This window comes from Salvia hispanica, chromosome 4 (genome assembly GCF_023119035.1).
Source record: "Salvia hispanica cultivar TCC Black 2014 chromosome 4, UniMelb_Shisp_WGS_1.0, whole genome shotgun sequence".
Classification (NCBI taxonomy): Eukaryota; Viridiplantae; Streptophyta; class Magnoliopsida; order Lamiales; family Lamiaceae; genus Salvia; species Salvia hispanica.
The window spans coordinates 33663377-33802340 of record NC_062968.1 but is presented as its reverse complement, the minus strand read 5'-3'; the positions used below and the strand labels follow the sequence as shown (position 1 = coordinate 33802340).

At 37.7% G+C, this 138964-nt stretch overlaps 15 protein-coding genes and 2 long non-coding RNA genes across 26 annotated transcripts; 7 read left to right on the top strand and 10 right to left on the bottom strand.

Annotated features, from left to right (window-relative positions):
• Positions 1–27125: 27125 nt before the first annotated feature.
• Positions 27126–29425, top strand: LOC125222889 (3-methyl-2-oxobutanoate hydroxymethyltransferase 1, mitochondrial). Its single transcript, XM_048125756.1, has 5 exons — positions 27126–27659; positions 27852–28058; positions 28125–28271; positions 28827–28880; positions 28968–29425. Exons 1-5 carry the CDS (start codon positions 27237–27239, stop codon positions 29202–29204), a joined length of 1068 nt encoding a protein of 355 aa, XP_047981713.1. The 5' UTR covers positions 27126–27236; the 3' UTR covers positions 29205–29425.
• A 425-nt stretch (positions 29426–29850) lies between these two features.
• On the bottom strand, positions 29851–31228 carry LOC125222890 (WRKY transcription factor 22-like). Its single transcript, XM_048125757.1, has 3 exons — positions 30806–31228; positions 30616–30726; positions 29851–30524 (listed from the first exon to the last, which is right to left on the bottom strand). The coding sequence occupies exons 1-3, from the start codon at positions 31138–31140 to the stop codon at positions 30107–30109; spliced, it is 864 nt and encodes a 287-aa protein (XP_047981714.1). The 5' UTR covers positions 31141–31228; the 3' UTR covers positions 29851–30106.
• Positions 31229–46646: 15418 nt separating this feature from the next.
• On the bottom strand, positions 46647–48623 carry LOC125224295 (heavy metal-associated isoprenylated plant protein 39-like). 2 transcript variants are annotated; one of them, XM_048127677.1, is made up of 3 exons: positions 48440–48623; positions 48014–48092; positions 46647–47392 (listed from the first exon to the last, which is right to left on the bottom strand). In XM_048127677.1, exons 1-3 carry the CDS (start codon positions 48443–48445, stop codon positions 46917–46919), a joined length of 561 nt encoding a protein of 186 aa, XP_047983634.1. In that variant the 5' UTR covers positions 48446–48623; the 3' UTR covers positions 46647–46916. The 2 variants fall into 2 exon arrangements, with proteins under 2 accessions (XP_047983634.1, XP_047983635.1); XM_048127678.1 differs by lacking the exon at positions 48440–48623 and adding an exon at positions 48396–48420.
• Positions 48624–50597: 1974 nt separating this feature from the next.
• LOC125224296 lies at positions 50598–52871 on the top strand. Its single transcript, XM_048127679.1, has 7 exons — positions 50598–50742; positions 51667–51790; positions 51878–51940; positions 52014–52061; positions 52126–52179; positions 52316–52373; positions 52532–52871. The coding sequence occupies exons 2-7, from the start codon at positions 51707–51709 to the stop codon at positions 52573–52575; spliced, it is 351 nt and encodes a 116-aa protein (XP_047983636.1). The 5' UTR covers positions 50598–50742; positions 51667–51706; the 3' UTR covers positions 52576–52871.
• A 2119-nt stretch (positions 52872–54990) lies between these two features.
• On the top strand, positions 54991–58358 carry LOC125224294 (protein REVEILLE 3-like). Of its 4 annotated transcripts, XM_048127676.1 has the most exons (9): positions 54991–55406; positions 55518–55575; positions 55911–56034; positions 56134–56298; positions 56375–56497; positions 56865–56977; positions 57200–57259; positions 57348–57411; positions 58016–58358. In XM_048127676.1, exons 1-8 carry the CDS (start codon positions 55174–55176, stop codon positions 57363–57365), a joined length of 894 nt encoding a protein of 297 aa, XP_047983633.1. In that variant the 5' UTR covers positions 54991–55173; the 3' UTR covers positions 57366–57411; positions 58016–58358. The 4 variants fall into 4 exon arrangements, with proteins under 4 accessions (XP_047983633.1, XP_047983631.1, XP_047983632.1 ...); XM_048127674.1 differs by lacking the exon at positions 57348–57411 and having other exon boundaries at positions 54992–55406; positions 56868–56977; XM_048127675.1 differs by lacking the exon at positions 57348–57411 and having other exon boundaries at positions 54992–55406; positions 58000–58358.
• Positions 58359–68150: 9792 nt separating this feature from the next.
• Positions 68151–68899, bottom strand: LOC125219024. The gene is made up of 2 exons (XR_007176057.1): positions 68833–68899; positions 68151–68374 (listed from the first exon to the last, which is right to left on the bottom strand). It is a non-coding gene; the product is annotated as an uncharacterized LOC125219024 (long non-coding RNA).
• Positions 68900–69958: 1059 nt separating this feature from the next.
• On the top strand, positions 69959–70964 carry LOC125219335. The gene is made up of 2 exons (XR_007176115.1): positions 69959–70593; positions 70723–70964. It is a non-coding gene; the product is annotated as an uncharacterized LOC125219335 (long non-coding RNA).
• A 474-nt stretch (positions 70965–71438) lies between these two features.
• Positions 71439–75559, top strand: LOC125218118 (sphingoid long-chain bases kinase 2, mitochondrial). Of its 2 annotated transcripts, XR_007175882.1 has the most exons (13): positions 71439–71762; positions 71954–72030; positions 72433–72486; positions 72576–72635; positions 73128–73202; positions 73300–73346; positions 73452–73492; positions 73609–73693; positions 73813–73927; positions 74024–74146; positions 74298–74384; positions 74545–74645; positions 74995–75013. XR_007175882.1 is itself a non-coding variant. In XM_048119719.1 (12 exons), exons 1-12 carry the CDS (start codon positions 71609–71611, stop codon positions 75122–75124), a joined length of 1062 nt encoding a protein of 353 aa, XP_047975676.1. In that variant the 5' UTR covers positions 71448–71608; the 3' UTR covers positions 75125–75559. The 2 variants fall into 2 exon arrangements, 1 of the variants encoding a protein (XP_047975676.1); XM_048119719.1 differs by lacking the exon at positions 74298–74384 and having other exon boundaries at positions 71448–71762; positions 74995–75559.
• A 4044-nt stretch (positions 75560–79603) lies between these two features.
• On the top strand, positions 79604–81977 carry LOC125223105 (probable polygalacturonase). Its single transcript, XM_048126087.1, has 6 exons — positions 79604–79737; positions 79809–80159; positions 80410–80530; positions 80615–80789; positions 80873–80943; positions 81190–81977. The coding sequence occupies exons 2-6, from the start codon at positions 79809–79811 to the stop codon at positions 81879–81881; spliced, it is 1410 nt and encodes a 469-aa protein (XP_047982044.1). The 5' UTR covers positions 79604–79737; the 3' UTR covers positions 81882–81977.
• Positions 81978–82006: 29 nt separating this feature from the next.
• Positions 82007–84999, bottom strand: LOC125223106 (mitogen-activated protein kinase 4-like). The gene is made up of 6 exons (XM_048126088.1): positions 84070–84999; positions 83357–83486; positions 83150–83287; positions 82659–82991; positions 82350–82533; positions 82007–82264 (listed from the first exon to the last, which is right to left on the bottom strand). The coding sequence occupies exons 1-6, from the start codon at positions 84240–84242 to the stop codon at positions 82092–82094; spliced, it is 1131 nt and encodes a 376-aa protein (XP_047982045.1). The 5' UTR covers positions 84243–84999; the 3' UTR covers positions 82007–82091.
• A 281-nt stretch (positions 85000–85280) lies between these two features.
• On the bottom strand, positions 85281–88450 carry LOC125223107 (protein BPS1, chloroplastic-like). Its single transcript, XM_048126089.1, has 2 exons — positions 88325–88450; positions 85281–86429 (listed from the first exon to the last, which is right to left on the bottom strand). Exon 2 carries the CDS (start codon positions 86414–86416, stop codon positions 85352–85354), a length of 1065 nt encoding a protein of 354 aa, XP_047982046.1. The 5' UTR covers positions 86417–86429; positions 88325–88450; the 3' UTR covers positions 85281–85351.
• Positions 88451–90700: 2250 nt separating this feature from the next.
• Positions 90701–93890, bottom strand: LOC125221797 (mitogen-activated protein kinase homolog MMK2-like). The gene is made up of 7 exons (XM_048124054.1): positions 93229–93890; positions 92851–93011; positions 92098–92227; positions 91888–92025; positions 91398–91730; positions 91083–91266; positions 90701–90997 (listed from the first exon to the last, which is right to left on the bottom strand). The coding sequence occupies exons 1-7, from the start codon at positions 93334–93336 to the stop codon at positions 90825–90827; spliced, it is 1227 nt and encodes a 408-aa protein (XP_047980011.1). The 5' UTR covers positions 93337–93890; the 3' UTR covers positions 90701–90824.
• Positions 93891–94078: 188 nt separating this feature from the next.
• On the bottom strand, positions 94079–97898 carry LOC125221798 (protein BPS1, chloroplastic-like). 3 transcript variants are annotated; one of them, XM_048124057.1, is made up of 4 exons: positions 96944–97068; positions 96799–96870; positions 95714–95990; positions 94079–95373 (listed from the first exon to the last, which is right to left on the bottom strand). In XM_048124057.1, the coding sequence occupies exon 4, from the start codon at positions 95358–95360 to the stop codon at positions 94296–94298; it is 1065 nt and encodes a 354-aa protein (XP_047980014.1). In that variant the 5' UTR covers positions 95361–95373; positions 95714–95990; positions 96799–96870; positions 96944–97068; the 3' UTR covers positions 94079–94295. The 3 variants fall into 3 exon arrangements, with proteins under 3 accessions (XP_047980014.1, XP_047980012.1, XP_047980013.1); XM_048124055.1 differs by lacking the exons at positions 95714–95990; positions 96799–96870; positions 96944–97068 and adding an exon at positions 97777–97898; XM_048124056.1 differs by lacking the exons at positions 95714–95990; positions 96799–96870; positions 96944–97068 and adding an exon at positions 97608–97752.
• A 1921-nt stretch (positions 97899–99819) lies between these two features.
• LOC125221796 (probable serine/threonine-protein kinase At1g01540) lies at positions 99820–102586 on the bottom strand. The gene is made up of 8 exons (XM_048124053.1): positions 102129–102586; positions 101390–101697; positions 101175–101279; positions 100960–101082; positions 100715–100885; positions 100522–100651; positions 100244–100453; positions 99820–100127 (listed from the first exon to the last, which is right to left on the bottom strand). Exons 1-8 carry the CDS (start codon positions 102429–102431, stop codon positions 99987–99989), a joined length of 1491 nt encoding a protein of 496 aa, XP_047980010.1. The 5' UTR covers positions 102432–102586; the 3' UTR covers positions 99820–99986.
• Positions 102587–103294: 708 nt separating this feature from the next.
• Positions 103295–113820, bottom strand: LOC125221795 (guanine nucleotide exchange factor subunit RIC1-like). Of its 2 annotated transcripts, none has more exons than XM_048124051.1 (23): positions 113487–113820; positions 113255–113357; positions 112361–112509; positions 111684–111765; positions 111048–111472; positions 110064–110496; positions 109729–109952; positions 109097–109292; positions 108795–108925; positions 108539–108713; positions 108392–108445; positions 107933–108112; positions 107386–107498; positions 106173–106349; positions 105869–105926; positions 105374–105433; positions 105066–105107; positions 104844–104974; positions 104579–104714; positions 104419–104496; positions 103911–104027; positions 103758–103820; positions 103295–103669 (listed from the first exon to the last, which is right to left on the bottom strand). In XM_048124051.1, exons 1-23 carry the CDS (start codon positions 113618–113620, stop codon positions 103583–103585), a joined length of 3348 nt encoding a protein of 1115 aa, XP_047980008.1. In that variant the 5' UTR covers positions 113621–113820; the 3' UTR covers positions 103295–103582. The 2 variants fall into 2 exon arrangements, with proteins under 2 accessions (XP_047980008.1, XP_047980007.1); XM_048124050.1 differs by having other exon boundaries at positions 113255–113362; positions 113487–113819.
• Positions 113821–116833: 3013 nt separating this feature from the next.
• LOC125222641 lies at positions 116834–121913 on the top strand. Of its 2 annotated transcripts, XM_048125365.1 has the most exons (14): positions 116839–117153; positions 117980–118038; positions 118191–118293; positions 118404–118513; positions 118600–118668; positions 118775–119374; positions 119715–120238; positions 120325–120389; positions 120559–120638; positions 120715–120819; positions 120898–121037; positions 121107–121235; positions 121371–121523; positions 121594–121913. In XM_048125365.1, exons 1-14 carry the CDS (start codon positions 116994–116996, stop codon positions 121745–121747), a joined length of 2451 nt encoding a protein of 816 aa, XP_047981322.1. In that variant the 5' UTR covers positions 116839–116993; the 3' UTR covers positions 121748–121913. The 2 variants fall into 2 exon arrangements, with proteins under 2 accessions (XP_047981323.1, XP_047981322.1); XM_048125366.1 differs by lacking the exon at positions 121594–121913 and having other exon boundaries at positions 116834–117153; positions 121107–121239; positions 121371–121505.
• A 110-nt stretch (positions 121914–122023) lies between these two features.
• LOC125222643 (calmodulin-binding receptor-like cytoplasmic kinase 2) lies at positions 122024–124736 on the bottom strand. Its single transcript, XM_048125367.1, has 6 exons — positions 124377–124736; positions 123470–123702; positions 123198–123366; positions 123022–123111; positions 122642–122943; positions 122024–122550 (listed from the first exon to the last, which is right to left on the bottom strand). The coding sequence occupies exons 1-6, from the start codon at positions 124636–124638 to the stop codon at positions 122329–122331; spliced, it is 1278 nt and encodes a 425-aa protein (XP_047981324.1). The 5' UTR covers positions 124639–124736; the 3' UTR covers positions 122024–122328.
• Positions 124737–138964: the final 14228 nt, after the last annotated feature.

The window sequence follows — 138964 nt, the reverse complement described above, 5'->3', positions numbered from 1 at the left end:
TTGACAGTTTATGAACGCAGGCTTCCATTCTGGAAGTTGGGCGAGCTCATCTGGGTCAGGGAGTGGCCAATACAAGTGGCGAGTCAGGGAATCTACGTCTACCATCACCACCAGGTCAGGTTTACGGACGAGAGACCCATTTCCGTTCGAATCAGAAAGTGAGAAGGAGTGGAATTCATCGGGAGAAGAGGACCCGAAGTCGTCAACAGAAACAGAGCATTCCGAGACCGAGGAGGAGGAAGACCCGAATATGGCTCATCTAGTAGACCCTGATCCGGAGATAGGGTCACTCACCGCACATCTCGACGGTGAACCCGCCCATGCTATAGTCTCAAACCCGCCCGCGCCGGAGGTCGATCGATATCAAAACGAGTGTACTCGGAGTTCTACCACCCACGTTCTCTGGACGAAGGAACGAATGCTCTTATGAATTTTTGAACGAGTTCAGTAAACTATGCAGCATTCAAAAGCGACCCAACGAGGCGACGGAGGAGGACTACCGTCTTCGAGCAATCCCGTTTTCTCTCAAGGGAGAGGCGAATACTTGGCTGCTAAGGCTCTCACCGGACTCGATCAACACATGGAAGGACTTTAAACTAGAGTTTTTGGATTACTTTTATCCGTCCAACAAGACGAATGCCTTGAGGAAGGAGATTCAGGAGTGCAAGCAGGAATACGATGAGTCTCTGAGTTCTTATTGGTCCCGGTTCAAGGGGCTGCTGGATGCTTGTCCGAACCACAGGATGATAGAAGCGGAGACCTACTATCTGTTCTACGAAGGTGCAAATCCTGAATCGAAGGACTTGATGAATTCCTCGAGCGGGGGAAATTTTACTAAGAATAAAGCAAGTGAAGCTAGGGAAACTTTGGGAAGGCTGATCGAGGCGAAGAAGGCCTATGATAACCCGCGAAGCATATTGAGGAGAGGGTCAGCCAATGCAGTAATGGAACAAGATGACAAGAAAGTGGAAGATAGGATCGATAAACTGGAGAAAGCTTTGCTGAATGCAATTGAGAAATACAATCCGCATGCTCCAGTGGAAATTGAGAAACCCCCTGGTCCAGAGGAAAGGCAACTTCAGTCGTATTACAGTCAGCCCTGTGAAGGGGAGTGCCAAGCTCAGGAAAATTCGATGGGAAGTTGGAATCCCGACGGAAGTTGGAACCAAGGAAGACAGAGGGATGCTCCATGGAGGACTCACCCAAACTTTAGGTGGACTGATCATGATCAAGGCCAGCCACCCCCACTTCAGCTCACGAATTATGCACATCCTCCGGAGAGGCAATCCAACTGGTCAGGGAAAGGTCAAGAGGGGCAATTGCAATTGGGGTACAAGAATCAAGACCATACTAATTGGGGAAATAGGAATCAAAACAATCCAGGGAGCTCCTATGTGCCACCTCATCAGAGAAACAACCAAGGGAACTACCAGAATTCACAACCAAATCATCAAGGGAATCAAGGGTCTAGTAACCAATACAACAATCATCAAGGGAATTATCGTCAGAACCAAGGTCAAGGGCCAAATTCTAATCAGTTCAACTCCAGGCCACAGAGGAGTTTGGATGACATGGTCCACGACCTAGTGAATTCACAGCAGTTCATGCAGAATAACCTGCACTCCAACAATGACGTGGTGCACAAATTACAAGACGCTCAGTCTGAACATAAAGCCGCCATGGATATGATGGCAAAGGAACTGTCCCAGATCGCAGTGTCCTTGAATGAGATGCGGGGAAATGAAGGAAAACTTCCTGCCACCGTCAGACCGCCAGACCGAGCAAACATTAGTCAAATCACCTTGAGATTTGGGCGGGGTTATGAAGGACCGACTGTGGAAATTGACGAGGAGGTGTCTATGCAGGTTAGTGAAGGACAAAAAAGTCAGATGCATCAAGGGGATAGCCCTAGACCCAGGGAAATCCTTGTTCAGGATTACCTCCAGAAGGGAAATTTAGGGGTTCCCTACCTCGACCAAGAGACCCATTCTTCCTAGACCCAGAACCTGAAGAAGTGAGCAAGGAAGGGAACAAGGGAGTTGATGAAACCCAGGCTGGGACTTCCACCAATGCAGTAAAGCGACCAAAGCCATTTCCATACCGAGGGGAAGCAAAGAAAAAAAGGATGATGCAGAGGATCTCATGGAGATTTTTAGCAAGTTGGAAATCAACCTTCCATTCTTGCAAGCCCTAAAAATGCCTGCTTTCAGCAAGTTCATCAAAGAATTCATTGCAGGGAAGACCAAACCAGACGGGAAGATTGTGATCGGGGAGAATGTGTCTGCTGTGATACAAAAGAAGAGGATGCCCTCAAAATGCACTGACCCAGGTATGTTCACATTGCCCATCTCTCTAGGGGACATCATGGTCGAGCATGCTATGTGTGATCTAGGGGCGTCCATTAATGTTTTATCGCTTTCGATCTATAAGAAATTGACTGGAGTGAGGATGGTTGCTACAAAGGTAGTGATCCAGTTAGCAGATAGAACTTGCATTTGTCCTGAAGGTGTGTTGGAAAATGTTATAGTCAAGGTGCATGATTTTCTATATCCTGCTGATTTTTATGTGATCAAGATGAATGATAATGAGTCTGCTGAGTCTAGTGGTGTACTTTTAGGGAGACCATTCTTGCGTACCGCTAAGACCATTATCGATGTCTTCGATGGAACGATTTGCTTGGATTATAATGGGGAAAAATATACTTTTAGCATAGACGAGGGGATGAAAAGGCCTTTAGATGTTGAGAACATCTATGCTATTGATATAATTAACCCCCTGGTCCAAGAATATCTTGAGACGGAATTGATGCAGGGACAAATTAACAACTCGGAGTTGAGTCATTCAATTGACAGAGAAGTTGTAGGATAGTGTGCAGCAATGAACACAACAGGATTGACAGATGAGGAACTCACAGAGGCCATCATGGAGTTCTGCAGAAGCCCCGAGTCAGGTCTGGGAAGGAGGCATTGCCAGAATTTGCAGAAAAAAAATCCCTTGCCCCGGGAGACGAATGGAACAAAGAAGGAACTGAAGATGCTTCCACCAGGCCTCAAGTACGCTTACTTGGAAGAGAATGAGACATTCCCGGTAATAGTCAACAATAACCTGACCAAGGAGCAAGAGAAAGGGTTATTGGAGGTCATCAAAAGAAACAAGAAAGCAATAGGGTGGACTCTCTCGGATTTGGTAGGAATAAGTCCGGATCTTTGTATGCACCACATTCGGCTAGAAGAAGGTGCGAAGGCTCATCGAGATGCACAACGGAAACTGAATCCGAACATGCGAGAGGAGGTCCTAAAGGAAGTGTTAAAATTGCTTGCCCTAGGGATCATCTACTCCATTCCGGACAGCGAGTGGGTCAGTCCTGTCCATATGGTACCAAAAAAATCTGGAATACAGGTTGTTAAGAATGAAAAGAATGAGCTGGTGCCCACAAGACTAGTGACGGGGTGGAGGATGTGCATCGACTATAGGAAGCTGAACGAAGCCACAAAGAAGGATCATTTTCCCCTACCTTTCATTGATCAGATGCTAGAAAGACTGGCTGGCAAGCAGTACTTTTGTTTCCTTGATGGATACAGTGGCTATTTCCAAATCTACGTTAATCCAGAGGACCAAGGGAAAACCACATTCAAGTGCCCCTTTGGTACCTATGCATACCGAAGAATGTCGTTTGGATTGTGCAATGCACCAGGAACTTTCCAGCGGTGTATGATGAGCATTTTTTCGGATCTGTTGGAAGTATGTATTGAGATATTCATGGACGATTTCACCGTATACGGGAATTCATTTGATACTTGTTTAGCCAGCCTTGATCTAGTGTTATAGAGATGCCAAGAGAAGCATTTAGTATTGAATTTCGAGAAATGTCATTTCATGGTGACTAAAGGCATTGTCCTGGGTCACGTGGTTTCTGAGAGAGGGATACAAGTAGACAAAGCAAAGGTAGATGTGATATCAAAGTTACCATACCCTACGAACCAAAAAGAGGTGAGAGGCTTCCTAGGTCATGCAGGGTTTTATAGGAGGTTTATCAAGGATTTCGCAAAAATCGCACAACCACTCACTCATCTGTTACACAATGATGTGGAATTCGTCTTTGACGAAGGATGCAAAAAGGCATTCCAGTTGCTTAAGGACGGGTTAGTGTCAGCACCAATTATCAGGGCGCCAGACTGGAACCATCCTTTCGAGATAATGTGTGACGCGAGTGATTTTGCTGTGGGAGCTGTCTTAGGACAGAAAATTGATGGAAAAAGCTATGTGATCTTCTATGCTTCCAAGATGCTGAATCAGGCTCAAAAGAATTATGACACCACGGAGAAGGAAATGTTGGCTGTCGTATACTCGTTTGAAAAATTCTGACCCTACCTCCTTGGGTCGAGGGTTATAGTCTTCACGGATCATGCGGCAATAAAGTACTTACTGGCTAAGAAAGAGTCTAAGCCGAGATTAATCCGTTGGGTGTTACTCTTGCAGGAGTTTGATTGGGAAATAAGAGACAAAAGAGGAACGGAGAATAGAGTAGCCGATCACTTGAGCAGAATATATCAAGGGGAAACAGAAGAGGTCATACCCGATGCCTTCCCCGAGGAGCATTTGTACCTTCTGGAGAAATTTCCTAGACCACTTAACTGGGAAGCAGTTTTGGCTTTAACCGTCTAGGGGAATCGGATAAAGGGAAGCGCACACTGAACGCAGAACCGTGGTTTGCTGATTTAGCCAACTACTTGGTCACGGGAGAAGTGCCAAGTTCAGACGAAGTTTCCCAGGCCCAGAGGATGAAAATTAAAAGCGAAGCCAAATATTACTTTTGGGATGACCCTTACCTGTGGAAAATGTGCTCAGATCAAGTGATTAGACGCTGCATTCCCGAATGGGAACAAAAAGATGTGTTAATTCATTGCCACACTTTGGCATGTGGAGGTCACTTTGGACCGAGGAAGACAACAAGGAAAGTTCTGGACAGCGGTTTTTATTGGCCGACGCTAAATAGGGATTCCTTTGAGTTCTGCCAATGTTGCGAGAGGTGCCAACAGACGGGGGGAATTTCAAGGAGGGACGAGATGCCTCATGTCCCGGTGATCGTGTGTAAAATTTTTGATGTGTGGGGGATGGACTTTATGGGACCGTTCCCATCATCTTGTGGGAACACGTATATATTGGTTGCGGTAGACTATGTGTCTAAGTGGATAGAAGCTAAGGCCACCACAACATGCGAATCGAAGGAGGTGGCAAAATTTTTGAAGGCCAATATTTTCAACAGATATGGAGTTCCCCGAGCCATCGTCTCAGAATCAAGGAACTCATTTCTGTAATCGCACCATCGAGGCTCTGATGAAGAAATATGGTGTTCACCATAGAGTGTTGACTCCGTACCACCCCCAGTCTAATGGCCAAGCAGAGATTTCTAATCGCGAGATCAAGGCAATATTGGAGAAAACAGTTAATCCGTCAAGGAAGGACTGGAGCAAGAGGCTTGGTGACGCATTGTGGGCCTACAGAACTGCTTTTAAAACGCCTATTGGAATGTCGCCTTACAGGCTTGTGTTTGGCAAGATGTGCCACTTACCTGTTGGTATTGAGCACAAGGCGTACTGGGCAGTGAAAGAGTTGAACATGAAACCTATAGCTTGCGAAGAAGAGAGGAAGTTACAATTACAAGAATTGGAGGAACTTCGGCTGGAGTCATTTGAGTCTGCCATGTGGTACAAAGAAAGAACGAAGTTATGGCATGATAAGAATCTCCGGGTCAAGGAACTTCATGTGGGACAAAAGGTGCTCCTCTTCCAGTCCCGGCTCAAGCTAATGCCAGGGAAATTGAAATCTAAATTGGTCGGCCCATATACCATCGTCGGCATCCGCGCAAATGGAGCAGTGGAAATCCAGGGAAGTGCTTCTAACTTTGTCCCTTTTCTTGTCAATGGTCATAGAGTAAAATACTATAGGGATAATTCCGAGTTGTGTGTGGTGGACGAAGTTCCACTACACGCACTCCCTACTATCTCCTAGACGGACGAGGAGGTATTCTCGATGAATTCCTGGGTCAGGTAGTAGGTTAACAATTTTGAAAATACGAACTGAACCAGGGAATCTCGGGAATACTCTAAAGAAATGTGTAAATAGTTTAATTGTTTTTCAAACTAAAGAAAATTCAAAATAATAATAATAATAATAATATTTTCGAAGCACCAAACTCCGAAGGTAACCGATACTCTATACTCTAACCTTGACCTGGGAGTCTGGAACCTTCAATTTTTCTTTTTAAGTATAGGGTCATGGTCAAGGAAATCAGCTAGAGAAGAACCTGAAGGAAGAAGTCAAGGAAAGCTTGGAGGAAAAGGTCAAGGAGGGACGAAGATAATTTGAATTTCAAAATCTGCCGATATTTATGGGAGTTGTACGGTTGCTTACATCATGCCTGCAACCGCACCATCCTTTCATCAGAAAAGCAACCGTCGTTTCTCTCTCTCCAATAATCCCAAAATCGACGAAAGAAAGAAACTGATTTCCTCTCCCTTCTCTCTACTTTCGTTCTCTCTCTAAAATACAAACCCTAACCAAAATTCGACCCAGTTTTTGTCTAATTTCAGATTTGCAGTGATGGATTCAACCAAACTCACTGGAAGTTCGCAGCAGACCTTGTACGACCCAACCCTGTTGGCGGGAATTGATGCAGAAATTGGGGAGCGTCGAGAAAGCAAAAGAAGTATATGCCCTGTTCTCCCCTGGCCTAATGACGTCCGCGCCGGTCATACCACCACTTACGATTCCGGCAGATTCGGCTGCACAACCGGCGGATCTTCGTGAAGAAAGGCCGCAAGATTCTGGATCTCAACATGCAGAAACCGCTTCACGGGAGGCGGAGAAAGAGGAGGCGGTGCACGAACGGCCGGGGGATGATGGACCGACGAACAGCGGGACAGTGGTGGAGACAGAGAAGCAAGGCGACAAGAACCCTAGTTCTGAGGGTAAGGAAGTTGGTGAGGGGGAAAACCCTATTTTAGATGAAGTTGTGGAGGGGGAAACCCCTATTGTGGACAGTACGATTGAGGGGGAAACCCCTGTTGTGAAGGATATTGCTGAGGGGGAAACCCCTATGGAAACCGGGGATGAGACCCCAACCGATTTCAGGGGTGCGACCCCTGAACCCATGGAAGAGGGGGCGACCCCAAGTGGTGTCTAGGGGGAGAACCCCATTTATATTGAGGGGGCGACCCCGATAGTGGAACATGAGGGGGGAACCCCGGAAAAGCTGATGGAAGAAACAGATCTACTTACGACTGGAGTACCAGAGCCCGTCGAGGGAGGGCTGAATTTGATTGTGGACCTGGTGAATGACCAGGAGGAAGATGAACACAAGATAGACGAAAGGGCAGAAAGAAGACGCACCAGGAGGAGTCTGCTCGATGAAGTTGATGATTTAGTTCCTGAGGATGCAGAGACAGAGGAACACCGCTTGGCCAAGGAAAGGGCGAGAAAAGGAAAGGCGGCGGTGACCTCATCTACTCGGTCAAGGAGACCCTTTCCCCAGTGACCGAGGATCCCTCTGTCGAGGAACAAGACGAGCCTATCCCTGAGCCCGACTATGAATCTGAAGAAGCTGAAGAAGAGCCTATTCCAGGACGTCCGGAGGTCTGGCTGACGAAAGAGCTGCTAGAGGAGATGAGGCAGTTCGACGATCGAAGAGGACCGCAGTGTACAAGGAAAAATGTAGCGCCGGGAAGATGGCCAAGTCTGGGAAGCAAGTACAGCTCAAGGGAGCTTAAAATGATTGCATGTGACAAGGAATTCCACTCTTGTATCTATTCGATAGGATTTGAGTGGTTACTACAGCACAACCAGGAGAGGGTGCCGGTGGATCTAGCAAGGGAGTTTTTCTCCACCTTTCGATTAAAGAACACCACTGATCTTGACGCGGATTCAATAACGTTCAGGCTTTTTAATGACGAGTATGAGATGAGCATCCGGGAATGGTCTCTGCGAATGGGATTGTTTACCCAAGTCGAGGATGAGGAGGGGGCATGGAATGAAAGGATGATCGGTGTGCCGAAGAATACGCAGGGTTTCAAAGTGCAAACGGCATGGGAACTGATCACTCACCCTAAGGCGGGAACGTTTAAGTCCAGCTACTCCAAAGCCTCTCACATCGAAGATCGAATCCTCCGCTTTGCTCAAACGTTTATCAGCTACAACTTGATGGGAAGCGCTAATTCAGCTCTTACAACTACCGACCTTTACTTCACATGGTGCATGGCGAAAGGCGTGAAGGTGCACCTAGATTATTGGCTGGCTCATGCATGCCACCAAATGACGAGCAACCCTGTGCGTCATATGTATACCTGCCACCTCCTCGGCGCCTACCTCCAACGAAACATAGAAATGAAGATTGCCAAGGCCGCTCCTTTGGTAGTCATGTGCGACCCCCCGGAGGTGTTCAGTGTTGATTATTTTTTCAACAAGGGGTTGCTGCAGACTCAAGGCACCAAGACCCTCTTCTACTCGTTAGGAGACAAGGTAAAAGCAGATCCTGAAGAAGCCGAGGAAGCAATGCCAAGTGAAGAAGTTGAAGAGCTACGTAAGGAAGTCCAAGATGTGAGGAAGGAGATGCAATTGATGAGGAAGGAAGTGATGAAGGAACTTGGTGGGATCAGAAAGGAGTTGAACGGGAATCGGGAGGAAGTGAAGACCCTGAGGGGCAACATTGAAGATTTGGCGGTGAAGTGCGCCAAACAAAATGAGCGAATGACGGAAGCGGTGGAGCTTTCAATGAAGATGTTGAAGTGGTTGCAGCAGACACTCCCCTTGACCCAGTCGAAGGTAACTCCTGGGTCCAGCAATGAGGTCAAGCAGCCCATCCAGAGCAGTCCCTCCGTCAAGCGACCGCAGCAATCGCTCAAGCAGTTGATCTCCCCACCCGTTCCCAAGCAAGTTCCAGCCCCACCTAAATCAAAGTCTCTAGTGAAGAAGCCAGTACCCGACCAGCCAGAACAGGAAGAGGAAGAGCTGGAGCGGCCAGGACAAAGAAGAAAGTGAAAGTGACCCGACCCGGAATCCCACCCCGGTCTGGCTCTCGAGGGAGCCAGCCCCAGAAGTGAATCACCCCCCATGACCAAGTGTGTGACAGAATCGCTAGATCAAGGAGATCTTGAAGGAAACAGATCTAGCGAAGGAATGAAGTAAAATGAGCAGAATCTAAGGAAAAAGAAGGCTTGAAGAAGGGAGTCAGTAGCTGAGGGCAACAAAGTCCATCTATACCTCGCTGGGCCCCACTTCAACGCCTATAAATAGAAGAGCATGCAACACACAAATCATCACTCTTTTTCGCTCACTCTTAGCTCACACACAACACACACTTGGGAATGGGAGATCTGGGGTAGTTTCGGTTCCGAAGGGGTTTATTCTTCAGAAATTTCAGTCGCAACACCGTCCGCGTGAGGGCGAAGATACAATCTCTTTATTTTCAATTTGTTTTGCACTTTTACAGTCGAACTTCACTTTTAGGAGTCGATTTGGTTGTTGATGTTACTGATTATCGATTCACTTTCTGTTAGTTTGCGTTTATCTGTGATGTTTCAAGTTGATTTACGTAGATCATGCTGTTGAGAGTTTATTTTAACAAGTTATATGTTGATCTCTGTTTTTGCTGTTGTGGTGCTCGATTTGGGAATTTGGTGATAGATCTGTGGTTTGTTGATTGATTGGAGGTTGTTAGTTAAATCTGAAGTTATGGAATGTTTCTTTTGGCTGGAGTTTGTGTCGGACGCTTGGATCCGGAGTGGATTTAGCGTCTGAGGTTGGATCGGAAGGGAGGAGGTCGAGTTGTGCATGGATTTGGAGTTTTCCGCTTGCTATCTTTTTTACTTCATCTAGCAACTGTAGATCTGTTTAGTTCTTAATTGTTACTTATCAAAAATGGTTTAGATTCAGTCTGCTCTGTTCCGATTTCGCTCATGCTGGTTTTCTTCTGAGTTTTTACGCAATTTGGTTGAAGAAGACGATGTCGCTGTTAGTTAGTACCAGAGTTAGTTGTTTTTTTTTCAGCTTTTCGACCGTACTCTGCTTTTTCAGTTATGGTCCCCACAGTCAGTTTGTTACCCAGATCTAGGTAATTTGAGTAGTTTCTTAGATCTAGTGATTGTTCGGTTTAATTTTCGTGCATGCTTTGCTGTTTCGCCTAGGTCTAGCTGTTAGCGTAGTAGTTTAAATTTCCAAGTTAAGTTTATTTTCCTCAACCCGAAAAATGCGTGGCAGCAGCCAACCCCAAAAACAAGTCTAAATCCCTGAACATGATTGTTACGCATCCATCTCTGTGGGATCGATCCCTACTTCCCTATGCTAGGTTTAGTAAAGTGGTTGAGGGTTTTTGAAAGAGTGCTCTGTGTGTCCGACGACCAGGATTTTCCGACGACCAACGAGTTCCTAGACCGCGTGATCTAGTGGATTTGTTGGACCAAGGAAACCTGTTATATTCTTCCTGTGCACACAGCGTGTTAACCAACCTACCGGTTCTTTCAAATGTTCTAAACTGAGTTGTCCTAAAGTCCGACCCCTAGATCATTTAGGGTCTGACTCTAACACGAGCTTTTTAGGGGCCGACCCTAATAGAGACCTTTTAGGGCCCCAAGCCATCTAGACTTTCATACCATTTGTTAAGTCCAATTCAGATACATTCAAATGAAATATTGGCCAAATGAATAAAAACTAATACATGCAAAAATGGAAATGTATCAAGAGTAGTTCATATTTCTAGAATCTAGATAGTTCTAAATTATTCTCACTATGTTAAACGGTAATTAAATTATCTAAAATTCAAGTGTGATAACTGGTTCTAAAGGATTCTAAGTTTTTCACTATATAATTTCTATATAGTAACTATAAATAAGAGTCTTTGTAGACCATTTCAAAACCATCAAAATTAGTGTGTTCTCTATAATTCGCAATTTCGCACATTGATAAGGCTCGTGTCATGCATTGGTTTTGGGTTAAAATTTTGTGGATTTGGGGCGCTAATCTGTGTTTATGAGTTCAGGTGCGTAGTAAATCTGCCGGACCTAGGAGTTGTTGTTACCTGACCTGGCAGATGCAAAAGAGATGAAATTGAAATGAAAATCAGATGTTGTCATTCGGACCTGAGAGAATTAAAAGTTGGCGACAGGAGCAGAATGAAGCATGAGCAGATTATTTTAAAGAATCTTATTCAAGGGCAAAAGCGTCTAATTACCAGAGGGATACTCTAGGGATCAGAGCCTCACATATATAAAGAGCTCAACCTTGAAGAACAAGACAGCCACTTCTACACACACTCTTAGCTCAAGCTCTTGTTCCACACTTCAAATTCCTCATTTCACTTGCTGCGCACTTGGAGATGGAGTGATTCTGGCCGCCGTGGTGGTTCATCGTTGTTTTGCTGCTGTGTAACACCGCCTTGTGAAGGCGAAGAAACAATATTTATCTTGTTTTGCTTAGTTTGCTTTCGTTTCAAGTACTTGTTGGTTTTTAAGTTTCGTAACTCTAGTTTCTGACTTTGATTAGCTGGATTCGAACTTAGTTCTCGTTATTTTGGAAGTTTATGTTGGTTTTTGTTGGATATCGCTGAGTTGACATTTATTTTTTGCTTTTCGCTTTCGTTCTCGTTTATTGTTGGATGTTTGGAGCTGAAATCTGTTGGTTTGTTGATGGAGGTTGTGGATTTACGTATGGAGATGTTTGGATTTGTTGAATCGTGGTGAATTTGAGCTGGAGTTTCGTAGATATGATGTTTGCTGTTTACGTTTGCATGATTATGGCTATTTACTTTATGTTTCTGCATCCTTTAGGTCCAGTAGCGTAGATCTGTTAGTTTAGGCTTTAATTTCTCATTTTAAGTTTAGATCTGAAGTTTGCTCTGTTTTCATGGTGTTTAATACTCTGTTTTATCTGCTATTCTCGTTTGATTCCCGAAGAAGATGAAGTTTGTTGGTAGTTAGAACCAGATCTGCTTTTGTCAGATACTTTCTGCATGTACCTTGCTTTTTCTGCATGTTCTCCAAACCCTGTCAGTACTGTCTGCATTGTCTTTTTACTTTTCTGCATGCTTTTCCAGACCCTGGTAGTTTAAGGAAACTTGTCCCCACTATTCGCTTTATCCTTGTTTGTCCAAATTAGGAAAGTCCATCTAGTTAAGTTAACTCCAGTTGTTTTAGAACTTTAAAATATCTCATTTCTCTAAGTCATGCATGTTCCGTACGTTCTCATTTCTTAAACCTAGTAGGTAGAGTAAAATAGTTTAAGCCTATCAGACCCAGTAGGTTTAAGTTCTCGACCCACAAAATTGCGTGGCAGCAGCCAACCACCCTTTTCCCAAAACATCCTCAAATGCAGTTTCGTAACACATCCGTCCTCATGGGATCGATCCTTTACTTCCCTGTGCTAGTTGTAGTATAGTGGGTTGAGGTTTTAAATAAATAGAGTGGATACAACAACCCTTGTCTGATTGTTTCATGATCTTCTAGCCTCTAAAATCTAGTCGAATCCTCTAGACCTGTTAGATTGAGTGATATCAAAACCGCACGCATCACTCTAAAGTCTCTTCACACATCCTTATACATATACAATAAAATATAGTATAGTAGATGGACACTTAGTATTAAAAATAAAATGGGAAATATAGGTTTGATATGCAGCTCTTCGTTTCCAATTGTTTTTAGTTTTAATTTTAGTATTTAGTACTAGCCGTTGGCAGTAACATAAAATAAAATTCGATAAATAGTTAAATAGCCATTGCATAGTGTTTAAAAAGTTGTTACAGTTGAGAAAATGAAATCACCGGCTGTCTCTGTTAAAAACGGCAAATCGATTTGGATAGAGAAACCTCCATTGAATGAGGAAGAAGAAACTGCTGCAAATTGGGAGAAACCGTCGACGACGGGAATAGAGAAAGAAAAGAAAATTTTCATTAATGACTACATTTTGGCAAAAGTTCACTACAACTTACAATAATATGCCTTATATATAGGCTGGATTAGTGCTAAACTAACTAATTAAAAGCTACTAATTACATTTTTGTTTTTCTATTTCAACAGTCTCCCTCAAGATGGATGCATAACAATTGCAACCATCTTGACAAAAAACATCAAAAAGCAAAACAACTACAAACATCAAATATCATTCTAACTCCTAACTTCAACTAAGAATATCCATCTTCAACATTTGTAAATCATCCGCTTGATGAAATTGGAGCTTTGCTGCATATTATGGTAAAACCTTGCTGTCTCAAAACATTCACTAGCATCGAGTACCGCCAAGATCACCAAACATCCCATATAACATCCTCCAATATAGCTCAACAAGAGATTTCTACAGTTTGAGCAGTAGCAGAAGCTCTGGCAGCAGATTTCCACTCCAATTTCTAACTTTGAATCATTGAGTGAAAAACATCTTCATCATCTAATCAACAATAGTGTTTCTCTTTCCAACACAGGAGGCTCATACTACCAACATATAACCAACACAGGAGGCTCACCAATTGTTGCAATTACCAATAGCAACTTCTAACCCCCCACCCAACGCAAGACCATCAACATCCACAAAAGGTCTTGCAGTTGCAACCATGTTTGTGAACAAAGCATCACTATCTTTCCACCAAAATCACTCCTCAGGGATCTCAAAGAGGTTTCTGAACAGAGAGCATCACTATTCATCCACCAAAATCACTCCTCAGGGATCTCAAAGAAACTCAAACTCGGAAACTGTCCGATACAATCAGAAAAAAAGATAGATCTGAAAACATATTCAGAGATTCTATCAACAACAAATTTGAGAAAACATATTCACAAACCGAAACACTCAACCGATTTTAATCGGAGAGATACAAACTTGGATCATACAAATCCAATGAACAAACTTGAGATTCACATATCTCAAAGAGAATAGAAACCGATTCACAGATCGGAAACTGAATACAGAGATTCACAAACAATAGAGACGAATTCAACCGATAATCGGTGAATAGAACCAAAAAAAGAGATTGATATGAGAGAGAACCGATTAAAATCGAATTGAACAAAAACAAAGAGATTTGAACTGAGAAAACACCTGAAGCGGAAGAACTATGGCAGAAAACATCTTATCTAGCCTAAAGAACTCTCCCGAAACAATCAACAGAAATTTCTCACGATTCAAAAACACAAACCCTAGCTCTATGAAAAAAAAGGCAAACGAAAAATAAAGAAGGGTAGAGGAGATAGAGGTAATCAGAGGCGCGCAGCGGATTTGCGCTCTGATACCATGTTGAAAACGACAAATCGATTTGGATAGAGAAACCTCCATTGAAGGAGGAAGAAGAAACTGCTGCAAATTGGGAGAAACTGTCGACGACGGGAAAAGAGAAAGAAAAGAAAATTTTCATTAATGACTACATTTTGGCAAAAGTTCACTACAACTTACAATAATATGCCTTATATATAGGCTGGATTAGTGCTAAACTAACTAATTAAAAGCTACTAATTACATTTTTGTTTTTCTATTTCAACAGTCTCCGTCTTGCGGCCTCAAGGGTGTAGAGGCATAGAGGATTATGCTAGCGAACGGCGGAGTAGCGCTGGCATCGCTCTCCCAAAAAAACTGAATCTTGTTTTTAAATTGTCTCACTCTCCCAAAAAAAAAAAAGAATCTTGTTTGAGATGGTCATCGCTCTCCATTACACCAACAAATGCAGTGGTGACACTCGTCATTTTACTTTTCATTTTAATTTTATAGATATTAAAAACTAATATTTCACAAATTAACAGATTACTATTTTATCCATGTCAAAAATAATTAATTTTTTATATTTTGTTCATAAAAATACATTATTTTTTTGCATTTTTTCTGTCTATATGTATATTTTGTGTTGATACGCTTAGTACTAAATTACAGAAATTGGAAGAGGAGTAGCCAACTAAAATTGAAGAGGACCAGCTCACAACGACCTCTGATCCAGTTACTTACCAACCGGCCATCTCTAGACCAGTTTCTCCCGAACGTGAAGAGGGACAACCCACCCCTAGTTTTGAGCAGCAACAATTGGAGGAGGAGAGGTACAAGCAAGAGAAGAAGAGCATGCTGTCCACTTAAGGATAAAGAGGCTGAACTTCCCAACAATGGCGGATCCAAACCCCAAAAATGGCTGGGGCGGAATATTAAATATTTAATTTAATATTGTTTTTAATAATAAAATAAATAATATTATATTAATATTTAAATAGCACTAGCTACAGTGGGATAACCCAAAAAGTAATGCAACTCATCTACAGAGGGGTATATCTATATTTTACCTACTTTTTCTACTCTCTCATACTTTCACAACTTTTTTTCTCAATCTCTCTTACTTTTATAAATTTTTCATTAAAACTCGTATCGTCCATACATGACACTATTTGGATGGAGGTAGTATTTTCTTTCTCCAATTTCTAGAAGGTAATATAATTAAATTTGAATAATTGTATTCTTCTACATAATTTTTATTTTGTATTTATATTTTATTAAATTGAATTACAACATATTTTGTTGTTTTAATAGTTTTATAAAAACGTTATTTTAATTTCTAAATTAATCATTTACATGCTTTTTCGCATTATAAAACTGTGTTAATAGGACTATAACTTTCGCATATTGTTTTGCAAAACTTTTGTATAATTTTGATATATCGGTGATGCACGGAGTAATTTACACAGTTTTTGCATTATAAAATATGTTAATATGTTTTGAATATTATTTTGTAGAGTTTTAAAATGTTGGCCAAGCTTCATGTATATTGGAGAAATCATCTAAGAGCATCTACAATTACGCGGATGTCCCGTTAAACATCCCAAAAACATCTTCTGCCACGTCATAAGGACCTCTCACTGCACTGCCACGTCATAAAGACTCCCACTGCACAATGACGGACATCCCCAATAATAAAAATTCACAAATTCACCAAATTAAAAATTCACGGCATAAAACAATTTACGGAATTAAAATTTCAACACGAATACGGGGAAAATGCAACAATTTTTTTTTTTTTTAAAAAGCAAACATATTTAAATTAAAAAAAGTACATAGTTCACAAAACAAATGTGACATCCCTAACCCAAAACATTCATCATTTATTGCATATTTTATTGTCAATGCATACTGTACATATTTTTTTATGGGTATCATAAGAATAATTTTTAGTTTTCATGAGAAATAAATGTAATTGTTTATATGTATAAGTTAAAAAGAATTATAAAGTTAGATGACTGACTTAGTTGAATTATATGCGTATAATATATGGAGTATATTTTTCTTTAATTATCATATGCTAGTTGTTAATATGAGTGTGTCCATATGTGTGTCTTTGTGCACAGAAGTATATATGTGCATGAGATATATATATTACGTAAACATAATTATATAATATATATATATATATAGTTTTGATCTACGAAGACCAGATTTAAATACAGAAACGCAGAATAAAGTCATACGTAGGGCATTTTTAGGTCATAGTTAGTTTATTTTTAGGTCATGCTAACAAAGCATGACCTAAAATGATCTTAATATGACATAAACCTAAATCTTATAATATGACCTAAAATTACTTAATTATGACCTTCCGTGTTTTGAGTTAATTATTGACCATTAGATCATCTAATCCTAGGACCAAGATTTGGGCTGCATTTCTGGATTTAAATGCATTCTTATTTTGATCATCTCCCTATATATATATATATAGAAATATGAGAATTGAGATTTAGGTATAAGGACTCAAATATATGCACTCGCACGTGTAGTTATATAAATGTAACATAATAGAGTAGTAAAGTTGTGGAGTGGATATTTGATGTCCTCGTTTCAATATAGAAAAATTAAAATGATTTAGTTTATAATCTTCTTGAGTATTAGACAAAAAAGTATATATACATTAGAATACGAGTTTAGCGATGAGTGAGAATCAGATTGTTAACAACGAGAGGAACTCTTAGGAGAAAAAAAAAAGAAAGAAAAGGGAAGAGAGGGTTGAACTTTAGGTATGCATTTTCACAGATATTGTTACCTTCAGAATTGAGAGTTGTAGAACAGAAGACATAATCGGAAGTCCAAGTAGGTTATCTATAATATTATAGGTAGGTATGTATAAATCACATTTTTTATTTTACATATTTTATGTGCTTTATTTCTAGATGTTAAATAAAGTGAATAATTTGATTATATGATGTGACTCTGATATAATTATGTATTATTTGATATAGATGGTGGAATATGGTATGAATATGTGATTGGTGCAATGGATATATGTTATATATTGTAAATAAATTATATGATATAAATATGTAATTGATGCAATTCATATGTTTGCATATGGTTTTAGAATTATTTGAATCATTGGATTAAAGATGATCTGCAACAGTCATGCCCTGGGTCTGATATCAATGGCAATGGACCTACGGGTCATATACAATGATAATGGACCTACTGATCATATATACAATGGCAATGACCTACGGGTCATATAAATGTATACAATGGCAATGAGACCTACGGGTCATACATATAATGGAAATGGACCTTCGGGTCATATATATATATATATATATATATATATATGTACAATGGCAATGAGACCTTCGGATCAGATACAATGGAATCCCCGGGCAGATGTCAGGCTTGACCAGTCACAGAATAATAAATTGAACAGAGTGGCATATGCATATGTATATGAAATTGTTTCTAATATTTGTTGGTTATTGTTATATATATTGATTAAAGAATATGTTTGATTTTGAGATGTGGAATTAAAGGTAAGGTTTATATACACTGAGTTGTGGCTCATATAAACCACTAATATTTTTCAGGAATAAGGTATCAATGATACGTGGGATGACATGAATTACAGTTAGGGATGTCAATGTAGTCCGCAACCCGTGGGCTGACCCGAATAGCCCGCCAAATTTATAGGGTTAGGGTTGAACTTTTATAACCCGAAAGAAATCACAACCCGACTAGCCCGCACCCGATTAACCCGCACCCGTTAGGGCCAGACCCGAAAATCCGATAAAATTTTTATAATTCCAATTTGTACTCCTAATTCGACACTTCATTGATTGATTTTATAATTATAGATAACTAAAAAAGTAACTTTCAATTTTATATTAATATATAAATTATATATTGAAATTTTATTAATATAATAATTGATATATAAACTAAAAACTTTAAATTCACTAAAAAAATTATTTAAATTTCTAAAATATACATTAAAATTTATGAAATATCTCAAATATTAGTATTTGATTATGTTTATGATTGAGTTTAAGCATATATCTCAAATTTATCATTATTAAATATTTTACATTTGATGAATATAACTAATTTTCATCATTATTTATTGGATTGATCGCATGTTAATCCTATCGGTAGCAACCCGATTAACCCGTTGGGCTAGCCCGAAACTCGAGCTTTTAGCGTTAGGGCTGAACTTTTATAACCCGAAAGAAATCACAACCCGACTAGCCCGCACCCGATTAACCCGCAACCCGATGGACCGACCCGATTGACATCCCTAGTTACAGTTATTATAAGGGTCGGCGGCTGACGCATTTTTGGCAACCTTCTCATCCTCATCTTTTCTGCATGTAGATAAATGTATAGTGTATAGAGTGGTGAGATGGTCTCACTACTTTTTAGAATGTTTTGAAATATGTACTTGATAAATGTTGGTTTTTGAAATTATATAATATATGTATTTTATTTACTTGACGTGTGGATTATTTATTTTAAATTTTGAATTTATTTACTATACGTAGTTACGTCAAATAGGGTAGGGTGTGACAAAAAAAACATCACAAACCAAAAAATGATTCAAACAAAGTACTCCATCCGTCCCATTGAAGATGACTCACTTTCCTTTTTGGTTTGTCCCAATCAAGATGACCCATTACTTAAAATGGAAACATCTTTATCTCTACTTTATTTCCTCTCTCTTACTTTACTCTCTCCTCTTACCACACAAAATATAACTGCATAAAATCCCGTGCCGCCCAAGAAAGGGGTCATCTTCCTTAGGACGGAGGGAGTACATGTTATGCCTTGAATCTCTATAGTTTGCCCGGTCAGCGAGTCAGGGGGTCAAGGGGGATGACGCCCCTTTGCCGGGGGTCCGGAGGCACGGAGGGCCCCCGACCCGACGGTATGATATGTTTTTATTTTAGCCCTTCATTTTTTACGATAATACATGTGTTAGAATTTTTTAAGAAATCGTATATAACTATATATAGAGATTGCAACGAGTCGTATATATAGAGTTTGTAACGAGCCGTATGTATAGAGTTTACAAAAAAAAATTAAATTAAATTTAAAAATTGGGACGTCCGTCAGTCCGACACAATGGTGGACGTCGCGCGGATATCCCAACGGACGTCCCGGGAACGCCGAGGATATCCGATGTCCTCACCTCATGTCCGTGTCCGCCCCTCCGTCGCCTAATGGCGAACGTCCCGTGCGAACATCCGGCACGCCGGTTGGACGTCCACCAGGATCTCCGCCATAGCAGACGCTCTAAAGCAAAAAATCAAAATATTCATGTTGTTGTATGAGTAAGAATATTAAAATTCCTAAGATGTACTATGTTTTTTTATGAGGTCTTTCAAGAAGAAAAGGTATATCACCATATACCTCCTCAAAAAGTGAAATATACCCTTCCAAAAAGAAACATACTCCAAATGAAAAGGGTATATAAAAAGGTAAATGATTTGTTAAACATAAAATAATAGTACAAAATGCATTAAAAAAACATAAGGTGTGATACCTTCTCAAATACCTTCTCCCTTGGATACTTATTCAAAAATGGGAAAAGATATAATACATTCTCAAATACCTCGCCCCTTGGAGCATAATTTTTCATGAAAAAAAGGTAAATATGGTAGTTATATTAGTTTATCTATCCATTTACCTCTCCCCTTTAGACGTTCTAAAGACTTTAAAGCAATTAAATTCATTATTTAAAAAATATTCATTTATGTAATTCTATATTTGGATTCACTTTTATGAAGAAGAGGTAGGTTTGATCATATTTTGAACACCGGTTGTTGACCGATTGTTTATCACTTGCACGGTCAATAAAGTCTTTAAGTTAGTTAGTGAATAATGATATTATTTACTTAATCTTTATGTTGTGCCACTATTTAATTTGTAATCTATAAACATTATAATAATTTTATTTATAATTTATAAACTAGGTATACTTTTATTTTTTAATTTTATTCATCAAATTGAAATTTTTTATTTTATATGAAAAAAAATCAATGGATCGTGTTTAGTCATAATTTGCTAATTATGTGGCGTAGTATTAATCAAAAGTATTATGTTAGCAGAATAAATGTTATGTTTATTGGAAAATAACTGACCTCATAATTCTTTCTCAGTTCACAATAAATAGTCATATTTGTGTATGACATAAATTTTAATGTGAAACTGATAAAATAAGATATTAGGGTGAAAAGTAAGAAATGAGTCCCTCGGTCCCATGGTAATCAAGTCCTATTTCCTTTTTTGTTTGTTCCAATATAATTAAGTCATTACCTTTTTAGGTAAAAATTTGGTTCTCTCTCATACTTTACCATTTTTTTTACTTTATTCCTTCTACTCTAACCTTTAATAAATCAATTTCTTGATCTTTGGTCCAAAAAAAATGTCTCAATTAAATTAGAGGGAAGAAGTAGTATTTAAATGTTTAAAACTTTCAAAATTTAGAAAGTAGTCTAATTTTAATGGAGGACCAAAAATGATAAAATTTATCTAAGTACTTTTTTATGGACGGAGAAGTACATACAATTAACTTCTAAAATTGGGTGAGTTCCTCGTATTTCTATACAAATAAACACAAATTTCTTTATTATATATAGAATCCTAAAATATACTCCATCCGTCCCACAAAAGATGTCACACTTGTGGGACGGTACGAGATTTTAGGAGGTTTTGTTTTATGTGTTAAATGGAGAGAGAAAATATAATTTTTATATTCATGTGAGAGAGAATTTTTTCCAAAAAAGGAAATGTGACATCTTTTGTGAGATAAACTAAAAAGAAAATTGTGACATCTTTTGTGGGCGGAGGGAGTAGTCTATTTTTTATAAGAATAAAGAAGTAGTACTTCCTCCGTCGTACTTTAGCAGTTCTGCTTTATAATTTTTTATTGTTTCATTTTAAGACAGTGTTCAGTTTTCAAGATAAAATAATATCAAGATACAATCTAGATAGCTCTTCGTGGTCCCTCTTATCTTGCTTTGATTGGCTTGATACTACTATCTTTAGGCCCGAAAATTTTTAAAAGCCCGCTTAGGCCCGGTGGACTATCCCAAGAATTGAGAATACCCTATAACATTCAAATGCTCCGATAGTGGACTGTTTCCCCATGATATCCATTATTGTGCCTTATGACTCTCTCTCTCTCCAACTTTTATTTTTACTTTCTCTCTTCTGCAACTATTCTCTCACCCCACTAGATTTCTCAACCACATCTCTCCTCTCCCTCTCCATGGTAGCAACTGCCACCGGCGGTAGCGGTGGTCCACGTTGGCTGACCATATTCGTTTGAATCTAGAATTAACATCGCGGTTGCCATCGCACCACAGAAACTTAGCAAAATCTTGTTAATATCGTGGATATAATTGCCCATTCGCCATCTCCGCGGTTGCCGCGGCCACGAATCCGTGTGCAGCACCGTCGAGAACTCGCTCATCCTCACACAGTCAGCTGCGCTGCTCGAGATCCTCCACAGCCTCGTCGGAATCGTTGGATCTCCGGTCACCTCCATTCTACCGCAGGTCACCTCACCGATAATTAGGTAGTCGTGTTAAACTCTCCAAATCCCTGGATAACCCTTCCCTTATGAGGCCTTTTAAGGAATGAGTGTGGCCCAATTCTAATATGGTATCAGAGCGGGTCCAAGTCGATGATGATTTATCTCTTTATCTCTTGCATTGCCTACCCACGTGATGGAAGACCGATGTCCATTCTGACCCACACGTGAGGGGGCGTGTTAAACTCTCCAAATCCTTGTCCCACATCGGCTTGGTGATGATCCTAGCTTCTCTATATAAGTGTGGAAGACCGATGTCCTTTCTGGCCCACACGTGAGGGGCGTGTTAAACTCTCCAAATCCTTGTCTCACATCGGCTTGGTGATCAAGCCGATCCTAACTTCTCTATATAAATATGGATAACCTACCCCTATTAAGGGGTGAGTGACCCATTTCTAATAAATCGTTTATGGATTGAAGGAGGATTTCGGATCTGCGCCATCGTAGCTAATCTACTACGCGCTGTCGCATTTGAAGGAATCATGAGACAAATTCAGCATCAGGATGTCGAATAGGTGGACAAATTGCAGTAATTTTTGTTAGTGCTGTTTTCATTGTGTTTTTGGAGTTGGGTTTCTCATCTATTGAAGGTAGAATGTTATTTTCTTCAAAATTTGTCTGCTTTTTTTAAAAAAAAAAATCAATGGAAATTTTAATTTGTTCACCCTTTTTTGAGACATTTTGAATATGATTTGTGTTAACTATGTATTGTTTTGGATGCTTTAAATTTTTTGCTGTAGAAATTGCTCTTTACTTTAGTACAATTTTGATTATCTTTAATACACCCTTCGTTCCACTTTAGGAATCCCGATTTACCATTTTTGGGTGTCCCATTTTAGGAGTCCCGGTTGGAATATTACATAAATGTTACTCCCTTCGTCCCACTTTAGGAGTCCCGGTTGAGTTCGGCACGAGTATTAAGAGCACTCCCAATGGTTCGGCTAAAAACTCCCTTATTTCTCCTTAACTCCCGCCACATCGCCGCCACATCGCACCAAAATTTATCCCCGTTTTTAGCTTTTTCCAACTTTTAGCCAATCTGCTCCAATGGTTTCTCCCTTATTTCTCCCTAACTCAACATTTCATTTTTACATCATTACTAATTTAATTGTTTTATTTTTGTATATAATAAAGCTAGCTAATTTATAAGACAAGACAAATAATAGTAATAAAGTTCGTTGTATTAAACACGAGTAAAAAATTACAACGACGAAAATTAAAAAAAAAATAGTACAGGAACGGAAAAAAAAAATTCAAAGTAAAAAAATTCAAGGGACGAGAATGAGAAGATGATTCAGAATTCATTAAATATAGATGGAGAGAGAAAAATAAATGAAGAGAGAAAAGGGATGAGGATGAGGAGAGAATGAAGAGAGAAAAGGGATGAGGATGGGGAGAGAATGAAGAGAAAAGGGATGAGGATGGGGGGAAATTAAAAAAAAAAAAAAAAAAAAAAAAAAATCTATTTTTATCGTCGGATTATCGCCCACAGTGGTTGGCGATAATCCGGCGATAATCCGGCGTATTTTCGGGAGTTGGCGTTAATTCGGGAGAATTAACGCCGAATTCTCCCCAACGCCCGGCGATAATCCGGCGATAGTCGGCGATTTTTCGCCGGATTTAACGCCGACCCATTGGGAGTGCTTTAAGAAATATAAAGGAAAGTTGGTGAAATAAGATAGTAATACGTGGGTCCCTACTTTATATACTCACTCCTTCCACAAAAAATAGATCACTTTTGCCATTTTGGGATGTCCACAAAAAATAGATCACTTTCTAAAAATGGAAAGTTTATCTCTCATACTTTTCCCATTTTTTCTTCACTCTCTCATACTTTACTCACTTTTTCTTCCTATCTCTCTTACTTTACCTACTTTTTCTCCTCATCTCTTACTTTACCAATTCTACATTAAAACCCGTGCCGAACAACAATAGATCTATTGTTTGTGGACGGAGGGAGTATTAGTTTTAGGGCACGTTTGATGCCATTCAATAGCCCTGAAAAGAGCTCCATTTCTTAATTATTCCAATGTTTGAATGTGGGGCCTATTACCAATTATGGAATATTCCAACCGGGACTCCTAAAGTGGGACACCCAAAAGTAGTAAATCGGGACTCCTAAAGTGGGACGGAGGGAGTATTAGGCCCCACATTCCACTAACCATTTTCCACTCATATTTTATTATAAAACTAATATAAAAAAATAGAACTCACATTCCACTATTTTTTTCACCAACTTTCCTTTATATTTCTTAAAACTCGTGCCGAACTCATCTGAGACTCCTAAAGTGGGACGGATTGGAATAGTAATTTTTTTGCTAGCATGATCATTAACATATATTTACTTAACTTAGTCATAAAATATAAATACATATATACATACAAACATTATTTAATAATAAGGACATTTTTGTCATTTTACATCTTATCTATAAAGCACTATCGTACCAATCAAACAACATCATAAAAATACTATCCCATACTATCTTACTTCCGGCCCGAAAACACTATCTCTATCTAGTTTTCTTGCACTGTACTCTCATACCAATCAAACGCACCCTTAAGGGTTAAGAATGACTAATTATCTCATGATTATCCATCTAGGATTGAGTAGTAGGGTTGAATCTCATGAACCAAAAAACACTAAAAATTTAATTTCGGATACAATCTTGCAAATCGAACACCCCCTAAGAGTCTTGATTGAGATATTTTATAAATGGTAATTGTTCCCACATTCCACTAACTCTTTTTCACTCACAAATTTAGGACTCACATTTCAATATCTTTTTTCACCAACTTTTCTTTATATTTCTAAAACCGTAAGCATCCACACTAACCATAAACATCTCCTGCCACATCACTAGAACAAACCACAACCTGACACAACACTAGTAATAACCACAACACAATAACAACCTAGCACTCTGACTAGCCGACAGCCCGACACCCTATCAATAAAACAAACTGACAAATACGATTAATTCATTTAAATTGTTGGTGTTTATCAAACATAAAAAAAATAAAGTGCAATGAATTATAAATATAGCGTACAAATAAAAAAAATAAAAAAATAAATTAAAAAAATCAGCTAGTCAATCTATGTCCATGCAATAGCGGACTAATGATCGGCTAGCGATCAACTAACGGTGCTAGATCACGGGTGAGCGCTCGTCCTACTTCGGGACCTCCGTCGCGTTAGCCTAACGCAATAGTGGACGTCCACCCGTCCTAACCGCTAGTTCGTGCGCTAGTCCTACCTTTAGTGCGCTATTATGGATGCTCATCCTAATAAAAAAATTCAACAATATGTCGAGCTCGTATCACCAGAACCAGAATAGAATACTAGTAAGAGCATCTCCAATGACGGCTAGCGGGCCGACTAGCCGCTCCGCGCGCGCTCGCCGGTCCGCTAGCCGACCATTGTAACCGGCTAGCCCGAAATCAGTGAAAAAATCGGCGAGATCACGCTGATTCCCGACCGCTAGCCGGTCGCCTCGCTGCCATTATGCGACCCGATCGGCTAGCGACCGGCTAGCCCCTTTTTTTTAAAAAAAATCGAAACTCTATATATACGCAATTTTAACGTCATTTTCATTCACACCACTTGTTTTTACGAGTTTCTCTCTTTCTTAATTTCTGTACAAGATCAATATCGCGAAATGAGTAGTGGTGGTGGTAGTGATGGTGGTAGTGGTGGGGATGCTGAGGAGTTCGAACGACGATTGAACGAAGAGTTGGATGCCTACATGTCCCACGAGGTAAATCGGCTAATACAAAGGGCCTTGCAGCCGCAGCAGCCGGCGGTACCTCGAACCATTGTCCACCGCCGAGCTGTGGTTGATCGGGATCACGTCGCTGCACATCAGCGGCTATATGAAGACTACTTCGCTCCGGAGCCGCGGTTTGGGGCCAACCTTTTCAGGCGACGTTTTAGAATGCGCAGGGAGTTGTTTATGCGTATCGTTGACTCTTTAGAGCGTCGATACCTGTGTTTCCGGTTCAGGTACGACGCGGCGGGCGGACCCGGCCACACAGCTATACAAAAGTGCACTTTGCGACAATCAGGCAGTTGGCCTAGGGAGGCGCGGCAGACATGTGGGACGAGTACCTCCACATCGGCAAGACGACTGCTCTGGATTGTCTCAAGCATTTCTGTCAGGACGTAATTGAAATATTCCGTGAGCAGTATCTTTGAAGCTCTACACCCGAAGATTGTCAGGATCTGATGCGGATGCACGGGGAGAAGCATGGGTTCCCGGGGATGTTGGGCAGCATAGATTGTATGCATTGAGAGTGGAAGAACTGTCCCGCCTGGAAAGTGTTCTACACGACCGGCTACAAGGGAAAGAATCCCACGATGATCCTCGAGGCCGTAGCTGGTTACCGGTTGCGGATTTGGCATATGTATTTTGGGTAGCCGGGTCGAACAACGACCGCAACGTCCTCAATTCATCGCCCCTTTTCAATGAGCAGTGCCAGGGTGTCGGTCCGGCCATCAGTTTTTTCGCCAACGGCAACCAACATGATATGGGCTACTACTTGGCGGATTGGATATACCTTAGGTGGCCCGTCTTTGTGAAGATGATCAGATGCACAGCTGATAAAAGGAAGGCCCACTTTGCGGAACGGCAAGAGTCGGGCGCAAGGACGTGGAGCGGGCATTTGGTGTGCTCCAGTCCCGATGACGGCAATTAGGGTCTAACGCGTTTGTGGCATGTCGACTGCATTGCTGATCTAATGTACGCCTGTATCATCATGCACAACATGATAGTCGAAGATAAAGGCATACAACTGGTTAATTGGGCCAATGACGATGAACCAGGTCCAAGCCACGACGTGGCCCCCCAACGTACGAAGGAGGGTAGCTCACGATGAAGCCGGCGGCCTCAAGGTACATACCGAGATGCGCCAAGTAGATGCTCATATTCGACTCCAAAAGGATTTAATTGAAGAGTTGTGGTCGCGGAAACCTGCACGACGATAGTTTTTTTTATGTAATTTTTTAAATTATGTAACTTTTTTTTGTATTTTTTTTAAAATTTAAATAAAATTATCGCATTTTTCCGTATTTGTGTCATAAATTTAATTCCGTAATTTGCGTGATTGTAATTTATTTGTTTTTTATAATTTTGTCGGTCTATAGCTATGCTATTGTTTGTCCAGTTTCTTGTCCTGATGATACAAGGAGGGGTTTTTTGTCTTGATGATATGGCAGAAGGAGTTTTTAGCCGGGCTATTATTGGCCTAAAGCCAAATTGAATAATAAGTCAACAGAATTTACGAAAATTGAAAGTCGTGCCGCAGTTCATTGCTTCTCCTCCAACTACCCAATCACTTCCTCTTTCCCGGCTCCGCTGCTCCCTCCCACCGCTTCCATCCGCCTCCAGCAAGGATGTTTTCTTCCCTCTGTAAAACCCTCCGCAGTTCCTCCGTCACCAAACGCCGCGATTCTCCGCACTCCATTCTCCGCTGGCTCAGCAACATCCCGGAAAACACCGTCTACGGCGGCCCGATGCCACAGAACCCTAGCCAGCGCGTCACGCTCACTAACATCCGGCAGAAGCACAGGAGGGGCGAGCCTATAACCATGGTCACGGCCTACGACTACCCCTCGGCGGTGCATTTGGACACCGCTGGCATCGACGTTTGCTTGGTCGGCGACTCCGCTTCCATGGTCGTTCACGGCCACGACACCACCCTCCCCATCACGCTCGATGAGATGCTCGTCCACTGCCGCGCCGTGGCTCGTGGCGCCAAGCGCCCCCTGCTCGTCGGGGACTTGCCGTTCGGAACCTACGAGTCCAGCACTCAACAGGTCATGCTTCATTATGAACACTAGGTGTTTGTGAAAATGTCACTGAAAAATTAAGTATGGGATCATTGAAACTAGTTTCATCATCGCTTGTGTGTTCAATTCCATGAACATATGCCTAGATTTATGTGCATAGTTATGAATCAGATTTGTTAGAATGTATGGTTGGTGATTTGCAGTTTGAATTATGCGCAGGCAGTTGATACGGCTGTGAGGGTACTGAAGGAGGGAGGAATGGATGCAATCAAATTGGAAGGGGGCGCGCCTTCAAGGATCACAGCAGCTAAAGGTATTGTTGAAGCTGGTATTGCGGTGATCGGCCACGTGGGGCTCACACCGCAGGCGATCAGTGTTCTTGGAGGGTTCAGACCTCAAGGCAGAAACATCGATAGTGCAGTCAAGGTAGTGCTAATGAAATTTACCAAGGGTAGCATGTGACATTCTCGACTGATTCTCTTGATTTTGTAGGTTGTGGAGACTTCAATGGCATTGCAAGAAGCAGGATGCTTTGCTGTAGTGTTGGAATGTGTTCCTCCACCGGTGGCGGCTGCAGCAACATCGGCGCTTCAGATTCCCACCATCGGCATTGGGGCTGGACCCTTTTGTAGTGGCCAAGTTAGTATAAGCTTTCTTCATTTTTTTCTTGAAATCATAGTTAACCATGTTAATGTTAGATCAAATTGATCCCAGTACGTGTATAGATAAATTGAGACTTGTAATTTCCTATAAATTCCAGATTGTTTATACAATCAAATACTCATAAAAGTAACAATTGTCATCTAATGTCAAACTCAATTTGGTGGGAAGCAGGGGATGGATGGGAAGCTGTTGAATAACTGGTTTGTTCTTGGCAGCTGACCAGCATTCGAGTTATCTACTCTCACACATTTCCTTTTCACGCTTATGCTTCCAAATACATTTAGGCGTGGATAGACATTCTGTTGTGCTAGTTAGACCAGACAAGCTTCTTCTCCTAGCCATGCCTCGGGTTCTTGTTCAGTGACTAGCTTGCTGTTTCGCGTCTTATTATTCAATAATAGATAGCTTGTGGAACCATAATGCGTTCCTGTTATACATGTGATGAACTAATCCTCTATTTCGGATACAAGACTGTTATGCCATTTATATTAGTTGCTTGTGACAGATATACAATTTTAACTTTTTGTGCAGGTTCTAGTGTACCATGATCTGCTTGGAATGCTACAACACCCTCACCATGCCAAGGTTAATTCCTCAAAATTTGTTTTAAGTCTTCTCATTACAACTACTTATTTTTGCTGAGGTCTAACGGGCTTCATTTCTTCTGCACAGGTCACTCCCAAGTTCTGTAAACATTATGCCCATGTAGGAGAAGCCATCAACAAGGCTCTTTCAGAATACCGGGATGAAGTAACGAGTGGGGCTTTCCCTGGCACAGCTCACAGCCCTTACAAGATTGGAGCTGCTGACACTGAAGGCTTCCTACAAGCATTGGAGAAGCTAGGTTTGAGTGACGCAGCATCTGCAGCAGCTGATGCGGCTTCAAAGATGGAAGCCCAAATGAAGTGAGGAAGACATATGCCAAACTGTACCAAGACTACTTTGGAAGACAAGCATCGTCATATCTCACGATTGGAGTAGAAGATTACTGTAGTATAGTGTTGGAAATGCTTTATGGGCAGCGTTCTTGTCCTAAAACGAAGGTGATGCTTGCTTAGTGACATTCAACGGTCTCGGGTTTTGAGTCACCATAACACGGTCTTTATATTTGAATGATACACAATTTGATATTTCTTGGCCTATATAGATGCTAGTTTTAATGAAATAATGCTCACCATCTGAGTGCGTGGACATGAGAATTGCTTTTCAGTACAAAAAGAAAGGTAGCAATCATTTCGGTCAATTTCCTTAGCGATTGTGGCTGTGTTGATTGTAGTAGCACTCTTGGTGGATGTGGAGAAAATGAGCCCTCTGTTTTATGAATGGCTTGATAAACTGCATTTGCTCATACAATTTGAGTTCGTTGAATCACTCTAAAAAATCTTGATTTTCAATTGGTAGTTCGCTACTTAGATTAATATCATAATGCTTCTAGAAATTTCCAAAGCCTCGGCACATTCCACTTTGGTGTAGGAATAATTGGGCGACAGACCCACCAAAACCCAAACCAGAAATCATCGAAACCCCATTAAAAGGAATGTGAAAAGGTACCGAATTAAGCATAATCATAAAATTCTTAATCATGATTTCATTACGCATAACAATAAATAACACCTTTTCTCATATATACATGATTGAAAAACTACCAAAAAAAAGATGAAATAAAAAACACAATGTCATGTCTAGATTCTTTACAACTCAGCCCACACCAGAATAATAGAGAAAAATACTGTAGTAGTATAAAAAATGTTGACTTCTACAAATACTAAAATAAGAAGCATCTAACTATCTAATCACTTCTCCTCCACCGGTCAACGGCCGCCGGCGGTGGTGGTGGTTTTAGCGCTAGTGGACAGCCACGGGAACTGCAAGTGGGCGGAGCCAGCCGTGAAATCCTCCAAACCGGCGAAGAAATCGTCATCCAAAGCCATGTCCGCAACGCTAAAAACGGCGTCGTCTTCGTCGTCGGCTAAATCCTCCTCTCTGCTGCTCTCCAGCTTCTCCGGCACCGGCGAGAGGCTCTCGGACGGTGAGAGAGAGGAATTCTTGGAGGCGGGAGGCTCAGCCGGCTTGTGGCGGGTGCTGCCGGCGAGGGAGTTGCGGTGGGTGGGCATGGGGTGGTTGTGCTCCGCCGTGTAGGTCACGATGAACATTCCCGGGTCGGATTTATTCCGCTCCACTTGCTTCCTCGCCATACAGCCTTTTGAGGTGCTGCATCTGTAATAACCCCTGAAAAATCATTCCAAAACACACATCTTTATCATCCAATTTTCACAATAAATAAAATTGAAAAAAATAATTAAAAGGTAAAAACACACACCTTGGATATGGAGAGCCTTTGATTGGTTTCTGCCCGTATTTTCTCCACGACCACACGTCGGAAGATAGATTCTCGGCTGCCACGTGGCAAACCTTCTTGTTGTAGCACTTTCTGTAAAATGCTCCATTTAGTAAGAAAACTGCAAAAAAAGAAGAATCCAATCTTGAAATTCAAATCCAGGCTAAAATACCTTCTTTTGGGCCTTGGGGTGGGAGTGTGAGAAGCAGTGATTTTTGGGGCATTCGAAACAGAGAAAGGCTGCTGCGTTTGCGTTTGCGGCGGATCTTGCGAAATCGGCAAAGAAAAAGGGATTTGGGATTTGGGGAAAAAGGGTTGGTAGAGATCTTGTGGAACGACGTCGTTTCGTCTGGGCTGGAGCAGATCTTGGAAGGAAGAGACCGAGAAGTTATGAGTATGGAGAGATTCAAAGGATCTGGTGTTGTTGTTCGTTGCTGCTGCGGGGGAGGGGGCGGTGAGGGCGGCGCAGCCTCTGACGATGGCGTGGAGATCCCAGTCATCCTCCATTTCTTTGCTTCTGGTTTATGGTTGAGGGACAAAAGGAGGCGCTGACTTTTTAGAGAGAGAGAGTGGTGGGGGGGGGGGGAATATGTAAATGAGTGGAAAAGAATAGCAAATCTATTATTTAAAGAAAGAAAGTGGGTGAGCAGAGGAGGATGAATTTGGAGGAAGTATTCTTGCTTTTCTTGAAATAAATAAATTATTTAATATTGGGTGGGTTGACATTGGCGATTGTCAAAGGGGCGTTAGAAAAGAGAAGAGGTCCACGCGGTTTTGTATGGCACGTGAGAGAGGGGACGGAAACAAGGCACGTGGTGGAGGCCACCACCTCGTTTCTCTCTCCTTTGTCTTAAACCGCGCCTGTCACTGTAGCTTGCCGGCGAACACAGGCGCTGTCTTCACACTCACACTCAACACCATCTCTCATCGCTTTCTTTACTACAGATGCATCAATCCACCACCTACGCACTGGTATGGGTAATGGGTTCGGATAAAGATAAACCAGATGGAGTAGTTTGTTGTCTCCACTCCGCAAAAGGAGCTATATTAAAAACTAAGTGTAGAATAGCTATAAAATAAAGAATAAATAATCAAAAAAATCAAATTCTTGTCAATCCATTCCACGTCTTTTAAAATAAATAGTCAATTATATAAATATAACTATGATATTTTTTCTCAAATTATCTAATTAATTTTTATTTGAGAGAATCATTACTCGTATTATTTAAAAGTTGAAATTCGTGATTTTTACGAATTTGTATATCAATTTAGGCTTATGTATTTTGGCTTCCAAATTACATACAACATAAATTTTCCTCAAATTTAAATTAAAGTGAAAATTGCAAAAAATGTCAAATTTATTATGCTTTGGCTATTTTTTAAAGTCGCGGGATTAACCATAATTTGATTAACTTCATGAATATTTTTGGCAATTTTTTTGGAGTATCACATTTTCTTTTCTTTTTTTTTAATATCCCACAAAAGAGAATATATCTATAAAATTAATTAATTAACTTCAAACATTTTTTTAAAATATACCTGTTTACCAATTCATTGACTCAGTTTTAGATATGAGCTTGAAATTTTGACACTCCGTACGAATTAATTAAAATTGACATTTATAAATAAAATTGAATTTTCAAAAATTAAAATTGGTGTGGGCGCTGCATCTAGTATGGACATGGTATTACTATGCGTCAATTTTCATAATTACTAGTCTTTTGGACATGTTTATATTATTATTAAGTTGGCAGTTTTTTTATTGTGAACATTTAATAGAATAATATTGTTATTGAAGTTGTTAAGCGGTTGTAAAACTATAAATTGGACTTTTTCTTTAGAATCTTGAGATAAGGATATTTTCATGGTATCGATTAATTGTATTGGTAGTTATTGACTTATTGCGCTTACTAAGTCTCTTACACATAGGTTTACGCTCAAAATGTTTGCTTCTTCTTCTTTGAAATTTCTTCTTTTTGTTATTATACTAATTGATAAATTTCCCATAAAAGGTGAAAGTTCATGATTTTTTCCATCAACATTTGAGATGTGAGAAATATTAGAATTCGTAAAAAATTAGTGACTATTTTTCTTTAATAATTTTGTATTTTATATTGGTGATGAGAATTTGTAACGACTTTTAAATGTATTGCAAGATTCATGTGGACTTACAGCAAAGCATTTGCTTCTATGTGAATGCGTTTTAACTTTTAATTATATCTTTATTTTCTTTTGGAAGCTTGTTTCGCCACACTGCATGCATTTATTTTATGAACGAGTTATAAACAATTAAACACCTACAATTGAGTTTTCCAAGACTTCACCAACTTTATTTCTATAAATACTACTAGTATTTCCGAATTCACGTTCCATGCTAGTATATAACAAAGTAAAATATGGTATGTAATGTATACATTCCAAAATATTCAAGTAATTAAATATGTGGGTAAAATGTAGTAGTACTCATACTAGTGGATAGACAAGAATATGCAAGAGTGTAATCCACAAATAAATAATTAAGTACAAATGAGAATGATTGCGGTGGAAACGGAGCTGTCGTGGGATTGAAGATGGAGGAATGCACAACACAAAACATTTATTTTAAATTAAATTGGATGGAAAAAACTAAAAATGTAAAAAGAAAAAAAGTAGAGTAGTGAAATTGCTACCCAATCCATCTGTGCCAACCGCAAATCCTTCCATCAATATAATGCTACTCAAAAAATGGGTCAGCCCAAGGAAGTATAGCAAAAATTAGAAATGCGAAATATGATTAGAAGACCTAAATCAATATGATTATGGAGATAGACTGGACAGTTAGGTAAAGCATTGTCATTGTTATCGACCTTTTGGCTAGATGGATTATAGATAACTACCATTTTCCTCCACTATTAGAGGCACTCTTGAATTATTCAATCAAATCAATCCCATCAATTTCTTATCTTTATATAATGCATTATTACTAACATGTTACTAGTACTAGGTAAATATGCATCTCCAATATTTCTCCATCACAAGCTTTCTTCTCCTTTTGTCATTCAAAAAAAGCCTTAGATTTCGCTCTACTTCTGTGGTAGCTCATCATGCTAATGGCTTCGTGTCGAAAGAGGGATCTTTCGAGCAGATTGTCGCTTACATACTACTCCCTCCATCCCAATTTAGGAGTACAATTTAGTTAGGACACAGGTTTTAAGAAATTGTTGGAGTGTATATAATTGAAGTGAGGTAGTGATTGTTGGAGTGTGTAATAATTGAAGTGAGGTAGTGGAAAGTGAGACCCTTTTGACTTTTTGTGTGTTTAGGATTTTATTTTGTTTTATTTTTATGAAAGTAATGGAATTTGAGTGTAAATTTCATCAACAATGATGTTAAATTTTATGTCTAAATATGATAAATTTTAAATAAGACTCTTTAAACTGAGGCGGATGAAAATAACAAAATATGACTCTAAACAAGGACGGAGGGAGTATTTAGAATTAAATTAAATTACAATTGTGAAGTGGAGGAGTATTAGTGTATTACTATATAATAATGAATTACTGAAATTTACTTTACATTGAAACTGGATCCAAATTGTATTAGTAGTACATTTTTAAGTGGATCACAATATGTTAAATAGGCTCGATATATAATTTCTCTAACTATCAATATATAATTTCTTTAACTAAAATCTCGTAACACTAGTTATTAATATGGCCCAAAAGTAAGCCCAACTTAAGTTGGGCCAACGTCTTAAGCTCATTTACTGTCCTTATCCATAAAATTTCAACAATTTTCCAAAAACAATAAATCAAATAAAGTGAACCACAAATTTTATCTTTCTAAAATATATTTTGTATCTTTTCGGTCCCTAAACTAAGAACTCAAATGAATATTGTCCTATGTCTCTGAGAGATGCAAACTATAACTTGATGTCATTTTGTTTTACTTTTTTTACTCCGAGCCTTAAAAATGAACTTACGCCAGTGAGGTCCTGAATAGGGGTGGGTCGATACGATATATCATATCGAAAACGTTGTATCGTGTTTCGTATCGAAAATATCGATATGAAAGAATTTCATATCGTTATCGTATCGAAAGTTTCGATATATCGACTTTCGATAAGGATAATATCAATATCGTTATCGTATCGAATACCTATATATCGAAAAATATAATTTCAAAACTGAAAAATAACACAAAAATTAATAAAACTTCAACACAATGAAATAAATAGTGTTCTTATTAGGGTTTCATATATATATTTTCTAAATATATGAATGAATTAATTGGATTTATATATATTTATAATTTTAAACTTCAATATGTATTGAATTTCAATATGTTTCGATATATTCGATTGTTGGAATCTATGCCCGGTCAATGGACTTTGACCAATTATAATTTCAACGAGACATTTAGTTTTGTAAAATTAAATGATATAGCGTCGATCTACGTTCGGAGTAGATGACCGTGGTATATTTATTTTCTCAAATCCGATTCCCGGTGAGTGAGAAATAATTGTTTAAAGTTGTGCAAAAATTGCAAACTTAATGAGCTATGAGAGGAGATTAGGGAATAATTAAGAGAGTTAATTATCCCACATTGAAAGTTTCAACCTTATTAAACTAGTATTTAATAAGAAGGATTATTACATGTAATAATTATAGTGGACTAAGATGGGCTGTAAGAGCCCACACGCGCGCGCCGCCCGCCCCGCCCGCCCCGCCGCGAGCCGCGTGCCGCGAGCCTCGAGCCCGAGCCCGTGCCCGTGCCCGTGTCCTTGTCCTTGTCCTTGGACTTGGACTTGGACTTGGACTTGGCTTGGTCAATTGGGTCTTTGGGCTGTTCTTTGGGCCTGGTCGTGGGCTTGGTGCTTGGGCCTAGTTGCGGGCTTGGCCCAAGTCTAGTGGGTCTAGTTCTTTTTAGACCACCACCGTTTCCACGTCAGCGAGCCAAGCGGGATGCCACCTCGTCAGTATGACGCGGTAAGCCAACGTGGCTGACACGTGATAGTCCACGTCGTGAACGAATCTAGAAGCTTCTAGACTCAGCCTCTCTAGCTCTGAGCGCGTAACGGCTTGTAACGCCCGAACGTTACAGCTCGTAACCGACGACCGTTACGGTCTAGCATTAATGACGGCCATTATGGCCGTTGACCCCCTGCAGTGGACCGAGCCTATAAATAGGCTAGCCATTCCATGCATTCTACACACATCAAACACTAGAAAGCATTCTGCATCATACACTCTCTCCTCTCTCTGCATTGTTCTTCTGTCGAAGCTCTGCCCTCTCCTCCATCCAGTTCGCCGGAGCTCTGCTGATAGCGGTGCTGCTTCACCAGAGACGTAGCCGTTTTATCTTTGGGGACGAAACGCCAATCCGAAGAGCACTACCGGGGCGTATCTCGTCTTGCGGAAAGAGGACTCCTCGACTCGGCTAATTTCCTGTTCTACAGTTTATTAGTTTCGATTTCCATTTGTAATTTTCGTTTCAGTTCTTTTGTGTATTCCTTCTTGTAATCCCTAAATCTCCAACAATCGCAAGACGAGATATAACTTGCTTTTGAAGGGATCTGGACCTAAAACTGAAACTAAAACTTTCGAAACTATAATCACCTTTGCTGGAGATGTCGACTGAATCCAACACCGCCGCTGCCACCAATCCGGCCACCACCGCCGCCATCATCTCCTCCACCATGGCGAACACCGGACCAATCCCCACAATGGTCCCTACCCCTGGGTTCACCTCTTCGTCTACATTGTCATGGGGGTTTACGAACCCCTTTGGGCCCACTGTTGGATCATCCTCTAGTGGGTCGGTTGGTTCCACTTTTAGTGGTTCCTTCGGATCCTTCAATGGATCGAGTGTTGGGGCCTTCGGGTCCAACACGGGTACCGGTTCCTTCGGATCTGGTACGACCATGGCGGGCTCTACGCCCAACATGAATGGTGGGGGCTCTATGCCCAACCATGTTGTTGGCTCCTTCGGGGGCAACGGAATTGGTTCCTTCCAAGGACCAAGTGCGGCACCTTTGGCACCAAGAATGATGCCACCCGCCGAAAAACCACCTAAATTTGGAGGAGCTGACTTCAAGAGGTGGTATCAAAAGATGTTGTTCTACTTGACAACATTGGGCATCGCCAACTTCCTCACGGAGAACGAGCCGCCCGCGCCAAGTGATCAAGAGACAAGTGTTGAGGTCATGGCGGACTATGAAGCATGGCGCAAAGGAGATTATCTTTGTAAAAATTTTATTCTAAGTGCATTAGATGATAGTTTGTACAATGTATACTCCCTTGTAACCACATCAAAAGAGATGTGGGAAAGCCTAGAGAAAAAATATAGTATCGACAATGCCGCCGGTACGGAACATGTTGTAGTATCCAAATTCATGGACTACAAAATGGTCGACTCTAGACCGGTCATGGAACAAGTTCAAGAGTTCCAAATGATCATCCACGGACTCGCGGCTGAAGGGATGAATTTGCCCGACAACTTTGTGCGGTGCATACTCATTGAGAAGCTTCCTCCTAGTTGGAAGGACTTCAAGCACTACCTCAAGCACAAGCGAAAGAAGATGAGTCTTGAAGACTTGATCGTGAAGCTGCGCATTGAAGCGGATGTGCGCAAGATCGATCAAAAGGCTAAGGGCTTTAGCCCACTTGATGCCAAAGCCAACTTGTTGGAGCGGGGCGGACCCTCCAACAAACGCCCCCGCCCAAATCAGAAAGACAAAGGGAAGGGAAAGCAGCCTGCAAAGAAATTTGAAGGCGAGTGCTACAAGTGTGGCAAAGTTGGCCACTTTGCCAAAGACTGCCGCAGCAAGAAGAAGAAGCCGGCAGCCCACGTCGTTGAGAAAGAGTTCAAGGACTGGAATGAAGATGACCTCGTTGCCGTGGTCACTGAAGAAGTCAACATTGTTGACAACAAGGGCGGCTGGTACATCGACACCGGCGCTACTGCTCATGTTTGCTCCGATAGGAGCAAGTTTGCCTCCTACACTGCTGTTGAAGGGAGGAAGATCAACATGGGGAATCAAGCATCGTCCGAGGTCCTCGGCATTGGCAATGTGATACTCATGATGACATCTGGAGTCACGATCACTTTGAAGGATGTGCTACATGTCCCGGACATCCGCAAGAACCTAGTGTCAGGATCAATACTAGTTAATAAGGGGTTTAAACTTGTATTCGAGTCTGATAGGTTTGTTTTGTACAAGTTTGGGAAGTCCCTCGGAAAAGGTTATGTAACCGACGGACTTTTCAAGCTTAGTGTGGCTACGCGCCTTGTTCCAAAGCCTTTGGCTAACAATAATAATAAAGCATCTACTTCCTCTTATTTGACCGAGTCTTCAAATTTGTGGCATTGTAGATTGGGACATGTAAATTCAAAAGCCGTAAAAAGATTAGTAAATTTAGATTTACTAAAGGCAATTGAAGTAGATACCCAAGACAAATGTGAAATATGTCTTGAGGCAAAAATGACTAAGTTACCGTTTCACTCAGTTGAACGAAAAACAAAACCCCTTGAATTAATTCACACGGATGTATGTGATTTAAAGATGGTGCAAACTAGAGGTGGTAAAAAGTACTTTATCACTTTTATAGATGATTGCACAAGATATTGCTATATTTATCTTTTAAGAAGTAAAGATGAAGCAATCGAAGCGTTCAAAAATTATAAGAACGAAGTTGAGAATCAACTTGGTTGTAAAATCAAAGCGATTCGAAGTGATAGAGGAGGCGAGTATGTAGCCCCGTTTGAGGAGTTATGCAACGCAAGTGGTATAATTCATCAAACAACTGCTCCATACTCACCACAATCTAATGGTGTAGCGGAACGCAAAAATCGAACTCTAAAAGAGATGATGAATGCGTTACTACTAAGTTCAGGATTACCCCAGAACATGTGGGGGGAGGCTATTTTGACAGCCAACTATATCCTAAACAAAATTCCACTCAAAGGAAAAGACATCACTCCTTATGAATTGTGGAAAGGTAGGAAACCATCCTACAAATACCTCAAAGTGTGGGGGTGTTTGGCCAAGGTGATGGTTCCCCCGCCCAAAGAAGTTACAATTGGCCCTAAAACAGTCGATTGTATCTTCATTGGATATGCACTTAACAGTAGTGCATATAGATTTGTTGTTCACAAGTCTGAAATATCGACTATTACAGTAGGAACAACAATCGAGTCAAGGAATGCCGTATTTCTCGAAAATACATTTCCTTGCAAGGACAAAGAAGAAGTCCCAATCAATTCCGAGACAAGAATTGAAGATGAGGCCACTAGTTCTAAAACAGTGGATGAAGCCACTAGTTCTAAATCCGCGGATGAAGAGCCTAAATCGCGCAAGCGAGTGAGGCATGATCCAAGTGATGCAGTACTAAGACGTGGTAGTAGGGTCAGAACACCAAAAACATTTGGTCCTGACTACATTGCTTTTATGTTGGATGAAGAGCCAACGTCAATAAAAGTAGCCTTCGATGGCCCAGACGGGTTACATTGGAGAGAAGCTGTTCAAAGCGAAATTGATTCAATTTTGCTAAACCACACTTGGGTGTTGGTTGATTTGCCCGAAGGTGCGAAACCTTTAGGGTGCAAATGGGTGCTTAAAAGAAAATTTAAGGCCGATGGAACAGTGGATAAGTATAAAGCCCGATTGGTAGTAAAGGGTTTTAAACAAAAGGAAGGACATGACTTCTTCGATACCTATTCACCTGTAACGAGGATTACATCTATCCGAGTGCTTCTCGCGATTGCTGCATTGCACAATCTTGAGATTCATCAAATGGATGTTAAGACTGCGTTTCTAAATGGTGAACTAGAGGATGAAATCTATATGGAACAACCCGAAGGGTTTGTAGTGCCCGGACAAGAGAAGAAGGTATGCAAACTGGTTAAGTCCCTCTATGGATTAAAACAAGCGCCGTTGCAATGGCACTTGAAGTTTGATAATGTGATGTTATCAAATGGGTTTAAAATCAACGAGTGTGACAAATGTGTCTATATTAAGAGCACTAATAATGGGTACGTTATAGTGTGTCTCTACGTTGATGACATGTTAATCATGGGGAGTACCACTCAAGTGATTAACGAGACAAAAGCCATGTTAAAGAGAAACTTTGACATGAAAGACATGGGTCTAGCCGATGTAATTCTTGGAATGAAAATTCTAAGAACATCCGATGGAATCATCTTAACCCAATCTCATTATGTTGAGAAGATATTGAAGAAATTCAATGCCTATGATGGCGCGCCGGTTAAGACTCCAATTGAACTCAATGTTCACTTGAGCAAAAACAAGGGCGAACCCGTTGCACAAGAAGAATATGCACGGGTCATTGGGTGCATTATGTACTTAACTAATTGCACTCGGCCGGACATTGCTTGTGCCGTGAACAAGTTGAGTCGCTACACGAGTAATCCAAGCAAAGAGCATTGGAGAGCTCTTGTAAGGGTTTTGAGATATCTAAAACATACTCAAAATCATGGGCTACACTTTTCGAGATACCCCCCGGTACTTGAAGGGTACTGTGATGCGAATTGGATATCCGACAATAAGGACTCACTTTCAACAAGTGGATACGTCTTTACTATTGGGGGTGGTGCTGTCTCGTGGAAATCCACGAAACAGACATGTATAGCCCGTTCAACTATGGAATCAGAATTCATAGCTTTAGATAAAGCTGGGGAAGAAGCCGAATGGCTTAAGAACTTCCTTGAGGATATTCCAGGTTGGTGTAAGCCAGTGCCTCCAGTGTTGATTCACTGTGATAGCCAAGCCGCTATCGGGAGGGCGAACAATGGCTTCTATAACGGCAAGTCTCGACATATTCGACGACGACATAATACCGTGAGACATTTGATCACAACAGGCGTGATTACAATTGACTATGTGAAGTCAATAGATAATCTAGCGGATCCGCTAACCAAAGGGTTAAATCGTGATCAAATGAATAAGTTGCTAGAGGGAATGGGTTTGAAATCCACAAACTAAAGAATTGTCATAGTGGTAACCCAACCATGATGACTGGAGATCCCAAGAACTTGGTTCAATGGGAAAACTAAGCTATGAGAGTTCGTGAGAAACACTCATCGACATCTATTCCCTAGAGAGCAATAGAGTGTTTGAAAACTTGCCTTGTGGTGAGGATAAGTCTATGACTTTTAATGATTTCTAAGGATCTCAAGGAGATTGAGTTCTCAAAGAGACCGAGTAGGGCAAGATACTCGAGTAGGAATCACCTATGTAAGTGTGAAGTGTGGCCGCTTCAAATTACACACTTATGAATCCAAAGTGGTGTCCAAGGCCGCAAAGGACACAAAACGTGAGAACGGATGAGGTTGAGGTGTTTAAGTGTTAACACCATTGTCTCGGTGCACGCCGTGGGGGACTAGTTCAAAGCATCGCGCTACTAGGCCGCCTGTGTATCCGATGGCGTTGACTATGGAAGGTTCAAAGCTAAAAGCTACCTATCCTTATGCTTATATACCTCTCGAGGGTTGAGCTTGTGTCTGCATGCATTTGCATTTGGCTATTTCCACTCATGTGGGGGATTGTTGGAATCTATGCCCGGTCAATGGACTTTGACCAATTATAATTTCAACGAGACATTTAATTTTGTAAAATTAAATGATATAGCGTCGATCTACGTTCGGAGTAGATGACCGTGGTATATTTATTTTCTCAAATCCGATTCCCGGTGAGTGAGAAATAATTGTTTAAAGTTGTGCAAAAATTGCAAACTTAATGAGCTATGAGAGGAGATTAGGGAATAATTAAGAGAGTTAATTATCCCACATTGAAAGTTTCAACCTTATTAAACTAGTATTTAATAAGAAGGATTATTACATGTAATAATTATAGTGGACTAAGATGGGCTGTAAGAGCCCACACGCGCGCGCCGCCCGCCGCCGCCGCGAGCCCGCGAGCCGCGAGCCCGAGCCCGCCTCGCCCGAGCCCGTGCGTGTCCTCGTGCCCGTGTCCCCTTGGACTTGGACTTGGACTTGGATCTTGGCAATTGGTCTTTGGGTGGTCTTTGGGCTGTTCTTTGGGCCTGGTCGTGGGCTTGGTGCTTGGGCCTAGTTGCGGGCTTGGCCCAAGTCTAGTGGGTCTAGTTCTTTTTAGACCACCACCGTTTCCACGTCAGCGAGCCAAGCGGGATGCCACCTCGTCAGTATGACGCGGTAAGCCAACGTGGCTGACACGTGATAGTCCACGTCGTGAACGAATCTAGAAGCTTCTAGACTCAGCCTCTCTAGCTCTGAGCGCGTAACGGCTTGTAACGCCCGAACGTTACAGCTCGTAACCGACGACCGTTACGGTCTAGCATTAATGACGGCCATTATGGCCGTTGACCCCCTGCAGTGGACCGAGCCTATAAATAGGCTAGCCATTCCATGCATTCTACACACATCAAACACTAGAAAGCATTCTGCATCATAAGCTCTCTCTCTCTCTGCATTGTTCTTCTGTCGAAGCTCTGCCCTCTCCTCCATCCAGTTCGCCGGAGCTCTGCTGATAGCGGTGCTGCTTCATCAGAGACGTAGCCGTTTTATCTTTGGGGACGAAACGCCAATCCGAAGAGCACTACCGGGGCGTATCTCGTCTTGCGGAAAGAGGCCTCCTCGACTCGGCTAAAAGTAGATTGTGGATTTCATGGGGTCTAAAACGAAAGCAAATTGCACTATTTTTTGTATCACTAAAACGACGGAATATTCTGTCACCCATTTTAATCTCTTTAAACAACGGCTATGTTTGTCAATATAAATTAGTTATATTTTGGTTGATTAATGTCAATGTCATCCATTTTAATCTCTTTAAAAACGGCTATGTAATTACATTCAGTGGCAAAGCGTAAATATGGGCTGGATAAAATCTTATTTATTGGGCTGACCTCAAATATATTCTAAATTAAGTATATCTAATACTAGTAATATAACCAATAACACCTCAAACAGAGAAAAAAAAACTAATAAAAATCCAGCTAAAAGTCCGAATTACTCCCTCCGTCCGCGAATAGGAGTCTCGTTTTTTCATTTTAGTCCGTCCGCGAATAAGAGTCCCGATTCACTTTTACCATAAACGGTAATAGGGTCCCTTCCACTAACTCATTTCACTCACATTTCATTTAAAACTAATTTATACAATTGAGACTCATATTCCACTAACTATTTTCCACCTATTTTTCATAACATTTCTTAAAACTTATGTCGGCCATGAATGAGACTCCTAATAACGGACAGAGGGAGTATTATGGAAATGTATTTTTAAATTATTTTCTCTATTGAGCTCAAAGGTATGTCGCAAGCCAATAGCTTTAAATTGAGGAAGAGAACAATGAAGTTACTACATTGGAATATAGAGAGTATGTGATTATAGAAAAAATTACAAGGGGATAGCACTTTTTCCTAGCAATTGAATCTCAATTACCGATTAATTAAACAATTCGCATAATTTGTTATGTGCACTATCATCGTAATTTGTTAGTACTATATTTCAGTCATCTGTATAAATTAATAATATATTATTGTTGGTGTATATGTATGATGAAATAAAATGCACATGATAACATAATAAAATAGTAATAAATTATGCCATCTTAACTAATTCAGTGGCGTGCGGGTTTGTCTTTATCATTATTAAAGAAGAAAATGTGGCAATTATTTTGTTTACCCTTCGTTAATCTTTTGCATTTGAAGCTACATGATAAAAAAAAATATTAATATAAATTTGTTATTGCTTGCCACGTCAACTATAATGCTATAAACAATAACTCGGTTAATTAATGGAGTAATATACAACTCATATTATAATTAGTTGCGTGGTGTGATGATATATTATATTATACCTATATGATATACTATTTTTATTAGTTGCGAATCCATGTAATATCATAATCTGTAATAGTGGGGGAAAATAATATAAGCATATTTTAAGTTGTTTTTTGTTCGTCGCAGATTGCAGCAAGATTTGCCCCTCCGTTGCCAACTACACTACGCTCCTGCGAGCAAGTTGTTTTTAGCTCGTTTTTAGAAGTATGGCTGCATAATTGGTGGAATAAGTGATATGAATGTGAAGAATTAAAATTTATATTTGTATTTTGTATGTTGAATTACCAACAAAAATGTAATATAATTATCATATAGGAGATGATTAGATTATAATTTCAAAAAAATTATAACACTACAGAATATGATGAATTCTCTATGAATATAAAAAATGTCACACTTTAGTAAACAAGTCTATAATCACTTATTCGTTAAACAAGTGATGCATCTATTTTATACTACTGTACAAATCTCTACCATTTAAGTACTGAAAATAATTCACATGTAATTATGGATTATTGAAGTGATAAAAGAAGAACTGAAATCCTATTTTCAATTGATTCTTATTTTATCCAGTATTCCATATACAACATAGTACAAGTTACAACCAATATCATTAAATTTAAAACCAATAGTTTTTTCACTAATAAATTTTTTAAAATGATTACGTGGCATGTCACAATCTTGAAGAGGAAATAAGTGGCAAGATGCCAATTCGAGTTTTTGAAAGGCCATTATTCTCTTGATGAACAATTTTACATCGATTAATTAATCAAATGGAATACTTGCAGTGATAAGTCTAAACTCGACGACATACAAATAACGATATAGTCAGAGAAATAATTAAACTGTGATTGTGTCATGCCATTATTAATTTGTCGATAATAATAATAATATCAATAATAAATTAATAATCCATGTGAATGCAGATTCGATTCTTTCTATATCTGACGGCGACACAACAATTCCATACCTGACTCCGCGGCATTAAATTGATCACAGGTATATTTGCCAAACTAGCCTCACCGCCTTCTTTTACTAAATTATTTAATCATCCAAAAATATCAAAATAAAATGTCATGAATCTATTTGCAATAGTACCATTTTTGTCATTAAATTGATACTCGACATTTCAACATATAGGTAATTTTTTTGACATTGATACATAACTTTTAAACATTTTTTCAATTTCGAAACAATTCATTTTACCTTATTATGAGTAGTATCGATGTGACCATATAACTATGGTATGGAACATGACATCTATCCTAATTTCATTGAAATGCAACTAATGAGATATATTCCACGTCACGTCAAATGGTCATGTAGAGTTACATGCTAGTAGTAATTGCAGTCTATTGACCTCTAGGAAAAATTATAAACACTGTCTCTCATTTTGATAAAATACAAAAAATACCTATGACATGATTTGTGTTAAAATGACAATACTTCTTAAAGTGACACCGTGACATCACGTATCCAATAATATTATAAATGCTACACAATAATAGTATAAACGCTAGCTGTCTAGTGTATTAGATATTGCTGGCCGAGAAAAAATTGTCGTCTAGTGTATTGGATATTGTTGTTTAGTGTATTGAATATTGCTGGCCGAGAAAATTTACCCTTGAGCATTTTTTATCATTGCTACATGACAGCTAATTATTCGTCCACGTATATAAATGATTGTTTAGAAATGATGATATGATATTATTTTAATAGGTGTTGTCATTTGAACTACACTAAAAGAAAACGTTGCAAAATTTTATATATTAATATAACTATAATGAGATAATTGAGAGTATATCAGAAAAAGCATATAATATAGTTGTGATCATTTATAACATCATTATACCCACACAACACGCATTGGTTTGAATTTGATTTATAAAGGGAGTCGTGTCAGAGCTGACGAGGTAACACTAAATGTAGAGCATGCTTGTTGGGAAATGAATGAAAGAATGAATCTTGTGTCATTTTCTATTTTATATGAAATGAAATGACACATGCCCTACTAAACCGACCATTTTTTGTACTCTTATATGGGCACCCCATCCACCGTTAAAATCGATTCTATTTATTGACACATCATTTTAAAATTTATGCCCAATCTACATAAGTATTTTGAGAACAAATTGTTGGGGGCGAGATACAAAAATGTTACACTATAGTGTAGGCTTAACCAAATATATATGTAGTAAGGATGGTTAAATTTGAAGTTGTTCTATACATAGGATAGCATATTCAAATTTCGTCCACTTGCAATCATTTGTAATCTACCAAAAATACTTCATTGTCTCGTGATAATAATTCCAATTTGCCATCTATAAAAAAATTGTGCATTTTCATTTATTGACATCACCCGAGTAAAATATTATTCTCTTTTCTTTATCCTTTTAAAGCCTACTTTTATAAGGATGAAAAAGTATATTTTTCTCATTCTGATTCATATGGTTAGCTACATATATCCAATTGTTCATCCAAAAAACTATATTCCCTCTGCATTATAAGAGTATGCAACAATTGTGCCTTTCTTGACATCCAAAAAGGGTGTACAATACAAAGAATATGAATTACTCTCCCGTCCCAAAAAAATCTGACATATTTTGCTATTTTAGAATCCTCCAACAAATACAAGAATAATTTTTTTCATTTTAGTAATTGAATCTCACAATCTATTACATATATTACACTATATATTCTACAATTTATGAATATATAAAAATTAGACTAGATTCTACTAATTTTTTCACCATTTTCATCATAAATTCAAATAATTTATTAAATTCGTACCAAATCAAAATATATTTATTTATGGACGAATGGAATATTTTTGAAGATAGATTTTTTTACGGAGTTCGTGAATAAGACTATCATATGATCATAGGGAATTGGTAGTCAAAATACTACAACTAGTTAGCCGCCACCACGGCTGCTTCAAGCCTGATATCTTGACATTCATTGCACAACTTGCATAACAGATTTTCAAACCAAGACTTATGAGGAACTATTCCCCAAAAAACATCTGCATCATCCATATACCATCTCGATTATATCAAAATAAGAAATGAAACATGATTTTATAACACACAAATTCGAATATTAACCACACAACTTAGAGACAAGGAGGTATTGCTCACATGTGTAGTAGGAATTCCGAATTCATCAGTTTTGTCCTTACATATAAACCATTTGGATGCCACTTCAAACTCTTTTGGCTTAATATTTAGCAACATAGAAAATTTTATATTACACTAATTTGCACCTTTCCAGCTAAGCTCCCAACTATGGAAACCAAACCTCTCTCTACCACTTGCCATCAAGAATAAAAACTAAAATTCATACACAAAAATGAGGACCAAAATCAATATTTCAACTTATTATATGTACAAAAACATCAAAACGATTTAGCTTCAACCCTAGATGGCAAGGAACGGAAAACGGAAACGGCCCGGGGCATGATCACCTTAGCTTATAATGCACGCGTTCGGGTTCTCTTCCATGCTGTGGTGCACAGGGTAGTATGTGGGCACAGGAGGATAGTAGGGCCGGTAAGGCCTATACGGCAATCCCGTGCCCATCACCTGCATCATTTGATGATGCATCATTTCCGGAGTCGGCTCCGGCTTCTTCTCCTCCTCCTTTTTAGGCTCTTCTTTCTTTTCTCCTTCCTTAGCCTCCTCCTTCTTCGCCTCTTCTTTCTTCGGCTCCTCTTCCTTCTTCGCCTCCTCCTTCTTCGGCTCCTCTTCCTTCTTCGCCTCCTCCTTCTTGGGTTCCTCCTTCTTAGGCTCCTCCTTCTTCTCCGGCTCTTTGGCTGGCCCCACCGAGATTATCTGGGCCGGCCAGCTCTTTTTGCGAAGTTTGCTTACCACGGATACAGGGTCGACCGTTCCAATCACGGTTAGCTTCTTCCCCTTCAGGTCAATGGAAATTTCATCGATTCCTGCAAATTTTCAAGAATTGTTACATACTTTTATGTCATGATCACCAAAAATCTTAACCATGAAAGAGAAAGCTTCAAGATTACACGACAACGATTTTCTACCTTCTGATTGTGACTGCACTGTAAAACTTAATTCGAGCAGGGAAAGCAACATAGATGTTTGTAGAGTTGTTAGAGAAATTGACTACTTGCACTGAAAAAATATGATAAGATCGCTGAACTAACTATATGCAATTTGCTATTTGCAATCATGGCATTTTTAATGAATCTCCCAATCAAAATCTCCATTTTAATTATGTCTCTAGTGCTAATATCATAAATAAATCATCACAAACGTTGATCTTCGTTCACCTAACTTGAATAATATTATTTCCATGATTAACCCTATATATTTTCAGATGATCAAGATCAACTGCACCTCCAAGTGCCTAATCTTGAACTTTTCGTAATTATCATCATTATAAATTAAGTGTTAATTAACTATGCAAATAGGCCAACATAAAGTAAAAACAGAGAAAACCAATACCGCTAATATTTTGCCATTTTCCACCTAACACTTTACATACATATGCAATTAAGAGTGGGCGGACTTGTCGATCTAACGATGAAACGACGACGTACCAGAAAGAGTTGAGATCGTCTTCAAAGCCCTTCTTTGCTGATCTTTGTCATTTTGCAAATCCAAATTCAACACAAATTTCTGCAGATAAAACCAACAAAGAGGTGTTAAAATAAGGATTAATTGTGAGACGCAAATAGGAGTAATAATTTAAAACACAACAAACGCCAAAACAATGATTTTTTTTTAATATTATTACGGAATATTCGAAATTCCCAGCAATATCTAAAAGAAAATTCATGATATCAGACTCAAAGCAACAATCTTTTCGAGCAAGAACAGTTTTCCAGATCTAGAAAAAAAAAATAAAGCACAAAAAAGTTGAATAGATTATGAGGGTGAGGGAGAAAGAGCTGCATGTACATAAAAGGATGATTGATTTACCATCTAAAAAATACACATGATAAGAGGAGAATATGGAATCAAACCTTCATCTCTCAAAATCTGAGTCTTCCTGGAAAATGTAGTTTATGATGAGGAAAGCAGAGAAGAAAGAGAAAGAGTGAAAGTGAGCTAGAGAGAGAAAGAATGGGAGAGAGAATGGGTCATATATATACACAGAAATTGAAAAAAAGGTTCATCACATTCACAGCACACCAAAAGAGAGAGAGGGATAAGAGCAGCCTACCTTACCCCTCTATCTCTCTCTAAACTTTATCTCTCTGTCTTCAACTACACGCATATGTATGTATGTGTATGTATAGACTATAGAGAGAACGAGAAGGCGGGCACGTTTCTCATCGACGGAATGTGACATCACTGGAACTTCATCCTCAGTTTATATTAACAACAAAAATATGGAAAAAGGAAGAGTTCTTTTTCACCTTCAATTTACAAATTCACAGCTTATTGCTTATGGGACCCACTTGAGCTTTTTTAGGTAAATCTTTCATTCTATTCTATTTTACTTTTTCTGGAAAAATACTTGAATTTTCGTCTAAATTGTTGGATTTTAAGGCTTGATCGCTGCAAAGGTTTTTGGCCTTTCGATTAGCCATAATTAACATCGAGTATTGCTGTTACTTTTGACATGACATAGTACAATACATTCAAAGAATTTAGACATGTACTCCACTTATAAGCTAATTAAGATGAAAAATAAAACTATAGCCGGCCTATATATATCCCTATTTTAGAGCAATGTAGTAGGAGTAGTATTTATGGGCCACACACACAAGCATTTTTTGGGCCACAAATTGTTTTGTTCATGGCTCATGCCTTCAGAATTTTGTTGAGCTTTATCATGCTATGACAATACGTGATTTTTATAGGTATTAGTGATTTGACACTGATTATTATCATTATACTAATTTCAATCAAGAAAGTATTTGCATGTGGATGTGGACATTGGTACAATGTGCATACCTGGAAAAAGAATCCCGAGCAAATTTTAAATCAATCACCGTTAATTATTGGGTTGCCGCAATAGCTCAAATAATAGGATTTATAGGAATGAGATACTATTGATATATGATTTCATATGTATATTTTTATTAATGTAAAATATTCTGACAAAAAATAGTTACTACTTACTACTATCATTTTTCTTATGTGATTATTGACATAATTTACTTCCGAATATTGCTCTCTTAAAAGAAAAAAGCATTTTAAAAAAATCCCCATTACTTAATTACTATACCACTAATTTCTTTATAAAACAATTTAGAATTACTATGCTATATACTCTCAAGTTCTATCGGCCAAAATTTCGTAATTTTGGTCCGTCCACCAATAAATTTAATATTAATAGTAAACAAGCTCATATTTTATTTACATATTTTATTATATAATTAATACATTTTTAGAAATTCATAGTATTTTATTAATTTTTTAAACTTACATTTTTCGCATTTGTTAAACTTACATGGAAAGAGGATGAGCTTTTTTCTCTGGTATGATTTTTTCTCAATACTAATCTACTTACAATTAAAGTTTTACTGTTTTTATTAGTTATGTTCGCAATTTCTAATTTAAAATATTAAGTTATTTTCGAAAAACTGTACGTCTCGTCGCAGTGAATCAATTTGTTGCTTCGGAGCTGTCGTCACTCCACAGTATACCTCTCCTTTCTTTGTGTTCCGATACATATAATTTATGTTTGGTTTAGTTTTTTCCTCATGCTGTTTTAATATTTAATAGAAAAGAAATGTCATGCTACTTTAATCGTACTCCACATAAAATCAAGAGATTCAGTCATTTATTTAAAATCTGTTTTTCTTCTTGTGCATCCAAAATCCAAAATATGCACACTATATTTATTACTCCTATTTTGTTTTAAGAAAGAAGAAAATAATAGTATAATTCTGCACATTCATCACAATTATGTTTGAGATTTTATTTTTCAGACTATCATACGCTGAAATTTGTCGCATTAAATACTCTATAGTTGCATCCACGAATAATCTTAAACAAAGAAATAGAATTGTCTAAATGCGACGTGGATGTATTATCCTTAATTTCTTATCAAATTTGACTGTTGGAGTAGTTTATGCTGTTTAATTATAGATCATTATTTTTAAGTAAATCAATCCCTAAGAAGCATTTAAATAATAAAAAAAATCAAGACCGGTAAATATAATTTTTGAAGAACTCAAGGACTGGGGTGTAATTTGATTCCCTTTCATATTTGCTGTAAAACGGTTACTCTCTCTTCTCCATCTCTGTGATAAGACATTAATTAACACACAACAGATCCGCAGCTGTTGCACACTCGAATTTCTCTTCCTCCAAGGTACATTTGTCTCATCCTCTTTGTGATTAATTCGCTTTGTATTGATTTTGATTTCTTATCGGTTTTTTTTTTTGTAATTCTTCGTAATCACTATGCGTGTTTGTTCGACGCATTGCACTAATAGGATTTGTGCGTTTTATTTTTGGGATCTGTCATGGTACAGGTGATCGGATATGTATTGAAATGAATGATAGTGAATTTATCGTGAATATGTTGTTTGAAGTTCCATATTTCACAAATTTGTGGTTTAACTCGTTTTTTAAAGAATTTTAGGTCAGATTCTGTTGTTATTGAGCTGATTTACGAGTCATCCAATTTAGATGTTTCAGTACAGTTGAAATGTTGAATTATTGTGGGTTTTGTTTCTGCGATTTTTTCAAGTATTGCTGATTTACGAGTTATCGACTTTAAATGTTTCAGCATTGTTTCCTGGATTTTGTTTCTGTGAATTTAATCTCTTATTTTATCCTCTCCTACTTTATCATCTCATTCACTTGTCTACTGTATTCTCTCTGCTTTTATGTCATTAAACCATACTTTCTTAAATCTCGTTCAGAAAAGAAACGCCTCGATTAACTTGGGACGGGGGAGTAGTAGTTACGGAATATTGAGTTGTATAATGATAGGTTGCGAAAAAGAATTGTGTGCTAATGGTGTTTGTTATAAACTTGCGATGCATGGGGAGTTGTTAGTATGGCGAAATAGTTTTAATTGGACTTGTTCAATAGATTCTGTCAATATAAGATTTGAAAACTTATCCTCTTTCCAACCTTTCAATTCATACTTGAGGAATAGCTGAAGAAGCCTTTTCTGTATCCGTGAGTCGATATAATTTCGTTTCGTTACATGCTTTAATTGTGTCTCCTTTTCTGTTGTGGATAGTAGAATGCCTATGTCAATGTTATGAGACATTTGGCGGCATAGTGTTTTGTAGGTTTTCTTGTCAACTGGTGTTCGGGAGAATATGTCAGGCGCAGAGGAAAGCAAAGAGCAAACAGAAGTTATTATGGAGGATGGTGAGAAGGCCATGCCATCACCACAGCAGGAAGTTGTGTTCAGATAGTTTTCTACATCACATTAGTTGTTAATGTATATTATTGTATATATTCAAACAAATATTGTTTTACCCTTGCAGGAGGAATCTGTAAAGAAAAAATATGGTGGGTTAATGCCAAAGAAGCAACCATTGATTTCTAAGGTACTATCAAGCTTCTTCACGTCATATGTAGATTTTGAGAATGCTCTTTGATAAGAATTCTTTCAAATGTCAGGATCACGAACGTGCCTACTTTGACTCTGCTGATTGGGCTTTGGGAAAGGTACTCACTTTTGTATTTGCATCCTTTCTGCCCAACACTGACTTCAACGTTTTTATCTCCACAGCAAGGTGGACAGAAGCCTAAAGGACCACTGGAGGCTCTCCGGCCTAAGCTACAGGTAGTTAAAAGAGGAAGTGTTATAGAATTAAGGATATTGTTTGATTCTAAATATATACCAAGAGTCATATTTTGCATATCATCTTTCATTTCTCTGATTCACATTTCTTTCTTTCTTTGTTTGGGTTGTGTTTCAGCCAACTCACCAGCAATCAGGCTACCGCAAATCTCCTTGTGCACCATCAGAAGGTGAAGGTATGCATATCATGTCAAGATTTTACTAAGATGCATAGTTCTTAAGTTAGCTCCACTATTTGGTTTTTGGATAACGAAAGCCCGACAAAATGGTCTTATCTCCCACTGCACTCACACAAACAGTAATTAACACCATCATTATTTTTTTTTTCTCGTAGATGGAAGCACTGCCCAAGGGGAAGATGCGACTCACAATGAATAAGAAGCTCCTATCGATCCTGGGAAAATTGTCCTACATTGTCTGCATCGTTGATATTGAAGTTTCACCTTAATAAAAGGCGTGCAAAGAGGATGTTTTAGTCCCTTAGATAAGGGAATATGCAGCCTTTGAGAGGTCTTCCAGAGCTTATTCCAATTGTAGATAAGTTTGAGCTTTCACGTTATTTGCAGACTATAAATTTGGAATTTAATCTGCCTCTTTTTATCGTGATAGTAGTTTGGTCGGAATCTTAGACTTGGATAATATTTGCTCTAAAATCTAAATTTGTGCATTTTTTACATCGAACTCTAAAATTTTAGGAAATGTTTAAAACCGAATCCAGTCTGACCCACAGGACTAGGATGTTATACAATTACAGGGTGTCTAATCATCAATTGGATTATCAGTGCACTATACTAATGGGATTTGAGTCGATTGGGTTTATATTTTCTGAAATTATAAGGTCCCAATTCATAATCTTAATCGTTTGGATTTTATATTAGTCCAGCAGACTAACCGGATAAAAACTAGTATGATTATTAATCTATGTAGTATTTTCTTTTTCCGTAAGAATTTTATACTCCCTCTATCACATTTCATGAGACATATTTCTTTTTTTCATGTATTTTCGGAAAATCATAATAAATAGTTAAAGAAGTGAAATTCTTACTTTAACTATTACTCCGTCCGTTCCACAATAGGAGTCACATTTGGTAGATGCAGAGTTTTAAGAAATGTAAAGAATAATGAGTTGGAAATCCAATATTTTATATTGATTTTGTAATGTAGTAATGTGAGTAAAGTGAGTTAGTAAATGTGAGACCTACTTATCATTTATGAAATCTAATGCTGAAAGCTCCCAGAAAAAGGTTCTGAACCAGGTTAAAGATACCTCATCTCAAAACCCAGGTTAAAGATATTTTGTCTCAAACTACATCTAACAGATCAGAAGTAAAGCCAAGTAGATCGAGTAAGAAGGCCATAAATCTCAGTCTAAAACAGATAATTTGACTTCTGGAAAAGAAACCGAGAAGATGACGCTAGTCTTCTGAGTTTTAGACATCAATTGACTCAAAAGAGGAGTTAACTCCTGAGGATAGAAGTTGGTAAAATTAAGAGTGTGCGGACTGCTTAAAGATGGTTATATGCAGGCAAAGAGATCCTGCAGCGCAATTCCTGGTTGTTTCTAGAAGCAAGGTGCAATGAACTATGGTTCTCAAGGAGTTTCTTCCTTTCCCATGACTTGTGGAAAGTTAAGAAGCTGATTGTATTTGTATTTGGTAGTCATAGCTTCGATGTGTGGGAGAGTTGGACGCTTGAAGGATTATTGGAAGAATGCAGGCTAGGCTAGTAAACTCTGGTAACTTCTGATTCACTCACTATATAAAATATTATCAGTTGATAAAAGGTTTTAAACTATGGACCTGTTATTGTTATATGCAGGCTGTGTTGGATGTTCGTGTTGCAGCCATCATCACACGTTGGCTTGATTAGGTTATTTGAATTGATTCTTTTTGACCGACGTGCACCTATCCCACGAGCTTTTGGTAAAAATGAGTAGTTTACATAGCACATGCCTCTCTCTTTCTCAAGTCATGGTTTAGGACTTCGGAGCTGCGTTTTTCAACCTCATACCTCAATTTCCAGCAGGGAAATGTGGATGAATTAATTAAAATGACAAATCACAAAGTTTAAGAAAAAATGACACCGTGGTTGGCATCGGCAGCAGGTTTGTTACCGGAGAAAATGGCTCTGTTACAATAACCATAGATGTAAACGAGCAATAGGATTTTGTATTACTTGATAGTCTTAGGATACATGAGAGTTTCTTGTATAGGGTGATCACATTGAGATAAGAATTAATCCCCTTCTTCTGGCTATGCAGACTGCAGTTTTGATAGATCTTTTGATTTTCTCCCAGTTGTGCTCTTATTTTCAACATGATCCATCTTTTAGAACAAAGGCTACAATTATATTTATACCCAAAACAAAAAGGTTAATAACCCATTCTTGCATTCAAGCGTATGTGGTCCAGTGGTAGGACTCCACTCTTAATGTCTGTGGTTGAAAGTATTAAACCTTTTTAATTTGTAGTACTACTATGATACTAATCCATTTATTGCATCTAAAGTGCCTAATATTATACTAGTACTACTAATTAAGAAAACTATATTTTAAATTTAAAGTGATAACTTAGTTTCTCCTCAAATAAGACCGCATCAGAGAAGGCTTAGTGACACTTGATCGCTTTATCTCATCTTCTATTTTTTTGGAGAAATCCTAATTTAGAATTTATATTCACCCGGGAAATAGAAACTCCTGGAACCTTCTGATCCATAGTCAAGGTTAACTACCCATCACAATTATTCGCCACGTGTACGGTCCATATCACTCCTCTCTGATACTCACCTCCACCACTCTCTCTTGTGGAATAACTGACATCAACCAGAAAAATAAAGACGAAGATATCCATAAATTTGACGAATTTGAAGTGAACCGGCAAACAAAATTTCAAATCTTTGTGTGTGTTTATTTTTTATTCCCGATTGAATTCGAACTCCTCGATATTTATAGTTGTTGAGCCTCTACAGTCGATCACATATGGTTTCTGTGCACCCGAATCCCCAAACGGGTCAGGGTTTTACCCATTTCTACAATTTCCATTTGGGCGGGGATCCGGCCAAGGCAGCAGACAATAACACGACGTCGTACTGGAGCGCCGCCGCCGCCGTGGATGAGCCCGGAAAGAAGGTCCGAAAGCCTTACACGATCACCAAGTCGAGAGAGAACTGGACTGAGATGGAGCACGAGAAGTTTCTAGAAGCTCTTCATTTGTAAGTCTATTCATGCTTGTTTTGCTCGTCTATATTCAGTTTGAAGATTTCAATTTTCATTTCGTATCACACAAAAAGTTGCATTTCTTCTGATTTACTTTCTACTGCCAGATTTGATCGTGACTGGAAGAAAATTGGGGCTTTTGTTGGCTCAAAGACAGTAATCCAGGTAGTTTCAAGTTGATTCTCACCTTTTTTTTCATGTGTTATGCATTAAATGATTATATATGTCTTGTTATCCTGTTAATTTCTGATCTGATTACAAGCAGTAGATCATCCTCCAACATTGTTATTGTACTTCCATCTTAAAATATTTGACTTCATGAATAGTCCCACGATCAAGAGAAATATTTTGTTCCATGTTTATGAATAGAACAATTTAGCTGTATAGGGTTTGTCCGTTTAGATGATAAGACTGCTATATGATCCTTGGGTTTTTTAGAAAATGGGTGTTGCACATTGCGCTTTGTGGTGTTGCAGATGCTAAACCGTTACATTTTGCAGATTCGCAGCCATGCTCAGAAACATTTTTTGAAAGTTCAAAAGAATGGTGCGAGCGAACATGTTCCTCCCCCACGGCCAAAGAGGAAAGCAGCTCACCCTTATCCACATAAAGCCCCCAAAAAAGGTTAGCACTTAATGGTTGTTCTATGAGTATCCCTTTGTCGTTCTTCCTCTGTGAAGTATTCTCTCATTGGTTGTTTTACTTGTATTTCAACCCGTGCAGTTGCCTCCCAACCCTCAGAACCGTTGTCTTCAGGTCCTCTTCTCGACCCCAAATATGCTGTGGGGCTGCAATCAGTGTCAGTGCCCACAAATATGATTAACAGCAAGTCTTTGTATCATTGCACTCCCCCAGTACCAACGGGCTGTTCATCTCCTATATCAAGTGGTATGTGTTTATGATTGAACATACGATCTTCTATATTTTTTAAGACAGTGGTGAGATCTTTAGTTTGTTATTCCAGATGATTTTGCGCTGCCTGGTGGTGCCATGAACTGGAGTAGTAGCAGTAATGACGTTACTCCTGGCAGATGGGCGTCTAGTGAGACGAATAGCCACGTAAATGAGAAAGTGGTAGGAAACAGAGGTATGCTTCTATTGCTTCTATCTTTTGATTGGTTATTGTGTTGAACCTGATCACTAGCAACTCAGTTTCCATTGGTAAACTTAAGCCTAAAGTCGACCATTCAGTTACCCTGTTATGAGTGTACAAAGCTCATCTTTGCCAATTTCTGGTCTTGAGACTTAATTGATTGGTTATGTAACTATGCATTTGTTACTCCCAATATATCTACTCTCATACAGCTAGTTATATCGATAACGTTCTTGTCGGATTCTTGCTCGAAGAGTTAGTCTGGATTTAGAGAAGTGTTTTAATGATTTTTTATTTGCATTATATTGTATTTTATCTCTTGTTTATGTGTTTCTCAATTTTACTTCTTCCATTTCCGCAGCAGCTCTACCAGATTTTGCTCAGGTTTATCGCTTTATTGGCCGTCTATTTGACTCTAGTGCCAGAGATCACTTGACAGAGCTAAAAAAGATGGATCCCATAAATATCGAGACGGTTAGTCAAACTTTATCTCAGAGTATATAATAGCCAGATATTCCAAACACTGTAATTGTCTTCTATAGCTTAGTTCACCTTTTTCTAGATTCCCAATCCATGTAAGATGGGTTCTCTATCCTTAATCCTTGGCTCCAGAATATAATTATATCATATATCATTCGCGTATTTTTTCTCTACTTACTTTGGAATTTGTTGAAGATTTTTATGTGTCTACTTCAGGTGCTGATGTTGATGAACAATCTCTCAGCCAACTTGATCAGCCCTGAATTTGAGAATCATGTAAGTTCCTGATCATGCACCTAGTCTTGTACTCTATTGATTATGTGTGTACGCATTGCTTCTTACCAAAACGTTGATAAATTCCTAGCATCATCTGAAGGATTGAATTGGCTCATGGAAACACTGACGTTCTCGAGAAAACATTATCACTTGTGCGTCAATTTCTATTTACTGTCTTATAGTCAGTATTCTGTAAATGTAAATTTGCTCCTCCATCCCTCATAGAATTCTTGCTCTTATCCCAGCATCCTATCTTGTAAGGTGCATTGTCATTCAAATAGATCCAAACAAGGCTTCCTATAGGTGTATGTGTTGTGGTTATATTTTGCTAATTTTTCTGTCATGAAATATTGTGATCCAATTATGTAGGGGTTAGCCATTGGTTTTGTGGCTTAGGATGTAGTATTTGAGCAAATAATGTCCACGTGTGCCACATTTTTCAGAATTCATTTTTGGAGGCTAGTGTTATTTCAGGTGTAGTTAATCTGGTTTCTTCTTCTTCCCCATCGATAGTCTAGGAGCTTAAGTTTTTGTGCCATTATTTCATTGCTATGATTTATAGTCTTGTCACAGTTGTTTAGCTATCAACTTTTCTTGATCAGAAGTGTAACTATTCTTAAAATCTCTGAAAGCTGGGGTAATTTGTTTAGCTAATTCACCAATGTTGTTTAGCGAGATTTGAGCTGAAAGATCGCTCAAGAAGTTGGTGTGACAAATGCAGAAAGTCTGAAGTTCCTTAGTTGTTCTTTGTTGCAGAGGAAGTTGCTGTCAATGTACAATGTTGATGTCGAAAATGACCAGACGAGCAGTGAAACCTCTTGGTAGGTTTTTGGAAGGCAATGAGGCGGTAGTGTGAGCGACTAAGCTACTTCTTATGGATGGAAGTAAATAGCAATGTACATTCCCTAGTTCTTGTGTATGTGTGGTTACTCTAAACTTCACAGATGTACTTTTATCGCATCTAATCTTCTGGGAATGGATCAGAGTGCAATGTGTGTAAGTATATAAAGTGAGGCGGGCAGTTTTGCGATCATCAAAGAAGAATTGGATGTCTTTCTGCTCCAAAATCCAAAAATTCCACTAAATTTCTCTGCTGCCATGTTATCTAAACTTGCTTTTCTTTTCACGGACGGATAGAAATTTTAAGAATCCAAAACTTTGGATTTCATGCATTAACAACTCTTTAATACAGTACTATTATGTTAATAAATGACGATGAAAAACTATGGGATTTTTAATCAGATCTATGGACTTTTAACACTTTGTATTAACTATTTTACACTAGTTCAATACACAGCCACATCTAAATTATGAGCTTTTACTGATGCTTGAAATCATCGACTTGACTAAAGTAATTTTCGTAATGATTGATTATTCTGTGATTATTATTTTTAGTAGCAAATATTTAACTTTGTTCCTACTAAAAAACAAAAATATCAGTGAGCATAATGGGAATATATAAAATGTACTATGGTTCGAATTCGAATCGATTTACTAGCGAGTGTGAAAAGCCACTCAAGGAATAGGTGAGGAGAAAGATGGTGATACTTTGGCTGGTTTGGTAAAACTGGGAGATAAATTTGTAAATACTGACACTGACCAAAATCTGAGATGCCCTCTAACCTTTAAAATGTGGCCTAATTTTAACAGCATTAGCGCACACACTGTCACATAATAAGGAGGGAGGGAGGGAGGGAGGGGGAGAGAGAGAGAGAGAGAGAGAGAGTTGGTGATTGACTGGAGAATTGTGACCGAAAGGGCGCTCTGGACTCATGAACTTGAGGTGAGATGTGATTCCAAGTGGTTATGCATTGACCTTCCTTGGGCAGCTTGTGGAGGCTGAAAATGTTGCAACGGGAGATTAGAATAGGAAATATCAGGTCCCCTCTGTTCAAACAAGTCATGTGGAAAGGGCATGCCTTCTGAACCTCCCATGCTATGCTTATCTTTAGTAATACCACCAAAAACTGCCAGTTTCTCTGCTATGTTGATACGCATACTTGAAGAGCTTTTTACACTGTTAATTAAATTACCGCCTGGCAATGTTGGGAGCAACCTGCAGAAATCAAGTTTTCTTCTTCAGCCAATTGATAACCAGCATACCTTTCAAATCCACCAAGTTTATTGAATGATTCAGTTTGCCGCTTCGGTGAAGAGATTCCACCCCACCCGATTTCGCAATCTGTCTATGGTTTGAAGAGACATTATAGTCATGATTTGGTCTCTCAAGTCCTGAATTTTCAACTGTTGATGAAGAACTGGAAAAGGAAACGCATGAGGCTCTGGGGTATCAACTTGAGCAGCGCCAGTTGAACCTCTTTGCGCAGAAACAGGGGGCTCCAACCGACTCTAGCTCTTTCATGAAAGCAGTTCCAAAGAGAGCTTCCAGAGCGAGTGTCTTCCCCAAATTACCATTTTCTTCCTCTTTCGGTTTATTCACCACTGTGGTCCTATCATGTTCCTGAGAAAGTACTTGGTTATCGGCCAAATTGATATTAACGGGGGTTACCACCGTATTAGTCTGGTCTGAACTCTTTTGCAACATTGAGAGCAGGTGCAGAGATGCATGATTATCAGCATATCCACTTGATTGTGCAATAAGTCCTTCAGTGGCAGTCCAGCTTTTCTCATGTGGCTGCATGTTGGTAGGCTCTGCACCATACTCTGACAAGATAGACTGTTCAAGGTCTTCACATGTAAGAACAGCTGGAACAGCATCCTCTTTGTTGTTACTACAAGCTTGATCAGATATCCCATTAGCTGCGGCTGAAATGTCAAGCCTCACCATATTAGATTTTTTTTGTACTAAAAAGGAGAAATCATGTTAGTTGCTCCTAAGACCTAAAGCATAAAGTTATACTTGTCTTTGTCACTGCCGACTATTAATGACAGCAAATTGTTTTGCCCTGCAGATGGGACATCAGCAGCAAGCTTTGCTTCTGTAAAATGTGCTTGAAATTTAGAGCCAAAATAAAATAAATAATTTAAAAAAAAACAAAATGAGAACTTTTGCTACCATTCAATGTAAGCACATATTGTTACCTTCCTCAGAAAACCATTGAGCAAACTTTGACGAGTGGGCGCACTTTGGGCTCCATGTATCATCAGGTTTATTATTGTGAAGCTATATAGGAACAAAACTGATGAGATGGCAGCGATCAATACAATTCATAATTCATCAGAAGGAAAATGATGTGGAAAGGCTAGACTAAATGGAAGCACAAGAAGAACAGCAGGAGGCATATGTGATTTGGATACTTGAACATAGTCAGTAATACCCATGGCCCCTAAATATGTTGATGTGATTACTACAGATAGACAGGATACCATATTAACAAAGTGTCTCTTAGAAAGAGTCATTTTGGATTTCAGAACTCATCCTGAATTAAAAAAATCTAGTCATTATATTTAAAAAAATAATAATAATAATCTGGTGCAAGATTCCAGGCCCACATTGAGCAGTGAAATTGACAAATCTGGTAAATACTACACATATGATTGGACTACTGACAGCCATCTTTATCAGTTAAAATGAACTAAATTAACAAGTTATAAGAAGATAATTTCAATTCAAGTCTATAAGAAGATAATTTCAAGTCTAAATGAGACGAGTGTAACTGTGGGAAGACTGATTAAGTAACTGCCACATTGGCAAGGAAGAAGCACACTCACATAGAGCAAGGGCTGGGAGCAGCACAAGTTGAAAATGAATGTATTTAAACTTAAACTACCTCAACTGAATTGGGGTGGCCATCAAAGATAGTGTGCTACCAAAAATCTTTTCTAATATTGATTCTGGATGATTTCTGCTAGAACCACCAACAGTTTTATCCTCCAATCTAAAATCGGGACCATCCAGTGTTCCATGAGTCTGTAAGGGACTGGAAATGTGGAATAATTGATCTTCTATGATAGTTTGCTTAGGCCCATCTAATCTAACATGTATATTAACATGTTCCCCCTTAGTCGTCAGGAGTGTGTGTTGTGTCTTCTCTGTGGGCTGCCCGCCAAGTAGACTGATTCCTTCAGAGAGTAGACTGGAACCAAAAACACCTTCAATGAGAATGAGTGGATACCTCTTCTCCTTCTCTCCTGCTCTGCTCGATCTTCATTAGTAGACTCGATTGAGCCAAAAGTCTCATCATTGAAGGCGTCGGTATCCTTTCTGAATGAGGTACTGCCTGAATATAGTTGAATAATGAATTTTTTCAGTGATTTCATGCATTTCATATTGCCGCACGTGGACTGAGTACTATATTTTTTTTCAAATAAAAACGATACTGAGCTAACAGAACTTCATTATGATCTACGTTGTTCAGTTAACCTTGTAAGGACGTGGAGGATGACATGGTTCATTGCTTCTGCTTAGTTGATTTCGCTCATTTGGTCGCACCTTAGCAACAGAGATCCCAGTAGCACATCCAGATGGTCTTGGAAATGAACCACTCCCAAGAAGTCCATCACGCTCAGGGGTCTGCCATGAACGTCGAGATTGATTTCCGAAACGCCTTCCAGAATCTACAGAAAAGGTTGAATATCAAATCAAATCAAATCAAATGGTAGTCGGGGGTGGGGTGCTAGGGACAAGCAGAAGCATAATTGAGACAAAAGTTAATAAAGATACAAAAGCAGTACAAACATCAGGGATTCCAGAAGATTTAGTTCCCAAAATAATATATCTTACTTAACATAACACAGTTGTCCCAAGTGCGTGACAATATCAAGATAATAGTATTATTTTCTCTGTAGGCCAATTTGTTAGAGGGAAAGGCTCTGATGGAAAGAACAATCAACACACGAGTCAACAGAAGAAATAAACCTGGGCTTTATTGAGTAATAATGAACTGGAAAGGAAAATGAATATGAAAGAACTATCCTCACCAAGGAGGCCTGCGACTAGTCGCCCAAAATATGGATTCCCAAAGATGATTCTCTCTATAAATAGGCAATTACAATGCTAAATTAAAGGAAATGGGCTGGTATCACGACACGGCCTTTGTAAAACAGAAGGCCGTGGATGAGTTCAGGTCGATCCCCCTCAAGATGAGCCTTGATTTTTGCCAAGAAGGGATCGGCTGAGATAGTGGCTTGCATATCAGACCAGGTTGGTCGTGATAGGGAAGAGAGCTCGAGAGTCTCCTCATCTCTGCGATTAAGCCTCCCGTCTTTATACAAAATGGAGAATTCATAGCCAAGTAGTTTGGCTGCCCAATTCTGCTGAGCCGGCGTGGAAAGAGGTTGTGCAGGAGTTGCGGCAGTTGATACGGGGGGAGTCTGGAAGGTATATCACCCAACTGAAAGAGAGGATATTGAGGAAGAAGTTCAGCAAACTGAAAGTGAGGAGATAGGGGAGTGAAGTGGTTACAACAGCCGCAAATCTGGGCAGTCAAGAGTCTTTATTCATTACTCAAATTGTTATTTCTGTTCCTTTAATTTAACATTGTAATTGCCTATATTTATAGTAGAGAGAATCATCTTTGGAAATCCATATTCGGCGGATACCCCACCGCCATCTTCAGAGAACCGCCAGGGGACTTCTCACAACAGCCCCCGACCCCACGCGTTCGTAACTCCGCCCCATGATTCTGTGACGGATCTGGTCGGACCACTATTAGCACCGGTGATTATAGGAGTGTCGACCCAAGTTGCATGTATTCTCAACCAAGAAATGAACAGAGTGGTTAATATTGATTTTTGGGCTGAGGAGTGGTTAAAACTCCTATTGATTGTTGGGTTAGAAAATCTATAAGTAAAAAATCTAATTGATTGCCTCCAGTCACTCACCGTTAATACTGCTATTTCATTTCATTCGACTGCCAATAATTTTCTAAGCCATATAGTATTAATTTTTTTCCTCCTTAATTTTCCCACAAATTTACATAAATTCCTAATTTATTTAAGTTTATTAGTTAAAAAAATTAGTCAATACAGTCATTTTTAAATAATTTTCTCTTTATTACAAGAGTTACGACTTTCTTTACAAATAAAAATTCTAGATTTCTACCCTATTATATATTATTTTGATTAAATAGAAAGTTATAGTTGGAGACTAAGATTAAGATTTTTGAGGCGGCATAGGCTTTGCACAAAAAAAATTTATTGATATTCTTTTAATCATATTTTATTATTTTTTTACTTTTATTTTGTTTATTTTACATAATTGTTATGAATAAAATAATTATATACTCATGTTTTTTAATATAGATTTTAATTACCATCCATTTTAAATTAAGGGATAAATTTATTTTATAAAATATCTTGAGCTTGTATCTGTTATGAGTTTTATCTGTTCTTATGAGTTTTATCTGTTCTTCTGATGCTAATGTTGAACACAATCACTGACTGAAAGATATGTGTGCAATTATTTACAATGATAAAATTTTGGTTGGCTTTAAAATATGAATATTCATAAAAGTTATGAACATGTAAAAGTCAACTATCATGATAAAACAAAGATAATTTTATTTGTAATGTATTTTTATAATATATGCAATATTATTATACTCCATCCGTCCATAAAAAATAGAACACGGATTTAAATGTAGAATTGGTAATGTAAGGGAGAAGGGAAAAAAGTAAGATAGAAGGAGAAAAAGTAAGTGAGAAGTAGTGTTAGCGGAATGATGTGTAGGGTTATTATTTGTTGAAAACTTTCCATAAATGAATGTGCTCTATTTTTTGTGGACGGTCAAAAATGGCAATTGTGCTCTATTTTTTGTGGACGGTGGGAGTATTAATTATCTCGTCCGACCCCATGACTTTTAAATCTTGGATCCGCCATTGGTCGCAGGCCTCCTTGGTGAGGATAGTTCTTTCATATTCATTTTCCTTTCCAGTTTATTACTTCCGTTAACTCGTGTGTTGATTATTCTTTCCATCAGAGCCTTTCCCTCTAACAAGAAGGAGTTCAAAATAAAGGTAAAAAGGGTCCAAGAAACCAGAAGGTTTGGGGGGGGGGAGGAGAATATAAAATTCACCCTCTGTCAAAAGTCCAGCCAAACAGAATGAATAGACCTGTCAAATCGGGTACCTACGGATACCCGATTCGAAAATTTCGAGTACCGATCCCGAATTTCTAAAAATATAGTATCTGATACCCGATTCGAATTTCATTTCGGGTACACAATTATCCGACTCGAGTATCCAGTCCCGATTTCAATTTTAATTTTGACTTTTTTCAAAAAAATATATTAACTGACGGAGGTAGAGGGCAGCGACGGTGGATGGCGGTGGCTGGGCAATATGGGCTGCGTCACAGGCGAGAAAGCAAGAGAAGGGAGAGATGTTGCCGACGCTGGGAGAGGAGACAACAACGGCGGCATTGGCAGTGGCGGAGGGAGAGCAGGAGAGGAAAGGAGTCGTGTTTAATTATATAAGTAAATTATTAGTTCTAGGAACAGTAGCCTAATGTTTAATATTTAATTATTTAAAGTATGATTAGTAATAGGAACAGTCAGTTCGTGTTTAAAAATTAATTACTTAAATTGTTAAAAATTAAATAAATACATTATATATTAATTTTTAAAAATCGGATAATTCAGGTATATACCCGATCGGGTATCGGGTTACCCGATACCCCCGATACCCGAAAAACCAAAATCCTCAATACCCGATCCCGATCTGAAACCCGATTTTTCGGGTTTGGATATTGGGTATCCAATACCCGGTATCCATTTTGACAGGCCTAATGCATTACTAGTTAATGTAAATTTAGAATTTCATACCAGTGTTTACTCCTTATTTAGCTTTTTGAATCATTTAAGGCAGAAGACTTGACTCGTCATTAATCTTAGACATTATTGCCATTGTAAGGTTAGAACAGCAGATCAATAAAACACAAAGCTATAGAGAAGTTACTACTCTGACTAAAAGGAGAAAAACTTAATCAGCTAACAAATATCCTCTTAAACTCGATACATTTCAAGTATCAAATATCCACTACCCATAAACATTGAGATTGGGGTCACATGAATGTTAAAAACACATTATCTCAATATCTTGACTCGATTGAATTTAGTTTATGTTTTACTTTTTTCACATTTCTGCCCGCGCTTGCCAGTATATAATCCATTCACATCACATTGCATGCTTCGCTCAAACACATACTATCATATACCCTTCCTTCCCGCTTTAGGAGTCCCGGTTGGGATAAACTAATAAAAAATGCCTACAAAGCAAGTAAAAAAGTGTTAAAGTGAGTCTCAACATCCACTACAACATTTATTTATTACACACTCAATTAAAAGTGAGTCTCAACATTCACTACAACATTTATTTATTACACACTTAATCACTTTCTTAAAACAAGTGCCCGACTCAACTGGGACTCCTAAAGCGGGACGGAGGGAGTAGTATTCATTCACACCACAAACATGTGCCTCGCTCCAACGATGATCATTTCAGCCGGTTGCACCTTACCTGTTGCTACCCCTCACACCCCATTCACAAAAGGCCATCCGGTCCAAGCGAAACGACCTCGACATCCCTCAGCTCCGCGGCCTTCGATGGTCCGATCAACAGTCCCACCCTTCCACCGCAACTGGAGTTGATAATTATTGTTTGAAGCATTGATGATTTTTGTTTGGAGTCTATTAGTTGTGGTTGTTTCCATTTTTCAAGTAGCGATCACTAGTTAAATAAGTTATCAGGATTATCGATTACAACTGAAGGGTCGAATGTGGGTAGACTGGGCACCTGTATTAACTATCGAGTATATATGCAGGAGTTATCAATTTGTGTGCGGGTGTAAGATTCTCTCCAAAATTAAGTTTGGCCACCCGATTCCTCAAGTGTGGCCGTAGGGATGTCGAAACGGGTAGCAGGTAATGGGTAATTCACATACCAACCCGCTACCCGACAACAACAGGAAACAAGGTGGGATCGGGTAGTGTGTTTTAAATTTTTGCAGGTATGGATATACCTGCTACCCGCGCGGGTATATATACCCAATAAACTTGATAATACTCGGTATTTTTAGGATTAGAGTTTTCAAATATTTTATTTAGTTAATTAGTTTCAAATATTGAAATATATATTGCCCGATACTTATTTCCAATTGTGTCTCCTCTGACATCTCTGATAATTAAAGTGAATTATTTTTGGTTTCATATTAAATTTTTGAATGGTGATTTGATTTTAGATATGTTTGATTTGTTTGTGGAGATCAAATACGCAAAGGTGTTGCATTAATTGCCGTCTAGATTACTGAGTTGTTGCTATAGAATTGTACTTGTATTTGTTTTACTAAAATTGCCATGAGAAATTTTGTAATCAGATTAACTTCTCCTTCTTCGATTATGTAGCAGAAACACATTATAGAGTACAAACATGTGTATGAAATCCTAAAATTCATTCTGGAATGACAAACATATACTCCCTTCGCCCTAAGGAAGATGACCCCTTCTTGGAATGATATGAGATTTTATGCATGCAAATTTTAAAATGTTTTAAATGGAAGAGAGAAAGTTGTTCGATATTAAAAGTAGGGGAGATGAATAAAGTAATAGAGATAAAAGGTTGTTGGTGTTTAAAAATAGGAGATAGATATGCAAAAAGTACGAGAGAGAAAAAGTTGTTGGGTGTTTAAAAGTACGATAAGTGAATAAAGTAAGAAAGGGAAATGATAATTAAATATTTTAAATATTTCCAAAATAAGAAAAGAATCATCTTGGTTTTGACACTCTAAGTACGTTAATTTTTCACGTTTGGCTCCAACGTGTTACGTGAAATTTTAGGTGCCGAATTAATTTGTAATTTGATGCTCTAACTCAACCATTCGTTGGCTAAGTAAAATTTGAACTTCATTCACATGTTTGATAGGATTGTCGCATGAGAAAGTAATCTGATACCAAATTTTTAAATTTCTTTGTTTTTAAAAAATTTGGAAAGTAAAATGATTCCTAGTTACTTGTTACATTATTGCGTTTGATTGAATTATAAGAAAATTAAATAAAATAATCAGATTCCTAAAATTAGGGAATTTAATATAAAATATGAGGATTCTTTTTCCTCCACTAATTTAAGTATTCTTTTTTCTTAATCTAGGATTTTAAAAGAATGGTTTTCTCACACGCTCCACTCAGTATTTCTTCATTCTTCATCTATGTTTTCACTGTATATTATATTCAAGTTAAATACGTACATTTTCTTCTTCAAGATTTCATTTATAACTCAAATTTCGAAGTAAAATTCTTAATTAGTTGGTAGAAGTATAATGATTAATTTGAATTGCGACATATCCAATCAATATTTATTAGTTGAGAATCATCTAAAAAAATTAGCACCCAGAAAGAAGATGAAAAAGCAATAGTTGAAATCATAGGAGTATTTTTTATTGGATTTTAATTTCGCGGAATTGTTTTTTGTAGTTTGCTTAACTTACGATCAAAGTTTATTTGATCATTAAGCTTAATCTATACCACTTCTATGATTTTTCTGAATTTATAGATGTTGTGGTTTAATCTACAATTATTTATATCAACCTTGTTTTCTATTGAAAGAAAGTTTTGTTTAATTCAAATTTATAATAATTTCATTGTTCGAATTTATGTAAATAATGTATTTTTAATATATTCATTTAATTATATGAAAATGATAATTTATGAATTGTTTCCAAACACATGAATCATATTCTACTGGATTCATATTCTTAAGAATTACATTCCAAAGGAATCAAAATCCTAAAATCATAATCCTAATAAGAATCATAATCCAGAAATCATAATCTCAGAAATCATTTTTCCTGACAACTTTACATTCATGCGAGGCTATAATGTAATGTATATATAGTGGGAGAAAGATCTAATGTCACGACCACAACTCCCTAGTGCTAGTGAGCGTAGCTATTTCGCGACTAAACAATTTTCAGTAATCAAGGGACAACAATAAAAAGGATGAAATCACTTAAATCAATAGTATCAAAGGCATATGGGTACATAGTCAAAACGTGTTCAGAGTATCAAGACTAAGTTCATAGCTTTCTAGCACATAATTCTAGATTTGCAGCGGAAGAGTCCAAGACAAAATAGCACGTATGAAGACATGCTACTTTGGGCTACCTAACTACTTATTTAAAAAGCTTGTCCCAACACCTTCGCCTGCTCGTCCACGTTCAACCTGCACATTTGAAAAAAACATGCAGGGCTGAGTATTTGATATACTCAGTGGGCACATTGCCAAAAATGGTTCTATCTTTAATTGTCAATGCCACAGTTGAGTGATCACGGGGTTTTACTTAAAAGACCCGAGTCACTAAAATACTTTTCCTTTAGTAAAGATTTGATTGCGCAATCACATAACATAGATATACCATATCTGAAACTGATGTGAACCGGGAATGTGGCCACATTCCACGACGGTCACTGGACCGGCCAACTCCTTTGTTAGCTCACGGTCCCCTCATGTGTACACTAGTCCGAGTAGGGTTTGCGGCCCTACTGGGACCCGAATTCGATTTAACTAAATTGGCATAGCCAAGCAGATAGGTAATCATAAAACAAAACATGGCATGACAACATACTTGAGCAAAGATTCACATTTTCATACTGAAATCACGTTTTGAAAGAAATGTTCACCTCAAAAGCTAAAGCTCCTTCCGAAATTTCCTTAACTTGGTCTTAGATGACGTTCGAAGACGTCCCTTTAGGAACAAAATAATACTTAATTAGATTTTTGAGATATCCATTAAGCTTAAACATGAATGCTTCCTAAGTGCGTGATCATTTTATTCTTCCTCTAAATTTTCTAGAAGAGTTCTAGAATTCTTGAATATTAATTAAATCAGTAGATTTAATTAAATTGGGAAAATTATTCGCTTAACTTGAGGGTGTTACCTCCTAAGCCATTCATTTAAGTACTAAAAATTTGGCTCGAGGTCTATTCATCGTTAGCGTATCGTAATTTCTTAAAATTAATCATTTGAGCACTCTTGCTAATTTCCGGAAAAATTTGACTTATCTTCGTAGAATTAATTTGCGGACTATTAATTATTAAGTCCATAACATCAAAGGGCCCATGATTTAATTAGATCCCTCATACCTACTTTAATTTAATTAGTGGCCTAACTTAAAACTTAATTGATGAAGTGGCCCAAAAAGAAAATTAGCCAACTTAAACATGAGTCCACCAAGCCTGGCCCAAACTAAACACTCCCCCATATCCATCGTTCTCTCTCATTTCATCAAAATCAAAAATCCCCAAATTGAAGAATAGAATCCCTAAATTCTTCTCCCCTCTTCGTCTCGGCTACATCGCCGCTCCACTTGGGTCGCCGGAGCACCGCCGGCTCCAGTTCCTCGGCGTCACGGAGACTCCGGCGGCTCGTGCCAGCAACCTCCATCTCCGTCCAGCTTTCTCTCTTTCCCGGATAGAACAACGTCTCTTCAATCTCTCGTCTTCTCCGGCGAATTCACGCTCGGAGTGACCCATTTCGCGGTCGACCGACGCTGTTCGTTGTTCGGCCCGACAGCCCTTGCCGCTGCTCCGCCGTCGGGTCGCCGCTGTCTCGCAGTCAGCGCTGCCCGGAAAGAGGAGGCATCGCCTCCCTCCGTTCCCTCTCTCGGCTACTACACTGTGGTGCAGTACTATTGCCCTTCCCGCCTTTGCCGCGCTGCTGAGACCTCACCGGTAGCCTCTGCCGGCGTGCTTGATGCCGCCACCGCTCGTGAGCCACGCCGCTTCATCGGCAGTAGCTAAGTTCCTACCCTCTCTCTCTTAGTTCTTTTACAGTTAGCTAAAAGTTGGATTTTTTTTTTTGAAGGTTCATGGTATTAGAGTTGAACGGATTATGGTTCTTTTCGGAAATTTTCATACTATGCTTTGAGTTTTATGCGTACAAGTTATGCTTGTGCTTTATGTTCTATACATGATAAGGTTATTTCCCATATGATCATGTTATGATGTTCTAAGTGGATGAAAAAAAATGAGGTATATAGGGGAGTATGTGCTACCTGATTCCTTGTGGTTGGTGGATTGGGAAAAACTCCCGCATCTAAAGGTCTTTGAGAGGCATAGCGACCTCCACTCACTCTCTTACTCTCGGTTGTGAATTGTGGGGAGAAAGCAAGAAATTTTGAAGTGGTGAGTGAAAGGGAGTTCGAATGTGGTGTGGAGGGGCTTTTTATAGGCTGATTTTGTGTACTTTAGAGGGAGTTAATGAGGCTGATCTCCTTTTGTTTTTATGCCCAGCATATCTCTTGTCTTTTGATCCTCACTACTTTTTATTAATGAAACTTGGTGTTAGGCTTGGTTCCAAAACCTTGCATTGATGTGCTTTTGTTTGCTTTTGAAGTGTACAAGAAGGTTGCAGGGGCTGTTTTGAAGAGAGGGTGTTGCAGGTATTGACTTGCCCCTTTTGGGTATATCCTAGTCTCTCATTGGTAAAGGAAAGTTGCCTCAAGTTCCTAATAGTAGCTCCCTTTAATTCTTCTTGTCTCCCAAATAAAAAGTTTATTTTTACCTTGCAGGTGGAACTGCAAGTCTCGGCTGCCACCTTGCTGCCTTGGGCCTGACGGGCTGCTCGAAACAGGTCGCGACTTGGGCTTAAAGAGGGAGGCCCGAAGTGAAATAAATGAAATCCTAATTTTCCTCTCATCGCTTCATTCAAACATTTGTAATTAGATGCTAGTTCATTATGTATGTAAGGTACTCGAACGCCTTTGGTTCGAAAATATTTTGTATGCATATTCGAGGTTGTTTTGCTTGCTAACTTCTTACTTTAGCTTTTATCTCTTTGCGAACCTCACCATTAAACATAAACAAGGAAATGTAACGATTTCCATTCGATCATGAATCAAGAGAACGAAAATTTTGTAGTTCGTCATTAAGCATTAACGTAACGGGGTAATTAAAGAAGCGGGTATTACATCTAATTATCTAATAAGATTGGTAATATTTCTCAGACATGAAAAACAGGCATAAATATGAATCAAGCAATTGAGAAACACGTGAATTTATTGAAAAAAAAAAGGTGAGTGAATACGAACCTGAGTATAAATTAAGAAATATACATTATACACAAATGTGATATAGGTGCTAGCTTTATTAATTAGCCTTTTTAATTTAAATCGATTTGCTATAAAATAAATAGTTATAGATACTGAACAAATATAATTGGAATAAAATGAAAAGGAGACGCATATGGTTATTTTGAATTTAGAAGTCCGCATCTGTTGACAAAGTCCGATGATTATTAATGTAACGGCGGCCAACGGAGCACAAACTCAAAGCACTAATCACTTAATCACTCAATCAAGATACTTTGCCTTCAAAATCTTATCGCTTAATTATTATCCGATATAGAAACTACGATATCCGGATAATATATACGCACAATTTTATGCGACAGCAATTATGATTTCGTGTGCAGTGGCGGCGATCATCCCAATGGCTAAGCCCTCGTTTATCAGAGCAGAGCAACCGCTCGCTTCGGATCTCACCGCCGACTTTACGGGCGGTGGCGCCACCTCTCGCCGCCGAGACCTCGTCTTCGTCGTCAATCCTCGAGGTTTCTTTCTTTCGATTTTTTCTATGCTGCGAATTGTGGGGATTTATTCGTGATATGTGCTTATACTGTTCATCGAAGAGTCTGCGGTTGTTGAAATCTGGTTTTGTGTGAATTGTCGTTTCCTGTTGAGGATTCAGTGCTTATCTGCTAAATGCTATGCTATTGGTCTAAAATGGTTGAAACTGGAGCAGGAGCTAATGGAAGGACTGGCAAGGAGTGGAAGAAACTATTGCCTTTCCTGAGGTCTCGCCTTCGTTCTGATTGCAATGTGAGTAAGCGTTTTCATCAAATAAATACGCGATTTGAGTTTTTGGTGCTGTTGGAAGGTTATTTGGTAAATTGGATTTGGTGATTGAACGTTGCATTTACAATCAGTTAGTTCTAATAATTCGAGACTAATTTTGCCAGTCTCTGTTACTGGATTATTGGCAATTGTGTTTTTAGTATGGCCTTGATGTACTAGTGAGACTCAGAATGTATTTCAGCTGTTCCACTAGTCCTATCACAAAATAATGCATATGAATATTTCAATATACCTATCTTGTTGCATTCTCACTTGGCCTTGTTTCGCTAGCTCTGAATCAAGGAATTTGCTGTTTCCACTGTCTAATAATACTAGTATATCTTATTCAATACATTTAATTTTATCATTTTTTTATATTCTGGTCAGATATGCGAATCTCTGACTTCTGGTCCGTGCCATGCCATTGATATTACAAGGGAGGTGAGAAAAACTAACTACAAAAGTAGTATTATGTTTGACTGACTGCATTGGACACAAAATATGGAGTCTGAGTCATATTCTGTGGTTAGGCCATACGTGAGGGTGCTGATGCAGTGATTGCGGTAGGAGGTGACGGAACCCTTCATGAGGTGTGTTTTCGTCCTTTACCATTAACTAGTATCATCGTTATATAAGCTTTGAGGGAAATGACTAATTACAAGCTGCACAATAGTATATCACATAAGCTTTGAGGGAAACGACTAATTACAAGCTGCATATTCACCGGCGGATACAATAATGTGCCAATGTAAGAGGAGTTAAGCTTTTTTCTTTAACTAACAAAAATGATTAAAAGGCTGCACCTACTATATGATAACCAACTAGTGATTAGATTATAAATGAGATATCTGAAACTATGTGAGATCAGCTTATATTGCAGTTCAGAACTCTGTTTCATGATATTTTAGGTTTTCTAGAAGTAGGTAATACAGCATTTCTGATATAAATGTGAAACTTCAGTAAGTATATCCTTGTGAGTTATAAGAGGCTCATTCAAAATATAAATGTACTCATTTTTCACACTAAATATTGGCCTCCTGTCATTCTGTTGAAATATTGCCCAACTAATCTAATAATTGTAGGTCGTTAATGGCTTCTTCTGGGGTGGGAAACCAGTTTCTGATCACGACCAATCTGGCCATACAACTGCTCTTGGTGTAAGTGAATATAATTTTCTTATAAATGCATCATAATTTGTTCTTATATGATAAGTTGAATACATATATTTGTTTACCTACTATTTTCTCTCTACAGCTTATTCCCTTGGGAACTGGATCTGACTTTGCTAGAACATTTGGCTGGTCAGCTCAATCTCCTGATTTTGGTTTTCCTAGAGGAGGTTTCTGTCACTTATAATAACCTTTGACTAGCTACTAATGTGATTCAGTTTTCTTTGTTTATATCAGGAAAAATGACCCTTATGAAGCCATTGAACGCATTTCGAGAGGTAAACTTGCTACTTGTTGATCCTTTTGGGGTACTTTTTCACCTTGTCAGATTTTGTAACTGAATGCAACCCTACAACACTAAGTGCTTTTATTTTCCCTTCTCATGTATTTTCAGGGATAAGATCTCGCATTGATGTTGGCGTTATTACTGGAGAGAGTGCAGAGTCGCACTATTTCATAAATGTTGCTGATGTTCATTTGTAAGCATAACTTTGTTGGCAATGCTTGAATTCATTTGTAAACATAAATTTGTGGGCAACGCTTTGTGTCCTTGAATGTATATCATGGCTCTTTACCTCTAGTTATGGCAACCTTGCAGGAGCGCTAAGGCCGGTTATTATGCATCAAGATACAAGAAGTTTGGTAATTTGTGTTATGTTATAGGTGCTTTGCAAGCATTTTTTGGCCATCACAACCAGGATCTTAGAATAAAGGTATTAATCTTAATTTGTTTCTTAGTCAAATTTATCTTGCCCTGTGTATCAACTTTTTCATAAAATAATCTTCCACTCTCTGTCAATGTCGCAAAGGTTGACGATGGTGACTGGGAAGTTTATTCCCAGGTAACAGCTCTTTGCGTTGGGAATGCCAAATATTTTGGTGGTGGAATGAAGATTACACCAAACGCACATCCGTCTAGCAGGAATTTTGAGGTGCAATGGATACATGTTTAGCTAGGGCTATAAACAACCCCATCCCAACCAAATATATAGGCCTAGATTTCGCTCAAATCAAATGTATTAACTTAGCAGGTGGCTAAAACTTGGTTCACAAATACTCATTTATCAACTTAAATGTGCTCAGGCTTGTACAAGATGCAAGTTCAAGTTCAAGTTCATGTTCAAGAATGAACTGAACTTAGGGCTCGGCAATAGTCAATAGGCTTGAAAAGTGAGTAGTTCGTGAGCTGACGGGCCAAATCTACTGTCCTCGAGCTCAGCTTGTTAATTATTCAATAAGCTTTTTCTTTAGCAAAAACCCGAACTGAATCACAGCAAGATGCAATAATATAAAGAAAAGGAAGTCATAGCCCAAACTTGCTTTCTTTCAGGTGGTTGCTCTTCAGGACTTCAAATGGTATGATTTCATCCTCAAGCTGCACAAGCTATACAATGGAACTCACTTGTCTGTGAAAAATGTATCTTCTAGAAGGTAAACTATGTGGGAATTATTTTCCCTTTCTCATTTATATTTCACTTATTAGCTACAATCCCTGGTTTTGGAGCTTCAGCATATCATAGACCTAATGCTGTAATCAAATTTTAATATGAAATTGGCCACATCAATGGTCCAACAGAAATTAATCTCATGTTTCTGAACGTAATGAGTGCCTGATGTAAGTCTGCAACTTATGAAGAGGGGGAAGGCTATGTGACTAAGTGCCAGCCTAAATATTGTCTTCTATCCTACTTTTCTCAGTTTAAAATTGCTTGCTTATATCTGTTTATGATCTGCCAAATGTTATACTCTTTACATGGAATATTCCTCTGTATTCTTCCAGTGCATGGACAATTGAAGTCGAGGAGATTGGTGGCAGTCGCAGTATATTTGTCCAGTCGGATGGGGAATATTTGGGATTCCTTCCAAGAAAGTTCAGCATTTTGCCTAGTGTAATAGAAATGATATCCTAGCACCTTCCTCAAATACGAGTAAGTTATATGCTTAAGAAAAAGCTGCTCCCAAGTGTCATTAAGTTCCAGTTTTGTCGAGCGCGGCCACACACTCACTATGAAAAAGAAGAGTCCAGCATGTCCCACCTGAAAAGAACGGGGTTTCCAGTATATTCGTGCTAATAAGGACGTAAACTAGGGTTAAGGATAGCATTTTTTGGGAGGATGCATGTTTTATTGGTTTTTTCCCCAACAGCCATCCAGCTTTTGTTATCGCCTTAGTTTCTTAAGCATATTTTTAGATTTATCCTAAAAGAATGTGAATCTTATTTGGAAAAACAACGAACTTTCGAATGTTCTGTACGTTTAAAAAGTTGTTTGGGAGCAAAGCAATCTTGGTTTGTAGTACTAACAAACAATTCTAGACTAGTAAATATCGGTTTGTTTTGTTTCGAAGCTTCTTTGTTGAGCCGTGCATGTATTAATTATTGGTTGATCAAAGGAATTTCTTGGTAATTTTAATGGACATGGAAAATTTGAAGCTGTTTATTTGCCACTTTTGTAGAATGAAGGTGGTGGAGGGGGGAAATTCCCTACCACGATTGATTTGCCACTTCATACTTATAAAATACTCCTATATGAATAGACTATAAAATTTCGAACAACTCATTTTTCCAGGTAAAATATGTTCGCAGGAGAGAGTGATAAACTTATAGTACTAGTATAAATCTTTGCCTAAAAGTTACTCCCTCCAACCCACGATAACTCAATCAGAGTCTTATTTACTATTTTGGTTCGTCCCACTGTAAGAGTTATATTTTACCTTAAATGGTAAGTATGACTCATATTCTACCAACTTATTTATTAGTACTCTCATGTCCCATAAGAATATGCATTTTTTCCATTTTAGTCCGTCTCACAAGAATATGCACTTTCTAATTTTGGAAAGTCTTTTCTTTCTAATGAGATGTGACCTATTCTCCACTAACAATACTTTAATTACTTTTTCTCTTTACCTCTCTCTTACTTTACCAATTTTACATTAAAACCTGTGTCAAACTCAAGTACATATTTTTTTGGGGACGAATGGTGTATAAAATTAATATATATAAGTTGAACTCATATTCCACTAACTTATACAACCCACTTTTTTTTTGCATTTCTTAAAACTCATGTCATAACTAAATAGGACTCGTATTGCGAGACATAGGAAGTATAAATTTATAGTACTATTGTTTACAATTCTTGAAGAAACCAAATCTACTATGGATAATTTGATCATTTTGTACTTTATCAATCAATTTTATACAAAGTACCTCCGTCCAATCTGAAATGATCAACTTCTTTTTAGCATATAATTTAAGAAATTAATTTTTTATTGTGTTAAATAAAAAATGAATAAAATTAAAAAAAATAGAGGGAGAATAAAATAGTAGAAATAGTAAATAGTTAGACAATAGAAAAAATGTTGCTTTTTATTGACCACGGACAATTAAAATTTTGTGGGATAGGTTTAAAATATGATCATTCAAAATAAACATAAAAAGTACTCCTTCTCTGTCCCATCTTAAGCAAGATGTTCTATTTTTGGACCTGTTTTGGAAAATGATACTAGTAAATAGTTATAGTTGAGATAAAATTAAGTAAGAGAGAATATAATGTAAACGCGAGTCTTTTCTACAATATTTTCTCTTTTAATTTTATCTTCACTTTAACTATTTACAATTATTTTTTTAAAACAGATGCGAAAAACAAACGTCATTGTAGATGATTTGGTAGTCACTTTGATGCTTTGAGCAAACACACCCATATTCTTTACACTTTTGTAAGTTGTCAACCGAATAAATATACACCTTTTTTTTCTACATATATTACTTGAAAAACTGAATTAGTAAAATGAAATATTAGGATCTGGGATTTAGGATTTAGGGTTCTATTAAATTAAAAAAAATGTTATTCCACTTTTATTTGAAGATGAATTTTATTCTTTCAAAAGAAAATTTATAATTTAATTTACACATACATACACATTCAATCCATTATTGGATGATTCGAGACGAATAGTGAAGGGTTGGTTTGATGTAGGAAAGAAACAAAAGAAAATTATTTGTTGGTGAGCTAAAAAAGGGCTCTCGTGACCGGGAAACAAAGCCTTGTGACTCTAATAAGATGACAAAAATTCACATTACTTTCAAATTAAATACTCCCTATGTTAGTATTACAATAATAACTACAAACAAACCATTTCTTGATGTGTGGCTAGAAAGGATTCAACCCAAATCAGCATTGGAGGTGGTATGTTTATATACCACTTTCTAATGCTCTCTCTACTTTTTATGCCATCTTACTAGGCCATTTAGTATCATTTTTTATGTAATAATAGTAGTTCCATATACAATAGAGCCTACTCTTATTTTACATTAATAATTTGGTGGACTATCCGCTATCGGCATGAAATGATCACATTGCTTCAGAAAAATTTGATTAGGTAAATACACATCCGAACAAGATATAGTTAGGTATGAATCTCAGAATTTGATGTATACGAGAGTTCATTTCGTTAGTGGAACTTAATTCTACAATCTTATCCTTTAGTATTCTTAAGTTCAATAAAAAGTTAATGAGTAGTACGAATCCAAAATTTTAATTTTAATACTCCAGGTTATGGAGTATCTATCAAAACTAACACGTTACCTATATTAGTTAGTGTCACACCAAGTTGGATATGAATTTAAATACTATAAGATAAATTGTCGGGAAAATTATAAACTTTCATCAAATGCTGGCCAATCTTGCAATTTTAAAAAATAGCTAATTACTAGTCTATAATAATTTTGACATTTTGTATTTGGACAAATTGGGCATCATGTTGAAACCGGAATCCATAATTTTTACATATTAATCAATGACCCCATCTATTTGTACTCTCTGTCCCTATGTACGAGATGCGTTTTATTTTCAGCGCTTGTTTTAAAAAAATGATAATAAATAGTTAAAGTGAAAATATGATAAAGTAATAGAGAGAATAATATAAAGAAGAATTATCTTTATGTTATTTTCTTTCTTACTTTACTTTTTCCCTCTACATTATTTTATTTATTATCATTTTTTTTAAATGAGTACTCAAAATGAAATGTCTCTATTACAAAGGGGCAAAGGAGGTATGATCTAGATGTTGTAATCCATAATTTTTTTAATTTATACTGTTTCCGTCCAAAAAAAATAGAGCACATTCATTTATGGAAAGTTTTCAACAAATAATAACCCTACACATCATTCCACTAACACTACTTTTCACTTACTTTTTCTCCTTCTCTCTTACTTTATCAATTCTACATTAAAACCCGTGACATATACAACTTGCTCTATTTTTTGTGGACGGAGGGAGTATATCACTAATAAAAGTCATTGATTTTAGTGACAAATGTAGAATAGAAGACTAGGCTAAACAACTACTCCTTCCGTTCCATAGTAATAGAGACATTTCATTTTGCGCACTTATTTTGAAAAAACAATTATAAATAGTTAAAATAGAGAAAAAGTAAAGTAAAGAGATAATATTGCAGATAAGACTCTTCACTATATTATTTTCTCTTTTACTTTACTCTCTCTTCACTTTAACTATTTAATACTATCATTTTTTGCAGAAAATAAAATGTCTCTATTACTGTGGAACGAAGGAAATAATATCTTAGCTTTTCAAACTATATCTAATACTGTATCGCCGAACCTGAATGAATATAGATAAAAATGTGAAAATTATTATTAATATAAATGATAATAGGGTTTCATATTCCACTAACTTTTTCTCTCATATTTCATTTAAAATTAGGATATATAAGTGAGTCATGTATTCTATTAATTTTTTCCATCTATTTTTTTTAATATTTCTTAAAACTCATACCCTGTACCGCTGAGAAATAGAACTCCTAGCGACGGATGAAGGGAGTATATTGGTGAGACTGTAGATGGTATATTTGGTTGGAGAAATAAAAGGCGGTGTTAAATTTGGGAGGTACGCGTGGGGTGTGGTGGGACCTACGGGACGGTTGCCCGTGAAGAAGTGGGTCGGCAGTAGTGGAGAGGCTCACGGGATGGAATCATGGAAGCACACACACTCAATCACTCACCAGTTTTTCTGGGACCCACTAACTACTTCCCAACTGAAACAAAACAAACAAATTCCACAGGGATAACTGCATATTGCACATAATTAATATTTTTATTTAGAAAAAAAAACTAAAAAACATCTTTTCATTTGCTAAAGAACCACCTTAAAATGAATATCCCTAATTTAATCTAACCTAAAGGTTGTATTTATAAAACATCCCTTTTATAATAACAATGAAAGTGCATTTTTTGAAATGAATAAGTGAGATTAATATAGACAAAGGTTGTGTGAGATACTCATGATTGAATAATTATATCTATAAGCTTGAATTTCCTTAAAATATTTAACGAATTAATGATTTAGTTTTTGTTTTAAAACCACGTGAAGAAAGTATGTACGTCACATTTCTGATGACTAAAAAACGAACTCATCTAAAATTCCGAATTGTATTACCAAACAGTTAAAGCTTGTATAAATATTCGATACACCAACAAAAGAATTCCTCATTCATTCAGCAGATCAGGTAGCCTAAATTTGACACACATTTTCATTTATCTTGGAAATTTATTTTATTGATTTGTTGTATTAAAACAGATGATGAAGGCAGCCCCGTTGTTGGTGGTGTTGGTTGTAGTTGTTGGAGTGACGATCTTGGACGGCGTCGAATGCCGGAAAACGAAACGGAGGATTCAAGAGTCTTTGGATTACTCCGCCATCAGCTGCAGAGCTCACACTGCATCGATACTTGACTTTGGTGGAGTGGGAGATGGCGCCACGCTCAACACCGGTGCCTTCCAGCAAGCGGTCGATCATCTCAGCCAATACGCATCCGAGGGCGGAGCTCAGCTCGTAGTTCCGCCCGGGAAATGGCTTACGGGGAGCTTCAACCTCACCAGCCATTTCACTCTCTATCTCCACAAAGATGCTGTCCTTCTTGCCTCTCAGGTATGTTTACATGCTCCATCAATCTCATTTAAAGCCAAATATTTCTTTTTCATCATATGATTTTAAAACACTCCATTAAGTCTCATTCAAAGCCAAACATTTCTTTTTCAACATAAGATTTTAAAGCACAGAGAATAGCCATCAGTCTCATTCAAAATGAAACATTTCTTTTTCAGCATATATTTTAACATTTTTATAAAACTGAGTGAGACGGATGGAGTATTAAATTGGAACGAGGATTTTGTTACAGGATATAAAGTCGTGGCCGGTGGTGGATCCTCTGCCGTCGTATGGGCATGGAAGGGATACGGCTGGTGGGAGGTATATCAGCCTTATATTTGGGACTAATCTCACTGATGTTGTTGTCACTGGTAACATATCCATATCCATCTTTTTTCATACATTTTCTTTGATCTTGCAAGGGGGGTTGTCTAAATTTGATTATGTTGAATTAGGTGAAAATGGAACAATTGATGGGCAGGGTGATCTGTGGTGGCAGCAGTTTCACAAGAGGAAGTTGAAATACACTAGGCCTTATCTCATTGAAATCATGCATTCAGACACAGTTCAGATATCCAATCTCACTTTTCTCAATTCTCCCTCATGGAATGTCCATCCAGTCTATAGCAGGTTTCTTCTCTCTCTCTCTCTCTCTCTCACACACACAAACCCACATACTCTTCCCATACCTAATCTGTTTTACATCTTGGTAGGAATGTCATCATCCAAGGGATCACAATTCTTGCCCCTGTCACTTCTCCTAATACAGATGGGATCAATCCAGGTACCTTGACTTCAAAAGTGTTCAATCTCTCTATGAGGGTTTGTTGATGCACACTGAACTTGCATTAGTATGATATTGTCCGTTTTTGGTTAAATCCTCAACGTATTTTTTTTCTTAGGACACTTCCTAAAAGCCCTCAGTCATGCTAATAGAGTATGAGTTACACTTCTTGTATTTTGCTAGCACATTTTCTAATTCTTCTGATGTAGAAAGATTTGATGTCCTAACAAGGTTCCTACTTTTCAGATTCTTGCACCAACACAAGAATTGAGGACACCTACATCGTCTCGGGTGACGACTGCATAGCGGTGAAGAGCGGGTGGGACGAGTATGGAATCAGCTACGGCATGCCCACCAAGCAGCTCGTCATCCGCCGCCTCACCTGCATCTCCCCCTACAGTGCTGCCATCGCCCTCGGGAGCGAGATGTCCGGCGGCATCCAGGATGTCAGGGCACAAGACATCACAGCCATCAACACAGAATCTGGGGTCAGAATCAAGACAGGAGTAGGCAGGGGAGGCTATGTCAAAGATATCTATGTAAAAGGCATGACTCTACACACAATGAAATGGGTTTTTTGGATGACCGGAAACTACGGCTCCCACGCCGACAACCACTACGACCCCAACGCCCTACCGGAGATCAAAGGGATAAACTACCGCGACGTCATTGCTGAAAATGCCACAATGGCAGCCCGCCTCGAAGGGATCGCTGGTGATCCCTTCACCGGCATCTGCATGTCCAACGTCACCATCAGGTTGGCAGCCAAGGCCAAGAAGTACCCGTGGACGTGCACGGACATCGCTGGGGTTACTGGAGGCGTGGTGCCGCCGCCATGCCAGCTTCTGCCAGCAGCAGGAGAAGGAGAAGGGATGTGTGATTTCCCTGCAGACAATCTACCTATAGATAATGTAGAGCTACAGACATGTTCATATTAGTGTCCTGCTTCCTTGTCTGCTTCAGACAATAATTATTGTGTAATGAAACATGCGGTTAAACTAAAAGCATTTCCAAATGAGTGTTATTGAGTTTTATCACTGAAAAATTTACTATGGTGCAAATATTAAGGTTAAACTTGAGCTTTTTTGTACAGCAATATACTGAACTGCAAAGATAATAGACAAATAAGTATCCACTACAATTATTCCTCAGTGAGTCGGGTCGGGGTTGAATTTTACAGACTCCCTCCAGATGAGCTCTTTGATGTTTTCTTCAGTGTAGGATGGCAGCTCAAAGTCAAAAACAAAAGGGCGGGGGCAGACAGGCTCCTCGTTGATGTCGTGTAGAGGCGCCAAGTACGGATGGCAGAGAGCCTCATCAGCTGCATATGATCATCAAACTTTCATAGTTACAGAACAAATCATATTGGAAAAGATAAATGAATGATTTGAGCACTAGAGCTATACCAGTAATACGCTTGCTTGGGTCGAAGACGAGCATTTTCTCTAGTAAATCCAGAGCGCTAGCTTTGTTGTTGGGGAATCTGGTGGAGAACTGTTGTTTCAAGTATTGCGGGAGCTGCCTAACGTATCTTCGGGCGTTGTCGCTCCTGAGAAAACCAAGGCTGGCATCGTCTGGAGAGCCTATGAGCTTTCAAAAGAACAGCAGACAGTAGAAAAGCATAAATATCCAGACAATAGTATAGATCAAACATAGGGGAAAAAAAAATTGTTTTTTTTTTGGGACATTATTATCTATTTGCAGGAAGTAGGTACCTCTGTGATGAGTCTCAACTGATGGACATAGTCTTTCCCTGGAAACAGAGGTTTTCTCGTCATGGTTTCGCCAAATATGCAGCCGACAGACCAGATATCGATTGCAGCTGTGTATTCAGAGCAGTTTAGGAGCAGCTCCGGTGCTCGATACCAGCGAGTGACAACATACTCGGTCATGAAATCAGTCTCAGATGTCGTCCTTGCAAGCCCAAAATCTCCGATTTTCAGATCACAGTTAGCATTGAGGAGCAAATTACTCGGTTTGAGGTCACGGTGCAACACATTTGCGGAATGAACGTATTTAAGTCCTCGCAGTATTTGGTAGAGAAAATACTGCAAAAGTTACAAGGAAATCACTTATCACATCCCACAACATTGAAAGTTTGAAACTAACATAACCACACACAAAATTCAAACATGTTCAAATGGTCTATTATAGTATGACCTAAAATCAGTTGCAAAGGAATGAAAGTAAGAAATCGAGGCCAAACCCGACAATGGTCGTCTGTCAATGTTTGGTTGGACTGGATAATATGGTGAAGATCAGTGTCCATGAGTTCATACACGATGTAGACATCGTTGAAGTTCTCCTTCTGAGGTGGCCGTATGATATCTTTGATTGCAATTACCTGCTTATATGTAAAAAATGAAATACATTGTCATGTTCCAAACATAAGTATATATATGTATGCTCTCACATTGTCATGATTCATGTGGCGCAGAAGTTTTATTTCTCGCAACGTCCTCTTTGCATCAATCCGGTTATCAAATGCATTGCCAATCTTCTTAATGGCTACCTCTTCACGTGTCTCGGAGTTTACAGCAGCGCTGAAGCAAAAGGATTAGTTAGGCTCAAACATAGAATTAAAGTAGAACAGAAAGACATAACCTTCTCAGAGGCATTAGCATAGAACTCAGAAACTAGGACAAAATACGAGTATATGCCATACTACAAGGACCTCCATAGGCACATGTAAAACTACACAACATAGAATTGCAGTGAACAAACTGGATATATTAAACACGTTGTTTTGGACAGTAGCCGTGACAAATTCTGTTTCGTAAGGTAGAACCAGTATGTCAAATATGAAGACAAGTTATGTAATAGTTTTTCCAGTTCACCTTTTCTCCAAAGTTTTGAAGAAATATGTCTTTGATTATTATGCCTGATAGCATTTTCAAGCATGTAAGAGTAGAATAGGCCTCATCAAAGCCAGACAACCACAAAACAGAGAGAGACGACATCGACACATCAAGTTCATAACCAAGAAAAACCAGAGGTGATCATCATTCCAAACCAAGTCCAAAATCACCATTTTCTATAAGCCTAAAGCATTGAACTCATCCAAAGAGGCCCAACAAATTCAAGACTCCAAATTTCGCCAAACATATTAGAAAGGAGAGTTATTACCAGACAATGCCATAAGCACCACGGCCGACAGGCCTAAAAGGAACATACTTCCTCGAAAGCTCAAATAGATTCCCGTAGACGTTGTACTGCATGTATGTCCCGCCATGAGTGGCCGCCCCTTTGATGTTATGCCCACCATGATCTGCTGAACCATAGCTCGACTCCACAGACATAGCCAAATATCAAACTAAAACAAACTCAACAATCCCAAGTTCAAAGATGATATGCTTCTTTTTGGGTTTTCTTCCTGATCAAAAGTGACCCCTGCCGCATTTAATTATGACGTCTGCTTTTTTATTACAAGGGTGGTGAATCTTAACTTTTCTAAAACTTGGCATGCTTTTTTATCAAATTTCTAGAGAGAGAGGACTGAGTGTGAACTTTTGAACTGGAATGACTCCAGATTACCCGTGAACAAAATTGACTTTTCTGAGGAGGATGGCTTTGCCATACACCTGGTTGCAGGTTGACTCTACAAACGTTGTCATTCTTCTTCAATCTAATATTGTTAATTCTACTACATATGCTAACATATAACACCACACATCATCACTAGTAATTATTTTCAGCAAATATCACGATTCCAAATTTTATTTCAAGAAACAGGTATCTGATAGATTCACTCAAAATGCGAATTCTTGATAAATTATTACTTGGTACAATTTTTTAATCTTGTCATATTATAGATCATATTCGAATACTCTTCTAACAAATCACGAACAATTTTTTTGACTGAAATCACACTTGTGACTTGTGCAAATAATTTTCAGTGTTCTTGAACCCCACCATTTTTCCTGCGAAATTCCCATCACCTTGGATACATATAATTGACCACAAATATTGACCAGAGCAAAAGCAATTTAGTCAAGTCAGCCATGTCTGCCTTTCAAATCCAATATTTCAAACCAGTATATAGAAGACCAAGAAAAACCACTTGATCAATCAATTCAACTCTACAAACATTTTGACATCCAACAATTGAAATAATTACTCTTTCAAAAAAGAGCTCGAATGATTACTGCAAAAACCATAAAAAATTCGGACAAAACATGCTAACACGAACTGTTATAGATATGATGCCATATTTATATTTATATTTATATTTCATCAATACTAATACTAATACTAATACTAATACTACTACATAGAGGTTCAACCATTTACCGATTATATGCCAGACACACACAGCAAACTCACACACATTTAGTAGATATTCAAACAGAAAAAACAATGCTTCTAAACTACACACTTGTGTACAAAGGAGTGAGTTTACATTTAACCTTCACCTAACCATTGGGCCTCCAACATTGATGTTCACTCGATGCACTCTATTAGATGCACTGCCACCAATCCTAAGGTTACCGAGTAAAGCATCACGTCCCATTAGGACTATCTGGAAGAACTTGTCTACGTCCTTTGCGAGTAGATCAAGTCCCTGTGAGAGTTTTTCTGCTGATTTTCCTAGATCTGATATCGAGTTTTCCAATACTTGAGCTTCAACCGCGTTCCCCCCTTCTTGCACAATTGGGTATAACTTCTTCACATCTGTGTCAACAGCTTCTAGCTCCTTCAGTATCGTGGTCCTCCCATTCGAATGTAGGCTTCTTATTTCAGTATTTACAAAAGCCTGGAGCTCAGAAAACGCCACTGCCCATGAGAAAGTTTCGGGAACCTGTAGGTCCAACAACTTCTTTGTGGAACCAGAGAATGCAGCGGCAAATATGCTACATACCAAGAGACTAACAACCTTGACTCCATACATTGCTTGCATCAAGATCTTTCCCTTGGCGGAGTTCTTGATTTTTGGTAAGTCCAGTTTTTCAGCCAGGACATCCATGGCAGAGAAGCAGTTTTCAAATCTTGGATTCTTCTTGGCAACATGTTGCTTCCATCTGTCGGCGGAAGAACGGGCACGTTCAAGCTGTTTTGCAGGAGCATCACCAAAGTTGCGCAAGACACATTTAAGAAAGAGGTGGCCCTGTTTCAGCTGAGATATCTCGGAGCTGAAAGCAATGCAGATATCAAGCAGCTGTACACTATCATCTAGATATGCATCTATCCATTTATCATCCCAATCAGAAACGGGGAGTTCAAGTGCCGTAATTAATGCTTTCACGTCGGTATGAATTTCACAGAGTGTGTCCATCGCAAACCTCATCCACGATAAGCGCAGGACATCATCTCTACCTACTGGCCTAAGATTTTTAATCCTACCCTGCAATGTCTCTTCAAAGGTATTCAACAAAGCAAGAAGTTTAGGGGACAGGTATGAACCCTTTGGTGACATCTTACGGAAAGGGTTTCCAAAGGGGAGGAAAGGCCTGTGTGGTTCTTGTGGGCGGCTCATTCTATTACACTAACTGCAAGAACATTAAAAAGAGCCAATAACAATAAGTAAAACACTCAGCCGAAAGACAATGGAAGAAAAACATAGTAATAGGAAAACATCGGTGCAAGGGTAGTTAGGAAATACTTGTAGCAGCAAAAACAGATCAAAGTCGCACATCAAAATACGCACATAGTTTATACATCAATGCAAGTTTTAGTAACTTCGCTCATATTTTCAAACCAACATGACAGCAAATCTTATACGAACCCTGCAAACATCATGGCTATCCAAAAAACAAACAAATTCTTCTGAATAAGCAATTCAATCTGCACCAAGTTGAAGAATATTGTATCCTATCATCAATGTTGTCAAATATCTGCCATGGCAGTGATATGGTGCTATGCCGTGGCGGTTTTTGGTGAAAATGCCATTGCCACACCGGTTTTTTTTGGCGGCACATGGCACCACCATAGCTATGATGGCGGTCAGTTTTGAATTTTCAGCGTCAATTTTGACTTCACTCCATTTACAGACTGGCCCAAATTTCAAATAAAAAGAGATTTAAGATTAAACAAAAAATCAGAACGATAAACCCTAAATCTTCTTCTTTCTTTCACCGAAAATTCTACCCTAGTGACACTGCCCACTATTGCCAGCCCACCACCCTCCAGCACGTCCCCCCTGCCTTCTTCCATAACCTCCTAGCCCAGCCCATTCACCCATATAACCAGGCCCCGTACTATTGAGGATAATTGAGATTTACACTATTATTATCAATTATGATAGCTTTATATTTTGTTGAACTAAGACTTTAGTTATTAGACATATTAATTGTTTGTGAAGTTATGCTTTAATGATTGTTATAAGAGTTTAGATTTTACATTGTTATTATTTTCTAATTTTTTGAATTTATATATATATATATTAGTAATATTTATTTATTTATCGACCACCATATCCCGCCATGCCGATACGCCATATCCCTATGGTGGTTTTTGGGCGGACCGCCGTAAGCCATCATACGCCATTGAAAACATTGCCTACCATGTCGAAATAACATACATGTAACCATTATCATATCATATAACATAGTAGAAATAGAATTCACCAAAACCAGATATACCTACTCTACTTGTCGGATATAATAATAGCACAAACACAAATTGGGTTCCTTGTGCTTGTTCAATTGTTTGAAGTTTGAACTTTTCCTTTTAATTTACAAAAAGCAGTCCTAATTTTCCAAGGTACATGAATTCTCCTTAAAATAAACAAAACTTGTAAGTTGTAAATATCAGCACGACAGGACACCTTTCATGTGATATAGATGATGTAATCCTAATTCCATTCACTCAACCCAACAAAATTCTCCAGGTTTTGGGCATAAAAGTGCAAATTAGACATGTCCACCACCCAAAGATGAAGAAAGCAAAAACATTTACCCAGATCTAACATTTTAACCAAAATACTAGTAGTACTATCTTAGCCCTCTAAGATTGTAATTGAATAATACAAATCTAGCCAACAAAACAACCAAGAACAGGAAGCCATGGAAACTCTCAGTTCTTCACCGATTTAAACAGTCAACGCAGATATTATCCCTCAACCGTCACATTCAAACTCGAAAAATGCGAACTCAGGATTCTTAATACTAACTACATGTCACGAAACACGAAAACAATCACAACAACACTAACAAAAAATATCAGCCAAACAACTCATAATCAAGATAAATCAACACAATTTCCAGAAATCCAGCCAAAATCTATCAGATACTCACCCAATACTCGTTCAACGACTCATATCATCACCGATTATCGCAAACTATAGCCATACCATAAATACACATAAAATCCATGGAACATGGAGCAGAAACAGGTATATGCAAACATATGAAATCGATCTCGAGATAAAAAAGCATTTCTGTACCTGAAACAGAACTCAAAGACGAGTAGAGAATTGGCAAAGCTTCGCAGAGAGTCTTCGCAAAATGTAGGGTTGTAGAAACTGAATTGAATTGCAAAATTGCAGATAATAGTTGTATAATTGTGGGTGGGGGCTGTTGGAACAGGTGGCCAACTCTAATTGGCCGATGTATTTTATGTAAGGTGGGGGTTCATGTAGAAGGTTAAAGTGCGCGAAATCTGGCCGTTGATCAAGGCGTGTTTAATCATTCGATACTTCTTCTCCTACGGATTGTCAAAATTGTACTCCTATGCCACAGCAGACTCTCTTGACCCAAAATATTACATAAATGAAAAATATATCAATCCCTTAGTTCTAATTTGAATTGGACAAGAAATGTATAGAAAAGTTTGCTTGAAAAAAATAGTAAATTGTGGAACTCAGTTTTTAAGATTAGTTTTACAATAAAATATGAGTAGAGTGAGTTAGTGGAATGTAAGACCTATTTACTATTTATGATAAAACTAAAGTGTGACAATTAAGTTGGGACGGATCAAAATGGAAAAGAGTGACATAAGTTGGGATAGAGGGAGTATTTCTTTTTGTGATATCCCAGCTATTGAATCATTTCCTTTTTTATAAAAACAAATAAAACAGTCAATCATTATTACCTTATTCTGTCACATACTTTACTCTCTCATCTTTCCTACTTTTCAACGCATTTTTTTAATCTTTATAATCAAAAGTTTTGACTCAACTTAATTGGGATGAAGAGAGTGGAGTACTCTATTATTAATCGCCGTAAAAGTCTCCCTTTTTCTTTCATTTATTGATCAATATCTATTTGTGTAAAGAAATACTGCTCTTTTCATTCCATAACAGTGAAGTCATTTTTTCTATTTATCAAAAAAGCAGTAATTTTTTTTCTCTCACTTAGAGCATCTCCAATGGTACTTCGGCCAGAAATCGGCCAGCAGTTTCTCCCCCTGCCACGTCAGCAGCACTAAAAATCCACCTGCCACATCAGATTTAGGCCACCATAAGTCAACCGCAATAAAAATAATTCAAAAAATACTACATTTACGGAATTAAAATCACAATACGGAATTAAATTTACGACATATATACGGAAAAAATTCGTTAATTTTATTTAAATAAAAAAAAAAAGTACATTAACTAAAAATCAAAAAAATTACATAATAAAAAAAAATCCGGGCTTCCACACACGAGCCAATGTCCACTCTACTCCTCACTAATTTATTAAAAAAATACATAAAAAAATGTTAGTATGCCTTGAATTTGTGTTAGTTTGCCGCTGGTCGATATAGTATTTCTTGTAATAACTAGCTGGTTTGTAGCCTTCCAAAGCAATATTATTGACCTTTTTTCCTTTCAATTGATTACTTATTATATTAAATAACTAATACTTATAATTAAAGCTAACCTGACCATGCAGATGATACCAGATCTATCATAATTAGATTCACACCTCATAAAGAACGCATTGTTTTAACTTCGAGTTAAACACCATTGCAACACGCTGAGTTTCATGGTATGTAACCTCGTTCTTACTTAAGACTTAAAGAGAGCATCCACAATTGAGCCCGGACCAGGGACGCTGAATTGTGTGATACTATAACTTCGACTTGATCTCCTATGCTCGTGCATTGGGATATATAGGGGGATCCAATCATCCATGACTGCACTGCTTGGACCAGGCACAGACACATTCACAAACGGCCACACCAAATACTTAGAAGTTTCGGAATATGCGTAAATGACTATGAGACTTTGAATATTAAGGGAAAAGGCTCCGTGGATAGAAGGCATGAAGAAGTATACAATAGATGACCCAAAGGTGATATCAATGTGTATTATCGACGTTTCTAAGGACCCAGTGATAGGCACCGAGAAAAGGCTCCAAATCATTTGGGAGAGAATCGCCTCCTTATACAAAGTCGACAAATCGAGTAGGACATTAGAGCGCAAATGGGATAATCTTTGCAAGCGCTAAGCCAGATCCAATCAGATATTGCAAATATTCGTTGATATCGTTAATATGTTTGCAGGACTGACAGAGTGGCGCTAGTTGGGACGATATTCACAGCCAGGCTCACGCCGTGCCAGCTCCTCCCAGCAGGAGGAGAAGGAGAAGAAATGTGTGATTTCCCTGCAGACAATCTACCTATAGATAATGCAGAGTTACAGACATGTTCTTATTAGTGTCTTGCTTCCTTGTCCGCTTATAACAAGAATTATTGTGTAATGAAACATGCAGTTAAACTATATGATATTTAAGTTTTATCACTAAAAAATTTACCATGGTGCAAACATTAAGGTTAAATTTCAGCTCTTTTATACAACAAAATACTCAACTGAAAAGATACTAGTCAATAGACAAATAAGAATCTACTAAAATTATTACTCATCTCCTCTTTGGGGACTACTTACGTTGTTCAACTTCAATACATGTTTCTGCAGAGTTTAAAAGATCGTGGCGTTCTACATCGTACGGTTACATTCCTCAGTGAGTCGGGTCGGGGTTGAATTTTACAGACTCCCTCCAGATGAGCTCTTTGATGTTTTCTTCAGTGTAGGATGGCAGCTCAAAGTCAAAAACAAAAGGGCGGGGGCAGACAGGCTCCTCGTTGATGTCGTGGAGAGGCGCCAAGTACGGATGGCAGAGAGCCTCATCAGCTGCATATGATCATCACTCTTTCATAGTTACAGAAGAAATCATATTGGAAAAGATAAATGAATGATTTGAGCACTAGAGCTATACCAGTAATACGCTTGCTTGGGTCGAAGACGAGCATTTTTTCTAGTAAATCCAGAGCGCTAGCTGTGTTGTTGGGGAATCTGGTGGAGAATTGCTGCTTCACGTATTGCGGGAGCTGCCTTACGTATCTTCGGGCATTGTCGCTCCTGAGGAAACCAAGGCTGGCATCGTCCGGAGAGCCTATGAGCTTTCAAAAGAACAGCAGACAGTAGAAAAGCATCGATATCCAGACAATAGTATAGATCAAACATAGGAAAATAATAAAAAAAAAATTTGTTTTTTTTTGGACATTATTCTCTTTTTGCAGGAAGTAGGTACCTCTGTGATGAGTCTCAACTGATGGACATAGTCTTTCCCGGGAAACAGAGGTTTTCTCGTCATGGTTTCGCCAAAAATGCAGCCGACAGACCAGATATCGATTGCAGCTGTGTATTCAGAGCAGTTTAGGAGCAGCTCCGGTGCTCGATACCAGCGAGTTACAACATACTCGGTCATGAAATCAGTCTCAGATGTCGTCCTTGCAAGCCCAAAATCTCCGATTTTCAGATCACAGTTAGCATTGAGGAGCAAATTACTCGGTTTGAGGTCACGGTGCAAGACATTTGCGGAATGAACGTATTTAAGTCCTCGCAGTATTTGGTAGAGAAAATACTGCAAAAGTTACATAAAATCACTTATCACATCCCACAAAGGGGTATTTTTAACTAAAGCAACAATCACACACCGAATTCAAACAACTGTTCAAATAATCTATTGTATGACCTAAAATCCATTACAGAAGAATGAAAGAGAGAAATTGAGGCCAAACCCGACAGTGGTCGTCAGTCAATGTTTGGTTGGACTGGATAATATGGTGAAGATCAGTGTCCATAAGTTCATACACGATGTAGACATCGTTGAAGCTCTCTTTCTGAGGTGGCCGTATGATATCTTTGATTGCAATTACCTGCTAAGATGTAAAAAAAATGAAATACATTGTTATGATCCAAACATTGGTATGATATATGTATGCTCTCACATTGTCATGATTCATGTGGCGCAGAAGTTTTATTTCTCGCAACGTCCTCTTTGCATCAATCCGGTTATCAAATGCATTGCCAATCTTCTTAATGGCTACCTCTTCACGTGTCTCGGAGTTTACAGCAGCGCTGAAGCAAAAAGATAAGTTAGGCTCAAACATAGAATTAAAGTAGAACAGAAAGACATAACCTTCTCAGAGGCATTAGCATATAACTCAGAAACTTGGACCTCCATAGGCACATGTAACACCACACAACATAGAATCTCAATGAACATACTGGATATATTAACAACGTTGTTTTGGACAGTAGCCGTGACAAATTCTGTTTCCAAAAGTAGAACTAGTATGCCAAATATGAAGAGACAAGTGTGGTGTGATGATATTCAACTCTACCTCGCTTGTATGTATGCCTAACTTCCTTATGTAAAGACATCAAGTTTTTCTACTTGAAGAGGTTGTTTAGGTTCACCTTTTCTCAAAAGTTTTCAAGAAATATGTATTTGATTATTATGTAAGACTTAGAGTAGGTCCCATCAAAGTCAGACATCCATAAAATAGAGAAAGACAACATCGACACATGTAGCAGGACAAACCAGAGGTGATCATCATAAACCAAGTATAAATTCATCATTTTCTTTAAGCCTAAAAGCATTGAACTCAACCCAAGAGGCTACAAATTCTGCCAAACATATTAGTTAATCATCATCATCATCAAACTACCACAGAAAAGGAGTTTTGATGAGTTATTACCAGACAATGCCATAAGCACCACGGCCGACAGGTCTAAAAGGAACATACTTCCTCGAAAGCTCAAACAGATTTCCATAGACGTTGTACTGCACGTATCTCCCGCCATGAGTGGCCACCCCTTTGATGTTATGCCCGCCATGATCTGCTGAACCATAGCTCGACTCCACAGACATAGCCAAATATCAAACAATAAATTATGGTGAAACAAACTCAACAATCCCAAGTTCAAAGATGATATGCTTCTTTCTGGATCAAACAAGTTGGGTGTGAGCTCTGCCGCATTAAATTATGCCGTCTGCTTTTTTATTACAAGGGTGGTGAATCTTAACTTTTACAAAACTTGGCATGCTTTTTGTCAAATTTCTAGAGAAAGAGGACCTGAGGAGGAGGTTTTGCGTGTGAACTTTTGAACTGGAATGACTCCAGATTACCCGTGAACAAAATTTGCTTTTCTGAGGTGGATGGTTTTGCATCCATCTTTGCCATACACCTGGTAAGAGTTGTGATTCTGGTTTCTGCTTAATCTCCTTCTACTATTTAATAGAGTATTGTTAATTTCTCACTACGTGTGATAGCACCACACATCATCACTCTTAATTACTTTCAACAAATATCACGCATTCCAAATTTAGTTCAACATATATTGATAGAAAAATGCGGGTTCAAACTAATGTAAAATTACAATGTTCTTCAACCGCACCATTTTTTCCGTCGAAATTCCCATCACCGTGAATTAGCATTTAATTGACAACAAATATTGACTAGAGCAGAAGAAATTTAGTCAGCCATGTCTGCCTTCAAATTCTACAAATTCCATCTTTGCACCTAGAATACAAGACTAAGAAAAAAGAAACTTGATCGATCAATTTAACAAACATTTTCACACCCAACAATCGAAAAAATTAATCTTTCCATAAAAAAATTCAAAATGATTACTGCAAAAACCATAAAAAATTCAGACAAAACATAGATATAATTCCATATTTATACTCCCTCCGTCCCACATAATTTTACTCACTTTGACCCGGCACGGGTTTTAAAAAATTTAATGAAAAGTGAGTTGAAAAAGTTGGTGGGATGTGAGTCCTACTTTTAAAGTATTAGTTTTATAATAAAATGTGAGTATGAATGAATTAGTGGAATATGAGGTCCACTACCAAAAATGGTAAAAGTGAAGTGTGTAAAATTATGTGGGACGACCCAAAATGAAATACTGGGTAAAATTATGTGGGACGGAAGGAGTATTTCATTAATACTAGTACTGCATAAAGGTTAAACCAGTATTTCATTAATACTAGTACTACATAAAGGTTAAACCATTTATCGATTATATGCCAGAGACAAGCACAGCACAACTCACATATTTTAAGTAGATATTCAAACGGAAAACACACTACTCCTAATCTACACACTTGTGTACAAAGGAGTGAGTTTACATTTAACCTTCACCTAACCATTGGGCCTCCAACATTGATGTTCACTCGATGCACTCTATTAGATGCACTGCCACCAATCCTAAGGTTACCGAGTAAAGCATCACGTCCCATTAGGACTATCTGGAAGAACTTGTCTACGTCCTTTGCAAGTAGATCAAGTCCTTGTGAGAGTTTTTCTGCCGATTTTCCTAGATCTGATATCGAGTTTTCCAATACTTGAGCTTCAACCGCATTCACCCCTTCTTGCACAATTGGGTACAACTTCTTCACATCTGCATCAACAGCTTCTAGCTCCTTCAGTATCGTGGTCCTCCCATTCGAGTGTAGGCTTCTTATTTCAGTATTTACAAAAGCCTGGAGCTCAGAAAACGCCACTGCCCATGAGAAAGTTTCGGGAACCTGTAGGTCCAACAACTTCTTTGTGGAACCAGAGAATGCAGCGGCAAATATGCTACATACCAAGAGACTAACGACCTTGACTCCATACATTGCTTGCATTAAGATCTTTCCCTTGGCAGAGTTCTTGATTTTTGGTAAGTCCAATTTTTCAGCCAGGACATCCATGGCAGAGAAGCAGTTTTCAAATCTTGGATTCTTCTTGGAAACATGTTGCTTCCATCCGTCGGCAGAAGAACGGGCACGTTCAAGCTGTTTTGCGGGAGCATCACCAAAGTTGCGCAAGACACATTTAAGAAAGAGGTGGCCCTGTTTCAGCTGAGATATCTCGGAGCTGAAAGCAATGCAGATATCAAGCAACTGTACACTATCATCTAGATACGCATCTATCCATTTATCATCCCAATCAGAAACGGGGAGTTCAAGTGCCGTAATTAATGCTTTCACGTCGGTATGAATTTCACAGAGTGTGTCCATCATAAACCTCATCCACGATAAGCGCAAAACATCATCCCTACCTACTGGCCTAAGATTTTTAATCCTACCCTGCAGTGTCTCTTCAAAGGTGTTCAACAAAGCAAGAAGTTTAGGGGACAGGTATGAACCCTTTGGTGACATCCTACGGAAAGGGTTTCCAAAGGGGAGGAAAGGCCTGTGTGGTTCTTGTGGGCGGCTCATTCTATTACACTAACTGCAAGAACATTAAAAAGAGCTCATAATAATAAGTAAAAAACTCAGCCAAAAGACAATGGAAGAAAAACATAGTACTCCTAATAGCCAATAGGAAAAAAACAGTGCATGTGTAGTTAGTAACTACTTGTAGCAGGCTAGCAGCGAAAACAGATCAAAGTCACACATCAAAATAAGCACATAGTCTATACATGAATGCAAGTTTTAGTAACTTCGCTCATATTTTCAGAACAGGACAGCAAAATTTAATAGGAATCCTGCAAACATCATTGTTATCGAAAAAACATACAAAATTCTTCTGAATAAGCATTTCAACCTGCACCAAGTTGATAATATCCTACCACAATATTGTCAAATATCTGACTGGCAGTGCTATAGCACTATGCCTAGGCATTTTGGCGAAAACGCTATCACCACGCCGGTTTTTAGCACTTTTTGTGGCGGCCACCATTGCGGTCAATTTTGACTTTTTACTCCATTTACCATGAGCCCAGCCCATTTACCCGCATTGCCCGCCTTCTTTCAGAACCTCGGCAGCCCTCCAGTCCCCCTTGGCTTCACCCAGAACCTCCACAGACCAGCCCATTTACCCATATAACCCGGCCCATGCTACTGAGTCTGGATATTATAAATTTAGACATTATTACTATCAATTATGCTTTAATAATTGTTTCTATTATTTTCTAATTTTTTCAATTTATATATATATATATAGGATTGTGTTAAAATGACAACACCTCTTAAAGTAACACCATACCACCATTCTTAGCCAATCATTTGTACATGTGGACGAATAATAAGCTGCCATGTGGCAATCATAAAAATTGCTCAAGGGTAAATTTTCACGGACTGCAATATTCAATACACTAGACTGCAACTTTTCCCGACTGCAATATCCAATACGCTAGACTGCAATCTATAGATTGCAATCTATAGATTGCAGTCTAGCGTTTATACTATTGCAGTCTAGCATATATAATATTGAAGTCTAGCGTGGTGTCACATTGTCATTTTAAGAGTGTTGTTATTTTAACGCACCCCTATATATATATATAGGCTCCTTTGCACCCTAAGTGTCCTATTTCTTTCTTAATCTCAACCCTTGGATCCTTGAATTGGATGGTTGTGATCAATGCATTATTAGTCTATAATGTTGTATTATTAGCCGCTGTGCATTATTAGAATGAAAATGTGCATTATTAATCTATAATGTTGCATTATTAGCCGATGTGCATTATTAGAATGAAAATGTGCATTATTAAATGACACGTGGCATTAATCTAACCGTCAGATGACAAAATCGTGGGGCTAGGATTAAGAAGGAAAAATAACAAAAGATATGAAAAGTATTTGAATACATCCCTATATATATATTATATACTCTGTATTAACAATATTTTATTTATTTATATATCAACCGCCATACCCCGCCATGCCGATACGCCATATCCGTGTGGCGGTTTATGGGCTGACCACCATACGCCATTGACAACATTTCCTACCATGTTGAAATAACAGATTCGTAACCATTATCATATCATATAGAATTCAGCAAAACCAGAAATACCTACTTGTCGGATATAATAATAGCACAAGCACAAATTGAGTTCCTTGTGCTTGGTCAATTGTTTGAGCTTTTCCTTTTAATTAAAAAAAAGCGGTCCTAATTCTCCAAGGTACATGAATTCTCCTTAAAATAAACAAAACTTGTAAGTTGTAAATATCAGCATGAGAGGACACCTTTTATGTGATATAGATGATCTATTACTAATTCCAGTCACTCAACAGTCAACCCAACAAAAATTCTCCAGATTTTGGGCATAAACAATGCAAATTAGGCATTTCCACAACCTAAAGATGAAGAAAACTTAAATATTTACCCAGATCTAACATTATAAACAAAATAGTCAGTACTAATATACTACGTACAGTATATTTTAGGCTTTTAGTACTCAAATTTCAATTCAATTATACAAATGGATTCAGTTACACTACAAATAATAGGAAATCATGAAAACTCTCAGATCTGTACCTATTTAAACAGTCAACGCACATAACTCAAACATCACATTCAAACTCGAAAAACATGAACTCAGGACTCTTAAAACCAACTACAAATCACGAAAACAAAACAATCACAACAACACTTAACACGACACATCAGCCAACCAAGTCATGATCAAGATAAATCAACACAACTTCCAGAAATCCAGCCAAAATCTATCAGATACTCACCCAATACTCCGATCAACGGCTCATATCATCACCGATTATCATAAACTCTAGCCAGTAGCCATACCATAAATACACATAAAATTCATTGAGCAGCGAGCAGAAACAGGCATACGCAAACACATGAAATCGATCTCGAGATAAATTTTTAAAAACAAAACCATTTCTGTACCTGAAACAGAACCCAAAGACGCGTAGAGAATTGGTAAAGTTTCGCAGAAAGTCTTCGCAAAATGTAGGGTTGTAGAAATTGGATTGCAAAATTACAGATAATCGTTGTATACTCCACTTGTGAGTGGGAGTTGTTGGAACACGTGGTGGAACCTAATTGGATACTGTGTATTTTGTGTAGGGTGGGGTAAATGTTGGAGATTAGGCCATTAGCGGAAGGGTCCTCCCGGAGGGACCTTCTTTTTTTATTATTTCCACATCATCAATTTTTGAGAGGGCCTATCTCCCCACAATGGAAGGGCCCTTCCATAGGCCTTCCCATTTCCACTTCATTTCCATATCATCATTTATTTTGTTTTAATTTTTTAGCACTTATATATTTAATATATTTTATATATTTAATAATCATATACAGTATATTTATTGATATATTTCCTGTAATAACTAGTTTGGTTTATGTCCTTCCATAGGCCTACCCTCCGTTGTACAAGAATCCAATAAGAGTATGCACTATTTTTTTCAAATCGTTCCATAAGAATTTATACTTTTTAAATTTTGAAAGTCTTTTTCTCTCTAATAAGTTAAAATTCATTTTCTACTAACAATACTTCAATTACTTTTTTTATGGGTCGGAGGAAGTATATTATTGAACTTTTTCTATTCAATTTATTGATCTTTTTTCTATTCAATTGGTTACTTATTAAATTATTATAACTAGTAAAATCTAAATATAATTAAAGCTAGCCTCACCCTCTACCTTCATTAGATTCACAACTCATAAATAGGTATCGTTTTAACTTCGAGTTACACGCATTGCTACACGTAGAGTAACGGAATTACATGGTTTATAACCTTGTGTTTACTTAAGAGAGCATCACAACAGAGCCTGAACTTGGGCAACTTGGGCAGTTGAGTTGAGTAATACTCCTAGGTAGTGTTCAGTTGACAAGTTAAAATAATACCAAGATATAATCTAGGATTGAATTGGGAGATTGTTTAGTCATAAGAGTTGACTTGTGAGATTGAATCTCATGAACCAAACACACTACAAATTTAATCCTAGATACAATCTTGCAAACCGAACAAACCCCTAGTATACAACTTCGACTTTGTGTCCTATGCTTGTGCATTGGGATTGGGATGGGATCCATGAATGCCCTACTTGGACTAGGCTCCAAATGTCTGCCACACAAACACAGTTTTGTAATATATGTAAATGACTAAGATATTGAATATGGAACCAAAGGGAAGGGAATTGCTCCGTAGATAGAAGGCATGAAGAAGTATACGGTAGAGGACACAATGTGCATTGACGTTTCTAAGGACCCGGTGACAGGCAACGAGAAAAGGCTCGATATCGTTTGCATAGAATCGCCTCAATATACAAAGTCAACAAATGAGTTAAACATTGGTGCGCAATTGGATAATCTTTGCAAGCACTGTGCCAGATCCAATCAGATATTGCAAAATTCATTGGTATCGTTAACAATTTGCAAAAGGTCTGACTAAGTGGCGCTAGTTGCGATGATATTCACGCGACGTTCTATGAGGAAGACGCAAACACCAGGATGTATCTCTACAATTTTCGACTATGGCCACTTCTCCAATGGGCCATAAAGCAGTAAAGAGGAGAGTGAAGGGGAAGGCCCCAACGACCAGTGGTGCCCCAACACCCACACCATCTGCAGAAGACCAACCGGATCATGCCAAGGATAAGATCGTTGGTTTGATGCTATTGAGCAACTACAAACTACAACAAGGCGATTCAAAAGGATGCCGTGACAATGTCCGACCTTGAATGCCATGAGTCCATGATACACTAATCAAGAGTCACTGGAGGAAGAGTAAATTAGTTGATTTAGAAAAATGAAGATATACTTCATTATGAATTGTCACACTCAAAATGATCCCAAGGATAGCACGCAAATGGCGTGGATATACTATAATCATTTTGTAGAGGCTAGATAGAGAACGTCAAGCCTAAAACGAACAATATTATCCATTGCAGTTCCAGAATAAGTGCTATTGTGAAGAAAGATTGGAAACAATTAAATGTAATTTACTAGTATAACAGTAAAGAATGAATCCTTCACTTACAGTCACAGAGACTACATGGATCATTGAATAATTCATGCAACTATATCGGGATTAAAAAATGGTGATGAATGTACCTGAACTTAGATGCAATAACTATCCATATTTATTATACAGCTATCTTTGTATATCTATGATTTTATTGTTTTCTCCTTCACTAGTATCATCAGATATGTATTCACTGCTTTCTTCAATGATTATTCCTCGATGACTATCTTCAATGATGGAGCTGGAAGAGTTCCGGCCAATTTGGCGCTTCTGATGTTTACAGGAAAATTTATAGAAACAATTCAGAAAGATCATCCTACCTCTTTTGACTCATTTAAACATTAAATCAAGAATTACTGGAGGAAGAGTGATACTTCAGGTTGTACCTCAAGAGATAGGAAGTCTTCTGATTCCAGCATGTGTACGACGTATCCCATCTTGGGCCGTTTCTGGTCATCAGGATCAACACATCGAAGGGCTACCAAGAGCAGGCGCTTCAGTGCCATGGAGGCAGGCCGTACAGGCAACTTGGGATCTGCTACTTCCTCTGATTTCATGTTTCCAACCATCATCTTCAGCCAGTCAACGAGATTGGCCTGCATTGTATTTGTCGTCAGTGAGAGTTGCAAGACGACAAGTATCTGGTTCACAAGTTTTGCAGTACCTCTCCTTGTGGATGCAAATAATCAGCCGGAGATCTTCCAGTGATGATCTCCATGATCAATACTCCAAAGCTATAAACATCACTCTTCTCATTCAGCAGACCAGTGCACGCATATTCCGGAGCAACATAACTAGCAAAACAATGAAGAAAGTCAGCTCCCTGCAAAAGTCAATTCAATCTCACAAGAGGTTACCCAAATGTTCCCATCACTCGTGTTGTTACGTGAGAAATATCTGAATTCATAAGTTTAGCTAGCCCAAAGTCTGACAGTTTAGGATGCCACTGATGATCAAGCAGAATGTTGCTGGACTTGATGTCACGGTGAACAACCTTCGGCTCCAAACCATCATGGAGATATGCCAAGCTGCAAAAAAAGTGTTCAAATATAAATAGAAGGTGCATACTTGAGCAGGTCACAATGATTTTAGACTACCAGACCCTTTTGCAGTTCCGATAATTATATTCACACGAATCTCCCACGTCAAAGGGCTGACTTCTCCCACATCTCCATGAAGCCAGTGGTCCAAATATCCATTTTCAACATATTCATAGACAACCATCCTACATATAAGCACAAATCAGCAACGAAAAATAGATTAAGCTTCTATGTTTGAAGCATACGCATAGCAGAATCTGAAATTCATTCATGATACCTGGAGGCTTCTTCAACACAGTAACCTAGCAACCTGACAAGATTCTTGTGACTAGCACGTCCAATTGCATCCACCTCGACCTTGAACTCGTTTTCAGCTTGTCCCCTGAGAAATGTGCAAGGGAAAGATATTCACATGAAGCTCGTTCAATACAATCCTTCAATCTTATCACAAAAACAATGCATCAAATGTAACAATTTTAGGAACCACTTTGCCTGTTGTTCAACAAATTCTTTACAGCTATTCGGGTGTTATCAGTTAACTCTCCATAATACACAATGCCATAGCCACCTTCACCAATCACATTCTCATCAGAGAAACCGTTGCAAGCTGCCTCAAGCTCTCTCAAAGTATATGACCTTCCCCATCCCAAATGAGACACCTCTGGCAACGACCCAATGCCTCTATACGATCCCGTCTCAGCCCCACTAGTAGCCCTGATCTCACTACTTGATCCTACTTTATCAGAAAACACAACTCTGTGCTCCACCTTCCCCGTATCTATCTGTCTCTCTGGCACAACCTGAGATTTTCAAATCCATGGAAAATAAATCACTCCTCAATCTAAACCTTGCTATCCTTGTTGTATAACAATAGTGAAAGGCACTAAATAAGTAATCGTTGGCTTTTCCAATAAAGGATAGTATTTGTTTTTGTGCAAGGAAAATCAGTTTAAAACAACATCTTTAATTAAATTCAGATAGACGCAACAGAGTAAAAGTTATAAACAATTAACATAAGAATATCAAGTTAACGATTCAACTTCAGTTAACAAGCAGAATTCGTAATTCCTAGAACAAATGATTACGTATTTAATAGACAAGCGAGCTAAATGTGATTTTCTCAGTCCAACTCGAATCTCTCTACTCATTAAGCAGTCAAATAAAATCACAATTTATGAACTAGAGAACAATTTATCCCTAATTTACGAATCAAAGAAACCTGAAAACGTACCTGAGGTGCGACGGAGCGTTGATCGGCGGCGGAATCGCGGTTGATCACCTGCATCTCCTTGGATACGGCCGGCCTCGGGTCTCTTACCGAGCGGCGGAGTTTTCCTTTGGTGCCGGAGCTGCGGCTGCGGCTTCGGCGGCGGTGGCGGCGGCGAAAGGCGGGGACGCAGAGCGACAGGAGGAAGACAATGAGCAAAATCACTGCTCCAATTACTATTCCTATCACCACCCATAGCTGCAGGCCGAAGATCGATGTCCTGTTAGAGAGCTTCATGTTCCCAAGCAATGTATGTAAAAATGACATTTCTGCTGTCGTTCAGATCCACAAAATCTACCGATTCTCCACGTATCTATGTACGAGAGTTAAGGTGAAAATTAGTCATGCATGGGGAAAACTGAAGTGGTTGTGAGATAGGAATTAAATGTATTTGTGTGATCAGCTGCAGTTGTTGGTTTAATGGATTTGTATTCAATGAATTCGCATCCGCCGGTAAATTGATATTCCGGCGAATTACGGCGAGTGTGTTTATTTGGTATCCCACTTGTGTAATCTTTGTTTTTTTTGCTTCCGACTCTAAATTCACGTGATTCAGTTTATTTTTACAAATATTATAGTAGGAGTAATAATTAATTTCCAATACACGCATAATTTTTCAATTTTATATAATTAAAATTATTAACACAAAAATATAACTTTATCAACCATCTTGTATAAATATACTTATATCGCTGTCTTGAGATTTAAATTTACATAGTTGATGAAGTTTGGTGTAGCCGGATTTCGTCACATGTGCAAAAATTCAACAACTATTTAAGCTCGTGATATTATATGTCAAATTTTAATTTAAAGAAAAAATAAATTTTTAAAACTATTTAAGTTCATGATATTACACGTCTAAGATATGAGAGAACATTTCTCTAATTTCGGTTTGTTTACTTTTTATGTATTGACACGTACAATGAGATCGAAGATATATATACCTGACTTCATCAGATTTTTTATACCCAATAATTCTCTCTCCCAATAATAATTTTTCTTAGCAAACTTTTGTCATGAGCAGTCCTTAAATCTTGATCTTGATACAAACTTTGTGTACATTCTAGTTAATAGTCGGCTATCTTTCTTTAATCTAACGCTCTGTTCCTTTAGAAGTGGAAGGAAAACAATTGTATTAAAAAATAATAATAATAAAGACGAGAGATTTATTTTTATGCACATACATTGTTAACTGTAACTTCTGCAAAGGCTACGTTCCATGATGGTAACAACATATACTTGATGAAGAATCTTGCTGCAATATCCAGAGGCGACTAAAGAATCTTCTTCCAAGATACTATGGCATGACATATTCATCGATCTTCTGAAAGGTTTTCAACCAGGCCATGATGAAGACACGAGGGGTTGCAGAGTTTTCTGTCAAACCAAATTCGTATGAATTTAGATGATCAGTTAGCTCATGTATCTTCAGCGTATGCAGTTAACGAAAGCCTTCCCTCCAGCTCTTCCAACAAGTCATGGTATTCAGCAAAAGCTTCATGTGCCTTAACATTCCATGCGGCAAAAGCACAATTAAGTATAACGAAAGATCAGGTGCTCCAGTTGAGATATGTGAACTGAGACTGTCGTTACCTGTATCGTCCGGCTGTATGCTTGCCACAACTGCAAATTATGCCTAAATAAATCGTAGAGAACCTGAAGACAAGGTAAGTGAAATGCGTCAACATGAATCAGAAAACTGGATGCAAGAAATAGCATTCCTGTTATTTTAGAACAATGATATACCTCTGAGCGCCTCAATAATGTGGCCAAGACCACGATCCATTCCTTAAATTTGACTGAGCACATATTTGCTAAGAGGAATTCTGCATCCAAACGATTTTGCAGCGTTCCCATATGCAGCTACACGAGAAAGCAACAGGTTGATGAATAATACAAGTTACCAGATAATTGAATTGTAGCCATTTGTTAATCTGTTCATGCATTTTGCATTTATACATGCATCCACAAGAATCTAACAAACATCAAGCAACTTGAATTAAGAAAAACATTTTGTTGTATTGCACTATCAATTTAATATAGGCAGCAATCAGCAAGACATCTAACATATACTACCAATTAACAGAGAAAACTGAATAATATTGTGTATCAACCAGAACAAAAAGGAGAATATGCAAGATGTTCAGGATAGCCCAGCAGTATTTTGAATTTGCGCCAAGATAGACATTATAAGTTCATAAGAGATAAAAGCATTTAAAAAATCGCAGTCAAGAGTGCTCTATAGAAGGATTACCTTCTGCCCAATCATTTCAAGCCCTGAGGCAAAGTCCTCCAGACGAGCACTTCCATATCTTTCTCGTTGAAGATACTCCTGTAATAGTTCTATCATGTTATACTATATCTCAAAGATTGATGAGAAGAGCTTCCAGACAAAATAAGAGGAGGAAGCATACCACTAGATCAAACTGTGTGCCTTTGACAAATGCAACAAGTTCTGAAAGCTCTTTTCCAGACATCAAATAGCTGGCATGGCTTTCAAGAATATTTTTAACAGAAGCAATATGTGCACTCGGCTCTTTAGACGAGGGGCTGCCATACGTTAAATGAAAAGAAAGAAGTACATAGGAATCAATATGGCTGATCAAGCCAGACAAGTGGAATAATTATTACAAAACACCTAATTTATTCATTAAAAATGACATTAGTTACCCAGCTTACCTTTTTGCATCATTTGATTGCTTCCTAAAACTGGACGGGAAAAGAAAATATCCTAAGAGTCTTGGAGAATCTCTCTCAGAATCTGTACTAGAGTGTTCATATTCTCTTCCAGACCTAAGTAGAAACCTCACCTAAAAGAAGAGGGTTAAGCATTAGAGATAATTAGAGGGGAAACAAAGATTCAATCCTTGAGAAATCACACAAGGTAATGCAGACACTTACCAGCTCTCCAGCCAGTTCGTACAAAGACTCGTTAAGTGTAGCCTAAACAATTGATAAGTCGTCATCAGAAATGTATTGAATACACTCAACTACTCAATAGGGAGAAATAAGGAATGCTCTGGTATAGCAACGCAAGGAATGATACACAAGAAATCGTCCTGGAAGTTGAGCAAAGCACGACATATAGCAATGTTTAAGTATCTAAAAGGGTTGGAGCACATGTTATTTATTTTGGTACAACTAGATAATATTACTAAGCATTTCCATGTGCTTATACTTTTGAGTAGATACAGACAAAATATAATCACCTGTAATAAATTCAAAGCACAACATTGACTCACTGCAGGACCTTCAAGCTTAGCAATGACCTGTTAAACAGAAGTGAGGTTTCAATCAGCACAATACAATCATTCTCTGACACCATATCTCAAGGTGAGGATGATGTGCCAAAAACAACTGGAATGCACAGATGTAAAAATGACCATGAATATGCAAAATCCCTTACAGGTGATGCACGAGAATGATTTGTGACATATCACACTGACTATCGTGAGTTAAGAAGGAAATTATTCCTGAATAAGCGAATAACTCTGGCCGGGTGACTGGTGACAACCAACACCACATATGCAAGCAGATTTATCACATTCCTAACAACATTTAAGACTAAGGGTCTATATAAGAATAAGCAGACTGGAAGCAGGATCTCTATTCTTTAACAAACAATGGAAAACAAAATTGATGCAATACAATCAGAAAATTAATACGTGCATAAAGCAAACAGAAGGTAACTGGAAGGTACTTACAAGTATATAGCATGCTGCAGTGCGGTACCATCTTTGCTGAACACATTCGTCAAACAACCTATCATGTAAAATACTTCATTCCCAATGACCAAATGTAGGCAGACAAAGTGTTTAATTTGACAAAATTTCTTTAAGGGCAATCTAACATCTCTGTACTAGTGTACTTCACAACTTCTAGTGCTCTCTAAAGTGAAAATTTTATCAGGCTTCAGTAGTTGAAAAGAAATATGACACAGTTAAAATTCCCCTTGCAGACAAGTTTCTGCAAAATTGTAAGCAAACCCAAGAAAATCGAGTATCATACTCAGTTGATCTGCCGGCAGCAGAAAACAAATTAGCCCAATGTCGACCATCAGTCTTGCGTGCTACACTAACAACAACATCGTAATATTCAGGGAAGTTTCTGATCAATTCACAGCTCTTTTCCAGAAGAGAGGGAGTGTTGTTAGCTACAGCACCCTGGTTTTTGCTTGAATACTGTCTGCAGAAAAAGGTAGCATATTTAGAACTGCATATTAATTGAATTAATTTGGTTACAGAGCTTATGCATGCTCAAGCAGCAGTGAACTTCATACAAGTTCTTACAGTTCCTCTTTAGCATGCTTGTATCAGAGGAAATATATTTTACAAGATAGTACAGAAATAGAAAGAGAAGAAAGCCATGAAATAACAAATTCAGTACTCCAAGACTCTTATGTTCTTTTTTGTTAAACCATAAAGGGCAGTGAAGCAAGTCACCAGCAGGTCGACTGATCTAGATATCTAAAAAAAACACGCTTCAAGCAAAATTATATAAACTCAGCCCATAAGATGGAACTAATTACCCCTAAACATTATATTCAGGTTACCCCAGAAGTAATTAGAATAAATATCATACTAACGAGATGAACAAACAAACACACACACATACACAGAGAAGAGTTAAGATTACAAACCCATTTTATACTAGAAACTATGAACCATGAATTCATGGTTGAATATGTATGAATCGTCAGCTAAATGTACGAAGTCAAAATTTGAAAATTTTGACACCTATAGGATTCGAATCCATGACCTCAAATTCATGCAACAAGGTGAAGAATCCATCCACCACAGGTCTTGGTGATCTAAGGTCTGAAAATGGTCCGACTTCGTAGTTTATATTCTAAAAGCTGTTTTTATTTCAACCGTCCCATATATACATATATAACTATAGAGATGTGATCCATTGCTAACTTTGTTAACTCTGCTAACTCATCAATGCAGTGTATTAAAAATGTCAACACGATAACATTGAAATGTCAGCACACTATATTGAAATGTCAAACACAAATATGTGTTGACATTTTTAAAACACTGCGTTGATAAGTTAGCAAGTTAGGAATTTAAGAAAAGTTAGCATTATAACACACCCCACTATAGCTATATATATTTAAATCTGTGAAACTAAACGTATCTGGGAAATGAAGGCGAACTAAGATGAGTTCGGAATGGCTTGTATGGACATATATGAATGGACACATATACTGATGAGTTACCTGGAAATTTCAGCATCAAAAACTGTAAATAGAAGCCATTCCAGGCAATGAGAAAAATGTGGCTTCTCTGCTGATAATTGGGCAAGGCGTAGAGCTTCTTCCCTCTTGTCCCTCTGCAGTAATACTCATAATCATAATTTTTTGATATTGAGCTATGTGACATGAAGAACTACTCCTTAGTTTTCGGGAAATTAAATTTTATTCACAAAAACAATAAATCAAACTAAGATCAAGAAGCACAAGTTAAAACCACCCTAGGGCCAATACATCAGTGGAAACAAAGGTTATGCCCTTCTGCAACAACATTCTTTAACATCATCAGTTTGCTGCATGCTAATTTTTCTATTGACTGATGTTGAGCTTGTGTTAGTAAAAAAGTATCATGATTGTTCAATAAGATAACAGTTTTGCCTCTGATATTAAAGTGCTACATCAGAAAAAAAGTGGTTCAGAGATTAACAGGCCTATATTCTAAATTTCATAAGAATTGCTATGCCATTATAGAAAATCTCATGTATTGAGAAGCCAACATTGTTCACTTAATTACCTGAAGAAGATGTCGTAGTAGACAGTGTAATATGGTTTGAGCTTGAGGAGACGGCTCAAAACATGGGAACTCTGTACATGCTGAAAACGACATTCTCTGGGAAACACCAACTACTACACCAGAATTAGGAAGTAGACCAAGAGGATATACCTCACGATCAAATTCCAGCTCCGGATCCAACTAGTATAGCGTCAAACAACATATTTTAGGTGAGATGCACAAAATGATAATGGAGTACTAAAGCCCTGCTATAGGAGAAAACTTAACTAAACACCCATGACCACTGAAGAAAATACAATTAAACATGAACAGACATAACTGATGTACATATCAAAGTGAACTGTCAATAGATGCTAAAAACCTTTATAAATGCTTGGTCATTGAATGAAGCGTCTAATCGATGGTTCAGCATATATGTGCAGAAAATTAAGTGCCCAGAAAACTACTAGCCACAATTACCTGTAAAAAGTCTTCCTGTTTAAATGGATCAGCACCTAAAGATGGATACCAAACCTGCAGGTGAGCTTCTAGAAAAATTAGCATCAGAAATATTAAGTAGAATGCATAATCTTTGTAAAGAGGCATAATGCCTGCAGAAACCAACACCTGCATCCCCCGATGACCATAGTCTAACCAGGAAACTTCCTCAATTAAGTTAGTTTTCTCCCCCAATTGACCACAGGTAACCCAAAATAACTCTACAGAGTGAGTGAGCTCTCTTTCCCGGCCATCATCCAAATCAAGTAGTGAAAGGTCCCCATTAATCCGCAGTATTAAACACCTAAAGGAGCATGCAAACATTCATCAGGAGAACCTCAAGAAAATAGCTTCAAGAATTAGAAAGATAAGGATAAGTGCATACTTAGAAGGCTCATGGGTTGATGATGTATCACTTCTTGACATGTCGTCATGTGGAAGCTGATCGGGAATAAAATGAATAGCAGCAGGATGGCTCTTCGCAGTCATGATTGAAAGTTCTCGTACTGTAGAAAGCTGTTTGTCATTTTATCACTTAAAAATGTATGAAGAATATAATACAGTCACTATACTGTCATTCAAGAGAAATCTTGATTCATTTGACACTGACAGAACTATAAAAGTGTTTGTCAGGCAACATATTTTTAACAACTATTCAAGAAAATCATTTTTGAAGCATTTAGCTACCTGTAAATCTGGAGAGCTTGAAGGTGACAATTCCCCAGTTATTTTCACATGGTATATATGAACATCAAACGGGTGGTAAGTGATTAGCAAATAATCTTGATAAACATCCATGACCATTGGATTTGTAAGCAATGGCTTCCGGCAAAGTAGTGAACTTTGATCGAGGTGATATCTTGGGTAGAAAAGCAATTCATATCTACAAACACAAACAGTTGTGACATAACCACATGTCAATAAATGAAAATTTTGGAAAAGTGACATAACAAGTTACACCAGAAACATGAAAAGAAAAAGATTTGACTCTAACTACCAGATAAGTTACACACCACATAATGCAGTTGATTTTTTCTTTGAAAACAAAATTCTGTACAGAATTTTCTCATAAGATATGCTTTCATCAGAACACTAATAAGACTAGCAGCCACAAATCGAAATGCATAAGACACGAGCATATAAAATGCAACGCTCCATAGACCTTTTTAACAACACCAGGGTCAGAGAAGTTGATCCATTAGCAGTGTCTAAAACAAGAAATTAGAAACGAATTTTGGGGACTAGTGATTGGGTTTGAACTTTACACAACAAGAATCCCCCAACTCCATGTGAGGTATTAAATGTAATAGATTTCTCACGTGCTCGAAGATTCCACGTAATTGCAGACCACAACAATTTTTCCCAGCCATAACAATCCCCTGCACTGAATCTGTTGCTCCTGAGTAACGTCTCCAAACACTCTCCACCTCTTTAGTCGAATGTCGTACAAGATTAAACCATGAAGCCCAGCAACAGCCAAATACATTCCATCCTTACTGGCAGCAACATGAAGAATAGGCCAATTTTGCAAAATATAAGACACCTGGCACATCCCATAGTCAATCAGAACTTCTTACAGTGAAGGCAGGGCAGATCCCCAAAAGCAAAAATTAAATCAAGCAGGCAGATAATAATCACAAGTGTGATACATAACTGGAAGATTGAGGTGCAAGATCTTAAGTTCATCGGTATCTTCAGACTGTACAATAAGCAAGCGGTCTTCACCATAAATAACTTGGCGTACATAAGTTGTACCAGAAACACCCCTATTTAGGCAGCACTTTCCAAAAGAAAATGCAATAAGTCTCTCTGAAGATCCTTCTTCCATAGCATAAAGCCTATATCCATGTTCATCCCAGTGCATCAGCGACGTGCCTCCCATCATGGGCTCATACTTAAAATCCTGATTTGGATTCACCACAGGAGAAGATACAGAGCTCAAACCTATCTGGCGGATTGTAGACATCAAACGACAGCCTGAGACAGACCAAACAGTAAGTCCCCTTAACTTCCATCCAACTGCGAAAGCAGAATTATCAGGTGTCCAAGCAATACAATTGACAGGGCCAGTATCTTCCACAGAATATCTGTGATGGTAAATCCAAAAAGAATCCATTCAGTTCATGATGATTACAAGGAGACAAAAATCTAAAACAAATGCAGGGAACAAACTGAACTTGGGAAACAATAGCGAATAAATTGTAGTTATACAAATTTATATTCAGATTCAGCCTAGGCAAATCCCAATATTCTATACTTTCAGATAATTGATGAATTTTCTTCTTCGTAATCTATAAATAAAAGAAATTAATCAAAAAGCTATACTCACAAATTAGGACAAATATCCAGTACCCCTTAGTCCCTCATTTGTACATTTTTCACCATTAACCATATTCAACTACTTACAAATGGCACATGATTCCTTGTTGAAAGAAAAAAATTATCACCAACGGCTCAAAACAATATCATTAAATTGCTTGTGCATGTACGTACACACTGACTAGTGACATCCCCCCTAAGGGATGTAGAATGCAAGTTTATTATTTACTCATAAGACTTCTAGGAAAGGAATAGACATGGTGTGCCATCAACATGACTATTGCCACTTCACAAGTTTCTCTGAATTGATAAGGCTTACCCCCAATCATGCAATGACACGGAGCGAATAAGCGATGCAGAATCTGCAAGGTCGTACAGCTCAACAGAACCTTTTTGAGTCCCAACAGCAAGAATCTGTTGATCTGGAGCCACTGATGCGCATACAGCTTCCCCTGAAGCAAATCGCTTTTCAACTATAACCGATTCAGCATGTTTTAGACCCCTCTTGCTCACAGAACACTGAATTAGATCCCCATCAGAAAACAGCACAAAAAGTAACCGCAAAGTAATGGAAAATTCAAGATGGACAATTCCCGAAGTCTGAGATACGACATGGTTCGTGTGGTTGGGACCATCATCCATTTGAACTCCGCTGGCAACTGTACCATTGCTATAGTGATTGGATAACTTATTCAGATCATTTCCATCATTCGGCAACATATCAAGGATAAAGGCACCACAGAACTGTACAAAGATCAAGAAAGCTGTTTACATCCCTCGATCCATCAACTAAGGTAGGTAGGAGTAAAACTTTTTCAAAGAAGGGAACAAGCAGGGGTATTTATACTGCCACCAGTATTGTTAAATACTACTACTATCCAATGAAACATATAGAATCAAGGACATAGCTAAATAGTTTTGTTGAAAAAAGGGTCCCAAGCCAAAATTTACATACCTCACCCTTCCAAGATATTGTATACAGTGATCCATCAGATAGTCCGATCAGCATGTGTTTGTTGTCACAAACAAAGTTGCTCCTGTAATCCAAAGATAAAGGCTCAATATCATTCTACCATTCTAGATTAAGAACTATGCCAAACTGAGAGATACTCCAAGACAATCAAAATCATATTGAGCTCATAAGTCAACATGGTTTAAGTGTTTTCTGTGATTATGCCTTCAGTAGTTAAGGTGGCATGCTTCACTATTTAGCACAATAAAACCTTTTTACTTATCCTATTAAATGCCCATGCACACTTAGCATGTAACTAACATAAATTTTATTATAAACTTCTAGCAGTAGGTCATTTAATTAGAGAATATAAAAGCATAAAAATCCTCTAAACTTATATATGCAACCAAATATTTCTCATCGCAAACTCAGTGCTAGATGAAATGATTTGAAAATAAGCAATAGCCTTTCAGAAGAAAATAATTATACAGATGGTTAAGGAGACTACCTAACTAAATCCATAGTTAAAGCCAAATGAAATGAGGCAGTAAAAAGTGGAGTAGTTGGTTAGAGGCACTATTGCTTGAACAATGTCAGCGCCAAAGTGCCATCCGAAAGATACTTACAATGCAGGAAATGAAGCCATCGACTCAGTAGAATAAGACAGGATGATTACTTACACTGTCAAATTCTTGTTTGCAAATGGGACTTGTTCACTGAGAACTAAGGATATGTTTGAGAGAAATAAACCAGTTGGTTGCTTGCCGCCAATGTATATTTTTGTTTCTGCCCTTTGAACCTTAAAAATGTGAAGATGAAAGGACGATGTCTACAAAACAGCAGCAGAACCAGATAATTTATAGCCAGCAACAAGATTAACTATGTACTAAATTACATTCATGATACAAGTAACTTAGTAGAAGAAAACTATAGATTTCACATTTTAAATATATCTTCCTATAAATAAAGTTGGTACCACATAATATTTAGCGGATGACCAAGAACAAGCACATTGCCGCATACATATATGATTTAGTTCGACGATACCCCTTTGAACCACATTTTACTTTGCTACATACTCGTAAGTTTCATTTGCAATAACTATCGATTTGTTCTCTCAGTCTAGCAAACATGATATTACTGCCGCAAAAAAATGTAGCGGCAATTGACACTAAGTTCTTTGCTACAATAACTACCAGTCGTGACATAAAATAGCTACTCCTCCAGTTACACAATAAAATAACTAGCGTAATGTAGCTACAATAACTACCAGTCACAACATAAAATAGCTAGTGTAATTTAGTGATAGAGTACTAGCTACTCCTCCAGTATAACGTACTTCTATTTCCGAAGAACTCATCATCCGAAACAACACGATGAGTTTTTAAAGTAAACTCTAAAAATGCAATTGCATGTTGCATGGTAGCCAATTTATGCGAGAGCTAATATGCCGCATTACACGGTTTGGATTGAATAAGCATACAGTGTATCAGTTCAGAACTGGACAATGTGTCACGTAAAAAAAGTAAATGTCACATGAATGGTTGCACTTTACTCAGTAATTCAATACTTACAAGAACAGCAATGAGCTTAGTGTCGGGGCTCCAAATTGCCCGCAAATTCTCCCCTTCTCTTTGAATAGAATCCACATCTCTCTTATACTTCCCCAACCTCACTCTGTGCTGTAAAACAGAATCAAAATGAAGAAAAAACTATAACATGCAAAAAAACTGATCTGATTCGGCACAGAAAACGCGAAATTCACAATTCCACCAATAAATTAGCAATGTCAATTAGCAGAGGTACCTGAGAAGACGACCAGAGCTCGATGTGAGTCGGCGCCACAACAAGGAGCAAGCTATTGAAGACTTTAAGATACACGATCTGCTGTGTGGAAGGACAGTTGGGCAATTCGAGAGGGATGACCTGCGGCCATCCATAAGCCATATACATCTTCGAGAATTCGCGCGCGGATAGCGAGAGAACGATGTTCAGAGCGAGGAATTCATGGAGTATAGAGAGAGAAAGCTAGGGGTCTGAAACAGGAATTGGATCGGAAGATTTGGAGGGTGTGATGCAACCCATTTCTCAGGTAGAAGGAGATCTGAGAGAGTGCCGGTCCCGAACTAAAGTTGTTTTTGCACTCTGCCCCTCGAATTTCTGTATATTCTGAATCTGTCCTACTTTTCAATTTTATACCAACTTTTTTATGAAATCTATAACTTTACTATGATTTCTTAATTTCAATATATACATTTGCAATTGATTATTGTTTCATTTTCTCTCTAACTATAGAATTCTCTTTTTGATTTATTATCGTCTCTCTAACTTATAAACTTAATTATATATTAAACACTTTTAGAACTTATATAAGCAGCTTTCTGAGAGTAGTTTTTTAAGTTCATAGTAAATTCTTTGAAATAAGCTTCTCAAACACCACCTTAACTTATGATTTATGAGTGGCCTTTGCTGTGTTTCACGATAAAGCCCAAATAAAATTCAAATTGAATTTCATTTGTTTCTATGAGATAGCAAACTGATATCAGTATTCGCAAGTTGAGGTAAAAAGAGTTTATATTGGAAGATATATATGAATTTGAATTTCATTTGTTTCTATGAGATAGCAAACTGATATCAGTATTCGCAAGTTGAGGTAAAAAGAGTTTATATTGGAAGATATATATGATCTGTACAGCAATTGAAGTGGGATCTAATATTAGAATATCGTGTAAGAATGAGGTGTTCGGTTTGCAAGATTATATCTCATGATAAAATGTGTATTATGTTTGATTCATGAGTTTGAATCTCATGACTAGGACCTAGTCTTATATAGATAGTCATGTCATAATTAGTGATAGTCAATCCTCTCCAACTAAATAATCTCACAATTTAATAGTATTGGATTATATCTTGCTATTATTTTATCTAATAAAACCAAACACTACCAAAATATAATAAGTCAAAGGCCTCAATTTATAAAATGTTACTCCCTTCGTCCCAATATAACTAAGTGAGACGTATTCCTTATTGGGTCTAACCATTATAAGTGACACGTTTCATTTTTATGGCAAAAAAATAAGACTTTATCTCTCTTACTTTATCATCTCTTCTATTTTTTCTTTGTTCATTTAATCATTAAATATCACTACCTAAAAACTTGGGCCAAAAGAAATATCTTACATGTAATACAGTAATAGAATGGTAGAAGAAATTGTTGGATATTTTAGTGTAATTGGATTAACTTGATTGATCGGTTATTGTTATAATGATACATCATTTAAGTATGGAGGTGCGGAGTGCACGCTTATTTGAATTCATTATGATGTTAGGGGCGAAGCCCCTAAATAGATGAACGGGGGTCCGGGGGCAGCGCCCCCGGGTAGCGGGGTCCAAGGGGCAGAGCCCCTGGCTGGGGTCGAGCTGTTTCGTCAACAGCTGCATCGTTTCATCTTCTTCAAAATCTGATCAATTCGTCTGGTTCACATCTCGAATACATATATGAATGTTCTGCAATCTCTGAATTTTATCCGATCAAATAATTTTGATAGAACCACCGAAATTGATTTGATCTGAAAGTGTTTTGCACGACTTTTAGATATCTGTTTTTCCATTCTCTATATTGAATCTCCCTAACAGAAATGTATTAGGAGTATATGTAATAGGGAGGAAGAAGTAGTAAGCAGTTAGAAAGAATATGGACAAAACATCGAGTTTAAATAATGAAGAGCAAGGAAAAGAAAAGTACTCCTTAAAAGGGAAAATTTTAAAGCATCATTGATGATAAAAATTTGACATCATGGTTTCTAGGGGCGAAAACAATATACACAATCACAAACTTTATAGAAATGATTCGCCACTGCTCTTATTTGTGTTATGTGAAATTTTCGATCCCCATCTATACACAGGGGTTCAGGCGGAGCCAGGAATTAAAATCAAGAGAAAAAAATTATGTATAGCAAATAATTGAATAATTGAGAAGGAGCATTTAAGAAGAAATTCCAACAAATATACAAATTTGAAGAAATATACTATATTAGTATATGTACAAATTTTTGAGGTGGGACACAAAGGTCCATGTGGCTACGCCCCTGGTTCGAAGTTCCTCTCTAATACGGAGAGAGATTATTCTATTATGAGTATTTAATTATTATATACTCCCTCCGTCCCCCATTACTTGACACGGTTTGATCCGGCACGGGTTTTAAGATATGTAATGGAAAGTGTGTTAAAAAAGTTGGTGGGATGTGAGTCCTACTTTTAAAGTATTAGTTTTATAATAAATGTGAGTAGGAATGAGTTAGTGGAATATGGGGTCACTTAAAAATGGAAAAAGTGAAGTGTGTCAAGTAATTGAGGACGAACCAAAATGGCAAACTGTGTCAAGTAATGGGGGACGGAAGAAGTACTATATACCTGATCCGCACATATTTTATCAAAAAAAAAGTTTGGAAACAAATTAAAAATTTTGTGTTAAGTGTACAAAGATTCATGGCGAGAAAAAGAAACACGACAAATGATGAATTTCAACTACAATACCAAAGAAAAATGACGAACAAGGCCGTCTAACAGAGTTTGGAATTGATGGTCATCCATCTCTGGAGCTGCATTGTTGACAATTACTTTACCGTGCTCCTTTACAAAGCTGAACCATTACTTTTCCATTTCAATGCAAAAAATAGTAGGTGCGCAAACAATGTGATTTTATTTCATGTGTCAAGTCAATTAATCGAGGATCCACGCTTACTATAACTCTAAAAAGCGTGCTTGTATCATAATATAGTGTGATCTATGTGTACGCAAACCATAGTGATTATCGATAAATAAGTTAGGACTACGAAAATTGGGTCCACAATTCGTACCCAAAGCCCATTGTTCTGCATCGTACGAAAGCCCGGGTAAATTGAAAATGATTTGCCAATTTTTTATACTAAAATCAAGGAAAAGTAACGAAGAATATTTTTATTTGGTAAAACGTCACTAGAAGCGCGTGCCTCACGCGCCGTCACTCCAGTTGAATCTATAAACAGCAGTCAACCGAAAATCTAGGGAAGACTCTGAGAAATGGAGTATAATAATATTTTAACGAAGAATAAAAGTCTTCAAATATTTGTCATCAATTTTAATATCCATTCATAAATAAATATAATCACATCCCTAATAAATCGTTTAGAGATAATCATGAATTTCCACATAAAACATCGATTTTCAAAGTACAGCAGACATACTTCATGAACACATTTACCAAGAATTGTTCCACCTCTGAATCTAGAATCTTAATTATTTGGAGAGAGGGAGAAAGAGGGAAATACAGAGATGGGAAAGTGGATTCTTGGTCAATTTAATATCTTTATGATATTTTTGCTATGTGTTTATGTGTGTGATTCGCAAGAACAATCGTTGAATACATACACCATTTCTACCTTTTCATACGCTAGAACTGTGCTCAGACCTTATGACTGGCGCTACATTAGAGGTAATAATTTTACTCCATTAATGTATCTGCTGTTTCAAAGCTAGGATTTTTCTACTGTGTGCAAAGGTTGGGAGGTATTGAATTACTTAATTTTTTTTAAATTTTCTTGTGGGATTCAGGTTTCATTTATTATCTTGAGGTTTTGGGGTTTTTTTGTGAAGAATTCTTAGCTGGATTTGAGGGTTGTCTTAGTCTTGACTCTTGGGAGTTCCTAATCAATGTAATGAATCAAGATTGAATTTTGAATTGATAACTTTAATTGATATCTTCTACTTATTGGCTTTTTTGATGAATGTGAATTCTCTACAGTTGTTTGTAATCTGAATGTCTTGATGATTTGATTGGTAGTATCTTGTTCAATTAAGGTAGTTGATTCGGATTGTGGCGAATCCGGAAAATAATATACTTCTATGAATTCATAGGAAGTAGTATACCATTTCTAGTTTGTTAGTTTAGTTCAAACCTTCCTACTTTCCAGCTGAACTGAAAATGCAAGTGAGGGATATATATATAGGAAAATGATCAATACAGAAATTGATCCCAGTGCAAAATCCAGACCAAATCATCACCATGAGATTTGACAATCTAATGGTCAATAATTAAAGACATCACCATGAGATTTGACAATCTAATGGTCAATAATTAAAGAAAAACACGGAGGGTCATTATAAAGCAGTTTTAGGTCATATTATATATATATATATGTATATATATATATATATATATATTGTAAAATTAAGAACCTTATGCTTTTTTTAGGAATAAATTTCTGAGCTTTTAGACAATGTGATGATCTACAATCTTGTGCTTTCTTGTCTCATTGCAGTTGAATTGCCACCATGGTTCTCGACAATGTCTCTAGCCTTTGAGTCGGATACGGACGTTGTAAGTCTATATGAAGATTGCCTGATTACTAAACATACAATTAGTTTATTTTTGATAGATTGTGGATTTTGCTTTTCACTTGACCTGTTGTGTTTGAGGTAAAAATATACAGCTCGAATGAACTCAGTTCACTCATAGAACGTCATGTGTAGGATCTTCGTGGCATAAACAACGGGAGCTCTGTGCCAATGATATGCTTTCGAGAAGGGAGCCCTCCTATACCTGATGTTTACAACACTTCTTTAACGGGTTTAGGTAAGAATTTTGCAGTGGCTGAAACAATCATTGCAGATAAATAGATTGTGCAACTGTTTCTTCCCATGTCTCCTTTAACTAAGTGATAATGGAAAGATTTGTTATTGCAGTGTCGGAGTACATATCTAATGGTTCTTTTGTTGCGTCGCATAGTCTTCAAAATTCTGAGAAGTGCTACCCGATGCAAAAGAATATACGGCTGAGAGTTACAAATGAACAGGTTTTGTTCAATGGTTTTTGCTAGTGATGAGTTAGGGGTTAGAGTCATTTGAAATTTCTTGCAGCATGAATGATTTTTCTATACAGATTACTCCAGGTATGTGGTTTTTTGGACTATTCAATGGCATTGGACCTGTGAGGACTCAGTCGAAAATGGTACAGTTCTATAGCACTAATAGCATGATTGTAGATAGTTATGATAATTTGTTTATTGAAATTTCTTGAAGCCTTGAAATTGGATATTTTTTACTTACGGTTGCAGATTAATCGAGGCTCGGGATACTCTTTTAGTGGGAACATTACCGTGGAAGGTTGCACGACGCCAACAATGCGGGGCCAATTCTGCAACCAAACCGTTAATGTGCTTTCATGTAGCGAGAGCTATAATTTAACCGGAACTGGTCTGGAAAATGGATCATTTAAAGGTATGAATAATAATGCCATTGCCTGCAGAAATGCCAATGGGATTGTTTGTCACGAAGAAGGGCCGGATATCTACTCATTGGACGTGATGGGCATGGTTAAAGAGATATCCATTGCAGTCACCAATCTGACACTCAACGAGACAAACCCTTCAAACACGTCAGGAAGCCTTTCCTTGATGTGTTATGCTAGACACGGCACAGTGCCACTCAAAACAGTTTATGATTTTTCCATTGACATAAGTAAGGCCCCTTTGGTTATCGATTTCCCAAAAGCAGGTCGGTGGTATATTACTGTTCAGGCAGTCGATAACTCTAATACAAGTGGGATGGGTCACGGGCGTAGCTTCAAAACATGCTATTTGTTAGTATGGCAAGTGAACCGTTGCCCTCTGGATAGAGGTGGATTAAATTGCACATTTGAGACTCACAATCTTCAGGTAAACATTTTGTTTTTTTATACAGTTATCTGCTATTGAATATGATGATGAAAATGAGGATTACATTCTTTTATAGGAAAAACCATGTGCACATCCCAATGTACGGTGCATTCACCCCATTAGGGTTAATTAACCATAAATATGATTTAGCTGAGGCAGATGCACTGGAGTGTACGTTTATACAAACATACTCACATTATATATACATACTCCATTTGTTTTTTCTTGTAGCTCTAGGGAGTGATTTATACAGGCTTTGCAAACTATGAGTAGAGATGTTCTCTCGACTTTTATGATCATTCGGCAATTTGTGAACTTATTGCTAAGGGTTTTAATGCAGACAGTTGTTAGGAGAGATTCATCTGTGCCTTTTGAGTCGAACTACATTCCGATAACTCAAGAGCCTTCAAACGAATTTCCTCTAGAGCCATTTCTAAGCAACTACTCGACTGGAGGAAATGATGATGGAGTGTGGACCTATTTCCTCCTCGACGTCCCTTATGGTGCAACTGGTGGAAACATCCACGTTCATCTGAGTGCTGACTCGAAGATCAAATACGAGCTCTATGCAAGATATGGAGGGTTGCCGTCTCTCAGTAATTGGGATTACTTTTACACAAACAGCACAAGCAACAGCAACGGGTCCATGTTCTTCAAGCTGTATGACTCGAGTGAGGAGACAATTAACTTCTATATGTTGTACGCTAGAGGAGGAACTTGGAGCCTTGGGTTGAGACAACTAAATCCGGCTGATTCAAGTGGTAAAACCGGCATCTCCTTATCGCTCGAGAGGTGCCCACAGAAATGCTCTTCTCATGGGTTGTGTCAGTCCAGTCTAGATACAACTCGACTTATGCTGTACAGGTTTGCATGTCGCTCATATACATTTCTTGACGTGACATTTAAATTAGCTCAGATAAGTCATACCCTGCCGTGTTCCACATTTGCAGTTACTGTGCTTGTGATAGGAACCATGGAGGTTTTGACTGCAGTGTCGAACTTGTGTCTCATCGAGGTAGGTTTGTTTCATTCTCTAGAGCTGAACCCTCACAAGTTTTTTTCCAAGCTTAAAACACTGGGTCTTTTTTTTTCTTCTTCCATTTCTCAATCTTGAAAAGCTTATGCTTTGAATGTAGTTCTTTTGTTCAACTGAAAAATGTTGGAACTTATTATGTAATATGTAGGACACATTAAACAGTCGATTTTCCTTATAGCATCGAATGCTGCAGCAATACTTCCCGCCTATTGGGCCCTCCGTAATAAGGTATGAAGATCTACAAATATTGAGCAGAAATGTGCAATTCATTGCATTTTACGCATATAGTTCTTTTTTTTTCAAGGCATTTGCAGAATGGGTGCTTTACACGTCGAGTGGAATCTCTAGTGCGTTGTATCATTCATGTGATGTCGGCACATGGTGTGTACTGTCTTTTCGTGTCTTGCAGGTATAGATTCTGACAGCCTTTGGTTTCTCTGAGGAAATTTTCTTTTCCAAATGCTAATTCTTGATTCTATGCTTCCAGTTTCTTGACTTCTGGCTTTCTTTCATGGCTGTCGTGAGCACTTTCGTATACTTAGCTTCCATTAGCGAAGTTTCAAAGAGGACGATCCACACTATTATTGCAATTGTAACAGCTCTCTTGGCTGAAACTGGACCAACAAGGTATTTCTGTAATACAACATGCTCTCATCTTACAATGCCATCGGAGTTGATCACCGTAGGTTTTTGCAGGTCTAAGAACATCGGTTATGTCATTGGCCTAGGAACTCTCGGTCTTCTAGTTGGGTGGGCTCTCGAGTTCTTTGCTCGTAGACGGACATTTTCGCTCTCCCCAGATTTCCATTTAAATCTTCTTGCTAGGTAGGTGAGCCATATGGTGATGTCCTCCTTTGGAAACATGTCACCCTCTGATCCGGTTTGATGTTGCATCTCATGTTACATATTTCTATCTTCACCTCAGTAACACTAACTAGCTTAACCTCTTGATTAATTCAGATGGGAAATCATCAAAGAATGGTTTCGTAGCTTGATCAAGACGCTCATAAAACGTTTCCGCTGGGGATTCGTCATAGCAGGATTTGCTGCATTGGCAATGGCTGCTGTCAGCTGGAAAATGGAGAGCACTCAAAGCTACTGGATTTGGCACAGGTATGTTCCCTCCCTCCCTCTCTTTCTCCCCTCTCTCACCCTCTCATGTATGGTGCAAAATCATGTGCAGTTTGTGGCACATATCTATATACTCGTCTTCCTTCCTCTTCCTCTGCTCGAAAGCAAATACGACGACATGTGAGAGAGATGGACCGTTGGATGGCAACTACGAGCTAACCAGACAAAATTCATTCAACAGAGATGAACGAAGGATTGAAAGATAGACACATTCTTTATATTTATTCTCCTTTGCACCATAGGTTAGATATTTAGGCAACACTGCTGTATTTATATCTTAAATGTAACATATATAGTTAGCTATTTTTTGTAAAATTTGAAGAGAATGGTTCAATATAAGAATCTTTACTCAAACAGTGTTGCTTATTTGTCTATCCTTTTTTGGAGATGTTTTTTCTTTTCTTTTTTTTTGTTTTAATTTGCTAAAAAATCTGAGAATTTAAGATGTGTATGTATCTTTTGTTATTGAAGAAAAATAGAAATGAATGAAGAAAAAGTATATGTAGTTCAAAATTTTGCAATATTTTTTTTCTGCTCTCTCTCTACAGAATTACCTATGTATATATAGACAAGCCAAAAATGCAAACTAAAAAAAATAAGCAAACCACCTTAAAATCTCCAAACTTGCTGTATGAAATATTGATATGAATGTACAATATCACCATTTGACTACCCTGTGACAGTGGCTTCTTCCTCGGCATCTCCTCAACACTCGAAAACAGCAACGGTTGCTTGAAAAATGGGTTCAGCTAAGCTAAGCATGACATGCTGCAGCCTGCACTCTGATTTACTCGTGGATCACATCCGAAAACATCTCCTTGTAGTCCTTCCTGATGCCCCAAAGAGCCTCCGCGCATTTCCTCATACTTGGCCTGTTCTTCCGGTGGGGAGCCAAACACTGCAATGCCAACTCGAAAATCTTCTCGAGGGCAAAGGTATTCGCAGGAGACCTCACCACCCTCGGATCCAAAGCCATAATTCCATCACCATTTGCAAACTTCTTCACTGCCTGCAAGTTGACATACTCATTTCAAAACACATAACACACTTTCCTCTTTCTCTCAAATGCAAATCATAGGAGATGAGTGAAGAATGTGTACCCATCTGGCAGTGAGGCGCTCCTTGACTTCTCGTTTAGGCTCAATGGGGCGTCTGCCTGTGATGAGTTCAACCAGCAAGACGCCGAATGAGTACACATCACTCTTCTCTGTGAGTTGGTAAGTTTTGAGATATTCCGGATCCAAGTAGCCAGCAGTGCCTTTGACTTGAGTGGAAACATGCGTAGCTCCCATCTCACTATCAGCTGCCAGTCGTGCAAAACCAAAGTCGGCCACTTTTGCTCGTAGATTCTCAGTAAGGAGAATGTTGGAGGACTTGATATCTCTGTGTATGATAGGATGGTCTGCAACGCACAGATATACAGATATATGGAAACTGAGTTGCATCAAATTTAACATTCAAACATGAACTAATGACATACCTGTATACATATGTAGATAAGTGACAGCATGCGCCACATCAATCGCAACATCTAACCGTGCAGCAAAATTAAGAACATTGCCACTCACACCTGCAAGATCAACGGTACGTTCAAAGAGGCGAAGGATTTAAGCAAACCAGCCAAATGCAAGAGAACACGGGGGCGAAAGAACTCACAGTCCAAGTGCTCCCTAAGAGTTCCATTTGCAACATACTCGACCACAAGAATCCTCTCATCTTCATGCACCAAATAACCATAGCATCTCACTAGATTCTGATGTTCCACTTGTGCAAGAGTCCTAACCTCACTTTCAAACTCAGCTCCTAAGTGTTTATCATACGCAATCTGCAGCCACACAAATCTTATACTAAAAACTAGCAATACAATAGCAACATCCTACTAAAAACATGTGTTTTTCATAACTTGAGCAACAAAATATCCTTCTGACCTTCTTTGCGCGTTTAATGGCAACTATCGTCCCATCTTCAAGATGACCTTTGTAGACCGTTCCAAATCCTCCTTGTCCGATCTTTAAGGTGGGCGAGAAGTTTTTAGTCGCCTTGAGGATTTCTTGAATGGTGAACTTCATACTCCCCGGCTCTCTGCGGTGAGTTGAACTGTTGGTGCTCCCATATATCGATTGATTTGAATTACGCCTCTGCCTGCTTCCGGAACTTGACGCTTCAGACAGATCAACAGAATGATCAACTACATATCTACTTTTATTCAGCCAAAAATCGTCTTTCATTCAATAACTAATCCAGTTCATTTTACTACATGAATAGCACCTTTGTGAAGTTTAATGATTAAAGAATTACACAACAAAAATTTACCACAATATTACTAATGTTTTTTTATACCATTGACACTCCAAAAGGTAAAGTAATTGACGATCTTGTCATCAGTTTAGGCCACATTCCCTAAATCAAAATTAGTTATTGAATAATTAGGAAAACATTGTCACATTGTTGTTCAATCATGATTGAGCTTCTCCCTTCTCCAATAATCATCCTGGGAGAAAACATATCTAGTGGATGCACCACCTAGTTAAATGGACATTAACATTTTCATAGATTTTCACACAACCATTACTACTAGAGTATTTTTTTCATCCAAACAAAGTTTTCTAGTACTATATATTTGTAAATTTACAATAGTATGCTACAATAAACTAGAAATAAATCCAAATTTACGAAAGATTAAAACTTTCTCCAGCCAAGATCTCAGAAATCCTAATCTTGTATGGTCGTGCAAATCAAATTTCTTCACACACGTGTGTGTGATCATGAAAATGGATCTTAAAAAAAAGGGCCAAAAATTGAAAACAAACTAAAAAAGCGATAATTTTAACGTACCAGAAGAATCATTGAACGTGCTGGTGGAGTTGTTGTTATCCGGCTCCGGGGGAGTGAAGCAAGCGACGAGCGCATCCGCGATGGAGCGAGCGACAGCGGTGAACGGGTTCCTGGTATCGACGGCGGTGGCGGTGGCGGCTGACCTCCGAGAAGTGGTGGTGGAGGCTGAGGAGAAAGTGGACGTGCTTGCCGAGTGAGACAAGTTGACCGGCGTGCCGCCATCGGAGCCCGAGCGGCGGCCTCCGAAGAGAGGACTCCTCATGGCTAGCGATGCTCCTACGTCTCACCTGTTTTTTTCAAGTGGTAGAGAGAGAGAGAGAGATGGCGCGCACCACCGGCATTGGTAGCTTTGCAATAAATTGCAAGTTGTGAGTGACGATGACTTGACTTTTCTTCATTCACTCTTTTTCTTGTATTTTAATGTATGTGGGGGAATAATTTTCTTAACTCAAGAATGCTACTATAATTTTTTAATTTAGCCTCCACTAATTTTTTTTCTTTTCTACCACATGTGTACCAAACCTGTCTTTGGCGGAATTAGACTAATCTTGCTTGATCAGGTTTGCAGATTAAGGGTCTGACTATTTTTAATTGAGTACTAATGATGGATTTTTTTAAAAATTATGAATATGATACTACTATATGTTATGAGAAATAAGGAAAGTCAAATTTTTTGTTCGAGATGTCATTTTAATTTCAATTTTACTGTATGTGTACTGTTTCCAATAGTTTTCGAATTTTTAGCTATATAGGTGGACTAAAACTAAACCTATTTATACTTCAATGATGGGATGGCTTAATTAATTTATTTTGATGTAATACGAGAGGAGGTGTCAAAATTCAAACCTAACAATCCATTGTTTTCCATGCTAATAATATTTTATTTAGAAAGTCTAACTACATAACACGTACTGTATTAACGTATAGGTTGATGTATCGAGAAATTATAAATCTGAAATTTATTATAGTAGTTTATTTTTTCTGTTAAATAATTGTATGCATCTATAGCAAACGATGTTTGTTAAATCCTAAATAAAATAGATAAGATGTCACTTTATGCGGAAAACATAGTGTAACTTACCTTTGGGTGTACTTCTGGTCGGTGACGATATATACAACCCTTGTTTAACGTAACTTCGGCAATAATTGTAGTTAGTTACGTTGCCGAAAACTATTTCATTTAGTAAACTCAGGTCATATTTGCCAATATAACAATTGACTCACAAATTCTAGAAGTTCAATATAGCATACATGTCAAAGTCTAAGTTCTTTTTTTTAAAAATTTATTCTCTGACAAAAGTTCCACAAGGGCATTCGCTCAGGAAAACAGAAATTGATGCAGCTCTGCATTCAATTTTATATGTCCGGTTCGTATACTAATAATTGGTCGTCAACTTAGTTTTAATAATAGACTAAAGTCCAATTTTCGGAATCGTAAAAAATCGTAAAAAAACACCGAAAAACCATTGGAACAGAAACCATAGCCGGCGGTTTTAGAACTGGAACCGTAACCGCGAAACACTTTCGCGGTTCAGTTCCAGTTCGGCAATTCCCAAAACCGTAATTGGCGGTTCCGAGCCGTAACCGCCGGTTCCGGAACCGTGGGCACCTCTACATGAACCAATAGCTTCGGCGGTTCGCTTGTCAATCCAGTTTTTAAAAAATTGAGTATAACTCATCTGTGAGATTTAATTTGATTAACTAATTAACTAGTATATTTTCTTTTTAAATTAGCATAATAATTCACTATGTTAATTAAGTTAATAATTTAGGATTCCCGACAAATCCATTTGTGGGATTTAATTTGTATATATTTTATCTTTTAATTAGATTAGTAATTAACTTGGTTAATTATATTAATTAGGTTAATCATTAAGTCATTAATTATGTTCAAATGATTTGACCGTTAACTTTAACTGAGCGGTTAACTTTGGACCAAAACATAATGATTGAGACCAAAAGGTAACAAGACTTAATGTAAGAGACTAAAAAGTTTTTTAAAACAAATATAAAAGACCAATTATGGACTTTAATCTACAGGGTTGCGTTAGTGTGCTAACTAATTTACAGTAATAACTAATAACTTTCAATTCTGTGTATTAAAATTATCAACACAAAGACATAATTATATCAATACAACATAAAGACATAAGTTTATCAACACAAGAATATTGATAAATTTATGTCTTTGTGTTGATATTTTTAACACACTAAATTGATATTAGTTATTAGTTATTACTATAAATTAGTTAGTATTTGATTACACACCTTAATCTACATTTATATCTCATATATGTATTGTTCATGTCATAATTGTTTTTATCATGATTAATACAAAAAATATGCAACATGTTTAATACTTGGACCTCCAGTATAAAAATTTTGACTCTGCCATTGCCACCAACCACCGTATCACATCTCCATCACCATCACCATCACCATATAAAGCTACTCTATTATGGGTTCTGATTTCATTCAAACTCACATCTTTTTCGATCAAACGATGCACTTCCCATGGCAATGGCTTCCAATGAAACTGAAGAATGTTCTCCATTGGCGTTATCGTGTCTAAACTCCAAACCAAACATTATAGTACGGAGTATATTTTTTGTAGTTTTTATATTTTAAAAAATGGTATATATTCAAATTGACTTGCTTTTTTGAATTCGAATGTTTGAAGATGATTCAAGATGTTTTTATACGAGGTTTGATCGTGTGTTTATTTTTTTTATTGGATATTGATGGATTTGTATATTTTGTGTGAATTTTGTAGATTGTGGTATGATGTAGTATGAATCAAATGAATACATGCCATTGTTTCCAAATATGCAGATTGGTATGGTAAGCACGATAAAAATTGACCTAATTCATAGCATGCATATTAATTAGTGGTGTGTTATAAATGCCCGAAAATTGAGATTTGTTCATGATTTGTTGCCTTTTGAAATCTGATCTCTTTCCAACTATAAAAGTTCATCGAAAGCTCTATTTTGATACATCATAGAGCATCCTACACATTCATACAAAACTAGAAAAAACTCATATTTTACCAGCAAATCTTAGCAGCGGATAAAATCCAATGCTATTACTAGCGGACCGACGGCTGAATATTCGTGGGTAATATTAGCCGCAGCAATTGACATCAGATTTCCGATGAACTTTGGCACCTTGATCATACACCATAATTACTAAAAAATAAATACTAAAAATTTGTATACGTTACAAATTCGATTTGATTAACCAAGTTTCAATATTGAAATAAATATAAAATAAAAATAATTAAATTAATGTTAAAAATAAAATATCAATAAAATTATTGAAATATATTCCAAAACTAGCATAGCTCACAAGCTGAATTATCATTTGAAATATATTATGCGTATTAATTCCGCTACTAAATGTTAATTAGGTCATGTTAAATAGGTCATGTTAAATAGGTCATTATCCCTCGCCTCACAAACTGCACACCATAATTTACAGATTTTAATTTGATCCGCCGCCCTGTTGGTCCTCCCTCTCACGGTATTCTCTTGCTTTAGTTTTGCTTTTGATTTAACTTATAATTAACCTCAATTTAGTTGCTACACTACTTGGCTTTGTTAAAGGAGTAAGAATTTTACAAAATATGCATATGTATTTTAGGCTAGTTGATCGTCGGAAGGCCTCACATGCTTTGTTTACACACCTACCCTAATTTTCTCAATAAAGACGTTTGTTGTACTGCTCTACTCACAGGGGTTTGTGAAAGTAGTGGAGCGGTTGGCTGTCGGCCAACTTGTAGGCTTAGATACTCAAACCTTGTTATCTGCTAGCAATTATCTGTCTGATTTAATCTAATGTTAATTACTCGTTGTTCCCTCTTCTGATTTGTTTCGTTTGATATATTGTGATTCAAGTATTTGTTTGAATGTTGATTAATTATGTTTGAAGTATGCTATATTATGCGTTTGAATGCTAATTAGTTAATGAATTATTCTGATCCATTAATTATTGATAATTTGTGGATTGTTGTGTTGGAGGAGATGATGAAATTAGATCATTAATGTTTGTACAATTGTACGTGTTTTACATATGCATCGACGTCGTAGTGCTTATACTCATACTAACAAATCATCTCACGCGGGATCAATTGAATAAGATATGCATGCGACATTTGATGATGTCAATCTCACATGTGACGATTGGCCAATATTGCCTAATAGGAAGGAGAAATTTCAAAGAGATATGCATACTAGAATTGTTATATTGGTTATAGATTAATTAAATTAGATTTTATAATAAATTAACTAATATTCAAATGTTATAGGAAATTAATTATTCATTGTTCGATGTCAAGAGATATTATAATGATATTTAAGCGTAGGCCCATTGTAATGGGTTTTAATTGGGTCTTATTCCAAACAGACACTAAGGAGACTTTGAATTCTGATTAAATATTATTTTAATTATATAGAAGTCTATTTTTTTAAAAGTAATATTCTAATATTTTATTTTTTAAAACAAACATATTTTTGTTTTGATTTCTAGGAGCATGATGTGTTTACACTTTGGGAGATGAGACTCAAAATTAGATTCCCTTCCTTCATTACTTATCCAAAGAAGAAGGATAATAAGAAGCGAGGAATGACTAAGATTGGAAGTGATGTGGAACAAATAATCTGTTTATGAACAAATCTAAAGTTATAACAAAATCAAATATTGCTGTAAAGGTTAGATATTTCGAACGAGTTGGACTTGACATCGGATACAACATGAATTATGGAGGCTCATCATATGTCGCAGTAAGACCACAGAAGCTGGTAAATGAAATATATGATGACAGATGATGAGCCTCCATAATTCATGTTGTATCCGGTGTCAAGTCCAACTCGCTCGGGATATCTGACTTTCCTTGTAATATTCACCTTCAGGAAAAATGCAAGTTCTATCTGCTAACTGGATTACCACTTTGGTAGCGACCATCCTAACTCCTGTCAATTTCTTGTAGATCGAAAGCGGTAAAATATTGATAGACGCCCCTAGATCGCACATAGCATGCACGACCTTGATGTCCCCTAGAGAAATGGGTAATGTGAACATACCTGGGTCTGTGCATTTCGAGGGCATCCTTCTCTTTTGTATCACAACAGACACATTCTCCCCGATCACAATCTTCCCGTCTGGTTTGGTCTTTCCTGCAATGAATTCCTTGATGAACTTGCTAAAGGCAGGTATTTTCAGGGTTTGCAAGAATGGCAGGTTGATTTCCAGCTTGCTAAAAATCTCCATGAGATCCTCTTTATCATCCTTCTTTTTCTTTTCTTCCCCCCGGTATGGAAATGGTTTTGCTCGCTTTACTGCATTTGTGGAACTCCCAGCTGGGTTTCACCAACTTCCCTGCTTCCTTCCTTGCTTACTACCTCGGGTTCTGGATCTAGGAAAAATGGGTCACTTGGTCGAGGCGTAAATCCCCCTAAATCTCCCTTCTGGAGGTCATCCTGAACAAGGACTTCTCTGGGTCTAGGGCTATCCCCTTGAAACACTTGACCTTCCTTCCCTTTACTAGCCTGTATGGGTACCTCCTCGTCAATTTCCAGGGTCGATCCTTCATAGCCCCGCCCGGATCTCAAGGTGATTTGACTAATGTTGGCTCGGTCCGGTGGTTTGACCGTGGCAGGAAGTTTCCCTTCATTTCCCCGCATCTCATTCAAAGAAACTGCGATCTGGGACAGTTGCTTCGCCATCATATCCATGGCGGCTTTATGTTCCGACTGAGCGTCTTGCAATTTGTGCACCACGTCGTTGTTGGAATGCAAGTTATTCTGCATGAACTGCTGTGAATTCACTAGGTCGTGGACCATGTCATCCAAACTCCTTTGTGGCCTGGAGTTGAATTGATTAAAATTTGATCCTTGACCTTGGTTCTGCCGATAGTTCCCTTGATTTCCTTAATGGTTATTGTACTGGTTGCTAGACCCTTGATTCCCTTGATGATTTGGTTGGGAATTCTGATAGTTCCCCTGGTTATTCCTCTGGTGAGGTGGCACATAAGAGCTCCCTGGATTGTTCTGATTCCTATTTCCCCAATTAGTATGGTCCTGATTCCTGTACCCCAGTTGCAATTGCCCTTCTTGACTTTTCCCTGACCAGTTGGACTGCCTCTCCGGAGGGTGTGCATAATTCGTGATCTGCAGTGGGGGTGGCTGACTTTGATCATTGTCAGTCCATCTAAAATTGGGGTGAGTCCTCCATGGGGCATCCCTTTGTCTTCCTTGGTTCCAACTTCCATCCGGATTCCAGCTCCCCATCGAATTTGCTTGGGCTTGGCATTCCCCTTCACAGGGCTGACCGAAATAAGGCTGAAGTTGCCTTTCCTCTGGACCAGGGGGTTTCTCATTTTCCGCTGGAGCATGAGGGTTATACTTCTCAATTGCATTCAGCAGTGCTTTCTCCAATTTATCTATCCTATCTTCCACCTTCTTGTCATCTTGTTCCGTTACTGCATTGGCTGACCCCCTTCTCAATATGCTCCGCGGGTTATCATAGGCCTTCTTTGCCTCGATCAATCTTCCCAAAGTTTCTCTGGCTTCACTTGCTTTATTTTTGGTAAAATTTCCCCCGCTTGAGGAATTCATCAAGTCCTTTGACTCAGGGTTTGCACCTTCGTAAAACAGATAGTAAGTCTCCGCTTCAATCATCCTATGATTCGGACAAGCATCCAACAGTCCCTTAAACCGGGACCAATAAGAGCTCAGAGACTCATCATATTCTTGCTTGCACTCCTGAATTTCCTTCTTCAAGGCATTCGTCTTGTTAGATGGGAAAAAATAATCCAAAAACTCCAGCTTGAAATCCTTCCATGTGTTAATCGAGTCTGGTGGAAGCCTCAGCAGCCAAGTATTAGCCTCCCCCTTGAGTGCAAACGGAACTGCACGTAAACGGTAGTCCTCCTCAGTCGCCTCGTTGGGGCGCTTTTGAATGCTACACAGCTTACTAAACTCGTTCAAGAATTCGTAAGGACATTCGTTCCTTCGTCCAGAGAATGTGGGCAAAACTCCGAGCACATTTGTCTTGATATCAATAGACCTCCGGCGCGGGTTTGAGACTATTGAATGGGCGGGTTCACCGTCGAGATGTGCGGTGAGTGACCCTATCTCCGGATCGGGATCTACTAAATGAGCCATAATTGGGTCTTCCTCCTCCTCAGTCTCGGAACGCTCTGTCTCTGTTGACGACCTTGGGTCTTCTTCTCCTGACGAATTTCACTCCTTCTCACTTTCTGATTCGAACGGAAATGGGTCCACCGTCCTTAAACCTGATCTGGTGGTAATAGTGGACGTAGACTCTTTGACTTGCCACTTGTATCGGCCGCTCCCTGACCCAGATGAACTAGCCCAACTTCCAGAATGGAAGCCCGTGTTCATAAACTGTCAAGAAAAACAAAATAACAGAAATTAACTATTTACACCAAATCCTCAAACGCAATAACAATAAATGCCATCCATCCTCGGCAACGACGCCATTTGAAGCTTCCTAATTCCTTTTTAGGTTTTGTTTAGACTGCGTGCACAGTAGGGAATAACAAGACTCCTAGGTCCAGTGAATCCACTAGATCACAAGGTCTAGGAACTCACGGATCGTTGGAAGATCTCGGTCGTCGGACACACAGAATACCACTTCAAAAGAAAACCCTCAACCACGTATACTAAAATTTAGCACAGGGAAGTAGGGATCGATCCCACAGAGATGGATGCGTAATGAACATGCTCATGGACTTGGAAATTATTTTTGGGTTGGCTGCTGCCACGCATTTTTTTGGGTTGAGGAAATTAGACTAAACTTGGAATTTTAATCTGTTACGCTAACAACTAGATCTAGGCAAAACGGAAATCATGCATGTAAACTGGAAACCGAGACAATCACTAGATCTAAGAAACTATTCTAAATTACCTAGACCTGGGAAATAAACTGACGGTGGGGACCATGGCTGAAAAAGCAGAGTACGGACGAAAAGCTGGAAAAACAACTAACTAAAGTACTAACTAACAACGACATCATCTTCTTCAAATCATATTGCATCAAAACTCAGTAGAAACAGGTATGAAGCGTAATCGGAAAACAAAACAGACTGGAATTAAGCAATTTAGCGAAGAACAATTAGGAACTAACAGATCTACGGCTACTAGACGAAGTAAAACAGAAAGGAAATAGAAAACTCAAAATCCATGCACCACTTGAATCCCCTGTTCAGATCCAACCTCGAATGCTAAATCCACTCCGGATCCAAGCATCCGACACAAACTCCGGCCAAAAACATACCATAACTACAAATTCACCAAACAACCTCCGATCAACAACAACACCACAGATCCACAGCCGAATTTCCCCAGATCAGGCACAAAATTGACCAAAACAGAGATTAACATGCAACTGCCGAAATAAAATTTCAACAAACAGAATCAACGCAGATCAACACAAGATAAACACCATCATGACAAAAACTAAATGCATAGATGAATCGGTAACATCAACAACCAAATCGACTTCCAAATGCGAAGTTCGAACGAAATAGAGTGCAAAAAACAGAATGTAAGTAGATTGTTTCTTCGCCCTTCGCGAGGACGGTGTTACGACTGACTTTCTCGGAAGATGAGACCCTTAGAACCCTAAACTACCACAGAACTCCCATTTCCCAAGTGTGTGTTTTTGTGTGTGAGCTAAGAGCAAAATCCGTCCTTTTTTCGTGTGGTGCATGCTCCTTTATTTATAGGCGTTGAAGTGGGGCCCAGCGAGGTATAGATAGTCTTTGTTGCCCTCAGCTATTGACTCCCTTATTCTAGCCATTCTTTTCCCTTCACTTCTGCTCATTTTCCTTCATTTCCTTCGCTAGTCCGTTTCCTCCGGCTTTTCCTGGATCTAGTGATTCTGTCACACACCTGGCTTAAAAACTGTGTTAGACCCAGTAAAATATAGTGCTTTTCACCACATAACCGATGCATGAAATTAGCCTTATCAACCCTCTTTAGGTAAATAATGAAGGATGAGAATCTAATTTCGGCTCTTTTCTCTCGAAGTGTCAAGCACATCATGCTCTCAAGAATCGGGCCAAAAATATGTTTTCTTTGAAAAAATAAAATATTATACTTAACATTATTTTAAGAAAAACAGATCAATGTAATTAAGATAATATTTATTCGAAATTTCTCAAAGTAAGCATCTTTGGTCTCGTTTGGAGTTAAAACCCGATATTTGGGACTGCGCTCAAAATGTCGTTGTAATCTGTCTTGACACTGAACAATGAATCATTAATTTTCTATAACATTTGAATATTAGTTAATTTATTATAAAATTAAAGTAAATTAATTATGAATAACCAATACTCCCTCTGTATCAAAAAGATAAAAATCTTTCCTTTTTGGTCTGTATCTTAAAATAGAAACTTTCTATTTTAGCAAACTTCTTTCTCTCTAATGAGGTTGACTCATTTTTTTTCTCTTACTTTATCAATTTTGCACTAAAAATCATATTATTTCAAAAGTTCCTATTTTTAAGAAATGGATGAAGTATAACAAATGCAATATGCGTATTCTATTGAAATTTCTTTTTCCCATCAGGCGGCATTGGCCCATTGCCACCCTTGAGATCGACATCATTAAATTCCACGTGCATATCTTGTTCACCTGATCATGCGCGAGAGAATTTGCTAGTATGAGTGTGACCACGACGACGACGATACATATCTAAAACACGTAAACATGAGTGATATAATTTCTATCATATCCTCCAACACCACAAAAACAAAGAAATAAAATTTCACTACTGCTGCTAAATGAATGGTGACAAAGAAACACCTCTCTTAGTGAAAAAAAATACTCCACTATTCAGCAAAACTACACATTATGAATTGACATTATAAGGTATCTGAGATTAACTGCAAATTACCTTTCCAGTTCATGTGACTTGATTTCTAGTAAAATATACATCAACATAAGATCATGCCGTGTTTTTACTTTGTATGTTGCAAGTTCCACTCTATCTTCATTCTTCAGACATTTTAGGTTTTAATATCTACTAGTGTTAACCCACGTGTGATGCACGACAGAATATTTTTTTATCGTACAATTTTAAATTATTAATTAATTAATTAAAATAAAAATTTAATATAACTATATAAGATTAAAAATATAATAATATACTATAAATAACAATTCAATAAATATACTATTTAAAAAGGAACCAAGACAAACACAATTATTTGGACAACGAAGAAGAGACTATCAAGTGTTGACACTTTTGAAAAATATCTTTAAAACAATCATTCATAACTCTCTAAAAAAATGTAAATCACAGTTTTAGCAAAATAATGAATCAATAACTCATAATATTCAAAACATCAAAATTATGACCAAAAAAAAAATTCAAATGATAAAATACACAAAAATAACATTACATTAATTGGTTTAGGACATTAATTCATCATAAGTGATCAAAATATTATTATTTTTACACCACTTAATATAATTATAGCACCAGTGACAATATAATACAAAAATAATAAATTGTTAAAGATGAAATTAAATATTATGCATGTCTGGAGTCAAGAATGTTATGATTCTTCACTCTCTAAGAATTGTAAGAAATATTGGGATAGAATTCTCAAACCATATATACATGCGGTACTCTAACTATTGCCATCAAAAGAAAAAAAAAAATAACAATAAATGAAATGGAAATTACAATACAAATTATAAAATAAACTAAACTATTAAGTCTAGTTGAGAAAATCCATCTTTTTGCAAGACAAATTACATTACGGTTAATTATCTCGGATTGACATATTATCTTCAAAGATGAAATTCTCCTAACGTACATAACATCTCAAACCCGCTAGGCAGCGATGAACTTGATAGGGCTTCAAAAATTGAGTAATAAAATGTTCCTAAAATGTACAATAAAATGTTGAGAGCTTGAGAGAGAATGGAGAATGCTTTTGTGTGATTCATCCACAACTCTATGTCTTTTTATAGGCACAAAATTAGTCCATGAGAGATCATGGAATAAAAACATCATAAATTATAAAATTAAACAATAGAGGTTACAAAATTTGACTTTTCTTATTCTTTTTTTGTTGTTATTAGCCATGGATTAAATGTTATAATACGTTTGTTATTATGAATAAATGAGTTTCAATGCATTTGTGTAGTCCACCATGATAATTGGCCGTTACTTCACATCATCTACATGCAATAATTTATAATTAATTTCTAAATAATAACTAAAAATTTATAATTACAACATCAATCATTGTCTCTTTTATACTCAATCATCCATAACTCATAAATATTCATATTTTAACCTTAAAATTTATAAAAAATTCAAAAGAATGTCAAAACTCGCATTTTATATATGTATAGATAGATTACTGGATCACAATAAATATATATTGCTCCAAACAACGCCCAGAACATAGATATACCAAACCAATATCACCAGCCCTGTCAAAACTTGAAAGCCGAATTACAAAAACTTTGCAAGAGCCGTGCTGCAAGGGCTCGACGGAAAACTTAACGGCAGAGAAACATACAGGTTGAGTTAGCGAGGACTGCGGGGAGAATAATTTTTGGAGTTTTTGTTCATATAAAAATGTTTGAACAAATTTAATACTACTACTAGTCTACTAGTATGTAGATAAATTTATTGATGTTGAGGCATTTTACATTTGAATTGTATATACTGTCATTCTATTTTTTTATAATAAACTCTCCCAAAATCATGAATTGGGAGTAGTATTAATTTGTTTGAAAGTATTGAATACTTTTTTAAATACTCACATGCACTTAGCATAAAATTGTTTGAAACGTGCATATGCGCATTGGATTTATTTCCAAATTAATAAGTTTTTTTTCTATATTTAACTTATTATTATTATCCATATTTGTATAATTAAATCTCAATACTAATTTACAATTGAAAAAAATAAAGCAATTATACAAGTTGGAGTAGGATTTAAATAATTTACTAGTATAACTATTCAATCACGGAGTCTCATTATCCACAAATCCACTCTTAAAGACCGAACTAGAGACCAAATTAGGACCATCCATTTTTTTAATCTTATGGTTAGGATTAATTTACAATTAGTTTAATATTTTATTCAATAAAACCTTTTTATTTTAATTTTTTTAATTTTTTTTTTAATTTTTTTTATACAATAAAAACTTGCCGGAGTAAATTATGAACTATATTAACGAAATAATGAACTAAATGAAGTATGCTATGAAGTAATTTTGACAGAAATACATTAATGATACAACAAATTTTAGGGTTAAACGTTACGTGGCAGTAATGAACTATATTTAATGAATAATGAACCAAATGAACGTTAGTAATGAAGTAAATATGACATTTAAACGACAAGCAGTAGTAATGAACTTATTACTTCATTCCGTTAGTTTATTACTTCATTCAGTCATGATATTACTTCATAATGTGTTATGACATAATTATCTTTAAGTTGAAATAAATTCGGTATGTAATGAATGCGAAAAATTACTTCATAACATACGTTCATTTAGTTCATTATGTAGTGAATATAGTTCATTATTTACTCCAGCAAGTTTTTAATGAATAAAAATAATTTTTTTTTTAAAAAGTAAAAAAAAGTTAAAAATTAAAAAAAAAATTTTAAAAAAAATAAAATTTAAAAAAAATAAAATTTAAAAAATATTTATTGAATAAAATATTAAATTAATTGTAAGTTAATCCTAACCACAAGATTAAAAAAAATGTATGGCCGAAATTTGGTCTCTAGTTCGGTCTTTAAGAAGGGTTCGACATTGATCACAACTAATTTTAAAGACCGATCTAGAGATTAAATTAGGGTCAATAGAACTAGTTTTTGGATAAGATGCGTTGATGTGTAAATTATCATCTTCATTACAAGCTCATTTTACTTTATTGTACTAGGTTTATTACTTCATTCCGGTACATAATACCTTGAAACTACAGTATATTTTCACTTACTTCCAGTAGGTTTTGAAATGATTCAACACATTCTTCATTTGAATTCAATGAACTGAGTTTTTACTTTATCAACTTTAAAAAAATACATATCTTTCAATAGGTATATTACTTCATTGGACAAAGTTTTTACTTCATTTTAGTAGGACTTCAAATGCTTCTACACATATTTCATTCAAACAGTTTATTACATTATTTCATGTGCTTATTACACCATTCAATTAGGCTACCACTTCATTTTGTTATCATAGCTGGAATTTTGGGACTGGCACAACGTCGACGGGATGACCTTGACGTCTCTGTCCGCCGACTCCCGCCGAGCGAATGAATGAAGACAAGACCAATCACGGCGCTAGTATACATGGAGTCGATTCACAGCAGCGAATAGTGCCGTGGCGGCGATGATAGACATTGCAGAGAGAAAGAACGATACGCGGTACGTTGTGGAATGAAGTAATAATCCTATTGGAATGAAGTGAAAACCTAATGGAATGAAGTAATATAGTTTGGAATGAAGATAAATCCTCCTAATATGTTATGACTTATTTTCCTTGGACTGAAGTAAAATAGGTTTGTGATGAACGCAAAAATAATTTATACATTTGCACATCTCATCCATAAAAAACTAATTCTAAAAACCCTAATTTGGTTTAGTTTAGGGTTTAGGATTTTGCAATAAGGAGTAGATTTGCATATTCTGAGAAGACTCTATTGTACTCTTTCTTCTCTCTTATACTGCATTCTTTCTCTTATTTTATTTTATCTTCAATTAACCCATTTAATATAATTTCTTACTCTCGTGTTCAAAGAAATACATCAGTTTAGTTGGCACGATCGAAAAGAGCTAGTATTGTTATTTTATAAAATCATTTCTCGGCTTTACCAAAATTGACATGTTCTGATCAATGTCATTGTACAAAAATCTTGCTGGTTAAATTTATCCCTATCAATATATAATGCCATTTCAGAATTTATAGCACTCTTTCAAAAAAAAATATAACTAAATTAAGCTAGCAACAAACACGATTAATTAATAGACATACGATATATTTTAAATACTAAAAATAAATTAAATTGCAAAAATGTTAAGATTATCCAATCTGGATTTAGATGATAAATCAATATTAATTATGGTAGTAACAGTGAATTACAAGTGTAAATTGTGAATAAAAAATTTATAAATAATGTGAAATAAAAAAAAGGGATATTGGCATCTAATATCACGAAACTTTCAAAAAGTTGGATTTTTCCCACGAACTTTAAAATTGGCAAATAATATCACGAACTTTATCCCGTGTTTGTTTTTTCTCACGAATGAAAAAATTAATGTTATTTTAATAGATTGAAGAACAATTTTGGAGGGTGTGCTTTAAGAAAAACTATCTTCAAAAATTGAAAAACTTGAAACTTTCAAAATTGTTGTCAAGAAATTACAAAAACAAATCGGTATCATAATATTATTTGTGGGAATTTTTTCATTCGTGGGAAAAAACAAACATGGGGTAAAGTTCGTGATATTATTTGCCAATTTTAAAGTTCGTGGGAAAAACCCAACTTTTTGAAAGTTTCGTGATATTAGATGCCAATAT

What these genes read in the sequence shown, in the direction of transcription:
- LOC125222889 (XM_048125756.1), top strand. Translation starts at nt 27,237, where the DNA reads ATGTTTTCTTCCCTCTGTAAAACCCTCCGCAGTTCCTCCGTCACCAAA. An exon ending in ACATCGATAGTGCAGTCAAG is followed by an intron (nt 28,059 to 28,124) that starts GTAGTGCTAATG and finishes TTGATTTTGTAG; the next exon opens with GTTGTGGAGACTTCAATGGC. An exon ending in GACCCTTTTGTAGTGGCCAA is followed by an intron (nt 28,272 to 28,826) that starts GTTAGTATAAGC and finishes CTTTTTGTGCAG; the next exon opens with GTTCTAGTGTACCATGATCT.
- LOC125222890 (XM_048125757.1), bottom strand. Translation starts at nt 31,140, where the DNA reads ATGGAGGATGACTGGGATCTCCACGCCATCGTCAGAGGCTGCGCCGCC. An exon ending in ACCCCAAGGCCCAAAAGAAG is followed by an intron (nt 30,727 to 30,805) that starts GTATTTTAGCCT and finishes AGCATTTTACAG; the next exon opens with AAAGTGCTACAACAAGAAGG. An exon ending in AAAGGCTCTCCATATCCAAG is followed by an intron (nt 30,525 to 30,615) that starts GTGTGTGTTTTT and finishes ATGATTTTTCAG; the next exon opens with GGGTTATTACAGATGCAGCA.
- LOC125224295 (XM_048127677.1), bottom strand. An exon ending in GACGATCTCAACTCTTTCTG is followed by an intron (nt 47,393 to 48,013) that starts GTACGTCGTCGT and finishes GAAAATTTGCAG; the next exon opens with GAATCGATGAAATTTCCATT.
- LOC125224296 (XM_048127679.1), top strand. Translation starts at nt 51,707, where the DNA reads ATGTCAGGCGCAGAGGAAAGCAAAGAGCAAACAGAAGTTATTATGGAG. An exon ending in AGCAACCATTGATTTCTAAG is followed by an intron (nt 51,941 to 52,013) that starts GTACTATCAAGC and finishes TTCAAATGTCAG; the next exon opens with GATCACGAACGTGCCTACTT. An exon ending in TGCACCATCAGAAGGTGAAG is followed by an intron (nt 52,374 to 52,531) that starts GTATGCATATCA and finishes TTTTTCTCGTAG; the next exon opens with ATGGAAGCACTGCCCAAGGG.
- LOC125224294 (XM_048127673.1), top strand. Translation starts at nt 55,174, where the DNA reads ATGGTTTCTGTGCACCCGAATCCCCAAACGGGTCAGGGTTTTACCCAT. An exon ending in GAAAGTGGTAGGAAACAGAG is followed by an intron (nt 56,498 to 56,864) that starts GTATGCTTCTAT and finishes CCATTTCCGCAG; the next exon opens with CAGCTCTACCAGATTTTGCT. An exon ending in ATCCCATAAATATCGAGACG is followed by an intron (nt 56,978 to 57,199) that starts GTTAGTCAAACT and finishes TGTCTACTTCAG; the next exon opens with GTGCTGATGTTGATGAACAA.
- LOC125218118 (XM_048119719.1), top strand. Translation starts at nt 71,609, where the DNA reads ATGATTTCGTGTGCAGTGGCGGCGATCATCCCAATGGCTAAGCCCTCG. An exon ending in ACCAGGATCTTAGAATAAAG is followed by an intron (nt 73,928 to 74,023) that starts GTATTAATCTTA and finishes AATGTCGCAAAG; the next exon opens with GTTGACGATGGTGACTGGGA. An exon ending in CGTCTAGCAGGAATTTTGAG is followed by an intron (nt 74,147 to 74,544) that starts GTGCAATGGATA and finishes GCTTTCTTTCAG; the next exon opens with GTGGTTGCTCTTCAGGACTT.
- LOC125223105 (XM_048126087.1), top strand. Translation starts at nt 79,809, where the DNA reads ATGATGAAGGCAGCCCCGTTGTTGGTGGTGTTGGTTGTAGTTGTTGGA. An exon ending in GTCCATCCAGTCTATAGCAG is followed by an intron (nt 80,790 to 80,872) that starts GTTTCTTCTCTC and finishes ACATCTTGGTAG; the next exon opens with GAATGTCATCATCCAAGGGA. An exon ending in TACAGATGGGATCAATCCAG is followed by an intron (nt 80,944 to 81,189) that starts GTACCTTGACTT and finishes CCTACTTTTCAG; the next exon opens with ATTCTTGCACCAACACAAGA.
- LOC125223106 (XM_048126088.1), bottom strand. Translation starts at nt 84,242, where the DNA reads ATGTCTGTGGAGTCGAGCTATGGTTCAGCAGATCATGGTGGGCATAAC. An exon ending in AGTTGAGACTCATCACAGAG is followed by an intron (nt 82,534 to 82,658) that starts GTACCTACTTCC and finishes TTCTTTTGAAAG; the next exon opens with CTCATAGGCTCTCCAGACGA. An exon ending in CCCAAGCAAGCGTATTACTG is followed by an intron (nt 82,265 to 82,349) that starts GTATAGCTCTAG and finishes GATCATATGCAG; the next exon opens with CTGATGAGGCTCTCTGCCAT.
- LOC125223107 (XM_048126089.1), bottom strand. Translation starts at nt 86,416, where the DNA reads ATGAGCCGCCCACAAGAACCACACAGGCCTTTCCTCCCCTTTGGAAAC.
- LOC125221797 (XM_048124054.1), bottom strand. Translation starts at nt 93,336, where the DNA reads ATGGCAAAGATGGATGCAAAACCATCCACCTCAGAAAAGCAAATTTTG. An exon ending in GGTGCTTATGGCATTGTCTG is followed by an intron (nt 92,228 to 92,850) that starts GTAATAACTCAT and finishes TTTTTGCTTCAG; the next exon opens with CGCTGCTGTAAACTCCGAGA. An exon ending in AGTTGAGACTCATCACAGAG is followed by an intron (nt 91,267 to 91,397) that starts GTACCTACTTCC and finishes TTCTTTTGAAAG; the next exon opens with CTCATAGGCTCTCCGGACGA.
- LOC125221798 (XM_048124055.1), bottom strand. Translation starts at nt 95,360, where the DNA reads ATGAGCCGCCCACAAGAACCACACAGGCCTTTCCTCCCCTTTGGAAAC.
- LOC125221796 (XM_048124053.1), bottom strand. Translation starts at nt 102,431, where the DNA reads ATGTCATTTTTACATACATTGCTTGGGAACATGAAGCTCTCTAACAGG. An exon ending in ATTATCGGAACTGCAAAAGG is followed by an intron (nt 100,886 to 100,959) that starts GTCTGGTAGTCT and finishes CTTTTTTTGCAG; the next exon opens with CTTGGCATATCTCCATGATG. An exon ending in CGAGTGATGGGAACATTTGG is followed by an intron (nt 100,652 to 100,714) that starts GTAACCTCTTGT and finishes TTGTTTTGCTAG; the next exon opens with TTATGTTGCTCCGGAATATG.
- LOC125221795 (XM_048124050.1), bottom strand. Translation starts at nt 113,633, where the DNA reads ATGTATATGGCTTATGGATGGCCGCAGGTCATCCCTCTCGAATTGCCC. An exon ending in TTTGATGCTGAAATTTCCAG is followed by an intron (nt 106,350 to 107,385) that starts GTAACTCATCAG and finishes CTTTTTCTGCAG; the next exon opens with ACAGTATTCAAGCAAAAACC. An exon ending in CAATCAAATGATGCAAAAAG is followed by an intron (nt 104,715 to 104,843) that starts GTAAGCTGGGTA and finishes AACGTATGGCAG; the next exon opens with CCCCTCGTCTAAAGAGCCGA.
- LOC125222641 (XM_048125365.1), top strand. Translation starts at nt 116,994, where the DNA reads ATGGGAAAGTGGATTCTTGGTCAATTTAATATCTTTATGATATTTTTG. An exon ending in TTGAGTCGGATACGGACGTT is followed by an intron (nt 118,039 to 118,190) that starts GTAAGTCTATAT and finishes CGTCATGTGTAG; the next exon opens with GATCTTCGTGGCATAAACAA. An exon ending in ATTGGGCCCTCCGTAATAAG is followed by an intron (nt 120,639 to 120,714) that starts GTATGAAGATCT and finishes TTTTTTTTCAAG; the next exon opens with GCATTTGCAGAATGGGTGCT.
- LOC125222643 (XM_048125367.1), bottom strand. Translation starts at nt 124,638, where the DNA reads ATGAGGAGTCCTCTCTTCGGAGGCCGCCGCTCGGGCTCCGATGGCGGC. An exon ending in CCATTAAACGCGCAAAGAAG is followed by an intron (nt 123,367 to 123,469) that starts GTCAGAAGGATA and finishes GTGTGGCTGCAG; the next exon opens with ATTGCGTATGATAAACACTT. An exon ending in AGCGCCTCACTGCCAGATGG is followed by an intron (nt 122,551 to 122,641) that starts GTACACATTCTT and finishes GTCAACTTGCAG; the next exon opens with GCAGTGAAGAAGTTTGCAAA.